The sequence below is a fragment of the Camelus dromedarius genome, chromosome 27 (assembly GCF_036321535.1).
Source record: "Camelus dromedarius isolate mCamDro1 chromosome 27, mCamDro1.pat, whole genome shotgun sequence".
NCBI classification, from domain to species: domain Eukaryota; kingdom Metazoa; phylum Chordata; class Mammalia; order Artiodactyla; family Camelidae; genus Camelus; species Camelus dromedarius.
Window position 1 is genome coordinate 8,298,788 of NC_087462.1, and position 129,564 is coordinate 8,428,351.

General features: G+C 46.6%; 5 protein-coding genes across 16 annotated transcripts; 3 read left to right on the forward strand and 2 right to left on the reverse strand.

Moving 5' to 3' along the window:
* Positions 1 to 1,918: 1,918 nt before the first annotated feature.
* On the forward strand, positions 1,919 to 27,964 carry TECR (trans-2,3-enoyl-CoA reductase). Its single transcript, XM_010999806.3, has 13 exons — positions 1,919 to 2,057; positions 24,873 to 24,923; positions 25,628 to 25,679; positions 26,021 to 26,065; positions 26,149 to 26,252; positions 26,330 to 26,445; positions 26,530 to 26,635; positions 26,752 to 26,824; positions 26,912 to 26,955; positions 27,028 to 27,085; positions 27,163 to 27,251; positions 27,585 to 27,630; positions 27,712 to 27,964. The coding sequence occupies exons 1-13, from the start codon at positions 2,043 to 2,045 to the stop codon at positions 27,837 to 27,839; spliced, it is 927 nt and encodes a 308-aa protein (XP_010998108.1). The 5' UTR covers positions 1,919 to 2,042; the 3' UTR covers positions 27,840 to 27,964.
* A 66-nt stretch (positions 27,965 to 28,030) lies between these two features.
* Positions 28,031 to 32,421, reverse strand: NDUFB7 (NADH:ubiquinone oxidoreductase subunit B7). Its single transcript, XM_010999808.3, has 3 exons — positions 32,234 to 32,421; positions 28,434 to 28,602; positions 28,031 to 28,226 (listed from the first exon to the last, which is right to left on the reverse strand). Exons 1-3 carry the CDS (start codon positions 32,343 to 32,345, stop codon positions 28,094 to 28,096), a joined length of 414 nt encoding a protein of 137 aa, XP_010998110.1. The 5' UTR covers positions 32,346 to 32,421; the 3' UTR covers positions 28,031 to 28,093.
* A 10,755-nt stretch (positions 32,422 to 43,176) lies between these two features.
* Positions 43,177 to 52,499, forward strand: CLEC17A (C-type lectin domain containing 17A). 4 transcript variants are annotated; one of them, XM_064479933.1, is made up of 12 exons: positions 43,177 to 43,313; positions 43,457 to 43,531; positions 44,841 to 44,873; positions 44,955 to 45,005; positions 45,089 to 45,130; positions 45,313 to 45,354; positions 45,963 to 46,136; positions 46,222 to 46,284; positions 46,573 to 46,668; positions 46,885 to 47,036; positions 48,266 to 48,375; positions 51,300 to 52,499. In XM_064479933.1, exons 1-12 carry the CDS (start codon positions 43,271 to 43,273, stop codon positions 51,430 to 51,432), a joined length of 1,014 nt encoding a protein of 337 aa, XP_064336003.1. In that variant the 5' UTR covers positions 43,177 to 43,270; the 3' UTR covers positions 51,433 to 52,499. The 4 variants fall into 4 exon arrangements, with proteins under 4 accessions (XP_064336003.1, XP_010998111.1, XP_064336004.1 ...); XM_010999809.3 differs by having other exon boundaries at positions 45,996 to 46,136; XM_064479934.1 differs by lacking the exon at positions 46,573 to 46,668.
* Positions 52,500 to 55,079: 2,580 nt separating this feature from the next.
* ADGRE3 (adhesion G protein-coupled receptor E3) lies at positions 55,080 to 96,825 on the reverse strand. Of its 8 annotated transcripts, none has more exons than XM_064479929.1 (16): positions 96,536 to 96,821; positions 92,048 to 92,098; positions 90,685 to 90,807; positions 89,417 to 89,572; positions 85,860 to 85,897; positions 82,260 to 82,443; positions 79,621 to 79,737; positions 72,069 to 72,253; positions 69,848 to 70,015; positions 67,228 to 67,425; positions 66,720 to 66,955; positions 66,174 to 66,240; positions 65,859 to 65,950; positions 64,056 to 64,224; positions 60,550 to 60,645; positions 55,080 to 55,359 (listed from the first exon to the last, which is right to left on the reverse strand). In XM_064479929.1, the coding sequence occupies exons 1-16, from the start codon at positions 96,558 to 96,560 to the stop codon at positions 55,348 to 55,350; spliced, it is 1,917 nt and encodes a 638-aa protein (XP_064335999.1). In that variant the 5' UTR covers positions 96,561 to 96,821; the 3' UTR covers positions 55,080 to 55,347. The 8 variants fall into 8 exon arrangements, 5 of the variants coding, with proteins under 5 accessions (XP_064335999.1, XP_031293331.1, XP_064336002.1 ...); XM_031437471.2 differs by having other exon boundaries at positions 55,080 to 58,470; XR_010378082.1 differs by lacking the exon at positions 55,080 to 55,359 and adding an exon at positions 61,519 to 61,642 and having other exon boundaries at positions 60,617 to 60,645.
* A 5,421-nt stretch (positions 96,826 to 102,246) lies between these two features.
* Positions 102,247 to 118,382, forward strand: ZNF333 (zinc finger protein 333). 2 transcript variants are annotated; one of them, XM_031437468.2, is made up of 12 exons: positions 102,247 to 102,372; positions 105,335 to 105,378; positions 106,611 to 106,734; positions 107,179 to 107,274; positions 108,493 to 108,575; positions 110,226 to 110,342; positions 111,539 to 111,626; positions 113,921 to 114,009; positions 114,603 to 114,729; positions 115,147 to 115,242; positions 115,814 to 115,890; positions 116,383 to 118,382. In XM_031437468.2, the coding sequence occupies exons 2-12, from the start codon at positions 105,376 to 105,378 to the stop codon at positions 117,478 to 117,480; spliced, it is 1,998 nt and encodes a 665-aa protein (XP_031293328.1). In that variant the 5' UTR covers positions 102,247 to 102,372; positions 105,335 to 105,375; the 3' UTR covers positions 117,481 to 118,382. The 2 variants fall into 2 exon arrangements, with proteins under 2 accessions (XP_031293328.1, XP_031293329.1); XM_031437469.2 differs by lacking the exons at positions 102,247 to 102,372; positions 105,335 to 105,378; positions 106,611 to 106,734; positions 107,179 to 107,274; positions 108,493 to 108,575 and adding an exon at positions 108,582 to 108,990.
* The last annotated feature ends 11,182 nt before the right edge of the window (positions 118,383 to 129,564 follow it).

Consider the following 129,564-nt stretch of genomic DNA (forward strand, 5'->3'; position numbering starts at 1 on the left):
GTAGAATGTGTGCTTAGTATGCAAGAGATCCTGGGTTCAATCCCCAGTACCTCCGTTAAAATAATAAATAAATAAATAAATAAACCTAATTTAATAAAAACAACAACAATAATAATTTTAAAAAACACTAAAAAAAAAAAAAAGACATCTTTTTGGACACCACACAGCTTACCTAGCTGGAACCCAGCAATAGGGAAGACATGCCTACTCAGATCACACTAGAGAAGCTGGAAGTCGGCAGAACTGGCCAAGTAGCAAAACGTGGTTAGCTTTTAGGGGTTTGACTCTGCCCCTTCAGCACCTCACAAGTAGATACCTCAAGCAACTCAACTTGGTAGGATTTAAACTTGTGGCCTCTGAGTGACTACTCCCCCATCCCTCTCCGTGAGGCCAGGGAGTGAGGCCTGTGGGTGCACAAAGATTCTCAAGGTACTGCGAGCCCTACAACTGCCAACAGGAAAAGATCTGTGCTTTGGAAAGTACAAGAATAAAACACTTTGTGTTTTCATCTATTTTGCCTAGATAAGGCCCAGTGAAAAAGGTAATGAGTTTCTGAAGACCACAACCTTGGCTTCCTTTACTCAGAGACAGGGATCCCTAAAAGCTGAAGCTTCAGAAGTTTCTAGAGCCTAACCTGGATGACTAAGTGCTGAGCACTGACTCACCTTTCCCCCCACCATGCTCTCCTGTGAATCAGCGATCCACCTTTAGGACTTCTCACCATGTCCTTGATGCCAGGCCTCTGAGTTCCAGAGAGGGCAACAGCTGATGAAGGCTCAGGGGCAGGATCTGGAACCAGGAGAAAGGAGAGAAGGTGAGGGACTGTGCCAGGTCCTGTCTTGAGGGTGTGCATGAGTCCGTGTGTGTGTGTGTGTGTGTGTGTGTGTGTGTGTGTGTTGGCACCCAACCCTCCCAGCCTGATCACGACAATCAAGGGAGCAAAAGCATAGCATGACCCCAAACAAGCGCTGTACAGTAGAGCTAGTATGAGAGGCACAACTGCCTGTTACAAAGGTGAGCCGTGTCTGCGATTTTAAATGTTCCAATAAATAGGCACATTAAAAAAGTAAAAAGAAACAAGGGAACTTAATTTTAACAATGTATTTTAATCCAATATATCAAAAATATTATTTAATGTGTAATCAACATAAAAGATTATTGATATATATAATTTTTACATTATCCTTTGTATGCAAAGTCTTTGAAATCGTTGTGTTTTATGTTCACAGCACGTCTCAATTTTGAGTAGCTACATTGGCCCCTGGTGATCATAGTGGATAGTGCAGGTAGAGACAAATGTGGTCTCACTGCCCATAGGGCCCGGCAAGGTGGAGCGGGGGCTTGCATTGAAAGGGCAGTGAAGACATCCCCAGAATGGGGTGAGAGCTCAGGCTGCAGGTTGGGGGGGGTTCCAGAGGGCTTTTGGCCAACCATTTCCCCTTTTCTTTCCTCCCGTTCACGACAGGGTTCCGGTAAACGGAGAGGCCTTTCCATCCTACGCCCCCAACCTCTAGGCCTCTCCCGAAGCTCCCCGCTACCTCCCGGGGGCCGCCCACCTTCACCCAGCCGAGCTGCTCGCCATGTGGATGCTGCCCTCCCTGTCACTCAGCTGCTTGCTCCTGCCCCGCGCCTTGCAGTAACCGTCGCTTCCCCTGGTTTCCACAGCGACGCCACTAAGGGGCGGGGCGAGGGTGCTCGAGGCCCGGAGGCTCCCTTTGATTGGTGGGTAGCCAAGCCCTTCTTTCTCTATCCACCTCCCTTTTACCCACGCTCCGCCCCCTCTGTGGGCCCCGCAAGCTGATTGGCTAGCTCTGTGGCGACAGCGGCTAGTTCTCGCTCAGACCGGCCCTGAGGGGTGGGGGCGAAGGTGGGCGCCCCGCATGCTGATTGGCTGGAGGGGTGCGCGCGGCAGGGAGGGGCGGGGCGGACGCGGAGCCGCGGTTAGTCTTGCGCGGCGGTGGTGAGCGCGTGAGGTATCCTGTGCCGTGTCTCTTGCAGGTAGGCAGCAGCAGCAGGAGCGGTAGCCTCTGTGTGAGGGAGCCATGAAGCATTACGAGGTAAGAAACGAGGAAACTGGGACCGAGCGGCCGCCACAGACCCATTCTTTTTCCTTCATGAGATGACAGGATCCCCCTTTCTCACCCTGTTCCCCGAAGCAGAGCCAGACGGCGCAAGCGCAATAGGCGTGCGCTGTGCCCCGGGGCCGCTAGTAAATCGCAGTGCGCATGCGCGCGGGAGGTATAGTTTGCAACCCAGGCTGTTTTAGGGGTGCTTTTTCTTGGGGTCCCGCCGAACCTGGGAAGCTTGTAGGTTCCTTGCAGTTCCCCCTGCAGGATGAGTTGCACAGGGGAGGAGCGTGGATGTGGGACCTTTGTTCCCGATCCGACGGTGTCTTGCACAAACCTTGCACCATGCCTCGGGCTTAGAAAGGGATTTTACAGTCAGCCCTCTTTGGCACGACCTTTAGACCCTTTCCCTCGCCCGGGTCGTCTCCCTCTGAGAAGCTTAGGCGGTGAAGGAGATGTAGCTCTAGTGCTGGCTACCGCTACTGAGCCCAAAGCTGATCTTGCTTTCTGATATTCTAAAAGATCATCTCAGTTAGTCCCTGCATGTCGCCGAGGAGAAATCTCACGCCCACAACCACTCTTGAAGTCGAAGTCTTCTGGCTCCTAACTTGGGCCTCTTTTTCCCTTAAAACGAAGTGTTCTGATGCATTTATCAACCTAGCTGATAATATAATGTTACCAATTTAAATACCAGTTAATTATTGCTGACTTAAAAGTAACAAATAAACTAGTGTATTGTTAAAGTTCATAATAAGAATAATTTAGAGGGTACTTACTCTTGTACTAGTAGATTCTGTTACCTTGTTTTCTTATCCTCAAAGCCCTGTGAGGTAGAAACTGTTAATTATTATTCTCACTTTTGTAGATGAAGAAACAGTCTCAGAGATGTCAAATGACTTGCTCAAAGGTACCCAGCTAGTAAGTGCAGAACAGAGAGAGAAACTGAGGACTCCAGAGTCTCAGTTGTTAGCCGGTATGCCATGCTGGTCCCCAAATGAAAATTAGCAGGTTGAGAGATTTCTTGGTTTTTTGTCGTTATTTTTTGTTTCTTTCCCAGTTAAAAAAATTGTGGTAAAACACACATAACATAAAATTTACCATCTTAAACATTTTAAGTGTACAGTTCAGTGGCATTAAGACATTTACATTGTTGTGCAACCACAACCACCAGCCATCTCCAGAACTCGATTCTTTTCATCTTGCATAAATGAAACTCTCTACCCCTTAAAAACTAACCCCCCTTCTCTCCTCTGCCCTGCCCAACTGCCATTCTACTTTCTGTCTCTATGAATTTGGTTATACTAGGTGGCTCATGTCAGTGCAAGGAAAGATCTCTATGTTTTTATTCACAAGTTGAATACCACTACTTCTGCCCACCTCCTTTACTATTATTATTACTATTACTATGAATACTTTTGGGGGTAATTTACCCAGAACCTTTTGAAGCTTTTAACCCAGAAGTCTGTATGATGTGGCACAAAAATTAGGAGGTAGGATTCAATAATCTCTCATGCTTCATTCAACTTTATGATTATAAAATGAAGTTCTTATCATAAAGCTTTTCTAATATAGTCCCCCCCCACCAAACCCTCTATGTCACCTCAGAGAACAAACCACTTTCAATTTGAAAGATGCAGGATGGAAGATACATGTGTCTTTTTACAAAATGGAGTCAATTTTGCTGGTTGGCAGGCAGAGAAGGTAGGCCCCTGAGGACGCTTGAGGTGGGCTCTTTGGTTCTGAGAAGCTGGGCACACCCTGAGGCCCATGGCTAGGACTGGAGGACATGCTCTACCTTACTCAAACCCTTCCCCTCCCAGAACAAAGGGGGAGCTTCAAACCCACTGTTCACGTGACCTTGAAGAAAAAAATAAAATCGTTATTTTGCTGTGTTCTCTGTTATTCTCTGCTAACATTTGCCAAGTAAGCACTGAGGCCATAGCTCCAGAGTTTCTGTGCAGGAAGAGCAGTTGTCTTCCAGCCCAGTTTGCACAGCAGGCGGGTTAGCTTTACTCTAGATGTTTGTTGTGGCTCAATAAAAACAGCAGAGATTCTTTCCTTCACATTTAACAGTTTGATAAAAGGTTTCAGTTCTCCTCATCAAAGAATATGTTTCTATTTGGGACTAAGTCCATCCTTTCACCTCTAAGCGACCCCTAGTCCACTGAGAGATTAACACCCCCCAAAAAAGACCTTTTTGGCTCCAAGGGAGACCTTGGAGATGATGAAGCACAATTCATAAAGTGATAGTTTTGTCGCTCAGAAAGTTTGCAAGACTTGCTCCGTGTCCCACAGTGAAGGTTGGTATCTGATGTTCTCAGCAGGTGGGATTCCAGCTGGAGGGGGGATTTGTTGCTGTTTCGGTAGGAGTTTGCTGATACTGCCATTCTCCCTTCTATGCTTTGAGGAGAAAATGTGTCCCTTCAGTGGCCTAATTGAGATGCAGCAGGTAGAACAGGTTACTCTTGGGTCTTCAGTGAAGCAGCTCCTTGAAGGACAGAGCAGGCCTTGGGATTGTCTTGGGGTCAATATGGGAACTGCTTATCTGAGGCTATAGGATTTTTTTTTTTACTTTTGTTTTGCCATTGCAGATGAGAAATCAAAGTAGTGATCCTAGCAGCAACTGGAAAAATAGTTACTCCATCCTGTAAAAGAGTCTGTCAATTCCTGGGAGGATCAGTCCCTCTCAGCTTCCTTGAGCCCAGGTCACTGCCCATTTCCCACAGTTGGGTAGCCGGAGGCAAGGAAGCCTCATCCTCTTGGGGTCCCCGCTGTCCCATTTAGGATCCCCCCCCCCCAAAAGGGTGCTCATCTTATGGATAATCCTAGACCAACACAGTTCTTGCTTTTGCTTCCAACACAGGAATAAATACGTGGAAGTCCAGGAAGTAGAGTTGTGGTCTAGAGGCAATTGTTTAGGACTTGGTAGGAAGGTGAAAATTGAGAAAGTAGACTCCTGTGTAATGGTGTTATAGGTGTGTGTGCTTTGGATAGGCCTGGCTCTGCTACTCACTAAATAATTGTGACCTTGGGCAGGTTACTTAATCTTCCTGAGCCCCTTGGAGCAAAATCTCTTTATGTGTGACAGTAAAAGCCAGTATTAAAGAACATTATGAAATTGCTGGAAATCGGCCATCAAGGTGCATGCATAAAAGGGGGAGATGCTCCATGTAGCTCTGGTTCATTTATTTTATCTGTTGTGCCTGATTCCATTATATGAAAAACTATCTAGTTTGATTTACCTGGGCCTTTAATAAATCTCCAAACATCATGTTGCATGAAAAAAAGCAGTTGCCAAAGATTTTATAAATTGAAAAAACATACCATACCAGACTTTCATGTATTGTTTATGGATATGTGCTTAAGTAAGGATAAATTGTAATATGAAGTGAGAAATGTGTGGGAATTACATGATAGTGAGAGGAACTGTTGCTTGGGAAGAGATGGAGGGGGAGGGAAAGGCGTAGGGAAAGCTTCCGCAATGTCTTTTTTTTTTTTTTTTAAGGAATCTGTTGTAAATAGAGTCAAATATAAATAAATATCTGTTTAACTTGGGAGGCGGAATCCTAAGTGTCTGCTGTTTCCCATACTTTTTTCCTCTGAATTCCTGTGTCCTTTTGAAGTAGAAGATTGAGGGATAATTAGGGTTTTTCTGGCCATCAGGTCCTGTTTTTTTACATGTGGGGCTCTTTGACTTTTGCACTTTAAATTTGGTGCCTGTTTGCAGGAAGGCAAGCAGTTCTGAGGTGGGGGCCACGTGATCTCTTCACTTTCACACCCTCCTGCTGCATCCACAGGCCTTCAGAAAATGTTTTTGGGATCAATTTTGCATTTGCTGACAGGATGGGGCCCCGGTTCTGATCCCCTCTTCCTGGGCGACTTCTTGTTGCTTGATGATAATAGTACCAGGGAGGGGTCACATTTGTTGTGTTCTTCCAGAAGCCCTGACAGGTGGGTACCCTTTGTCCCTCTGTTTTGTGGATAAAGAACCTGAGGCTCAGAAACATGAAGGAACTTGTGCAAGGTCACGTGGTGGTGGGGACAGGATCCAGACCCAGGCCTGTCTGATTCCTGTGCATAGGGGAGCCAGGGCCACAGTGGTGCTGATAATGCTGCCGTAACAGTGACCAGCAATTACTGAGTCCTGTGAGCACCTGATCGGGTGGCCATGAGTATTACTTCTACTTTACAGCTAAGGAAACTGGGCCTCAGAGAAGTCGACTAAGTTGTTCAGGGTCACAGAGCCAAGAAGCAGTGGAGCTGGGCCTTGGCCTCAGATTTGTGAGACTTCATTTTCTCGCCCTGCAACAATTCCCTGCAGTGCTGCCCTGAGGCGGCTGGTGGCTGAGCTGTGCTTTTCTGAGTACACAGCATCCCTGAAGTGGGGTGGGTGGGAGAGAGGGCCACTGTGTGCCAGTGTGGTCCACTGGCAGAGGGAGTCCCTCTGCCCTCAGATTGGATAGGCTGCCCCTCAAGAGTTTCGGAGGTGAGAGCTAGAGTGGGACTGGGGAGTCTGGAAAGCAGGGTGAGTTTTAATGACCTTTCTTGTGTTGCTGTGCCTCAAGCCAAGAGCCTGGGGCTGGGGAGGGGGCTGTCTGAGCTTTTCCACACCCTCAGAGCAGGTTTCTTGCTCTGAGTAGGTGGTAATTCACAATGGCTGATTCTCTTGGTGAGCCCTTTTCTCTAACCCTTGGTATTGTAGCTCTACACTTCAGCCACTCCCTTGCTGTGGGTACTTAGAACCTCGGAGTCCCTGGGCTTGAATGAGCTCTGGAACTCTCTAGAACTCTCAGATGTGGGACCTGAGGCTCAGAGAGGAGGGGCTTTCCTGGGGCCACACAGTCAGTTCCCCTTTGGGTTGGGCAATATCCCCCCTGGGAAGATAGCAAAGCCTGCAAAGCTTTGGATCAGAGCTGGGTTTAGATTCTTAACAGCCCCGTACAAAGTGTGGAGCCCGTGGGCAAGTTCTGTAACCGTTTGAGCCTGTTTTCTCGTCTATGAAATGGGGGTTGGGGCAAGGGTGTGCCCTAGCTGGCTTGCATTGGCTCTCATTGTACTCATCTTCCCACCTCTGCGTTCAGGGACATCAGGTTGACAGCTTGAAATCAGCCATGGTGAGGGGAGGGGTCTGGTATTTACACCACAGAAAAAGGCAAATCAGTTTCCTCCCCCTTCCCAGCCCCATGTTGCACATTGACCAGCACAGTGCTGGGCATAATGGTTCCTTCATCACGGGGTTATCGCTTCAAGGATTTACCGCTCTGGTGAGCATTAGATGAGGAGATGCGGGGAGAGCGCTCAGTTCAGTGCCAGGCACAGCACAGCAGAGAACATTTACGTTCTGTTGACCTAAACCGTGGTGCTGAGGCTGAGGAGGCAGAGTGGGGGCGGGGCCTGGGTGGAGGAGGCGGGGCCTGGGTGGAGGAGGCGGGGCCGAGGCGGAGGAGGTGGATGGGAGAAGCCACTGGTGGGTGTGGTTGGGCGGGCGGTGGGGTGGGGCAGCTGTTGGCACCCATTCGTGGGAGACTGTGGTGGCGGGTGGAGCCCTGAGCCCAGCGGAGCCTCTTGAATAACTGGTTCCTGAGGAGTGAGAGAAGTGGAGGGCTGATGGCCCTGCATGGGGCTGTGTTTCCAAAAGACTAGCTCCTCTGTTAACGCACTTGAGTTCGTTTGGGAAACCCTGCACTTTCACTGTCAGGCTTGGCTGGATGAGAAAGGCCAGAGACCTTAGGCTGGTTGGTCAAGTTCAGGCTGGGTCTTAACACCCTCTTGCTGATATTGACAGTGGCAGCTGAGCATGCTTTTGTACCTGGGAACAGCCAGTGTATCATAGGAATAGTAATGAAAGCCACTGCTAATACAGTGCTCGCTCTGCTAATACAGTGCTCGCTCTGAGTGCTTTTTATCTATTAATTCGTTTACTCCTCCCAATAAGCCTATGAAGGTGGTATTATTCTTATCCCTACTTGACAGATAGGGAAACTGGGGCACAGAAAAGCAAAGCAATGTGCCCAAGGTCACACAGCTAGTGAGTGGCAGAGCCCAGATTCTGTTAGACCTGAAATGGGCTTCACTGTGGGTGGGCCCAGGTGGTTGTGCATTGAGGAAGGAATGAAGTGTGGCTGTGAGGACATGGCCTTTGGAGGCCACCAGATTTTGGGATAGTTACTTAACCTGCTCGAGCCTCAGTTTTCTCATCTATGAAGCCAGGAGAAAGACACCTGTCTCAGAGGACCACTGGGGAGTGTAAAGTGCCCAGCACACCTCCTGGCTGGTAGTCAAGGTACAGACCATTAGGAAGATGAGGACAGGTCTGCATCAATGAGGCCACTTGAAATGCTTTCTGCGTGTGGCCTCTTTTTTTGAATGCCTCAAAACTTGTCAATGAAAAAGGCGCATCAGCCTCCTGGAGATGGATTCATGCCAATTACATGCCCTGAAGATGAAGGAAGGACCCAGATGCCAATGATCAGTTTTGATACCACACACGCTCAAGTCACATTTTGGGATGATCTCCTCTTTCCTTCTCTGTGGCAAAATCTCAGCGAAGTCAAAGCACAGTCAGACCCACTTTTAACCTGTTGTGACAAGAACTCATTCCAGGAAGCTGGTGCTGGAAGTGGGCCTGGTCATCTGTTGCCTGTGACAGCCTCCTTACTCGGAAGTGCACCGCTTCCGTTCTTGCCCCTCCAGGCTTTGTTGCCCACCCGGTGGCAGCCGGGGGTCTTCTCCCACAGAGAGGGGAGGATCTTAGCGCTCTGTGCCTCAACCCGCCCCCCTCTCTCCCCGCCAGAGGCTTCTTGTCCTCCTCTACCCCTGGCTTCCCTCCTGCTACACTGCTTTCATGTCAGACATCCACAGCCATGTTCCTGCCCTGAGCATAGGCCATTCCTTCAGCCAGAAATGCTCTTCCCTCTGTTTTTCCCATGCCTGCTCCCTTGTTCCTGAGTGCTCAGCTTCAGGCCTTCCTAGACCATCCTCTCTGGAGTGTGACCCCAGCACCCTGTTCATCTCCTCTGGCTGTCCTTGGGCTGGGGTTGCGTTTTCATTTGGGTACTTGATGGTCTTTCTACCTTCGCAGACTGTGAGCTCCGTGAGGGCAGGATCCCTTTGTGTCTTGTTCCTGCAGCTTCCCCAGCCTCTGGCCAGTGCCTCCTCGTTGAATGAATGATTCAGGAATGGATGGATGAATGCATCTTCTTCTGCCTGTGGTCAGGCTCATGGGTAGTAGAAGGGTGAGTTGGGGCCTGCTGCAGGGACCTGGATGAGTCCATTGTCATGCATGTCAGGCTGAGGTGGCCCCATGCAGCCAGTCCTGAGTGGCCCTGACCTAGGAAAGTCAGCTTTATGAGTGGCCATAAGCCCTGGGTCCACCCTCTCCACAAGTGGCTTGTTCCTTGTGGTTCCGTTCCTCCTGGAACCTGGGTAGGCTGAGACAGGAGCTGCCAGTTCTGGAGGTGGGCCTGCTTATCGCTGCACAGTTGCTGACAGGTTCTGCTAGTCTGGGTGCTCTCCCCTGGTGCGCTCCACTTATCTGTTTTCCAGTCCATCACTTTTTATTAGTTCATTTTTCCAACATATATTTTTCCCCCTATGCTCATCATACGCCAGGAATCCTGGGCTGAATGAAACACAGCCTTTGCCTCAGGGTCTTTTCATCTAAGCCGAGGCCTGAAGGAGGGGATCTTTGGGGAAGAGGGGAGAAGAGCTGTGCAGAGGCCCGGAGGCCAGGTTTCCCACGTCGAGAGATGAGAGAGATGTCCCACCCTTCTGCTTGCGGGATGCTTGGCCATTCCCTGGGACCCCGGCGGCCAGGCAAGACTGTGTAACCACCCAGACACCTGTGGACTTTGTCCCAAAGGTGATGGAAGTCTCTCTTTCCTGTTAGTTTAACTTTTAGAGGGCAATTCATTGTTAAATTCTTGGAGGGCCCTCAAGTTATGGTGTTTGTGTGTTAGATAAATGTGCAAGACTGGTGTTTCCTTATTACAGGCAAGTGCGCTGTGCATGGTGTTTGGGGCTTACTCCCCCCCCCCCCGCCTCCAGTCCCATGGTCAGTTAGAGATGAGCCACGAGCCTTTCCGAGCCCTCTGAGGGATAAAGGGCCTCTCAGTAGCTCCTGGTGACTGGCAGGCTGGCACAGCCCTGTCCCTGTCCCTACTCGAACCAGGCTCTTATGTAAGCAGGGCTCTTGGGCCATTCAGGCAGCCTGGGAGACTGCAGGGTTTATGCTGTCTCCCGGTTCCTTCGGAATTCTTTTTTCCACTTTGAAAGGACCAGGGAGCACTAGCTGGGGACCATGCCAGTTGTGTGTGGGGTCCAAGGGAACAGTGCCTGTCCTCAGGGTGGGAGGGGGTCTGTTGAGTTGGGGGGGAGGGCACTTTAACACTGGCATTGGGGCTTCATGGACTACAGGAAGCAGGCTGAACTTGAAGGGGTCTAAGAGCTGGAGCCTCCAGTCTCTTGTGAGGAGAAGCCATCTCCCAGGACACCTCAGGAATCTAACTCGGAAGGAGAAGAGTGGGGTGGGGGAGTCACCGAATTGATGCACCTCAGGAGGTGGGGTTGGGGGAGCATATCTCTGCTGGGGGGGTGAGGGTAACAGCAGAATTCTTGGTGAGAAGTGTACAGTCTGAAAGAGTACTTTGTTGAATACTCTGCACTGCGGAGAGTCAGGTTGCACAGAATCTCCTGGCTGGAGGTGGGGATCCACTGAGGATGGGCTGGGGCTGAGCTGGGGAAATCCAGTGCTGGGACGGTTTCAGGAGAGGTGGCTCTGCTTGTCCCTTCTGGGAATCCCGTCATTCAGATCTCAGCTCAAATATCACCTCCTCCGAAAGGCGCCCTCTGACCCACCCAGGCCACACTTGTCACCTTGTCGCCTCTCCTGTTTTGTTTGTCTGAGTAGCACTTAGCACCTTCTGATCGCTGTTTGTGTGAGGCTCTCCTCTGCACCCCTGGCTGTGGATTGAGCCACTGCGTGCACGTTGGTAGAGACCTGCACATCAGGGCAGGGTGGCTCAGGCAGGCAGCCATGCGATCGATGACCCCCCGGAAGGGGCCACAACCCAGCGAGGAGGAGGGAGCCTCCTGCTTGCGGGATGCTTGGCCATTCCCTGGGACCCGGGCCGCAGTGTGGGCTCCTGTGCCTGCTCCTGCATCGTGAAGCTGGCCACTGCTCATCTTGCGGTATGTTGGAATTTGGCCATTCCCTCTCCTCCCCCTTTGACCCAAAGTTACCTGAACTGTGACTTTTCGTGTAAGACTAAGATGGGGATCCTTTAGGAAGCGCTAACCATGACCGGCAAGCCCCAGGACTGTTTACCGCCAGGCTCCTCCGGCCGCAGTCTGAGAAGCGGGCCCAGGCCCTGTGCTTTCAGCGCATCCTGGCTCCCCTGGCGCCTCCGTGGATGGCACCGTTTCCATTGAAGTGGAACCATCTCCAGTCTCTCCAGCCGGGCTTGGGAACCTGCAGCATCCGGGCAGGAAGTGGTGGAAGCATGAGGAGGGGTGTCCGTGTGAAGACTCCGGGGTCGGTTTCCTTTGCTTCATTTCACTCTCTACCAGAGCGGCAGAGCGGAGCCGGCAGAGGCCGTGGGGCTGGGAGAGGCTCAGGCGGCCTTGGCCTGTATTGCTGCTCGCAGGTAACACCGTGGGGAGAGGACAACCAGGGGCAGCTTCGTGCACCCCTCTCTCAACAGCTGTTGCTGAGTATCTTCTAAACCGCCTTTCCCTTTATAGATGCGGCTAGGCCTGTTAAATATTCCAGAAGCCCCGCACTCCTGCCAAAATCCTCTTTCACTTGTTACTACTCTCCTCGCTTCATCCCAAGATGTGCATTTATTCCCCTTGGCATTTTCGTGTTCCTGAAGTTGGGATGCATCTTACAATTTATATCTGTCTACCTCTTTATCATATGTTGACATATGTGTTTTTTCCCTCCCGAAAATTGACAGCTTGTTTTGAATCAGTGGCACCTCAGGAAGCAGGAACTATGGTGTCTTCTGCACCACTTGCCACCTCCATGCCTTAGTTCAAGTTGTTTACAAGAGTCTCACTGCCGTCTCTGCTTCCCGCCTTGTCCCCAGCAGCCAGAGGAATCCTTCTCAAAACCAAATCGGGTTGTGGCTCTGGCAACTTCTCATCAGTCGACGGTCAAACCTAGAGAACTTGTCTTGCCCTCCGCTGTAGCCTCCTCCATAGCTGCTCGCCCTCAAGTACTGTGTGCTCCAGTCTTTTGATTTTCTGGAGGCCTGCCAAGCTCTGTGCTGTCTCAGGGCCTTTGTACTTCCCTCAGGGAACCTCATGCCGGCCTTCAATTTGGCTCAAACCGCACTTCCTTAGAGAAGCCTTCCCTGACCACCTCGTGTGGTCCTCTGGGCTCCCTGCCCTATTCTTTTCTTCCAGCAACTGGTACATCCTGACCTTGTGTTATGTGATGGATTCTTTGCCCATGTTCCCCTTGAGCGTGAGAAGGTCCGGGAGGGGGTCCTGGGCCACTGTATCCCGGCCCCTGCTACACTGCCCAGCATGCAGCTGTCACACATAGGTCTTTCTGTTCATTGTCTAGCACCTAGCATAGGCCCGGTACATCTAGGTTTGTGATAAGCGTTTGCTGAGCAAATGAAGAACAGGAACTTCTCAGTCAGCAGAAAAGGCTTTTGGGGGTTCCAGATGCCCTCTGTATGCAGTTGAGCCCTTTGCAAGTCCCTATGTAGCAGGCACACCCTAGGTCTGCTTGGGCCCCGGACACCGTTTCCAGCGCTGTGTGGGTTCCCTGGCCTGGGCCTGGCATCCCCGAGGGGCACAGGGAGCTGGAGAGCTATGCAGGAGGTGGCTGCAGCCACCCTTGGGCAGAGCCCGCTGGCTTGTGTACTTGGAGGTTTGATGTGCTTGGTTGGAGCTCCTCTGGGCATGTAGAGCTCTGGGAGATGGGTGGCCTGCGGGGCTGAGTCTGGACTGGGAGATGGAGTCTGGATCTCCCACCCCGACTGGGTAATGCCTGTCATGCTCCTTGGCTCTTGCTACTCTGCGTTGGGGTGAGAAAGTGAGCAACGTCGGGCCCTGGGGCCTGGGGCCTGTTGCCAGTGTCTGGGACCGGGACACAAGTCACTGATTTCACAAAAACAGTGAAGTGGTGCCTAATGGCTAGTCAGCTGGAAGATCCTTACAGATATTTCTGATAGTAGATCTTTGTGAGACTTTGGGCCTGTAACTCAGAAGGAGTTTACAACTGAGATTTTTTTTTTGCTTTAACAAAACTGTCCATTCTCATCTGCTTATTTTTGTGAACATGGCCTCTTAGTGTTTACTTTATTTAATTAGTTAATTTTAAAGAACTGGCTTATCTTTATTTGTTTTGTTGTTTTTTGTTTTGGGGGAGGTAATTAGGTATTTATTTATTTTGATGGAGGTACTGGGGCTCGAACCCAGGACCTTGTGCATGCTAGGCACACACTCTACCACTCAGCTATACCCTCACCCCTTAGCGTTTACTTTAAAAAGGAGAAGAATGAAGAAATGTCAGAATAAAAGCCCTATCTCATTCTAGCAATCAGAAAAATTTACCTTGGGTACAGGAACTAAGGGGAAAAAAGATGCATCCATCCCATTGAGAGAGGCAGTGCCAATTACCTACTATTTATGGTTAATGTTTAGTAACTATTATGATAGATTTATGCTGTGTTGATGGTTTATGTCTATGATGTATGTTAAGCTGATATCGTAATAATAACTCATCGTGAAGGACTTTCTTCTTAAATGTAGAGCCTTAGGTCATGAAAATGTTTTTAAGAAATTAAATTTCAATTTGAGCAATAATTAAGATGCTCAATAGTGATCTTCAGTCACGAGCATGTATTGGGATAAAATTCCCATGGGGAGGGGAACAGGAACAGAATTCAACTTCAAGGCAAAAAAGGTGTAAATAGTAAAGAACTTGTTTATAGCTTTTTCTTTTTAAAGGGTATTGAGACTCTAGCAAGTTTTAATAGAGCCTCATGAATGTTTATATAAAATTTGCAATATCTACAGTAGGCTGGAAATGACATCTTTTGCAACTATTCAATCTCAGGTAAAAAATATTAGATGTCAACTTAAAAATGGATATGGAGGGTACGTACAGCTTGCAAAATTATTTTAGGGATACGTGACCAAGAAAGTGTTGAAAGAATGCTGAGTTTGCTCTATTGTGGATGTTTCTGTCTGATTCCGGGGAAGAGGAGTGGTATTTCTCAGTGAGCTGGATCTCTTCGGGGATATTTAATGGGCATTTCACACTTAGTAGGTTCAAAACTGAGCCCAGATCTGCCCCCACCTCCCCCAGCCAACTGCATTTTCCCACCCCAATTAATGGCAGTTCTAGTCTTCCCATCACCAGACCCCAGGCTGTTTGACTTGGCTCTTTCTCTCACGCCTCATGTCCCAAAGGCAGCAAATCCTGTATTTCTGCCTTCACAATACATGTGGATTACACCACTTCTCATCGGCCCTGCTGCCATCACCAGCCCCAGGCCGGGGGTTGGCAGACTCTACCTGTGAAGGGCCAGATGATAAATATCTCAGGCTTTGCTGGCCACACAGCCCCTGTGACAGCTTCTCAGTTCTGCTGCTGTCACCCAGACAGGATGGCTGTGTCCCAGTGCAACTTTGTGGGTACTGAAATCTAAATTTCATATAATTTCCAGGTGTCATGAAATAGGCTGCTTCTGATTTTTCCCAACTGTTTAAAAATGTAAAAATCATCTTAGCATGTACAGAAACAGGTGGTAGAGCAGAATTGGCCTGTGGGCCATAGTTTGCCGACCCCTTGGTCTAAGCCATCCTTTGTCTTGATAACCTCTTATTGGGCTTCCTGCTTCCATCCTTATTTCCCTACAGTCCAGAGGAATCCTTTAAGAACCCAAGTCAGGTCACTTCCCGAGGGGGACCCAGAACCTTCTATGGTTCCCACTTCACTCGGAGTAGAAGCCACAGACCTTACCTGGCCCAAGAGACCCTGTACCACCTGTCACCTCCCTGCCCTTACCTCCTCTCCTCCCTTCCTGCCCCCCCCCCCCCGGCCTCAGCTCTGTTGCTTGAGCACACCAAGCATGCTGCACCTCAGGGCCTTTGCACAGGCCATTCCTCTGCCTGGATGTGCTCCCTGGATCTCTTGACTCCCCTTTCTTTCGCGGCCTTCAGCACTTGCTTCAGCATCTCCTCAGGGAGTCCGTTCTTGACCACTTTGTGTGAAACTGCCAGCTCCCTTCACCTGCCATTCCCTGTCCCCTTTTCCTGCTTTGTTTTTCGCATGGCACATGTCATCTTCTGTTACGTTATGTGTAACTGTTTTATTGTTTCTGTTCCTGCTGCAGTGTCAGCTCCACATGGGCAAGAACTTCTGTCTCTTTCCATGGCTGAACCCCCAGAGCCCTTAACAGTGCCTGGCATGTAGTAGGTATTCAGTCACTATTTATGCAGTGAATGAATAAGCCTCAGTGTCCTCACTTGTGAAAGGGGATTAAGAGTATAGGAGATAATTGAGTCGAGGACTTGCTTCCATGCCTGGCTCACCATGAGCATGCTGGAGGCGTTAGCTGCTGCTGCGGGTATCAGGCCGGCCACGGGGGCACCAGACTGGGCTGTTGCACAAGCTGCACTCCCCAGGGGTGGACTGACCTGCCTGCTGCACTGGGGCTGGGCATGTTGGGCGCAGCTCGGGAGTCGGCCTCGTGAGCTCCTTCTGCTGCTCCTGTCAGCCTGTGGTCAGCTCGAGGTCAGCCTGCATCCATAGGGTTCTGCTTCTCCACCTCTTCCAGCCTCCTGGCCCGACAGTTCCTTCCTGCCCAGAGATGCAGATAGACCTTGTGGTCACCAGCCTTGAACCTGCGAGGGGGTGCTGCAGGGGTGTGGATCTGGACTGTCCTCCGGGGGTCTGACCCTAGGGACAGCCCTGGAGGAAGAGTGTTCAGCTCTCAAGAGCAAGAACAGGCAGAGCCCTGCCCCTAGAGCTTGTAACTTGTGTCCTTGGGCTGGTGACTTGTGCTTCTGAGTCTCGGCCACCTCATCTGTAAAGTGGGGTGACAGTGCCAACCTAACCTTGCTTGATGGCGCTGGGAGAGGGAGCAGGGAAGCGGTGGGGAGCGACCGAGGAGGTTGGGTTGGCTCACGCCCAAGTGGGAGGGTCTGGGTGGTAAGGGTTTGGGGCATCATCCATAGGGCAGAAGCCTGTTTGAGGAAGGCAGCCCAGGGGAGTTGGCTACCTCCATCTTTCACTGGGAGCTTTTGAAGCTGTAGATGCCTGGTCTTCCATCAGAGATCCCGATGTCCCTGTCTGAGTTGTCCAGGCCAGGACTCTTCGTGTGTGTTTCACGAGCAGTCAGGGTTCAGGGCCACTGGGCAGGGCAGGGCGGGGAAGGGCCCTCCCACATCTGCCACCGGAATCATCTCTGTCAGGTCCTCTAATGAATATTCTGTTTACCAGGTAGAGAAGCCAGGGCTCAGACAGGGACGTTGGTCTGGCTTTGGCCTCTGCAGCAACGCCTCTTGCTCAGTGTTGGAGGCCCCTCCACCCCCCGTGGCATCATCTCTCCGGGCTCATTGGTGGCTTTAGCCTGTGGCAGGAAGCCTTGCGGGAAGTGTCGAGACAGCTGCTGACCCTGCCTGGGCCCCTCTGGGTGGTATCGGTGGGGGTGACAGGCCTTTTGCCCTTGGTGTGGTCTGACTCTGCTGGGGCCAAAGGAGGTGGGGCCAGGGGAGGGGCAGGCTCAGCCTCCCAGTGGCCCTCCCTGTGGAGTTGACAGGTTCTGCAGAGACCAGACCTTCAAAGACTGGATGTGCTGGAGTTGGAATGTCAGCAGGGAGCGGGGAAGGGTACCTTCCAGGTAACTCGGTCCAGGGTTTGTTCCCCTCTTTTTTTCTGTTAGCATTTAGCCCTGTTCTTCAGCGTGGAGGAGGTATTGCTTTGTGTGGTGAGTGATGGGATTCTTTGGGCCCAAGGAGGCTGGGTTGGCACTGGCTCTGGCACTTCCTGGCTACGTGCTGTGATCAAGGGCCCCCCCTGTTTCTGAGCCCTAGTTTCTGAGCTGCCTACCTGGGGTCACAGTCTTTAGCTTACAGGCCCAGGGAGGCTAGGTGAGATTTGCAGGTAAAGGTCTTAGCACAGTCCTTGGCACAAGGTAAGCATCTGATAGATGAAACTAGTGGCAGCACTTCCAACAGAGCAGGGCCTCGCAGCGCTGCTCTGCCAGGACAGCGCCCCCTGGAGGCCCTGAAGGCACAGCCTGTAACTGTGGGCACCAGGGACCTGCTGGTCAAAGATCTCGAAACCCAGAGTCCTCACTGTGTTTTGGCCCAGCATCACCTTCATCTTGGGCCTTCTGTGGTCACAGCAGCCAGCCTGGGCGCTCAGCACCCGAAGAATGTCCTCCAAGGCTAGATGCTCCTGGGCTGCGCCAGCTTCTCCTGGCTCTGGATCTTTGGCATTCAGACCCTGGCCTGTGCAGGTGGGAGGCAGGAGCTGTTTGAGGGCCTGGGAGTGGGTGGTCAGCCTCTCTGCCCTTCCCACCCTGGGTGACATTTCCCCCCAACTGCGGCACCTCAAGGAGGTTGGTGCAACCACTCCAGACGCCGCGGAGAAGTGGGGTCATGAGCTGAGGCCACTGGGGAAGGAGGTATTTCTGGCCCAGCAGGTGTGGCCTGTGCTGGCTTCCTGGCAGCTGAACCCAATGTCTCCTCAGCTGCCCTGGCATGAGCAGTGTGACTTCGATATTTCTGGAAAGTGGAAGGGAGAAGGAGCCGAAAGAGCTGAGCTGCTGAGTCCAGGTGAACACGCTGAAGCCTCTGCATCTGCGAAGTGGGGGAGCTGGGCCGGCACTGCGCTGCTTGGGGCCAGGCCTCCATCCTCCGGGTGCACCAGCCCTTGAGCCCCGCGCCGGGGCTGTGGGGGCCGGCTGGCTGAAGGACCTGTTGGGCCCTCTGCATCTTTGCCTGGAGTCCTGGGTTGCACGGAGCAGGGCTTGCCCCAACAGCAGGCCTGGTGGGCCCCAGCCTTGGGAGAAGATGTCGCCCGCTGGAGCCCATACTCCCCTGTGTGCTGGTGCTGGCTGGGTTGTGCCAGGCTGCCCAGCACCAGGAGGCTCAGTTGCAGGGCCCTGTTCTGGCAGGCAGACACTGTGGGGTCCCAGAGAGTCTGCTCTAGGCAGGGTGCGGGCCCTCTGCAGACTGCATGCTGGCTCGGGGTGTGGCCCAGCAGCCTGTGTGTGTGGTGGGGGGTCTGGGCTCAGGAGTTCACTGCTGCATGACCTGGGTGCACTCCTCACCCCGCTGAACTTGGCTTCCTCATCTGTGAAATGGAGTTAATGGCTCCTGCACCCTCGGCTGGGAGTCTTGTTTACCGATGGGAGGGGCCTGAGGAACATTGGGCCCACTCTGTTTTTAAAAATGGGGAAACTAAAGGTCAAAAGGGGCCTGGGCTCCTGGCTTGGGAGGCCTTCTGGACACTGGTGCCTGGGACCTGCAGTTGTAAACTCTTCCAACCTGGGATCAGGGGGCGCCTACCATTCCTGCTGCCCCTCTACTTGGTCCTCCTTCCTGAGGCTCAGGTCAGAACCTTAGACCCCCCCCCCCAATTCAAACCATCTGCCTTGTCACCTCCATCTTCATTGTCTGTCCAAAATTCCCACTTTTCACCCCCTCCATGGCTCCCATCTCACTCAGAGTAAAAGTCAGAGTCCCCCCTGTGGCTCACAGCGCCATGCATGATTTGCCCATCACTTCCCTGTTCACACTTCCCCTCTGTCCACCTTGCACACTCTGCTCCTGCCACACTGGTCTGCTGCTTAAACATTCTAGGCAGTCCAGTCTCAGGGCCTTTGCACTTGCTGTTCCCTCTACCTGGAACGCTTTTCCCTTGATGTGTGCATGGTCTGTTCCCTCACTTCCCCTGGCCTCTGCTTAGATGCCCCTTCCTCAGGGAGGCCTTCCCTGACCACTCTGTCTAAAATGGCCATCCTCCCCTACCCCACCCCTGCCACCTTTCTCTGTTCTCCACAACTCGTGGTGCAAAACATGCCACTATTGTCTGCCCCGCCCCCCAGCACACAGGTTGGAATGCAGCTTCTGTGAAGGAAGGGGTTTGGTTTTGTTCACTGCAGTGCCCAGGGGAAGAGTGGGGGGCAGGAAAGGATGAAGGAAGGAAGGAAGGAAGAAAGGAAGGAAGGAAAGAAGGAAGGGAGTGAATGAATGTGAGGCTCTCTTGATCCCATCCTGCATCAGATGTACCTGGGTCATTTACCTGGAGCTCAGGCTTCTGCGGACACCCTTCCGGGTGGTGGGAGCAGAGGCCGTGGCCACAAGGGGGCGGTGGGGAGCGCAGCAGGCTCCTGGTGGTGGTGAGCTGTAGTAGAGCCGGCGGTGCGCCCCGCCTCTCCCTGCCTCTCCCATCGCACGCGTCTTGCTATTGTTAGGGTTCAGGGTTACTGTCACCAGTTCATTGCACCACCTCTGTGACCTTGGTGTGGTTCGGCCCCTTCATGGCCATGGTCAGAATCTGGGGAGAAGGGGCCCGGCTCCCTGTGTGTCGACCCCTTCTTTTTTGCTCATATAGGTCTAATAACGTTTATTCTTTGTTAGAATTATTCTAGACTGGACATGTGTGTGCGCTTTCTCAGGGAGGCCTTCCCTGACCACTCTATCCAAAATGGCCATTCTTCCCACTCCTGCCTCCGCCATTCTCTTTTTCTCCACAGCTCTTGGTGCAAAGCACGTCACTATCATCTGTCCCTGCTGCCTGCACTCTCCCCCAGCACACACACCCAGAGTGGTGGTGGTTATCATCTGGAAATCTTACAGTGACCCTGTGAGATAGCAGGAGTGGGGCAGCCCACTTGTAGATGAGGAAATGGAGTCTCAGAGAGGTTGAGTAACTTGTCCCGGGCCACACAGCCAGGAAATAGCTGAATCTTTCTGAACTCAGAGCCTCCTTGTGAGGGGCTGCTGGGCCTGTGGTGCCGCCTCCGAGAGCCCAGGCTGTGTGGAGCCTGTCAGCCACGTGGGGTTGCTGGTGAAGACAGATGGCTCCTAGGAGAGCTGGCACCATCCCTGACCCTTCCCTTCGGTGAGCAGTGCCCCAGAGCCCGGGAGGAAGGTCTGGCAGCCAGAGTGCTGGGCCCCACAGGGTCACCGGAGCTGGGGGGGTGGGTGTGTGTCCGCAGGCCTCACATAGACTTCCCTGGAGCCAGGCCCCCAGCCCAGGATAGGGAAAGCCTCCTGCCAGCTCCTGCACTGGGGCGCCTGCCTCTGCCCTCGGGTCTGGGCAGTGGGCGGCCCCCTCTCCACCCAGAGCACGGTGATGGAGGAGTGAGGGAAAGGCCTTGGCTCAGAGCATGGTGGGGAGGGAGCTTTGAGGCCCCACCTGTGTGACCTTGGGCTGGTGCCTCACACAGGTGTTTAGTGAGCACAGCTCCTCGCCTGGCTGTTCTAGGTGCTGGGAAATGACTTGAGAACAGGACAGTCCCTGCCCTCCCTGACCATCCAGTGGGAGGCAGATCCAGTGGGAGGTGGATGGTAAATGTCTGGGTTGCTATTTTAAGTTGATGGTCAGGAAGGGCCTCACTGAGAAGTTGTCTCAAGACCTGAGGAGGTGAGGGAGGAGCCCTGTGGGGCCCAGGGCCGAGCGGTTCAGGCAGTGGGAACAGCATGTGCAAAGACCCTGAGCCTCTCCTACTCTTGAGCTCTAATTTTCTCATCTACCAGATGGGGACCATCCTGGGACCCTTGCCTGCTTGACTCTGGGTACCCACGCTAGCTTGAAACAGGTGCTTAGAAAATGGGCTTTTCTACTCCTGCTCCCTTGATCAGCAGCATCTTCATTTCCACGAAGGCAGTGAACACTGGGCCCTGCTGCCCCACAGTGGCTCTGGGTGCTCCCCTCTGGGCCTGCCCCTCCCCTACCCCTCCTGCAGGGTGGGCTGTGCCCTGCCCCTTGTCCTGCCCTCCCCTCTCCCCCAAGCCCTGACCTTGTGCTGCCACGAGTTGCTTTTGGCTGGGCCCTGGAATCTGGGGACTCTGGGTGAGAATTCCTCCCAGGATAGGGAACTGTCATCGCAGACCCACCCTCCTGTGCCTCAGGCCAGGGCTCCTGCCCTGTCCTTGTCCCCTGTCTGGCCATTGTGCCTGAGGCTTTGGGGCCACACCCGCTGCCTGTGGCCAGTGCCTGGACTTCAGGTCAGTGACACACACCCTCACAGGCTTTGCTTCATTCATCCTTTGAACATATCAGCCCCCTGCCCCAGCCCCTTCCCTCTGCAGGGGCAGGAAGGGCTGCCCCATCTCCCTCAGGAGGGCCTACCGCTACTCCCTGTCCTTCCCTGGCCTTCTCCCCAGGAATGGGGCCTGGGCCTGCTGCCTCCCTCCCTGCGGTGCTCAGGACCGCTGTCTCGGGCTCTGCTCAGCAGTCCCAGGCCTCTCCTGGTCCCCACCCCACTCTGGCCTCAGGCCTAGGCAGGCACAGGGGTGTGTGAGTGTGTGTGACAAGCATGGGGGGGAGATGTGTACTCAGGCACACAGCAGGGGGTGGGGGTGGCAGTGGGGAGGGAGGGGTGCAGTAGAGGGTAAGCTTAGGGACTGAAGACTGGGGAGCACTTGATCGGGTCTCACATTTGGGCCCTTAGCCCTGAGGGGCGGGAGAGTGGGGAACCTGCTACTCTGTCCCTGGACCTTTTCTTTTTATGGGTAATTGGGACCAGTTTGTTAGCTCCCCCTTTAAAAAATAATTCATTGTGGTAAAATTCACATAACATACAATTAAAATCCATTTAAAAGTGAGTGGTTCGGTGACATTTAGCACATTGACGGTGTCATCTCTGTCTAGTTCCACAGCCCTTTTATCACCCAAAGGGAGACCAGGCCCCGTTAGCTGGCACTCCCACCTCCCCTCCCCCATTCCCGGCAACCACCAGTCTGCTTTCTGTCTCCTTCCATTTAGCTATTCTGGACATTTCACATAAATAGGAGACCCTTTCTATCTGGCTTCTTTCACCTAGCCTCCCCTCCTCCCCACCTGGCATTTAAAAATGTAAAAATTAAACTTATGGGGGAGTAATTATATAGGCACAGGGAGTTGCAAAATAGTAAGAGAGGTCCTGGGTCCCTCCCCTCTACCTCCCCCGACCCCGGCCCAGGGCCCTTCTGAGCTCTCTCTGGGTAAAGACGGCGCCAGGGCCCGGGATTTGGGGGCAGGCAATGACAAATGAGGACCTGTGCTACCCCAGTGGCCCTGGGCTGGGGCAGTCCCCTCCCCAGCGGCCAGGCCCTTGAGGGCCAGGCTTACCTCTGCAGGGCACCGCGGCTCCTCTCTGGCCTCCGGTGGGCCTGGGTGCGGCGGTGGCGGCGGGTGGTGGCAACAGCTGCAGCGGCGGCTACTGGGAGCGTGGCCCCGGTCCCGGCCGCCCCTCCTGCCGCCCAGCTTCCTTTCCCAGCAGCCAGTCGGGGCCCCCGACGGCCCATACTCTCCTCCTGGGTCCTGGTCCGGTGCCCGGGTCGGGGGACAGGGTAGGATTTCAGCCCTCCCCCAGCAGCTGGCCGGCCGTGAGAGGGGCTGGTTGTATTTTAAGCTGTTGAGTGGTTCAGCAGGAACTCGGAGGCCTGCTCTCCCCGTCGGTGCGGTGCTGCCTTCCTGCGGACCACATGGGCTCCGAAGGCACGTGGGCACTGCCCGCCTGGGACCCAGGAACTATTAATACACCTGCAGCCACAGGGCAGGCCCCGTGCCTGCCCGGGGACCTGCTCTTCTTGCCCTTTCTGGCACATTCCACATGTGCCCCTTCGCTCTCCCAAGAGTCCCCTTGGTACAGGCGATATGACCAGCTCCCTGTTTCTGGTTTCCTGTTTCTGGTCCCGCTGTCTGGCCTTGTTACCTTGTGACTCAGAGGGGCTCAGTAACCTGCCCCCGAAGGCCACATGGCCGAGCAGAGCCCCCAGGTGACAGCAGGCGCACTCTAGCGCGGCAGCAGTAGGGTTGGCTAGGACTTCTTGGCTGCTGGGCCCTCTCCCACCCTCACATCCACGGCTTGGGGCGGGCATAGCATAGATGGGCAAACAGGCCCGCTTGTGGCAGTGACCTCCTGGCCAGCAGGGGGGCCGGGATCTGAACCCAGGCCTGTGCCTTTCCCTTCGTCCCAGCACCACAGGGTCTCCTCACACCTGTCCTCATGGCCTGAGGTTTCAGGGCCCTTCCTGTCAGCACCTCACTTGCGTTGTCTTGTGGGGCCCTCACAGCCCCTGAGGTACGCACCTTACCTGCCCAGAGAAGCTGAGGCTCAGAGGAGTGACAGCTGGAGTCACCCAGTGACTGTGTGGCAGGGCCAATTCAGTCCCGTGTGCTGCACACCACGCCCCTGCCTCCCCCACGGGCAGTGGGATGTGTGTGAGGGGAGCCCTTCCCTTTGCAGGGGTTCTGGCTGCAGTGGACATGTCTGCCTGGGCTCTGGGTGAGTGGGTGTGCCCTCCAAGAACCCTGTCTGGGGCCCTGCCCTGGGGTTCTGAGTTCTGCTCCTTTTCCCCGTGCTGCTTCTGACTGAGGGCCTACCAGGCACTGGAATGGTCTTCAGCACCTGCTGCCCAGTGGCCAACCTGGGGTCAGACCCACCCTGCCTTCCACAGCCCCATGTCTGACAGGATCCGTGCCAAGCCCTGCAATGGGGCCTTCAGGCCTTTCATTATGGGTCTGGGCCCCTGGGCTGCACTCCAGCTCCCCCAGCAGTTCATGGTCACTGCTGGCCCAGGGGCCTTCTCGGACCTGCTTGGAATAGGTGCGTCAGATCTCCCTGAGGGCTCCCTCCCTCCCGACACTGCTCCTTTGCTCCACCACTGTTGGCTCTGGGCTTTGGGGGACTCAAAGCCTGGATGAGGGTGCTATGTTGGGCTGACCTGGTGGGAAGACTGCCCTGAAGGTGGCCTTGAACAAGGCCTGGGTGGACCTAGTGAGAAACAGGTGGAGAGGGAGGCCAGGGAGGCTGGAGCTAAGGTCTCAGCCCAGGCTGGGGGCGCCTGCTGGCAAGTTCCTGGTTTCCTGACCCTTTCCACACTTACAGGCTCTCTGCACAAGTAACCCCGGAATCTGTCACCTCCCTGGAAACACAAATGCACAAGGAAAATAATCCAGAGTGTCTCTTACAGCTCAGAAGGGGAAATGGATGATCTATCTCGTGGATTCTCAAAATAACTGGGATTTCTCCAAGCCCAGTGAACTCTGTGGGCCTGAGCTGGGTGCTGGGGCCTGGGCTGCCCGCTGGCCTCTCCTCCTCCTCCTGGTGACTGGCTCTTGCTCTGCACTGGGCAGGGGGGCCCACCTCTGGGCATCTCCCTTCCCCAAGTGCTGTTGGGGTGGGTCCGTGTCCACTTGAAAGCCTCATATTCAGGACAACCCAGCCCTTGGGTTGTGTGTGGCATGACTCCTGGGGGGCTTAGCGTGGGGCAGTTTTATATTTAGCCAGGCCATGGCTGCTGGGCCACTCAGGTTACATCTGCACAGAAGCCGGCAGTGCCAGGGCAGGCGCGGGCTCCCTTCCAGCACCGCGGCAGAATTTGATCGCGCCGGCCCGGCCCAGAGCACTTCGCGTGGGGAGGTCTGTGGTGGGGGCTGACGGCCGGCAGCTGGGGCCGCTGGCTGCCCAGGCAGAGCGGGGCGGCATGGACCTGAGTGTGAGCGTGGTGGCCCGGGAGTCCAGCCAGGGCCTCGGACCTGTCTTCGGCCTCAATGGCCTCCCCCGGCCTGCGCCCCCCAAAGCAGCCAAGAAACCTAAAAAGGCTGTTCTCTTCTTTGAGGTGGAGATTCTGGACGCAAAGACTCGGGAGAAGCTGTGCTTCCTGGACAAGGTGGGACTGTGGTGCAGGCTGTGCCATGCTGAGGGTGCTAGGCCTGGGACCCACCCCATCCCAGGGCTCCTGGCCCCAAGGGAGAGGGGAGTGCCCCTCCCAGCCGTGTCCTGACACCCACCCCCGTTCTGCCGGGTGTGCATGAGGGGGACTGTCCCTGGGCCTGCCCCAGTCAGCTGGCCCCTCGGGATGGAGCACCCTGGCCCCTGGGTGTGGTTGGGAGCTGGCCTCCCAGCGTGAGAGCACCTCACAGCCTCAGTGGACCCTGCTTGGCTCTGGGACTGGGAAGGAGGTGGAGTTCCAAGACCTGCCCCCTTGTGAGGCCAGGCCAGGGGAAGGGGCTTGTCTAATCCCAGAGGAAGTCTGGAACAGGGAGGGCCTTCACTCAGGGAGTGGGGAGGAGGGGGCTGCGAGAGAGGAGGGGGTGGGGGTGGGGGTGGATTGGAGAGGTAGGCAGAGAGGTAAGCCCAGCTCCCCACAATCACACCATCTCCCAGCCAGGCCCCGGAGGGGGGGGGCATCCTGGCTGCCTGGTTAAAATGGCCCTTAGGCCTGCGGCTGTCCAGTCAGCCATGACCAGGCTCTCCAACCCTCCCTGCTCCCATAGTGGCTGTCCAGGACCCCAGTTCATCCTGCCTCACCAGGAGGGATCCTGGGTCTGGGCTTCTCGCAGGGCTGATATCTCCGTGGCCTGTTTCCCCCAGGTGGAGCCCCAAGCCACCATTGCAGAGATCAAGAACCTATTCACCAAGAGCCGTAAGTCCAGGGCCCAGCAACACTGCCCTCCGGGACCCCTCTGCATAGGGGCCTCTAGGTGGGACCTCGTCCTGCATGCGTCTCCCCCAAGGGCCTGCGGAAGATGCCCCCATTGTGGCCTAGGCTTCTCTGGGCTTCCCTGGGGTGGGTGCCCCCGTGTGGCCATCAGCAGGAACGCCCTTGCTGGGCTTTCGGAAGGACAACATCCTGCTTTTGCCTGCTCTTCCGGTTTGTGTCCTGGAGCCACACAAGCTTCAGAGGTCTTGCCCGGGGGCTGGAGGAGCTGTTGGGTCCCAGGGCCCCACCAGGCTGTGTGCCATGCCACTCTATTCTCCCCACAGATCCGCAGTGGTACCCTGCCCGCCAGTCCCTCCGCCTGGACCCCAGTGAGTACAGCTGTCTGCTTGGCTGCGCCTGGGCTCGTGGGTGGCAGTGGGCAGCCCCTGAGCCCTGGCCTGCCTCTCCGCAGAGGGCAAGTCCCTGAAGGATGAGGATGTTCTGCAGAAGCTGCCCGTGGGCACCACGGCCACACTCTACTTCCGAGACCTGGGGGCCCAGATCAGCTGGGTCACGGTGAGTCCAGGCCCCCTCTCCCAGCAGCCTCGTCTCCCATCTGCCACCTCAGGGTGACTCCCCATTCCCCTGCCCAGGTCTTCCTGACGGAGTATGCGGGACCCCTCTTTATCTACCTGCTCTTCTACTTCCGAGTGCCCTTCATCTACGGCCACAAATACGACTTCACGTCCAGTCGGCACACAGTGGTGCAGTGAGTGGGGCCAGGTGGGAGGGGTGGCAGGGGGCGGGGGAAGGCCCGCTGGACCTGCCCCGGCTGAACTGGCTACCCCCACAGCCTCGCCTGCATCTGCCACTCATTCCACTACATCAAGCGCCTGCTGGAGACACTCTTCGTGCACCGCTTCTCCCACGGCACCATGCCCTTGCGCAACATCTTCAAGGTGAGCCTCCAGCTGCCGGCCTGTTCACCCCCACCTCGTCCCTGCCGCCAGCTCCCCTCACCCAGGGTCCTGCCCTCCACTGGGCCTGGCTCCATCCCGGCCCTGCTCCCTTTCAGAACTGCACCTACTACTGGGGCTTTGCTGCATGGATGGCCTATTACATCAACCACCCTCTCTACACACCCCCCAGTAAGTAGCCTGGGATGCCGTGCCCCCACTGTGAACCCCGCCCCCCAGCTTTCCCCTTAGGACCTCCCCTCTCTGTTTCCTCTTCAGCCTACGGAGCTCAGCAGGTTAAACTGGCACTCGCCATCTTTGTGGTAAGCAGGCTGGGGTGGATGTCGGGGTTGGGGGAGTCGGGGGGCTTGGAGCTGAGCCTGCTTCTCTGACAGATCTGCCAGCTCGGCAACTTCTCCATCCACATGGCCCTGCGGGACCTGCGGCCAGCTGGTGAGTGGCCTGTCCTGGGCAGGGGGCGCTAGTAGGCAGGGCCGGGGATTCTCACTCCCCCTGTCCTGCCCTCCCAGGGTCCAAGACCAGGAAGATCCCATACCCCACCAAGAACCCCTTCACATGGCTCTTCCTGCTGGTGTCCTGCCCTAATTACACCTACGAGGTGAGGGTCTGCCCTGCTCTCCTCCCCTCTCCCTCCTGAGGCAGGGGGTCTCACGTGGAGGGGCTGGCCTCTAGGAGAGAGGTGCCTGGCTCTGTAGCTGCTTTTGCAGTTTGAACTTGGAACACTTGGAGATGGAGAGACTGGCCTCGCTGGGGGCTGGGAGGTGTGTGATGCTGGGCTTGTGGCTGTTGGGGGCTGAGGAGCAGCTTCATCATGGAGTCGCCCTTTACTCAAAGCCCCTCAAACACTGGAGTTTGGTGAAGGGGCGGTGGGAAGGTAGCCCAGAGGGCTGCCCAGCCCTGCCTGCCTTCACCCTGCCCACTCTGCCCACAGGTGGGGTCCTGGATTGGCTTTGCCATCATGACACAGTGTCTCCCAGGTGAGCCACTGCCTCTCCCCGGGGGCCCCGCCCGTCCTGCCTGTGTGCAGCCCTCCCTGACTCCCCTGCTCTGCCCCACAGTGGCCCTCTTCTCCCTGGTGGGCTTCACCCAGATGACTATCTGGGCCAAGGGCAAGCACCGCAGCTACCTGAAGGAGTTCCGAGATTACCCACCCCTGCGCATGCCAATCATACCCTTCCTGCTCTGAACGGCTCCCCCACACCCAGGCGCAGCCGCGCGGGCTCGCATCCCCCTACCCAGGTGTCATTCTAGGGGAAGAAAGGGAACCACTGCTCTCCAGCATCTGGAATAAAACCTATCTGCCCAGCTGGACTCAGACTCAGCGTGTTTCTTTGGGGGTTGGTTCTGGGACCAGCACACCACAGACAGAGGCGGAGCGTGGGCCCAGGGGCCTGGAGGCTTTTATTTCTTGGCTGGTCCACAGGGCGGTAGGTGGGCCCACTACAGGGCCACCTCGGGGCCCACCTCCCCAGGCCCCTGACCTCTGGCCATGTCTGCCTCCCTCTGCTCCCGCCGCTTCTTCCGCTGGAGCAGCCGCCGCTCCCGCTCAAACTCCTTCATGCGCTTCACGTAGCTGGGGGCAGAGCACGAGAAGGGGCGTCAGGCCCCCGGGCGGGGACGTGGCTGCCCCCGTGGCCAGGGAAGCTGACAGGACAGGAGTGGGCAGTCTGTGGCACTCTGGGGAGGCCCTTGTAGGGAAGACCTGTGTGCTGTAGTTTAAGCCTGGGGTCCCCCCACCCCCCACCCCCTGGTGGGGGTTTGGGGCGGGTGTGGGGCTCACTCGAGGTGCTCGCAGTAGTCCCAGTCGTGCTGCTCGTGCTTGCAGGCCAGGAAGTTGGGGAAGCTGTCCCGCTTGCACTTGAGCAGCTGGATGAGGTAGTGCGCGCAGTAGTCCCGCTGCTTTAGCACCAGCTGCGCATCATTCATCTCCTGCTGAGTGGCCACCATCTCTGCGGGGAACAGGTGGGGCTCAGCCAGGGCCTGCTGGCTGGGGCATAACTGGGGGGGGGGCATCACAGCAGTGAGACTCAGGCAGGCCGTGTGCTGGGGGCCACAGTGCAGGGGCACCCCCATCCATGACTTGGTGGCAGGAGGCAGTGGATTTTGGCCATCCTCTGACAGACAGGAGTGCCATTCTAACCTGCACAGAGGCAACCTGGGCACTGAAGCCCAGACAGGGGAAGGGTCCCTCTCCCGCCACCACCCTGGGTACCTCAATATCCACACTAGATTCTTGCCTCCTCCCAGCCCCAGATCACCCTCCAGACAGCCCCACCCCACAGCGCCTGTGCTCAGGAACACCCTTCTCCCAGTACTCCCCTCTGCCTGGTGCTGGGGGCGCCAGGCTCTCTGGGGGACCTGGATCCCAGCTCTGTCCTCTCAGTGGAGGGAGGCATAGCCTCTCAGGGCCTCAGCTTGTTCCCCTAAGGAGTAGACTAACAGTCCCCAGCTCCAAAGTGAACCGAGCTACTGTATGTAAAGTGCCTAGGTGCTGGCCTTATGAACTAATAACCCTTGGTCCTGGTGCCCCCACCCACCCGATAAACCCGTCTTGGGTGAAACCAGCCTATATGAGGCCGACTGGGGCTGTTAGAAATTGTGGGCACACACCCCAACCCATACCCGCTGTGCCAGTGTTCTTGAGCTCCGTCCCTACCCAGCATGGGTTCTGAGTAGCCTTCCTGCAACCTCAGGGCACCCCACTCCCACCTAGCAAACTACCCTGACATCTTTCCTGGTCCTAACTCCTTACCATCAGCAACAAAAAGTATCCACTGCTCACATGCCACCCTCCTGCGCTGGCTCCTCTCCCCTCTGCTTCCCAGCCACGTTTCTGTCTCACTCTGGCCCAGGTCCTCGCTCCCACTGCTGCGCCCTGCTCTTGGCCAGCTTCCCTGCTCTGCCCCAGCACTGCCCACACACTGGCCCTCTCCAGAGCCAGTCGGGACCCCAGGACACCGCTCTTCCTCACCTCAGCTTCTTGCTTCTTTCTAGAACATTCTCTTCCTGTGTTTCCCCTCCGCCACACCCTCCCCAGGCTTCCTCCCATCTCTAAGGCTGCCTGTTGGCTTCTGGCAATTTTTGCTAAAAGCTCTCTGCTCATTCTAATCCACAGCTTCAATCTCCCCCCAGTAGACCAATCAGCCCCAGCTTGGTCCCTTCACCCTCAGCTCTTCTAAGCCCCAGGCCTGTGTCCACCTGCAGCCCCCTGATGGTTTCCATGCCAGTGTGGCGCCACTCACTGCTGATGCTCCAGCATAATTGGTCAGCAGCCAGGATTTATGGGGCACCTACTGTGTGTGAGGCATTGGGGATACACTAGGGAACATGCCAGACAACGATCACTGCTCTTGAAAGGAGACACAGCACAAACAGGTAGAGCTGGAGTGCTGCAGGATGTCTGGCAATGCTAAGTGTTAGGGGAGAAAATAAAACGATTGGGGGACAGCGTAGGGAGGTGGGTCACAAATTTACACGGAGGGGTCCCTCAAAAGGTGGCATCTGAAGGTGAGGGAGTGAGGCACGCAGACACCTGGGGTAAGAGCATTCTCGGTAGGGAAACAGCAGGTGCAAAGGCCTTGAGATGGGAGGGCAGGTGGGCTGCCCCAGGGATGTCAGCCAGAGCATGTGGTGGTCCGAGCTGGGGGGAGGCATGGGCTCAGTACAGGAGGTAGGAAGCTCTGTTTTGGACCTGCTGAGGGCAAGGTGCCCGCTAACATCGAGTGGAGACGCCAAGCAGGCAGTGAGGTCCATGAGTCTAGGGTTCAGGGTCAAAGCCCAGCCGGAGATAAAAACTCCAGCACTGGCACACAGAAGGAATTTGAAACCAGGGGACTAGCGGAGACTCAAAGGGAGCAGTGGGAGGGAGTGGAGACAGAAGACCCATGGAATGGGGCACCTCAGCATTTGCAACGCAGGGAGGTGGGAAGGAGTTGTGGGGTCTTGGAACCAGGTGAGGAGGGGCTTCCAGGAAGCGGCAGCGACTAGCTGTGTCTGATGCTGCTGCAGTGGAGAACTGATACTGGAGTGGATGTGGGGCAGAAGCTTGACCAGGCCCTGTCTTAGGACAGAGTGGGGAGATGCTGGGGGGGGGGGGCAGGAGGTTTCAAAATAGGAGAAATAATAGTGTATTTGCATGTTGATGGGAAAACTGATGTTGCGAGAGGGGAGAACGGCGTGGGTAGCCCTTGGGTAGGTGAGAGGATGGGACAGAGCGCATCAACAGGGTTCACCTGGAGCAGGGGCTTAACTACAGCAGGAGCAGATCATCTAGAGGAAAAGGAGAGAAGAGGGAGTCTCGGGGTTCTTAGGAAGCAGGGATGAAGAGAGCCCAACAGGGCTCTTGGCTGCTTCTGTTTTCTTAAGAGGATGCAAAGTGGCTAGCTGAAAAGAGGTGCTGGAGTCTGAGAGAGAAGGCGTGGGACGGTAGTCTAGGAGGGAGCAAGAAAGAGTGAAGGGTCTGGGGATGAGACAGGAAAATCAACAACAGGGAGGGTCAACTGGAGACCAGCCAGGGAGGTTGGGTGTTCTACTCCCCTGATGTTCAGCTGCATCAACATAGGAGCCAAGGAGAAGCACTGGCTTTAACCTGGCTTTTGGTTAAGCAAGAGAGAGGAGCGGGGGCTGTGGGTGTTTGCAAAACTGATTATGGGCAAAGCAGGGTGTGAGGGGCAGTGGTAAGGGTTAACGTGGTAAGAGGTGGACGCACTGATGGACTGCAGGTTCAGGTGGGGCTGAAGCAACTACCCAGGAATTGAGACACTGGAGGAGTCTACCTCCCAACACTTTCCCCAATCCCAACCTCTCTGCACTACCCCCACCCTTAGGGGTCTTCCTATCCAAGTCATCGCCCACCTGGCAGCCATCGCGACCTTTTGACAAAGCAAATCTGAGTGTCCCTCCTATGCTTAGAAACATAAGCTTTCCCCTCTCCTTGGTCTTCGTGTGGTCAACTCCTCCGCATCCTCCTCCGGTCTCGCTTCCAGTAACAGCCTTCTGGAAGCCCGTCTTGATACTCTGAGGTGCCCCCAAACCCCCACAAGATCCGCCAGGTTCCACTGTTTCCCCCACAGGGCTGTGAGTTCCCATTCGTCAGTGCCTGCTGCCTCCTCTGTGCCCAACCTGGGACTTGGCCCAGGACTGGCACTCCATATGCTTGTAATATTAATACATAATATAGGGATGTGCGGCGTGAGCCCTACTTGTATTTTCTCGAGCATACCTAAAAACAGCAGTGACATCTGGACAGAGGTACAATGAGCACATCCCTTCCGTATCAACCCTCCCATGGCTTCCCCACTGTCTCCAGGACTATGCCCAGCTGCGAGCGTTAGCCCCAGTATCGCCACTCTCTTCTGCCCCCGGGCTTTTTGCTCAAACCGTGTCCTCTGCCTGAAATGCCTTCACACTCAGACAAAGTCACGCGCGTCCTCTAAAGTCCTCTGGGCCGAGGTCAAGGTTGAACCCAGACAACCTGGACACAGTATATGATGCTCGAGCCCAGCCGTGGGGACCCGCAGGTCTAGGGTTCCGGCGCCCGCGCCCCACTCCCGCCGGCCACGCCTGCGCACTGGGCCTCACCGCGCTCCTTGCGCTCGGGGAAGCCGAAGTCGGGCGGGAAGGTGGGCATCTGCAGGGGGTCGGGCTCCTTCGATGAATCGCCCAGGTAGCGCCGGGCCAGGTGCGCCCCCATCGTTGCTGTCGCCGCAGGCTCCTGCGCCGTCCGGGGTCACCTAGCTCCTACCCGGAAGCACTACCCCTTCGTCAGCCACGGCTTCCGGGTTGCGCAGTCCGCGGCGTAGATCATAGAGATGAACGATTCCGGAGGACTTCAGCTTCCTCTGGCGCCACCTGGCATTCCGGCCGAGACGGCAAGGCGCGCGCCCCACTCTGCTGATCGACAGAGGGAGTTACCCAGCTTCTGAAAATGTGGGCAAGCTCGGGAGGTTGGACGGTGAGGGCCCGGGCTCTCCTCCCACTCTCCCTGGGAGCCCCTGGTCTCCCGAAGTTACAGCACAGATGAAAACTATTTTTTCTATCATATTCCAAAAATGTTTTTATTCTAAAATATCCGGATTTGTCATAAAAAACCCCTACACAGTACTGATGATATAATTTGCAAATATCAACAGTTTAAATACAATTATTCAAAATAAATATTTTAATTAAATTTAATTTAAATAAGCAAATAGAAGTTATTTATGAATAAAACTGTTTGAAACTGAAATTTTAAATAAATCTGACTAAATACTTTTGTAAAAAATAAGTTGTGATTCTACTATCCCTTTAGCTGCCACTGTAAAGAATCGATATTACAGTATATTCAAGAGTATAATACTTGCTTTAATACTGCCAATTGCTTCTTGGCCTCAATATACACCTGTAACAAATGCTGTGTTAATTTGTTACTCTCTTTGGAATCCTGCACATTGGAATACGAAAGAGAAGCTGTTCAATGAGTGCTTGGCAACACTGGAAAGTGATAGGTGGCTATGCAAGATTAGATTTCATTTGACAAGGTGTTGTGGGTTGAATTGTGTCCCCTACCCCAAAATATATGTTGAAGTCCTAACCTCCCCCAACCCCCAAACTGTGAATGTGATCTTATTTGAAAACAGGGTCTTTGCAGATGTCATCAAGTTAAGATGAGGTCATAATGGACTTGAGTGGGTCCTAATCCAACGACTGGTGTCCTTATAAGAGGGAAATTTGGACACAGACATGCACACGGAGAGAATATCATGTGATGCTGGAGGCAGAGATTGGAGTGATGCACCTACAAGTCAAGGAACACCAAGGATCCCAGGCCAGGAAGGCTCACAGGGACCCCAGAGCCTTCAGAGTGAGCATGGCCCTGGTCACACCTTAGTTTGTACTTGCAGCCTCCAGAACTGTGAGACTATACATTTTTGTTCTTTCAGGCCACCTAGTTCATAGTATTTTGTTACGGCAACCCCAGGGAACAAATACACAGGATCATTTGTCTTTTCTCCTATCTAAACATGTCTGGTGCCTGAATCCTCCTCACACTCTAAAGCAGCATCTCTTTCTAGCCTTGGCATCAGCACAACCAGAATCACGGAATTCAGGTACAGGAGGGCATCAGCTAGAGAGGTGGGGAAACACTTCCTCTGGGGCGTGAGTGGCACTGATATTAAGAGATGTTATGATGTTTAGAGTTATGGTTGTTCTGTGCCAGCACTAATTACAAGATCTCAGGTGATAGTGCCGTCCCGCGTTCTTTAAATTTATTTCATGTATGTAACACGTGAGGTCCTCTAAAGCAAGCAAGATCCCTTGGGTCAAAGGGGTTTCCTGCTATTTGAGAGAACAAGTGTCCTGGATTAGAACCCTCGTTGTGTAGCCCCGGCAAGTGCCTTTAGCTCTTTGTAAAATGGAGATAATTTCTTTCTTTTCCTTTTTTTTTTTTTGTCCTGGGAACATGTTTTAAAATTTTTATTTTTTATTAAAGTGTAGTTGATTTACAATGTTAATTTCAGGTGTATAACAAACCGATTCAATTATACATATACATAGCTTTTTTTCAGATTCTTTTCTGTTATATGTTATTACAAGAAATTGGATATAGTTCCCTGTGCTGTACAGTAGGTCCTTGTTGTTTATCTAATTTATATACAGTAATGTGTGGAGATATTAATCTTAATTTTGTAAGCATTGACTGTGTCCATTATATGAAGTACTTATAGCAGTGCTTTGCACACAGCTCTAGATAAGTGTTACTTACTATTACTGCTACATACTTTTATGAACGGCTGTGTCAGACCCTGAAGACACAGAGGTGAACAAGAAGATAAGGGAGGGGAGTAGAGGGCATCTCTGTCCACTCACACTCAGTCTTACGTTGCGGCTTTAAATACAACCTGTGGTGAGTTAAATAGTGGTCCCCCAAAAGGTACGTCTATACCCTAACCCTTGGAAACTGTGAATGGGAACTTATTTGGAAAAAGTGCCTTAGCAAATGTAATTAAGTTTAGGATCTTGAGATGAGATCTTCTTGGAGTAACCAAGTAGGTCCCTGGACCCCCAATCCAATGACAAGTGTCCTTATAAGAGAAAGATGGAAGGAGACTTGACATCAGCAGAAGAGAAGGCACAAAGAAAGAGGAGAAGGTCCTGTGAAGATGGAGACAGAGGTTGGTGAGATGCAGCCACAAGCCAAGGATGCCTGGAGCCACCAGAGGCTGAAAGAAGCGAGGAACCAGAATCTCCCCAGAGCCTTTGGAGGGAGCATGGCTCTGCCAACAACTTGATTTCAGACTTCTGGCTTCCAGAACTGAGAAAATAAATTTCTGTTGTGTGAAGCCACCCATTTTATGGCCATGTGTTGCACGGCCCCAGGAAACAAATATACCATCTTATAGGTGGATAACCCTTGAATCTGTCTCTAGATATGTCCTCTCCCCTGAATTGTAGGTGCATGAATATATCTAACCACCGACTGGCACCTCCACGTGGGCATCTCAAACTTCACAGGCTTAGTCACTTTGAGCTGCTCTCACAAAGGCTTATAAATAATAGAAATTTATTTCTCACAGCTCTGGAGGCTGGATATCCTAAGTAAGGGTGCCAGCATGGTTGAATTCTGGCAAGGGCCCTCTTCCGGGTTGCAGACTGCCAACTTTCCTTTGTGGCCTTACATGGGGGAAAGGGGATGAACTTGATCCCATGTCTCTTCTTATAAGGGCACTAATCCCATTCATGAGGGTTTCACCCGTATGACTTAATCACCTCTTAATATAATCACATTGGGAATTCGATTTCAACATATGAATTTGGGGGGGGGGGAAGGGGGGAGAGGGAGTCTACAATACACACTTAAACCACACTCCTGATTTCTCTGTACTCATTCAACCCATTTCCCCCTCTGTCTCCTGTCTCGGGCAATGGCTGCTCCATTAGGTGGTCAAGCCCTAAACCTGGTAGTCACACTCAACTCTTGACCTACTTTCATTCCAGGCACCCAAATCATTGGCAGATTCCTTTGGCTCCACTGTAGAAATCTATCAAGAACACGACTCATTCCTCCTCCCTCTATGGCCACCAGCCCCATGCAAAGCATGGCCACCTCTCCAGTAGGAATGCAGTAGTCTTCTCCTGGTCTTCACCTTCCCTAATTGCTCACCCTCAGGGCGCACACATCAAAACAGAAATCAGATCATGTCCTTCCTCTGCTGAAACCCTCCTGAAGCTCTCCATTTCATGTGAAGCAAAAGCCACACCCAGCCTGAAAGCATCTGACTCAACAGGTCTGGGGCCCCAGAGTCTGCACTTTTAACAAGTTCCCAGGTGATGGTGATATTGCTGGACTGGGGACCAACCTTGGGAGAACTACTCACTAGATTTTCCTGTGCTGATACAGAGAAGTGGCTACAATATATTATTAAGTGAAAAAAGCAAGCTATAGAGGACAGACCAATGGTGACTGAGACTTCCTTTCCAGGGCTACCTGTCCCCAGATCATGGCATCAATTTGTGATTCTTGTGCACTTTTTGTCTCCAGGGGGCAGCATTCACATTATGGTCTTTGTGAATGGCACCCATGGAGTTGCGCAGTGCACAGCCTGCACAGCAGTACCAGGCAGCCCTGCCCTGTTCTGTGTATCTCTTCTCCTACTTCCTTTGTGCTTCAGCTGCTCACCCAGAGGCCAGAAGTGGGAGGAGACCCAGAGAGGCAAATCATAGTCCCAGCTCACTTTCCCTGAGTGAGCTTGGGAAGTGACTTCCCCTTTCAGAGACTCAGTTTACTCATTTGTAAAATGGGATCGATAATGCCTAGTTTGTAATGTTCTCAATCAGGGTCCCCACTCAACAGCTCCCACCCCCTTCATGGCTTTATTTTCCTTATGAGCACTTAGCATCCTCTAACCTGAGATCCATTTGACTTATATATCTTTACTGTTGGTCTCTCCTCTTGAATTTCAGTTCTTCAGAGCAGGGAATTTTATCTGTCTTGTTCACAGCTGTATTCCTGTACCTAGAAGGGAGCTGGCCCACAGTAAGTGCTTAGTAAATATTTGACAAAAATCAACAAATGAATAAACGAATAGGGGGTGGTTTGGAGGAGTCAGTTAGATGGTTGCGCGACAAGTACTTCCTGCCTGGCACCTAGGAGGTGCCCAATACATGCTCACTACTATTACTTTCATTGGGGTCCTACTGTTTAACTAGACAGACAACCAGAAGAAGCTCCCACGACTAGTCGTTTCTTTAAAGGATGAAGCGATCCAAGCCAGGGGTGACTCTGGGTGGGTGGGGATGTGGACCATTCAGTCCTGAGGTCCCTGGACTTAGATGCTTCAGCCTGGTCTGGTCTGTCCATACTCAGAGTTGGGGACCTGGCAGCGATGCTATTAGAGTGAGGGTGATATTAGGCACCCTGTGTTGGGGTGAGGAGGGGACCGGGCCTCAGTCACCCGTGCCCCACAATCTTCCTGTTTTTTTCTCTCTACCAACCATCTGACAAGGAGACCTTCCTGTGTTTCCGCCCGCGCCCCGAGGTGCCCTCCTCATTGCCTGTAACTTCCCCGCCCTTTCTTCCTCCTTCCCTCGCCATCCCGTTCCACCGCACCCTGGGTGGCCCCAGGCAGGGTCTCTATTAGCATTTTGTGGGCAGAAAAGCCTCAGCAGCCCCAGGTGGGGCTAGGGGTGGAGGAGAAAATTCTGGGCGGAGTTTGCGCTTCCCTACGGTCCACTGAACGGGGGATCGGAAGCTCGGGGTAATTCGGTTCGGGGGAGGAGGAAAAATTAGTCAGCGTGGTGTAGACAGTCCCCAGGGAAGACCTCGCCACTGCCTGCTGGGCTGGCCGGATGCCACCTCTAATCGAGCCCGGAAGCTGCCCTGGGATTTTGGTGCCTGCATGACTGGCGGTGGAGGGTCGAGCGAGCCTGCAGGGGCCTGGCTTAGTCAGGGCTTGGTGGGCAAGATGGTCACTCATTCATTCAACAAGCATCTATCAGACATCTAATGTGTGATAAGATGGTGATAACTGTTAAGGAGAAATGTAATGAATGGAGTGTATGGAGAAGGGCTGGCTTGGAACTTGAAATAGGGTCGTTTCAGAAAGTCTCACTGAGAAGGGGACATTGGATCTCAGACTTCCCGTTTCTTGAAAACACCAAGAGCTTGCTGTCCTCAGGGCCTTTGCACAGCCTGGAATAATTTTCCTCCAGATATTTACAGGGCCCTCCCCCAACATCCTTCAGTCGATTTCAATTGCCATACCCTTTTCTTCTTCTTCTTTTCTTCCTTTTTAAATTGAGATACAATTGGGGTGGGAGGATGTAGCACCTGCTTAGCATGCACAAGGACTTGGATTCAATCCCTAGTACCTCCATTAAAAAAATAAATAAACCTAACTACTTCCTCCCAAAAAGAAAAAAAAAACCCTGGTATAATTGACAGATAACATTATATAAACTTCAGATGTACCACCGAACGATGTGAGATTTGTATACACGGTGAAGTGGTCATCTGCACTGTCTAATTAACACCCATCCATCACCGCAGACTCAGAATTTTTTTCCTTGTGATGAGAACTTTTAAGAGCTACTTACTATCTGAAAACAGTGTTATTTAAGGGCATGGATCAGATACACGTTCTGTAATACATGTAAGGAACTGTTTAGAGGCAGAAGTAAAGAAGGTGGTCCTGACAGTGCTCATTGTTCAGCAGAATCAGCAGAGCATTACATCAGTAAGTGATGTGCTGACTGTTTGCTTTTGCCTGTAGAGGTGTATTTTAGGACTCGTGTGTAAAAACACGTTCTTTGGCTGTTTCTTGCTCGTCCATTTGCCAACAGTGTTACTTTAGTGAATGAATGTGCAGATAGTTCTGTAATGCAGGCAGGGAAGTATCTAGAAACACAGGCAAAGAAAAATGTTTCTAGGAAAAAAAGAAAACAATCTACTCCTTCAGCAACTTTCAAATATATCTGATCACTTTCTTAAAAATAAGCATTTAATGCCCTTCCTTTCCCTCTTAGCAGTGCGTTAGCTGCACCGCGCACATGTTGATATGGTATGTTTTTTCACTTTCATTCACTTATTTTTACGTTTGACTTCCTGTCTGACCTGTGGGTGTGAATTAATTTCCAAAGACTTGTGGATTTCCCAGATAATCATTCGGTGATTTCTAGTATAATTCGGGTCTGGCCCAAGACCATGATTTGTATGATTTCCATTCAGTGATCTTCCTTACTGTTGCACCCCACCAGCCCCCTGCCACGTACATCTGATTCCTCTTTCCTGCTTTATTTTCTTCTTTTTTTTCCTGCTTATGACTATCTAACATAACTTTTAAGATATTCCTTAAATTGAAGTATAATTGATTTACAATATTATATTAGTGTCAGGTGTACAACATAGTGATTCAATATTTTTATAATTATACTCCATTGAAAGTTATTATAAAGTAATGGCTATGTTTCCCTGTGCTGTACAGTATATCCTTGTTGCTTGCTTATTTTATACATAATAATTTGTATCTCTTAATCCTTTACCCCTGTCTTGCCCTCCCCCACTTCCCTCTCCCCACTGGTAACCACTATATCTCTATATAAGATATTTTGTTTATCTATTTTATTCATTCTCTGTCCCTCTGTTATTACACTTAAGGGTAGGGATTTTTTTGTTGTTGTTCACCAGTGTATCTCTGGTACCTAGAATAGAGCCTAACACATAGTAGGTCGCCAATGCATATCTATTGACTAGATGAACAACTGAATCCCCAATCCTTATTGGGCATATCAAGAGACCTTGGCTCAGAGATGTTGTTCTACTCCCCTGAGGTCACACAGTAGGAATGGGGCAGCTCTGGGGTTGGCCTGGGCCCATGGCTTTATGCTATACCCAGTTAATGGGACTAGAGTTTGCTCCCAGTTCCTGCACACCTACTGTGTGCCAGGTCTCGCTGGATGGCCTTGGCCATGCGGCCATCACCCTCACAGTGAGACCACCCAGCCTTCACTGCATGTACCTTGCCCTAGGCCCACCCACCTCAAAGGATGCCCTTGACGGGCAGAGGTGCTGTCGGTCCTCTCGGGTGGTGTGTCCCCTCGTCCCTTCCCTGTCCCTCCACACTGACCCCCCATACCCGTCTGGAGACTGACGCTCCCTGGCTGTGCTCAGTGGATGTTTGCTGGGCAGACAGGCTTTTCCTCCCTTCTCAGACAGGTCTCCATGTCCTCATCTGCAGAGCAGGGACAGCACACCCACACCTCCTGCAGGTTGGGGAGGCTCTGCACATTGCATCACAGGAACAGGGGAGAGCCCAGCCTCTGGGGTGAGCTTTCTCCAGAGAGAGGGACTGGGCTGCGGCTGCCCTCCCACCTCAACTCAGGCTGGGGCCACCCCGCTCCCCACATGCTGGGGGGAGAGTTTCCACCCAGACATAGATTCCATCTTGTTTAAGTCACTCTTGTTCTGAATCTCTGTGACAGCCACCAGCCTAATATTCTACCTTGTTCACTGATGGGCCTGACTGGGTTTACCTGGTGTTTGAGCCAATTGGAGTTGTATTTCCCTTTACTTTCAGTGTAAAGCCCTCAAAAAGGGAAATTGGGGGTCTTGCCTTGTGGGGCACATAATAGTTTCCTATGGTTATTGTAACAGATTACTACAAATTCAATGGTTTAAAACAACGGAAATTAATTCTTTTATAGTTCCGGAGGTCAGAAGTTCAAAGTTGTTTCATGTGGCGGAAACTAGGGTGTTAGCAGGGCCACTCTCTCTCAGAGGCTCTGGTGGGACAGTCTGTTTTCTTGCCTTTTCCAGCTTCTAGAGCTGCTTTCCTTGGCTCACGGCTCCTTTCTGTATCTCCAAAACCACCAGTGTAGCATCTAGATTGGAGACACAGACATGCACAGAGAAAAAGGTATGTGAAGACAGAAGCAGATTGGGGTGATGCAGCCACAAGCCAAGGAATGCCAGGGGCCCCCAGAAGCTCAAAGACACAAAGAAGCATCCTCTCCTAGAGCCTCCAGGGGGAGCGTGGCCCTGCCCACACCTTGATTTCAGACTTTCCCCCCAACCATTTTAAATTATATATTCATGCAGTATTTAGAAAAAGTGAAAGAAAAAAATCCATGGTGAAAAAATTATCAAAAGTTTAAAGACAGTTGTGGTTGTTTGTTTTCCTTCCAGCTTTACTGACATATAATTGACCATTGAAATTGTATACATGTAAGGTGTACCAGCTGATAACCCAATGGACATGTCCATTGTGAAATATTCACCATAACCAAGCCAGTCAGCATATCCATCACCTCACAGTTACCATTTCCTTTTTAGTTTTTCTTTCTTGTGTTAACAACATCCAAGATCTACCCTCTTAGCCAGTTTCAAGTACACAATACAGTCTTGTCCGCTGTAGTCATACTGTGCTGATTTTCCAGAACTTACTCATCTTGCATAACTGAAACCTTTTATCCCTTGACCAACATCCATCCATGTTTTTCTCCTCCCCCCAGCCCCTGTCAACCACCTCTCTGCTTCTATGAGTTTGATTGCAAAGAGAGCAAGGGCAGAAGCAGGTGGGCCAAGGTGGAGACTATTGCTGTAATCCGGTGGGAAAATGATGATGGCTCAGACCAAGAGGTGAAAAGGGCTTAGATGCTGGACATGTTGTGAAGGTAGGTCCAACCACAGTTACTAGCAGCTTGGACATATTTCCAGTTATCTAGGGTCTTTAATAAACCACCCCAAACTTAGTGGCATAAAATAACCACTTTGTTCTGCTTATGCATTCTATGGGACAGGGCATGGTCGGGACAGCTTTTCTGCTTCACAGAGTCTAGGGCCTCGGATGGGAAGATCCAAAGGGCTGGAGGTGACTCTAACTGTCCTGAGGGCTGGAGTCATTGGGAGGTGTCTTCACTCATATATCTGGCACCTGGACTGGGATTACTTGAAGTCTGGCCTCACTGGGATTGTCGAGGGGAGCACTTCCATGTGGCTTGGGCTTCCTCACAACATGGCAGCCGGGGACACACCTCCTGAGAGCCAGGTGGGAGCTGCATGGCCGCTGTCACTTCCACCACATTTTATTGGTTAAAAGAGTCACTAAGGCCAGCCTAGACTTAAAGGGAGGAGAATTAGACTCTACTTCTTGGTGGAGTGGCATGCTCACATTGCCCAGGAGCATGTAGGACATGAGACATTGTTGCGGCCATCTTTTGAAAACTTAATTTTCCATAGCTGTGGAAAGAGGGAGAAGGGAGGAGTCATGGATAAGTCTTGGACTGTTTGCCCCAAAGGCTGATGGTGGTCCTTTCTGAAAACAGGCAGGCTGCCTCGTGGGCCTCAGTCTGGCCATTCCACTGCCTTCATGGGGTTCACAGGAAACTCCCACATACTTGCTGTATTGAAAGATGCAGCCACTCCTACTGCAGCCCTTTCCCCCTTGTCCACCCTTTCACTTCACGCTGTTTGGGGTGTGAGTCAAAACCTCATCCATGGGATGGACAGATCACTCCCTCTCTCTTTAATATTCACTTTTCAAACATCTTCCAGTTGATGACAAGCTCAGCATGAAAAATCTTCCTTTGCAAGTTCTGTGTGTATGACTATGGTTGGCAGCCTTCAAGTTGGCCCTAAATGATCCCTAGGTCTTGATACTCATGCCCTCGCATAGTTTCCTCCTATAATAACTCAGAGCTGATCCATGTGATAAGTATAGTGGAGATCATAATTTGTGACTTGTGAGGCTACATCATTAAAGTCTCTGTGGCTTCCGCCTTGGCCTCTGCCATGTTGTGAGGACACGCAAGCCCTTTGGAGAGTCTCATCTGGCAAGAAACTGAGGCCCCCTGCCAATAGCCATGTGAAGGCACCATCATGGAGGCAGATCTTCCAGCCCCATCCCAGCTTTGACTGCAGCCCCATACAACATCTTGAATGCAACCACATGACAGCTCTCAAGGCAAAACCAACTGGCTAAGCTGCTTTTGAATTCCTTAACTTCAGAGACTGTGTGGTAATAAATTGCTATTGTTATTTTAAGTAATGAAGTTTTGTGCCTAATGTGTGATGCAGCCATAGTTAACTGAGCCTAACACTTCACTGTGGAATGTGGGAGTACTTAGCTCCTATCACTTTAACATCTTGTTGCAAATGTCACCACCTCCAGGAGACCTTCCCTGATCACCTCTCTACATTAGCCCCCATCCTGTACCTTTATGCTGTTTTATTTTAAAATAATACTTAGTTACTATTGGAAATAAAATTTAAAAAAACCCAAACCATATTGGTCATTTCTATATTTCTTTACAGGTTTATTGTCTCTCCTGTCCTGATGGAATTTCCATGAAGGAAAGAGCTTATCTGTCTTTTTCACCCAGGGCTTGGTGCTTTGTAGGAACTCAAATGAAGGGGTTGTTGTCATTATTACTTCTGTACATGAGTCCAAACTGGGGAGAAAGTGTGTGTGTGTGTGTGTGTGTGTGGTATGGGGTGTTACCCTCAAGATGGATTTGCATGTTCTTGACTTGTAAAGAAAAAAGGAAATGAGAGATTTCCAAGGCACCTGAGTAGGGGGCACAAGAAGCAGAAGCTCTCAAGCTTCGCCTGCTCCTTCTCAGCCTCCCGTGTTAGCTGTAGCCATGTGCGCCCTGTATACTAACTCTCGGTGTGGGGGCCTTCCAGGTATGGCGCTGTCCAGGCACGGGCTGGGGGCCAGGGGTGGGTCAGGACGCATGTTACATCATCCACCCCTTGGGGCTGGAGACCAAGGCAAGAGGGACAGAGAAGGGGACGGGCTGGGCTCTCACTTGCCTTTCGTCTGGAAGGGTCCAGAGAGGAGGAGGATGATGATGATTATGAGAACACAGCACCACCCTACAGGGACCTTCCTCCCAAGCCAGGTAAGAGGACTTCTCAGAGGCTAGGTGAAGGGATTCGTAACCTGAGGGGTGGGGGCTGGTGGGGGAGCAGAGTCCTCAGGGGGAGCTGGCTAGGCACTGCAGATGTACATGGTCAGCCTGCCCAAGCTAGGCACCGTGGTGGTAGGAGAATCCATGCCTCCACCTTGAGGTCTTTCAGGCTGGTCGGGGAGGCAGTTCTGGGTACAGTCTTGGGTGAGGTGGTGCAAGAGGGGAGGGACTCTGAGGGAAGGGCCCTTCACTGGTGGGAGGATTAGGGGTCAGACGAAGGGACATTGGAGTGGGACTCGAGGGATGGTAGGGTTTATTAGAAAGAGAACCCCAGAAAAGAACTGCCGGATGCAAAATACTCAAGACATGAAAGCTGGTATTTCAGAAGCTGTGGGTGGACCATTGTCTCCCAAACCTCCTCGCATTCACACCCGGGGCCCAGGTTTGCCTTTAGACTTGAGTGTTCCCTGCCTGGCTGGGGATTCAAGAGTCTGATAAGTGTATATAAAAGTGGAGGAATTGAGGTTTCCTTGAGTCAACTCCCGCCGGGTCCCCTGAGTATCCTCGGACAGGGGCCATTCCATCTGGCTCCACATCTCTCACTTATGAGTCCAGATGGGGGTCAACTTGGGAGGTCCCAGGGGACCATAGAGCTCAGTATGAGTTAGGAGGTGAACTGGACTCTGCTGTTTGATTGTCTGTCTCCAACTGCAACCTGGCCCCACACAACCCCCAAACCCAACTTCAAGACCCACTCTATCCCCATCTTTGTCAAATCTGGGCCCCTGTCATATCCCATGTCCATGTCCAAATGCATAACCATCACCAAGCCCCAATATAACTACAACCCAATCTCAGCCTCTTCCTAGATGCAGCTATAACCCCATTCTTCATCCCAAACTTATCTTGAATCACAGTGCTATTCCTACATCCATTACTGTTGCTGATCCTTCTTCAACCCCATCCTCATCTCAGTCCAAACCCTCATTCCAACTGCAACGTTGACTCCATGACCCCATCCCCATACTCAAATTCACTTGTGTCTTTAATTTAGGGTGATCAATTTTCCCAGTTTGCCCAGGGATTAATGACTTCCAGTTTTAAAAGTAAGAAAGTCCTGAGTAATTCAGGATGGTTGGTCACTGTATCTTAACTCTGTCCTCATCTCCAAGCCCAATTCCAGTCTCATGCCCAACCCTATCCCTAATCCTCCATTGTAATCCCAATCCTGTCTCCATCACTGCCTTCAGTCTCATTCCCATTCTCAAAGCAGCTCTAACTCTGGGCTTCCTTTCTGCAGTTTCGGTGGCTCCACCAAGGCCTCAAAGAGCAGGTGAGCTGGGCTGTGGGTACAGGAGATCCAGCGCTGGATTTGTCCTGCTCTGGGCCTGAACAATCATTCCTACCTCCTCAGGAAAGAAAATGGAGAACCCCCCACTTCCTTGCAAGCTTCCAATGAACACAGGTAAGGATTTAGGATTGGGACCTTCTTGGTCACCTGGCTGAAGCCCTGCTCTGCATGACTGTTGTCTTTCCAACCCCTTCCAGGACAGAACCTCACCCCTGTCTCCCGCACAGCTCCTCAACCTGGTGAGAAGAGGGAATACCTGTTAAGAAGCCTGAGAGGGGACACCCGGCGTCTTCCCTCCAGTTCCCCAATTCTGCCCAGAGAGCAAATCAGAGGGCACGGGGGAGGGGGCGCGTGGTTGTTGATCTTGAAACACAGAGTCTTTCAGTGACTTCTGAATAAACCTCTCTCACTTTCCTCCCAGGCACTAATCTGGAGCATCCTCCATTCCAGCCGCCTACAACCAGTAAGTCCTCTAGATGTGCCTCTGTTTCCCCTCTCATGGTGGCCAGTTTATTTGAGACCAGTAGCTCTGGAGTGAGACCCTGGGAGAGAAACATTTCCTTTCAGAAGCTCCTCCTTTCTGAGTCTAGACCAGATCCCCCGGGGACCCAGGGTGTCTACCAGGTACTCTTCAGGCCCCACTTCCCACATGCATCCGTTACAGGAAATGTTCTCTGCTCCGGATGCAAGGGTCCACAGCTTGGGCCCCCTGGGAGCAGCTTGGGCAGGGGTTGCTGGAAAGTAGAAGATAATGCAGCATAAATGTTAAGGGCAGAGCTGGGTCGAGGTTGTGCTTGATGTCTCCAAGCCCTCAGTTTACTATTTTGCAAAATGGGAATATTTAAATCTGTATTGTAAGGGTGAGAATCCAATAAGATAACGAGTGTAATGGAATGCTTAGCACATAGTGTGTGTTCCATAAATGCTCTGGGCTTCCTCAGGGTTCACACCCCCTGACATTCTCTTGATGACCCCTTCTGGTGATACAGTCATGACCACAGACCTTTGTCTCCCTGCTCTTGGAGAAAAGTTCAAGGGTCCCTTCCTCACTATCTGAAACACCAGCGTCAGTCTCTCTGTCCCCATCCTCCCCCCACCCCCCAGCGACTCCAGTGCCCTGTCTCAGTCAGAAGTCCGGAGGTTCTAGGTTCTTCCAGGAGGAGAGACTGATGGTGTACCTGTGTCTGCTGGTGGTGGTGTCACTGCTCATGGGCTGCACTGGTCTGGTTGTGACCCTGATTAAGTGTGAGTAAGGCAAGGATGGGGCATGCAGAGAAATTGGAGAAGAGGTAAGGGAGGACGTGGGCTCATGCTGGACTCCTTCTCATAGACCAGGAGGTGGTGGAAGAACTGAGGATGTTAACCTTACAGCAGATGGAATGGCAAGCAAACGGTGAGTGCTTTCAGTCATCCCTTCAAGCCATGCACCAACATGATCCTCAAAGCCAACTTCAAGGTCAACCCCACCCTGACCCCATCTTTGCCAGGCACAGTGCTAGGTACCAGGGTCGGGGCGGGTGGGTGGGTAGGATTGTGACCACATCAGACATAGTCCCTGTCCCTGTGGCGTGTGTGCAACAGCACAGCTCTTGCTTCTCTCTGGTGTGTCTGCAGTCAGTGGTGGGTAGGTGGGTAGATGGGGCTTTGGGTCTCTAACCCTCCAGCCCATCCCTGTTGACAGTGACCGGCATGGCAGGGCTGGCCGGCCTGAAGAAGGACATTGATCACGTAAGCGCCTACACCAACCAGTCCCTGCTGGAACTTCGGGGTTTATTAGGTGAGGAGGATTGAGGAACCTCCCTGAGAAGTTCCTCGGGGGGGCATGGCCGAGCTGGTACATTGCACAAATCCACGGGAGTGATTCCCAGGGCAGTCTATGTGAATGGTGCCCCCTGGAGTTGAGCAGAGCACAGCCTGCACAACTGTGCATGGTGCACCGTGTACATGACCCTGGTCCTGGGGCCACTCTGACAGAATCCTCTCCTGTCCCCAGATAGTACCAGCGTCACCTGCTCTGAAGGCTGGCTCCCTTTTCAGGGTAAGTGTTACTACTTCTCTCCAAGCACCAAGTCATGGGATGAAGCCCGGAAGTTCTGCCAGGAGAATTACTCTCATTTGGTCATCATCAGTAGCATTGCTGAGCAGGTGAGCCATTCCTTCCAAGCCTTGAGATACAGCAGGGCAAACCTCCCTCTCTTCTGAGATTCATGCATCCTTCTCTGGCCTGGATGTAGAGAAGCTGGAATTGCTTTTGAGTCACTAAGACTTTGCATAGCAAGGTTAAGGGGGTATGCTCTGCTTGAGTTTACATCCTAATTGTGTTTACTTATCCTCTCTGAGTCTCTGTTTTCTCTCTAACACAGAGATATAATAATGGCTATCTCTTAGGTAGCACTTTCTGCTCTCCAGATTGCATTCTAAACATTTTACATGTATTAACGTAATTCTAAGGACAGTCTCATAAATTAGTATGCGAGTCAGGAGAGGTTACGTTACGCCGAAGTAACAGACTGTCCCTATAGCTCAATGGTGAAAGTGAATGAGGCAAGTCATATATTGGCTCTTGGGGCTTCTACCTATGTGCACTCGTACAGCAAGTCCCACGGGCATGTCTATGCTTTAAGGTGGTAGGGAAACACAGTTTCAGCTGTGTGTAAATAGAAGGAGAATTGGAATATGTGTAAACAACTTTAATGACTTAATGTTACTATAGCCAGGTGGTAATAGCATTTATACACAGGACATATCATTACATACCAGTACTTCACAGATGAGGAAACTGTGGCATATTTCGCTGAAGCACCTTGCTTGTTACAACTGGTAACCGGGAGCTGGGATTTGAGCCCAGGAAGCTGGTTTCAAAGTCCATGCTTTTGACTGTCAACCTCATAGCACCGTATAATTAGTGTGTGCATGGTTTACCTTTTCCCATCCTTTTACTTTTAACCTATCTATGTCATTATTTAAAAAATAGATTTCTCATAGATAGCATATAGGTGGGTCTTTTTTATTTAATTTCAATCGGACAATATCTGGTTTTTAATTGGTGTTTTAAAACCATTTACATTTAATGTAATTATTGATTTGGTTAGATTTAGTCCTACCATCTTACTTTTTTTTCCTTTATGTCCCTTAAAAAAATCTTTCTGTTTCATAGCATCGTTTGTATGAGTAGCTAATATAGCATAGATTGCATGAGAAAATAGCATGACTGTTCCCACTGCACTTGCTCAAGTGGTAGGAAGGTGTTGATCCTGCTCTGCACACCATAGGGACTGGGAGGGGTATCGGGGGTGGCATTCACAAGCCCTAAATGTGTGTGACAGAGCAGAGGGCATGGAGAACTGATGGCTGAATGAAGTCTGTACTTGCAGATCTTTGTGTCCAAGGCTCATGGCTCTCCGCGGGTACACTGGCTGGGGCTGAATGACAGAAAACTTGAAGGGGACTGGAGGTGGCTGGATGGGTCACCTATCACTTTGAGGCAAGTATCCATGTCTCTTCAGATCTCTTCTCCTTGTGGGTCCTTGTGCAGTCCAAACCAGCAAATTCTCTAGAATCCCAGGCTGAGCTGGACAGGGGAAGCACAAGGGTGCTTTTTGTTTCTGATAGGGCTTCTGGACCCTGTACTTTTAATTTCCCTCCATTGCAACATAATAATCTTATAAAGAAGTACTATTATTACCTCCATTTTAAAGGTGAGGAAACTGAGGCACAGAGAGGGTAAGCAACCTTCCCAAGGTCAGATATCTAGCAAGAGGCAGTGCCACCAACCTGGCATCAAAGTCTGTGTTCTTAGCCATTATGCTTTACTTTCTCAAGGAGTGTATGTATTTGTATTTTATTTTAAGATCTATTTTGTCTGGTGTGAGTAATGCTACTCCAGCTTTCTTTTGGCTTCCGTTTGCATGGAATGTTTTTTTCCACCCCCTCATTTTCAGCCTGCATGTGTCTCTAGCTCTGAACTGGGTCTCTTGTAGACAGCATATATGTGGGTCTTGTTTTTTATCCATTCAGCCGGTCTATGTCTTTTGGTTGGAGTGTTTAATCCATTTACATTTAAGGTAATTATCGATATGTATATTCTTATTGCCATTTTGTAATTGTTCTGGGCTTGTTTTGTAGGTCTTTTTTTTCTCTTTCTTCTTTTTGTTCTCTTTCCTTGTGGTTTGATGACTAGAGAAGTTCCTTTAATGTTCTTTGTAAAGCTGATTTGGTGGTGCTGAATTCTTTTAGCTTTTGTTTATCTGTGAAGCTTTTGATTTCTCCATCAAATCTGAACAAGAGCCTTACTGGATAGAGTATTCTTGGTTGTAAGTTTGTATTTGTATTTTAAATAAATATTAACAAATTGTCCTCCATACTGGTTATACCAATTTATTCTCTCACTAGCTTGACTATAATTTTTGCCCACACAGTCATCAAACTTTAGGAAATTTTGCTGCTTTAACTGTAGGTGAAAAATGGATCCCAATGCAGTATTAATTTGCATTTCTTTTATGACTGAGGCTGGGTATCTTTTCATATGTTTAATAGCCACAGGTATTAACTTTTCTGTAAGTTATCTATTCATATTTTGTATTTTTTATATTGGGAATTCAGTCTTTTTCTTACTGAGTTCTAAGAGCTTTTCATAAATTAGAGATATTAGTGTTTTGTCTGGGGATTTTATTTTTTATTAAAGATTCCTGGAAGGAAGCACAGCTCTGTAAAAAGAGATGGTGTGACATGGTGTGGCACAGCAGATGCTCGGCTCAGACCCCTTGATGGGGCTGGTGCAGGCTTCTGCCAGCAGGGGGCATCGGCTGCTAATAGTTATGCTTCCTCCAGAGAGTTGACCTCAGCTGAATGGAAGCCTGCTCAACTAGGAGTTCACCCCGCTCCCACTGGGGTCATCCCACAGACATTGACTGGTTAAGAGAAACCTGGACCCCTTTTTTCAAATTGGGGTAACTCTGTCGTGTCTTCACATTCCAGAGCTCCCTGTAGGATTAGGCTGAGACTAGACCAGGCAGAACCCACATCCTTGCTCAGTTCCCTACCCTGCCCCATCCTGTTTCTTTCACTCCTTCTCTCCTGAGAACAACCCTTAATAAATCCCATGCACTTGAACTGCCCAATCTGGCTCTGCTTTAAGGGAATATGACCTAAGACGTTACAATACCTGGAAGGTTGGGAGGAACGCAGGTGTAATAGAAATATTCTTTGGAAGAGGAGGCAGACACAGACCAGATGCAGGAAACTGATTCAGGAGTGGGGAGACTTCCTGGTGAACAGGGAGGTGGGGCTGAGTTAGACAAGTTAGGGTGAAGAGGATAATACAGCATCTTCAGCTAATTCTGAAAGGCTGAAGAAATTATTCTGATGGAAGAAAGAGCCCTGAACAATGAAGGCCTTTTTTTTTTCTTTTTCTGATACATATTTTTTAATTAGTAGACTTCATTCTTTTTTTCTTTTATTGTTTTTTATAAATATGGCCTCTTTAAAAAAATTTTTTTGGGGGTGAGGTAATTAGGTTTATTTGTTTGTTTGTTTGTTTATTTAAATGGAGGTACTGGGGATTGAACCCAGAACCTCGTGCATACTAAGCATGTGCTCTACCACTGAGCTGTAATCTTTTATTGTCTTTTTATTGAAGTACAGGAGTATATAAGTAACAGGTGTACAATATAGTGAGTCACAATGATTAAAGGTTATAATCCATTTATAGTTATTGTAAAATATTGGCTATATTCCCCATGTTGTACAATACATCCTTGTAGCTTATATTATACATAATAAATTGTACCTCTTAGTTCCCTACCCCTATATTGCCCCTCCCCCTTCCCTCTCCCCACTCATAACCACTAGTTTGTTCTCTGTATCTGTGAGTCTGCTTCTTTTTTGTTATATTCACTAGTTTGTTGTATTTTTTAGGTGCCACGTATAAGTGATATCATACAGTATTTGTCTTTCTCTGTCTGACTTATTTCACTCAGCATAATAACCTCCAAGTCTATCCATGTTGTTGCAAGTGGCAAAATTTCATTCTTTTTTATGGCTGAGGAGTTTATTCTTTAGAGCAGTTTTAGATTTATTTACAGAAAAATTGAGCAGAAGTTAAAGAGAAATATTTCCCATATTCCTTCTCTTCTGCACACATTTTTTTCTATTGTTAACATCTTGCATGAGGGCGGTGCATTTGTTACACTTGATAAAATAATATAGAAATACTTATTAGGAACTAAAGTCCATAGTTTACATTAGGGTTCGCTCTTTGTGTTGTACGTTCTATAAGTTTTGACAAATGCATGATGTCATGTATCCACCATCACAGTATCGTATGGAATAGTAGATTCACTGCCCTGAAAAAATCCCCTGTGCTCCACCTATTCATCCATCCCCACACCCACTTTTTCCTCCATCCAGCTTTTGGGACCCACAGGAACCCAACAACCTCCATAATGAGGACTGTGCCAGCATGAATGGAGGTGGCACCTGGAATGACCTCTCTTGCGACAAAACTACATATTGGATATGTGAGCGGCAATGTTCCTGTTGAACATCAGAGCTGAGGTTGGGCGGGAGTCTGTACCCGGTGCCCCTCGGGTCTTGGACATGAGAACCTCCTCTCCGTCTGAGAACTGACACGGATGTGCCCCAGACGGAGCCGAAAGCCTGGATGGAGCAAGTTTCCTGGGGTGCAAGTCAGACCATTTCTAGGGCGAGGACTAGGGGGCTTGCGCAGTTGGATGGTGTCTTAGTCTGTTCAGGCTGCTGTAGCAGAATACTGTAGACTGGGCGGCTTTAGCAGAAGTTTATTTCTCGAAGTTCTGGAAGCTGGGAAGCCCAAGATCAAGGCTCAGGGAGACTCAGTGCTTGGTGACATCCCGCTTCCTGGTTCCTAGATGCCCCCTTCTTGCTGAATCTTCACATGCTGGAAGGGATGAGAGCTCTGGGGGGGGGGCTTTTATAAAGACACTAATACCATTAATGAAGGCCCCACCCCCATGACCTAGTCACCTCCCAAAACCCCACCTCCTAATACCATCACAGTGGGGATTGGGATATGAAGTTTATTTTGGTGGGGGGATACACAGCTCAATCCATAGCAGATGATGAGTTGAAGGGACTCCATGTCTTAGTAATGGTCTCCCAGTTCTGGGCTCTGGAGGAAATTCACTAAGCCCCTGATCATGGCTCTTAGTAAATGATGCTGGCCCCGGGAGCTCCAGGTCTGACGCTGATTGAGCTGGAGCTGAAAATACCCTGCCTCCTCTGGGCATGATGCTCTGGGACTGAGATCCCTACTGCCCACCTGATGTGCACAGCTTCTGCGAAACAGGTGGGGCAAAATTACTCTTGACAAGCCGCGTTCTCGGTGTCTCTTGGCCAGATTCTCAGGATGACAATGGAGATATCTACCCACATGTGCCTTGAGGCTGTTTGTGGTCTGTACAACTCTTTGATGAAGTAATTCACCCTACTTATAAGTGGGTCTTCTTGGATTGTTAGCTCTTGCAATGTTAGAGCTTCTCAAAATGCCAGTTCATCGTGAGGTCCTCGCTGACTGTTAGTCTTCTGGGGCCACCATAATAAAGTGCCACAGACTGGCTTAAACAATGGAAATGTACTGTCTCACAGTTCTGGAGGCTGGACGGCTGAGAAAGGGTGTTGGCGTGGCTGGTTTCTGGTGACCCCGCTCTCCTTGGCTTGTAGATGGCTGTCTTCTCTCTGTGTCCTCACAAGTTCTTCCTTTTGTAAGTGTCTGTGTCATAATCTTTCTCCTTTTAAGGATACCAGTCATGTTGGATTTGAGCCCACCCTAAGGACTTCATTTTAATTTAATTACCTCTTTAAAGACCTTACCTCCAAATACTGCCACACTTTGAGGTGCTGGGCCTACAGACTTCTACATGTGAGTTTTAGAGGTGGGCGCAATTCAGCCTGTAACACCCACTGAAAGCCAGAGGTACCCCTCCCTGTCCCTGTGCCAATCAAAAACACGCCCTAGATGGCTGGTACTTCCCCCGGCTGAGCACAACTCAACACAGCAATCCCTTTGGATAATCCCTGAATTGTCTCCAGGGGTGGGTACAAACCAATCGATTTAGCATTCAACAAGTTAATAGTAGATTCATTCCTGTTTTGACTGAGAACAAGGCGAGGAGGCTCTGAGCAGGGGAAGCAGGGAGTTGGGGGGTATTGGTGTTCAGTTCAATTCCTGATCCCCGTGTACTTGTCTCCTCCCACCTCCACACCTGCCCCCAACTCATCGGTATTGAAGCTAATCCTGCATACAGCATAGACTACAGAGTGGGTGGACATCCTGTTCTAAGCCCTCCACCCAGGGGACCTTTGGCCCAAGCAACTGTTTATCTGGGGTCAGGGGAAGTTCCCCCATCTCAGAAGAGGAAACTCCCATTGTGTGTGTTGAGAAATGGGGAAGCAGAAGGGCTGTGGTCACATCTCTGAGACAGGCTGAGGGTCAGTGGTCCACAGTAGAGCCAGTCCAAACCTATCTTTCTTCTACATCTCTCATGACTGTCTAATTTCAGGTAGAGAGGAAAATGTGAAGGAGGTTCTCTTTACCACTTTGGGTCCAGGGGACCACAGGTTGGGCATTCTTGGTGGTTTTAAAAAAATGCCACAGTTTATCAAGCATATATTGTGCACTAGATAGATACAGCAGCTCTCATTTAATTTTCATGATGATTCTGTGAGGTTGGAATAATTATCGACCCCATTTTATAGCTGGAAAAACTGAGGCTCAGGGCGGTCTCATAGCTTGTCCATTGTGTTGAGTGGATAAGTAGGAGAGCTGGTATTTGGATTCAGTCTGTGCCTCCAATGGTTGATCTCTCTCTGTAGCACCTGCTGCCTTTCAAGGGACTGTAAACCTGAATTATCCCTGAAAACTCTAACCCTGTAGCTCATGCCTCAGCTGGCAGTTATGGGAAAGGAACACTATGATGTGGAAGAACAGACATCCTGGGCTGAGACAGGAGACCAGGAATTGGGTGCTGGATCTGTTGATAACAATCTGTGAGGCTCTCCTGGGGCTATTATGATGCAGATGAGGGGTGATGGGGACCAGGGGACCATGGCAGAAAGAATTCTGGATCTATTTTGAAGAGACAGCTAATGGGATTTGCTGATGAATTAGATGTTCGGTGTGAGAGAAAGAGAAAATTAAAGAATGACTCCACGGTTTTCAGCTCAAGTAACAGGAAAGAAGGAGTTATGGTTACTAGAGATGGAGAATGAAAAAATGCTTACACAAACAGCACACTTAAATTTAGGTTGTTCATGAACTCCTGCTGAGTTCTTAGGACTTCTCTTGAGTCAAGGATGGAATCTTGTGTGTAGCAGATGTGGTCATGCCCTACTTATATTCTTAAATTTTTTTTAATTTAATTTTTTTATGTTTTAATTTTTTGGGGGGTAGGTAATTAAATTAATTAATTTATTTATATTTGTTTTTTAAAGGAGGTACTGGGGATTGAACCCAGGACCTTGATGCATGCTAAGCACATGCTCCACCACTGAGCCATAGCCACCCCCCACTTCTGCTTATATTCTTGATCCTCCTGTTTTCACTGATTTCTGATGGCCGGCAGCTGCCACTGGAGCCCACCTGATCCATCAGATGGCAGGTGAGAAGTGCTGGGGGTAAATGCTTCCTAGGACAGTCCTCAGCCAAAGCCGGTACTTGGTGTGCGCATACCCCAGCTCCCTCACCCCTCAGGTGAGTGGACTCTGAGATCCGTGTCCTGTGTGATTTCCCAGAGGTGTCTGCTGAGAGTAAACTCCCACTGCCTGCTCTAGCACACATCTTTGAACACATCTTGTGCTGGCTGCCTTTCTTCCCCTGCTGCACTTCTTTGCGCCCCTGCTGGTGTTTCCTGGGATTGCCTCCAAGATAAACTCGAATCCTTGTCTCAGAGTTTGCTCTTGTGGGAGCCCAAACTAAGACACTATGGGACAGGAGAAGATGAAGTTGAAACACGATTCTGGTTGCCTGGGACTGAGGGGTTCCTGGGATGTAGGGCTTTCAGTGCCAAATCTGGGAAAGTCCTGGGCAAACTGGGGTGAGTTGACCACCCTTATAAGAGGACAGTGTGGTGTTAGGGAAGCCAAGAGAAGCAAATGCTTCAAGAAAGGAAAGGGGATAATGTATACATAGATAAAATCATCACGTTGTACCTCTTAAGTATATACAATTTTTATTTGTTAAGTATATCTCAATAAAGCTGGAAAAATTAAAAATACTTGATTTAAAAAAAAACAGAAGAAAGGAGGACCAACAGAATGAAATATGGCCCCAAGTTCAACTTAGAAAAGCCAGTGGACTTAGCACTGAGGAAGCATTTGGAACATTGAGTCATTCTTGGGTGTGCTGGAGACAGAAATCAGACTGCAGCAGGCTGAGCAGTGAGGGGTGGGAGGAAGTGGGGACAGAAGAGTATAAACTTTTCTAGAATTTTGGCTATGAAGAGAAAGAGAGAGAGAGAATGGTTATTGAAGCAGGGAGGACTTTTTGGCTGGAAGACACCTGAACATGCTTCCTCCTTACTCTTTTAACCCCCTCCACCCATAGATCTCCTCGGTCTCCCAGATTGATTTTTTTTCCTTCATGATTTTCCTTCTGTGGCATTTTGCTCTGTTTTTTGAGGTGTTTTCCCCACTAATTTGGCTCTTGATGGTGATCATCCTCTTCTTTAATTCACCCAGCAAAATTTATCTTTTTATTTATTCCCTCAAAAATATTGTTCCATAGAGCATTTTGGTACTATACCTGAATTTCCTTACATTCTTATTGCTATTATTCTTGTTTAAAGTTCTCTGTCTGCTCCAGCAGCTCTATTTTGCTGGATGACAGTTATACTGGACCATCCTCTTTTCAGCTGCTGGGACCTGTCATGGGCTGTCATTTTCTTTGGGGCTCAGATATGGGGGTTGAGAACTCTAAGCAGTGGCAATTTCCCAAGTGATGGAAGGAGATGGATTCTCCATTCCAGGGGGTCCATGTGTGTACTAATTAGGTGTGCAGAGGTGTCTCCTTGCTCCTCAGTCTCCTTGCTTTCTTCTAGATGCAGGAGCAGGGCTCCTTTTGGAATTCTTGGGGGCCATAGAGATAAGAAACACACATGGCCGTGATGCTGACTTCATCCCAGGAGGTTCATGGACCCCTGTGGGGCAGACTCTTCTGAGGATGAACTGTGTCTGATTTTCACCCAGAGCACTCTTCATCTTATCTTAGAACTTTCCACCTGGTACATGGGGGAGAAATTTCAACCCCAGATTTCCCTTTGGGGGTTCCCCAAAAGATATCACTCTCATGCCCACTCAGCTGCCATGGGTCCCAGCAGACTTTTGGTTCAAAGAGGCAGCTACACAATGGTAGAGAGCAGAGAGGAACTGAGATGTGTGCAGGTGACATTTTCCTAGAATTTGCCATCTCTCTTTCTTTAGCACAGGGCCAGCAAACTGCAGCCTGGGGTGGTGGTGGTGTTAAATCCTGCCTGCAGCCTGGTTTTGTATGGCCAGTGAGCTAGGAATGGTTTTTACACTTCTAAAGTGATATACTCATATATCCCTTTATACATATATCACATACATATATTTTGCCTGTCTATCTATCTACCTCTATCTATCTATCTATCTATCTATCTATCTATCTATCTATCTATCTATCTCTATATATGGCTTGAAAAATCTAAAATATTTATTATATGGCCTTTTACAGGAAAAATTTGCTCACAAATCTTTAACATATGTAAATGCCACTGGAGAAGAATCAGGAGAAAGGATGTGAGAGAGGTGGGGGACTCAGAAGAGAGAGGAGATAATAAATGGAGAAAGGTCACCAAAGAGGCAGGAGGGGACAGGATCCAAAGCAAAGAAGGCGAGGTTAGCTTTTAAACAAGAGGAGGAAACCCCTCTGCCGTTGAGGAAGAATGGAGGAGGACACCCCAGGCATCAATGGGGGAAGCAAGGATGGGTATGGATGCGGGTAGACTGTAAGGAATGTCAGAAAGTTGAGGGGGTTTCCATCAGCTGGTGTTTATTTTCTCTGTGAAGTAGGAGACAATGTCTTCTACCTTATCTAGAGAAAAGGGATGCAGACTGAGGAAAGAACTGAAAAACTGGAACTCCTCATGTGGGGAAGTTGACTAGGGATGGGAAGAGTGAATTCCAGGTAGCCTGGAAGGTCTTGTTTAGATCATAAAGCATGCATTTGTAGTGGGGCCTCCCTGAGAGATTCTGGGATCTCACTGCCTTGATGGAGAGTGGAGAAGAGACATAGTTGGTTCATAAGGAAGGATGCTTTGGGCTGCAAGTAACAGATTATTTGACACAAAGTGGTTTAACAAAAGGTTTTTGTTTTACATATGAAAAAATCCAAGGGTTGGTTCAGCAACACAATAATTTCGTAAAAGCCCAGATTATTTCTATCTTTGCACTCTTCCATCCTTTCATCCATGATATCTTTTCTCCAAGCATCATATTATTATATGATAGCAGCTAAAACTAAGAAGTCATAGGCAGGCTCTCCTTGAATTTGTCTTGGGTTTAAAAGGAGAAAAAGTATGTTCCAGTAGGTGTTTCTTATATCTCAATGGCTAGAATTGGTCCAAATGCCTATCATAAACCTTCTAGCAAATAGGAATATCATCAGGGTTTCTCAGCTTCAGCACTACCAACATTTATGGATGGATAATTCCTTGCTGTGTATGTGGACATTGTCTTGCGCATTGTAGGATGTTTAGCAGCATCCCTGGCGTCTATCACTGAGATGCCAGTAGCATCACCCCTTACCTCAGTCAGGATGACCAAAAGTGTCTCCAGACATTGCCAAATGTCCCTAATGGGGGGTAGAAACCACCTCGAGTTGAGAGTCACCAGGCTTAGGCCAATCTCAACTGACCCCCTGAGCCCAGGCACATTGCTGTCCCAAATATGAAAACAATCAAGATTCTGTTAATAAGGAGCATGTGATGGTGGTGATGGCTGCTGAGTGGACAACACACAGTGCCTGCTATGACTGGATCAGTCCTGGATTTAGGGTTTCCTAGGTATGTATGGAATCAGAGTGAGGAAGCAAAGGTGCTGAAAGTATGGGTGAGAATCATTTGACATGGTTGGTCACAAAATTTAGCTTGGATAAGAAAGGAGGTAAAGTCGATGGTTTGGAATAAGCTGACGGTTTGAGGGACTGGATGAGTTTCAAGAGCGAGTTTAGGATGAGAGAGACTAAGAACCTGAAAGAGGGCCTTGGAGCGGGATTCCTCATTTACAAAAAATACAGGGAGTACTTGCAATGGTCATGATTTGGATATCTGGGAACAAGCCTTGATTGAATACATCATAGTGAACAGAAATCCAACTGAACACACATTTACTGAGAGCCCCTTATGAAGAACAAACACTTCAGGAAGTAAAGGTTAAACATTTCCTCTCCAGGGATGTGTAATGATTCTCCTGTCCCAATCTTCATTCTTCATGATATCAACCAGATCCACAGGTATCACTTTCCATGTGGAATTGAATGTTCTAGTTTTAATATTTTCTCTTCACTTGCCCTGGAAAACATCCCCTGCCACAATGAAAGATGTTTAGATTAAAGGTAGATGTAAGGATAAAACAAACAGACAAACAACAACAAAACAGAGAGAAACAGTAGGAATGGGTTAAAGACAGAAAGTTCCACCCAGCAGGCAAAGATGGCATGATCCTAGCATTCTGGAATCCTAGGACAGTTGTGGCCTTCTTTAGCTTGTAGCGGGAGGACTTCTCAAAAATCCAAGATGAAGAATTTTTTTTGGAAAAAATTATGGATATGTATCCCACTTTAGAATTTCAGCTCCCTGGATGTTGCTTTTTGTCCATGAAGTTAGGCTAGACTCTAAGCTCCTTGAAGGCAGGCACTGTGATGGTCTTGTTGCTTTTTGTATGTCCATTCCCTGCAATAGTATCTGACACATTGTGGAATTCAACAGATATTCCCTTACAAGTTACAGGGTGGTTTAGAAGCCTCAGACCCCACAGGAGAACAAGTATGTCCTGCAGCAGCCCATGAGGGTAGGAGTACCTGGCTTAGTTATGAGTCACTGTGTGCAGGAAGTTCAAAGCCATGCCTTCCCTCCTCGTATTTATAGTTCACTTACAGAACTTCCTGTCCAGCCAATCGTGACTCCCCCCATTAACAGTATTGCCTACTTATGCAACTGGCCTTCCAACGTTGCCATGTTTCTGGGGTATAGAGCTAGAACTTTAACCCAAGACCAAACTTGCCCATAGAGGACAAAGAGTTTTGTTAGCTTTTTACTTATACTCTGTGCCTAGAAAAAATAAAAGCTTATGAAATTCTTTTAATTAAAGCAAATGTATTTCTGAAATGCAGCTACATATTAAATGTGTAATAAATATAAAACAGATCATATAAATATAAGATATACATTTCCCTTTTAAAAGACATATTTGTCTTACTCAATTTCCACAATGTTAAGCAACAATAATAAAAAAGTTTCCTTATTCATTGTGGGAAACCAGAAGCTGGAGTGCTGGCAGCTTTGGGAATTGTTTTGAATTATCTGGCAAACATTTCAAAGGTCACAGCCAATGGTTAGTACTTCCCACAATTTTACTCTTACTGAGAATGATTAAACTTAATATCTATAACTTTTTTCCCTAATTAGTTGACATGCCTGCTCTAAAACTTTTTTTCCTGATTCCATTTTCCTCTTGGTCCTTTTGGAAAAAATTAGAATGAATTCCCCTTCCCTCCCTCCAATACGGAATAGAATTTTCTTCAGTAACTGCTGAAGAAAATCCCACAGTTTCCTCAAGAAATGTAGAAATCCATGTATCATAAATTTCTCAATTTTGTTTAGCTTAAAAACAACAGATTCTAAGGCTCTTTGGCTAGCAGATGTGGGAGGCATGTACACAGAAGGCATAAAACCAAATCGGATTGGGAGAATTTTTATGGATTATGAGCTTTGGAGTCCATTCGACTCATCTAGTGACATGTCTCCTTACAAGTATATTCTCTCATTTCTCTAAAAGAACACATATAGAACAACAGTGGAGAGAAGTCTCAGATAGTGCTGGAAGCTCATTTCTTAGCGCATCAATCTTGAGTTAGCTCAATGGAAGAACAGATGAAAACCAGTAACCAAGTTCCTGAGAGGTTCCCTCTCTAACAGGACCATCTGTTCTCCCAGGAAGGCTCTGTGATTATAGGCATTCCTCCCCTATAATTATGTAGAGCATCAGAGGTGGGGTCCCTCTTCTGGCACCCTTTCCAGGGTATTCACCAACTCTACTGGGCTCAAGTCCACCTCTCTATGAGATAATGAGATTTCAGGGGATGATGACCACTCTGCTATGTCCATGATTCTAAGTCTCTCCCTAAAGGAGCCTACTTTACATGGTCGTGGTGCTGGGGATTTGCTTTACCCATACTTATTTGAAAGACAAGAATATATGCAAAAGCCAGCTTAAGCACTGTTAGTGAGCAGGGAAGGGTCACTGAATGAGAAATGCAAACCAGGTCATCAGGAAAAGAGCTCCTCCCCATACCCTGCAGGAAAGGGAGCTCATACTAAGACAAGGGGAGGAAGCTGGGGGTATCAAGGAGTAAAACATTAGAATAAGTCACAAGTCCTCTTACCTCACTGGGTTTTGAATCAGGGCCAAACCTGCTGGAAAGTGTATGAGTCTCAGACTCAGATTTAGATTTTATGATCTCTCTAAACCACTTTTGGACCTGGAACATCAAAGGAAATACCAGGATGATTTTTTGTTAACGTTAGAGAAGAGAAAAGCCAGTGAGTTAGGAAGAGGACAGAGACATTTTGAAAAAACTTTTCCTACAAAATGTGGTCTATACATAAAACAGACTTATTTAGCCTTAAAAGGAATGCAATTTTGACACGTGCTACAACATGGATGAACCCTGAAAACATTACATTGAATGAAATACAGAAGCCAGGCACAGAAGGACAAATATTGTGAGATTCCACCTAGATGAGATCTTTACAGTGGTCAAATTATGATACAGAAAGTAGAATAGTGGTTATCAGGGGTTTGGCAGGGGAGAATGGGGTGTCATCATTTAAAGAGTGCAGTGCTTCAGTTTGGGATGATTGAAAAGTGATGGATGGTAGTGATGGTTGCACAACAATATGAATGTATTTAATGCCTCTGACCTATACACTCAAACATGGTTAAAATGGTAAAATTTACGTTACATAAATTTTACTGCATTTTTTCATATTACAGAATACATCACTGTTGTAGTATAGAAAATTAACAAAATATGCTTATGCAAAGGAAGAAAGCAGAAGTCACACATAATTCCTCAACTGAGTGAAAGGTCAGTGGTGGTGTTTTGGTGGTATCCTTCCGTTTGTCTTGGTTTGGGGTCCCCCAGAAGTAGTATCTGAGACAAAAGCTCAAGTGTAAAAAGTTCATTTGAGGGGTGATCCCAGGAAACACCAGTAGATCAGAGGGGAAGTGAGATAGGGAAGGGAAAGCAGCTAGTAAAGGGTGCATAATCCTTTCCACTCTGGACAACTGGGGTTCAGTCCAACTGAGGGGCTCTGGAGACAGCATAGGGCACACCTCAGAGTCATCCCACCTCAGAGACATGGGAGCTGGGGCATCTGTCTACCAGCTCCCATCAGTCATTGGTCGATGGCTGGTCTCAAGGGCCATTATTCTTTGGAACCATCAGCTTGCTCTGTGCATGGACCAGGCACGTCCTAAGGGTAATAAGAAGCCCACAGGCACAGAGTCACCGGTGTTTGCAATAAGCAACCCTGGGCATGTAGAACAGAATGTCAAAGGGACGGGAGAGGGCCACCAACAGCATCTGCTATGCTAAAGTTTCCAACTCTGGCTCTATTGGCATTTTAGTTGGATCATCCTTTGGAGTGGGTGCTGTCCTATGCACTGGAGGATGGTTAGCAATGTCTCTGGCCTCTACCCACTAGATAGATGCCAGTAGTGCCCCTCCCCCTAGTTGTGACAATCAAAAATGTTTGTCCTCCCAGAGGTGGCAAAATTGCTTGAGAATAATTGGCACTTTTCCATATACCCCCTTACCCACACGTAAATAAATATATAACAATAACGTAAGCAATGAATATTTATATACACTATATAAACAAAATGGAACCCTCCTGGAACAATATTCTGAAACTTGCCTTTTCACTAATATATTTTGAATATCAAATAGTCTTATACATGGACAAAAATTAACATTTGAATGTTCTAAGCCTAGGCTCATCCTTTGCTCTCTGGGGAGTGTCTGTCCTGTTGGCTCAGTTTCTTCCTCTTCCTCCTCCTCCTTCCCTTCCCAGTTTGGTTCTTTGGAAGTGGAGATACAGAGTGAGGAAAAGAGGGAGGGAGGGAGGGAGGGGGTGAGGGAGAGAAGGGAGGAGGAAGAGAGAGAGGAGAGTGAGGATGAGGAAGTGGAGGATGAGGAGGGGGAGGAGGAGAGGAAGAGGAAGAAGAATACCAGGAAAGAAAGAATATCGGTCAGGACATGTTTTGCTGCAGTAACAAACCACCACCAAATCTTAGTGGCTGAACTTAACAAAGGAGTCCCTGGACTGCGTGTCCTCTTCATGGTATTTGAGAAGTACAAACAAAGACCTTGAGTGATTTTGTATTTCTTCTGGTTGCTGGAATATCTTTATTTGGCCACTGTGTTTCATGGCTTGGACCACATGGATCCCAGCTTCATTGGGCTTTCAGTATTTTACATTATATTTCATGGTTGCACAGCATCCTGTTCTAAAGATGCAGAATAACTTAGCTAAATCTATGTAAAGTATGTCAACATAGTTCAGTACTATACAGTAGAGCTGCGTCTTCCTTGGGGTCCAGTTCTAGAGCCAGCATGCAGTCCACATTATCCCCAAGCACCCCTTAGCAAGACATCATCTTAGAGGCTTATCACAACAAGTCCCAAGTGTCATACACACACTGTTTTTTTGTTCAGCTACAGATACATGAATTGACTTGTGTTTAGTAGTCATACTGAATACAAAATATATATCTTGAAGAACGGGATGCTCACACTATGAGATGCTTCAGGAACTGAGATGAATAGAGGGGAAGAGTACACATAAGTCACTGTGCTCACTCAGGTGCATACATCCACAGAGAAGAGTTGCTTACAGTTTTCTTTGGCTGGATAGGTAAGCTTTAGATGTTCACAATGAGATGGATGGATGGATAGAAGGATAGGTATGTGGGTAGATATGCGATAACACAAATATAGCACGTTACTTACCGAATCTAGGTGATTGGTATGTATGTGTTCACTGCATGATTCTTTAAATTTTTTTGCATGTTTGAAAATGTTCATGATAAAATTGGAAAAGCTATCTTATTATGTAATTTCATTATAGAGCTATTAAAGCATTAGTAGAGAGTCTATACCATCACATGGAAATGTGTTTAAGAATTCATGTTAAGGTGGGGTGCTTTATTGATCTCAGTTACACACTCCCTTATAGTAGTATTACACACTTAGCTTCACAGTGGATGGAGTGTTTTTATCCCATTGACCTTGGGCTTGGACATAGGACCTTCTTTGGCCAATGAGATATTGGTGGAGGTGATGCAAACAGAATCACAAGGCCTGAGATGGCCTTGCTCAGTAGGGCATGCCTTCTTGTGATTTTGCCATTGTTATGAGAAGAACTAATGTTGGGGAGCTGCTCCCCTTTCTTCCAAGCCTCAGGGTCACAAAGAGCAGACATGAACACTATCTGCATCCTGGAGCCCAGCCAAACTGAGCTGAACCCTAATCAACCTATAGACTCAAGAATGAGAAAAGTAAATGTTTGTGTTTAAGCCACTGAGATTTTTGAGATTGTTTGTTACACAGCAACAGATAACCATTGCAAATGGGAAAGCTGAAAAAAAAAAAAAAACCATGATATTTCCTTGATGTAGCCATTATTTACTTTCTGAAAGCCATTAGTAAATTGATGTATTTTACAATCAATAGCATCTCACAGCAGAGAAAATATAGGTAGTGTTTACACACAGCTCACAAGCTCATATGAAAATTTAGAGCACGTGGATTTAAATGTTCATTAAGCTACTAACCTCCAAATTTTTCTTAACTTTAAAACAATAAAGGGATAGGTCAATGTTTACCTGCTGGCTGAAGAGGCAGTAGACCAGGAAAATAAAGAATCCCTGAAGGCTGTTGATGATGGTGAAGAGGTAAGCCATGACACGGGCAGCTGGGCCCACCTGCAAGATGCCCAGAAACCACGTGCAGCCCAAGATGAAGACCTGAGCTATCGCTTTGAGTGTCAGCATCCTGAGGGGAGTAATAATTAATAATGTAAAAAAGCTAATAACAGACATGAACACTTCTATAGCATCATTGTTAATGGTAAGGATTCTGGAGCTAGAATGCCCGGGTTTAAATCCAAGCCAGTGCTAACTAACTGTGTGACCTTGGGCAATTTACCTTTCTGTAACTCAGTTCCCTCATCTTTATAATAGTCCTATTTCATAGGGTTGCTGCAAAGATTAGATGAGACTTCAACATACATAGAGTATTTAGGACAGTATACAGAACAAAATTAGTACCATACATACATAAAGCATTCTAAAAAAAAAGAAAGATAAAGCTTTTTATCTTTCTCTCTCTATATCATGTATAGATGGGGGGGTCATATAATTTGTTATTCAGACAGGGAGGCTTTTAGATAAAAAGGGGTGCCACTAATAATTACAATGCATCAATAAACATAAACTGGGACTGTCCTAAGCAAACTGAGATGTAAGGTCACCCTACTTGTGTATCTATGTGTCCTTAATTTTATTTATTTATTTAAATGGAGGTTCTGGGGATTGAACCCAGGACCTCATGCATGCTTAGCACATGCTCTACCACTGAGCTCTATCCATCCCCCATACATCCTTAATTTTGAAGTATAATACTACATAGGTGAGAAAAGCTAGCTGAGGAAGAATCTGTGTCGTGCGATGCTGTTGTATGTATGCCTGTCTATTCTATAGAAGATGCACAGAAAAAGGCCTGGGAGAATATCACATATGTCATATCACACATATTATACAGTTTGTTATCCGTGGCTTTGCTGGCAATTGAAAGTATCAGGAAAAGCGAGTAGACCACTTTCACTTTTAACTTTGTATATTTTGAAAACTTCAAAAAAAATTAAAACAAATGTGTTATTTTTGTGATTAAAATGAAAACAACAATAAATCAAATCAAGCTGGATGCTGTAAAATTAAAAAAAAAATACTCACAGCTCTTGATTTTTTTGAAATAGAATTATACAAAATACACTTTAACTTAAATCCTTCCCAAACCTATTGTCTCTTGGGTTGTGTGGCAAAAACTGCTGGGTTCCCCCCCCCCCACCCCATTCTCCTCTTCTTTTTTTTTTTTCAGTGTTAGATCTCTTCTCTTTTTGAGATTTATCAAGGACGCATGGCTACCCAGTTAGAGGCTACATTGCTCAGCCTTCCTTGCAGCTAGGTGTCACCATGTGACCAAGGTCCAGCCAATGAGATATGAGCAAGTGTGGAACTTGCAGCTTCCTTGTCAGTGCCTTCTCGTGGATGGAATACCGATAAAGACAACTTCCTAGGGGATGGTGGGGCAACAAAATAGAAAGAACTTGGGTCCCTGGATCACGTTGTGGAGCAGAGCTTCCCCCATCAGCCCTGGATTGTTCATCTCTGGATTGTGACATGAGAATGAAATAAAATTCTACTTTACTCTCTTTTTTGGGTCACGGCAGTTTAGCTTGTACTCTGGCTAATACAGAGTCTCATTAATTGTGACAGTGGGAGATGGCAGTGGCCTTGTTAGTCTAGAGTCTGGTTGTGGGGTGTATGTTTGTTTGAATATGTAGGAGGGACCAGGAGGAGATGAGTAGAGGAAAAGGGGGTTAGAAAACAACCTTTACCCCATTTTACCTTATATTCTGGATGGTTGACACTTCACTGTTGAGAGAGGAAAGTTTCCTTTTCAAAATCCATAGAACCAAGAGGAAAAATATGAAATTCATCTGCAGGAATGACATAGACCATGTAGAATACAAATTATAATGTACTATGTCCCCTGTAAATTGCATACAACTCCTACTTCCCTGCACAGGGGTTTGAACTGGTAACAGGTGGAAAAAACAAATCATACAACTGAGAAAATACAAGTTCCTTGTGCTATCTTGCACCCAGCATGTCTGGAGCTACCTCTCAGGTCAGGGACATCAGAGTCACATATTTACTCACGCAAATAATGGCACAGACGGGACCAAGGAAACCCCAGATGAATCCCTGATCCAGGTGGAGCCAGCAGCTGAGAACAATGGGAAAAGGGACACAGAGATCAGAGAAAGCACATGAAATGGACATGAAGTGACACCTTTCCCTAACAGAGAACTTTTTCAATGTCTCCTGAAATGTCAGCTGGTGACAATGAAGGCTTTGATTGCTCACTACTGTGTGTTAATGCTACATTAAACATCTTACAAGCACAGTCCTCGTGAATTTTCACACCAGTATTGTGAGGGTGGAACCATCCTAATTTCACTAGTGAAGGGACTGAGACTTGGGGTCTCATATTACCAAACTATGGGAGAGATAAAGCTGGGACCTAACTGCAAAATTCCCTCCTTCCAGAACTTTCCACATCATCTTTCCCTGCTTCACTGGGAGAGAGGTGAAAGCCCTCACACGCAAGGGGAAAGCAGAGTGCATTTGATGTGGGTGTCCCAGTCGTCACCATGAACACTTCCCTCCAATCTGTCCACTGCACAGGGTGAGAGTCAAGCTCACCGATCAGGTGTTCCATATAGATGAGGCCTGGATGCTGCAGAAATGGCCACAATCACAGCCGGGACTCCGTAGCCCACAGGGAACATCAACCACTTCATGAACCTGTTCGCACCGGAGTAGTTGACCACCGTCAGGTTGCGTGCAGTGAGGAAGAGGTGCAGGCCCTCCAGCAGCATCCAGGTGAAGGCGGCCAGGTAGAGGTAGTGTAAGGCACCGGCTACGATGGCGCACAGCACCTGGGGAAGGAGGGAGGTGTCACCAGGCGGGGCTGTCAGGGTGCGGCATGGCCTGAAGACCTCTCTTTTACCCTCTCCTTGAGTTCAGAGCACCTGAAGTTAGACCAAGGTCACTGAAAATACAGGTGGTTGATAATCAATGCCAGCACCAGGGCACCACTCCTCCAACCTCCCTCTGGGACCCAAGGCCATCTTATTAAGGTGTCTGATGGCTCCATGAACTCAGCATCCCATGGGGCAGGGCAAGGAGTCTTCTGGGACTCCATCAGTACCTTGGGCTCGGTTCGGTCGATGGCTGTGAGGAAGAGCAGGTAGGCCAGGAAGAGGCAGATCGAGAGCTGCAGGTGGAGCGAGGTGCTGGTGTTCTGGATGGCTTTGCACAGCAGGAAGGTGAGGGCCGCCAGGAGGAGGCACAGCAGAGAGAGGCTCAGCCCCACGTAGGTGATCACAGCCAGTGCAGGATCCTCCTCCTGGGACCCAGCAAAGAGGAGACCACAGTCACACTTCCCTGCTCTGGGATTGTACTCCACCCCCTCTTGTGATGCAGCATCCCAAACATAGCCATGAAACTGGATGATAGAGAGTGTGGGAAATGTCTGCTGGACTAAGTCTTTCCCCCCCGCTTTATTGAGGTATACCTAATACGCAGAATATTGCACATACTTAATGTACACAAGTTGATGAGTTTGAACATACCCATGATATCACCCCCGTAATTAAAGTAATAAATGTAGGGGAAGGGAAGTAGCACAGTGTTAGATCGTATGCTTAGCATGCACAAAGTCCTGGGTTCGATCCCCAGTACCTCCATTAAAAAAAAAAAGACACAATAAACATCAGTTTTCTTTCTTAAAAAAAAAAAAAAAAGATAATAAACATATCCATCACCTCCCAAAGACTTCTTGTATTCTCTTGCTTTACTTTTTTGGAGGTGGAGTAAGAACAGTTAATGTGAGATCTACACCCCCAACATGTTTTTTAAGTGCACAGCACCATCCTGTTAACTATAGGCTCTATGTACTGCAGATTCAAGTTGAAACGAATGGACATGCCAGACCAAGCCTTGCACCCAAAGAGATGTGGGGAGACCCGTGTAGCAGAGGCTATCATCCTCCTCACACTCACTAGTCCATGGACATTTACCCCAGAAGCCGTTCACAACCGCCTTCTCCCCCAGAGGTAGCCCTGATCCTTTTATGATAAGCAATTCTTGCTTTTTCTTATAGTTTTACCACCATGTTGTATTCTCATGCAACCCCTGAAAATATAGTTTAGTTGCACCTGTTTTTAAACTTTATATAGATGGAAAAGTATTCTTTTCCACATAGTCATTCAGAAACCTATTAACAGAGGCTCTGATATCTTGTAGTTAAACCATCTCAGACTTGCTGCTTCCTCATCGCCCTAGAGGATCCCTCATAGGATTTTCTATGCTTCATCCCAGAAAAGTAGCATTGCTTTTAATAGCTGCCCACAGGAGACAACCTAGATACCCATTAACTGTAGCATGGATAGGCACATTGTACAACAGTCACACAAGGAAATATTACATAGCAATGAAAATGGATGAACCAAGGCTATGCTCAACTCATAGATGAATTTTCTAAATGTAATGATGAATGAAAGAAGCGTTTTATGTTTAAAACTCATTTTAGCTTCCCCACTTCCCTGTGTAATGGGAGAGGTCAGAGATTTCCACCACGTGTTCTGGGGGTACCTCCTCCATCTCTGCAGGGAGGAGTGGGATGCAGGACTTTCTGTGTGCTGTCACTCAGCCTAAGTCATCAGTAAGTCCTCTGACCCCACCTCTAGGATGTGTGTCCGGTCAGACCTTCTCCCACCACCTCTGCTGCCGCCACCCAAATCCTAGCCACCATCGTCTCTCTACCAGTCCACTCCTGCTGCACCATCATCTATTCTTGACCCAGGAGCCAGAGGTACCTTCTAGTAACATAATTATGCAGCATCTTTGAAGGAAATACTCTATTGCTTTCCCATTGCAAATCGAATGAAATCTAAATTCTTGACCGTGGTTTGTCAGACAGTTGCAGGTCTGGCATTTTCCCTGCTCCTGACTCTACAACCTGACTTCTAATGCTTCCCTCCCATTCCCTCTGCTCCAACTGCACTTCGTTGTGGAACACACCAAGTTTGTCCTCTCTCACGACCTTTACACATACATGTATCTCTTTTTAGGATGCTCTTCCCGGAGAACTTTCTTCACTGAGGTAAAAAACCAAATAATATAAAATTAGTCATTTTACAATGTGCAATTCAGTGGCATTTAGTACATTCATAGTCTTGTGTAACCATCACTTCCATCTATTTCCAAAACATTTTCATCTCTCCAAAATAAAGCCCCATGCCCATTAAGAAGTTACCCCCTATTCTGTTTCCCCCAGCCCCTAGAAACCACCAACTTGCTTTCTATTTCTATGCATTTGCCTATTCTGGACATTTCATGTAAGTGAAATCCTACAACATATGGTCCTTTTTGTCAGGTTTCCTTCACTCTGCTTTGTGTGTGTGTGTGTGTGTGTGTGTGTGTGTGTGTGTTAGGAAATTAAGTTTATTTATTTAATTAATTAAAAAAATTTTTAATGGAGGTCCTGGGGATTGAACCCAGGACCTTGTGCATGCTAAGCATGTGCTCTACTGAATTATGTCCTACCCCCTAGCATATGTTTTTGAGGTCCATTCCACATTGTAACACTACTGACTTAATAGTCAGATTTCAGCTCGAATATTTAATTCTCCTCCAGCCACTCTGTCTAAAGTAGCACACAGACACTCCAGATGCTCAATCTTTTAAACTTTTCTTTAGAGCACTTATCACCATGGAGGAGGGCCTCAAAAAGGATTAGCTGGAGGAATTAAAGATTTACATCATACCTGGCTGTCAAAGGCCATGAGGACAGCGAAACTGGACAGGTGGGTGGAGTTGCATGTGGTGTGAGTCTTGTTCGCTTGTATCAGGACACAGCCATCCCTGGACCAGTGGCCGCCCTCCTTTGTGCCTTTCCAGTAGACGCAGAAGGTCCTTTTGACATGGGGCTTCATCTGAAAATAGAATGGACTCATCATGTTCTTTCTTGGGAGGGACAACTCTCAGAGAGTCAGTCTATGCTGGTGGGGTGCAAATTAGGTGACATTTGGGTTAGGAGAGATCAGGTGATTTCTATTTCAAGTGAAGAGGATGATCACCAGGACACCTGCCCCCAAAGTCCCAGCTCTATTGGAATGCCACATAACAGGAAACAAGACCACCTCTCTCTCTCTGGCAGCCAGAATTTTACAAGACGTGATTGGTTTCAAGACTTGGTCTGCCACCATGGGAGTCAAAACAAACAAACAAAAAGGGTGTAAGGCTCATCCAAAGTTTTCTCCCCAATACTTTCTAAGTCAGATTTCTCTGGTCCCTTCACAGCCATTCTGCTCTTGACCTCTCACAACAGAATAATTGCTCATGAGATAACAGGGGTAGTGCAGGAAGACTCAACACCAGGAGAGAGAGAATAAAGTTAACCTCCAACCTCTTCTTTTTGTCCCAAGAGCATCACTTCAGGAGGCCAAGTTGATGAGTCAGATGCTCTCCAGATGTCTGCGGGCTTTATCTCCTTTGATAATCCCTAGACCATCCTCAGATTTCTTTCCCCACTCCCACTGCCCCATACCATACATCAAAAATTCCAGTCCTAGATTTTACACATCAAATAGAGAAAACCTACCTCTCCTCACCTTCCCCTACTTAATTCTTATTTTATTAAAAATTAAAAAAAATGATTTTATTTTTTCCCCAGCATTATTGAGATTTAACTGACATACAACGTTGTGTAAGTTTAAGGTATACAATGTAAGACTTGATACATGTATATATTGCACAATGATGATCACAACAAAGTTAGTTAACATCCATCACCTCACATAATTACGATTTTTATTTTGTGCTGAGAACTTTTAAAAGCTACTCTCTTAGCAACTTTCAAATATACAATACAGTAATGTTAGCAAGGGTTAACTAGAGCCATCACTGTCTCCAGTACTTCCCCAGAGCTTACTCATCTTACAACTGGGAGTTTGTAACTTTTGATCATAATTATCTCTCCCACCTCCTGTCCCTGGCAACCACCAATCTGTTCTTTGTTTCTATGAGTTTAGTTTTTTTAAGATTTCATGTATATATGAGATCATACAGTATTTGTCTTTCTATGTCTGACTTATTTCATTTGGCCATAATCCCCTCAAGGTTCATGCATGTTGTCAGAATGGCAGGTTTTCCTTCAGCTCTTACTTTCTAAACAGAGCGGGTTATGTCTAACAATTAACCCTCCTGCCTCTTCAGAGTTCGGGCAGAGGTTGTGATATTTGTACTAAAGTTTTGCACTATGTTACCACTGGGCAAAATTGGGCAGAGTACACATGATTTCTCTTATTATATCTTACAACTGCATGAGAATCTACAATTATGTCAAAATAAAATTTTAATAAAAAAAAGAGTTTGGGCAGAGAACGGGAAAAAGCAGTGGATTAAATAAAAAGTTTTTCTTCTGACTGAGTTATACAGTCTTAATAATTAATTCTAGGCTTCTGTGTGAGAATGAATATTATGTCTCAGTTCAACTTTCACAGATGTAGGAGGTACCTGTAACTAAAATAATTCCATGCACTGGAATGACGCTGTCCAAGAGAAATATGTGAGCCACTTATGTAACCTGAAGTTTTCTGCTATCACGTTAAGAAAGGAAAAGAAACAGGGCAAATTAATTTTATGAGTATATTTTATTTAACTCACTATACTCAAAATTATCTTTTAATATGTCAATATAAGAAAATACATGTAATCAATATAAAATTATTGAGGTGTTTAACACATTGTTTTTCTTACTAAGTCTTCAAAGTCTGGAAATATTCAGTCTAACTCCAGAAATACGGAGTCTTCAAAATTTCAATTCGGACTCGCCACATTTCACATGCTTAATAATTACAGTTGGCTTCTGGCTATGATGTTGGTTGGAAAGTGCAGGTCCAGAACCACTAACTGGAGAGTACATGCAAATTGTTTGGACTAACATCCATGAATCCTAAGCAAGTTCAAATTGCAGCTCTCACCTACCTTCACGTGCTGAAAACTCAGAATCACAGTCTGGGAGAGAGATACGTTCCTTTCAGGCCCAACAGCTGCGCTCACTACTTGGGAGTTCAGATAAACTGGATCTTTCTCATTCGTCTCTTCAAAAAAAGTTGCATTTATGATGTTCCCAAGGGAAGAGTATGAAATGAAGGCAACTGCACTAGGACCTGAGAAAAGAGAACAACGGAGTCTTTAAAAGTGCTACCATTCCTTCTGTCCTCTTTCCTGCCCCGCACCTTCCAGGCTCCTATGATCGCCACTTCCTGTGCTCAGGTGTCCCTAAGACGTTCACTTTCTCATGCCTCTTCCTACCCAAATATAGCTCTTCCTCAAAGACCCAGCTCCAGCCCAGCCTCTGGCTTGGGACGTCTTCCCCAGAGCCTCAGGCAGCTTGAGATGCTCCTTTCTCTGAATTCATATTTCAAGGGCAGCCCCTGCCTTGCCAATGAAAATTCAATTTTCTGCTAATGATTTCCTGTGAAGTGAATTCTATTTTTCCAATAAACGACTTGAGTGACTATACAGGGTGCTTCATCTGGAAACCACAGGGCTCCCCAGCACACTGCCAAGCATGTGGGAAATGGTGAATTCTTTAAAAACATCTATATTTCCTAAAAAAGTTTAACTCATATTTCAAACACTCAGAAAACTATTGAAAAAGACATAACAGACATTTGCAAGTTAACATTTTAATATATGTTATAGTTACAGAGTTTTATGTTTAACATATATTATATTTTTGCCATATTGGCTTCAGAATTATTTTTTAAAGATATAAATTGTTTTTAAAAGTTTATTCTGTAATAGCACAAGGAACTATGTTCAATATCTTGTAATAACCTTTAATAAAAAATATGAAGATGAATATATGCATGTAGATGCATGACTGGGACCTTGTGCTGTACACCAGAAATTGACACATTATAATTGACTGTACTTCAATAAAAAATTAAAAAAAAAAAAAAGAAATAAGGTGTTTTAGATATGAATAAAGTTCCCACTACAATTTCATTCTCTTTCTTTCTTCTCTAGAAATAATCATGGACGTGGTGTGGAAGTATAGCCTTTCCTTGAATACTTTTGTAATTTTATTACATATATGTTTCCATTATAATATACAGTATTGTTTCCTCTGTTTAAAAATTCACGTAAACAGTATCCCATGTTAGGTACCCTTTTGCAACTCTCTCTTGCCACGCCAGTTAATATTTTCGTGACTTAGTCATAGCAATACATGTATATTTTGTTTATTGATTTCAGTTACTGTAGAATATCACCTACTGCTATGCCACAACTTACTTGTTTGTAAAGATAAATGATGTAATTTTGATAAGAAAAAGAGAAAAAAGAAAATAAAATCTATATAAAATTGTACCATTGAGAGATAGCCACTGTTGGCGTTGTGGATTTTTTTTCTAAGTATATGTATGTGTATCAAATATGTCCAAGATGTGTTAATGGGAAAAATACATGACTAGTTTCCCTTCAAATGCAGAGCTGAGTATTGGGGATTATCTGATTCTATAGGACTGTTGCACTTTTTATTGACTTTCGTATTGCCAGGCAATTTCACAACTCTGTAGGCAAATTGATAGTAGTGGAAATGGTTCTTTCCCTAGACACAAAAGCCTTTTTCTAGTAGATATGTAGTTGTTTTGTGTTATAGACAGACACTGCATTGTATTGCCCTATAGGATGTTAACCACTTTTTGCATCTGTTACTATTATTTAAAAAAAATTCTTTGGGGGGAGGTAATTAGGCTTATTTATTTATTTATTAACGGAGGTACTGGAGATTGAACCCAGGACCTTGCACACGAGCTATACCCTCCCCACCGTTAGCATATTAATTTCAGCATTTGTGACTATTCCACATGTGAATATTTGTGTGCATGTATATCTGCTCTTTGAATTGCCTTTGAGCTTGTCTTAACATTTTATTGGTTCCCTGATTAATTAATGAGTTGAATATGATCTTTGATATGCATTCATTTATATTTGCCTGAGAGTCATTATTTACCCGTTTGAAAATGGCATATATGTGTATAGACATACACACACACATGTGTACACACCCATATATGTGGGTCAAAATAAATAAAGGCTTTCACAGTGTCTCCCCTCTTCTCACATTCTGAGGCAAACTTTGTGTTTGTGGCCCTGAACCTCTTTTTGTATTGAATTGGCTAAAACTTGGTAAACAAGAGGAGATGTTAAAACAAAGAGAGGCTAAGCTGATTTACATAAGAAAGGACATGGATCTACCCTTAGGAGAAAAATTGGGAGGAGGGGCAAAGAAGAGGCAGATGGAATTTCGAGGGAGGTAGAAGGGAGAGAGATTGGGTCAGCCATAAAAAGGAAAAATGAGGAACAGTTGGCCCTCTGTATCTGTATCTGCATCTGCAGGTTCTGTATTCACAGATTCAACCATCCTTGGATTGAAAATATTTTTTAAAAAATTCCAGAAAGTCCCAGAAAGCAAAACTTGATTTTGCCTTGTACCCACTATTTACATAGTATTTGCATTGTTTTAGGTATTATAAGTAATCTAGAGATGATTTAAAGTAATGGGAGGATGTGTGTAAGTTGTATGGAAATACTGTACACTACTTTATATAAGGAACTTGAACATTTGTGGATTTTGGTGTCCTGGGGGTCCAGTCCTCTTGCATACTGAGGGACGACTGTAAAAGGAAATTGGGTAAGTCTTGCTTTTCCACTTCCTCTGTTGCCTCTTGAGGAGACTTCAGTAATGACTAACTTGTTTTTCAAGACTTCTAGAATTGGTTTGTGTTTCTTTTGGATGAAACATAATGTTGAGACTGGACCCAAAGAAATCCACTTACAGCTGGGTTACACGAATTTCTACCTTTATTCTATTTGTGTCTAATTGTTTCCTCTCTCTCTCTCTATATATAATAAGCCAGATCTAGATCTAGATAACATATATAGAAATCATTATCCATCCATCTGTCTATCTATCCACCTATCTAGGATCTATTTATCCATTTAGTCAAAAAAAATTTTTTTTGGTGGAATGCCTACCATATTCCAGACATTATTCTGGGGACAGTGAGGGGCAAAATAAACTGAGCTTCTCCTCTTATGGGTCTTACTTTTTGCTGCAGGATACAGACAAACATAGACAAATAAAGGGATATATATCAGAAACTACTCAATTCTATGGAGAAAGTTAAGCATAGTAAGGGGGCAGTGAGAGATGGGAGGGTCCCATTTTAGACAGTTTCCAGACAGCAGAGTGAAGAGAGGGAGCACTTCCAAGAGCAGAGTGCTCTAGGAGGGGGAAATAGCAGGGGCAAATGCCGGAGACGTGAACATGCCCAGCTTGCTCACAGAGCAGCAAGGAGGCCGGTGCAGCTGAAGCAGAGTCAGGGGGACAGTGGGAGGGGGTGAGGGCAGGGCCGTGATGGGGGCAGATCCTGTGTGGCCTTGGGGACCTTGGAGAGGGTTTTGCTTTTATTTTAAGCCAGTGGAAAGCTATTGGAGGGTTTTAAGAAAAAAATGCCATAATTTAACATACTTTAATAGGCTAAAAAATATGTATATATTTATAATTTTTAAATATATTAGAATATGCACATAACATAGATCAGTAGTGTTAGGGGCTGACATATGGCTATTTGCAGGAGAAATGCCAAATGATTTTAACCCAAGTGTATTTTTCTTGTTTTATGGATTAGAAAGTAATGGATTTTAATATTCTCCTAAATGAGAAGTTAAGGGTAATACTTAGCATAATTTGTGTTGACTTTGTATGTATTCTCTAGTGGGGTAAAAAAAATTCGTACAGTTTTACAGCTTTTTGGCAACATGCAGCCAAATGTCATGATGTGTGCTTGGTAAAAAATTGTTGATTTTTCAGCTAGGTACTTTTACAATGTTCTCACTGTGCTGAATGTGAAATAATGGCATTAACCGTGTTCAACTTTTAAAATATATTTATATATATGTATGTGTATATATAAATATTTACAATGAACATTAAAAGTATTATGGGCTGAAGTATGTGTCCCCTCCCCAAATCCATATGATAAAGTCCTAATAGGACTTCAGAATCTGACTGTATTGGAAGACAGGGCTGTCAAAGAGGTGACTGAGTTAAATGAGACTGTTAGGACGGGCTCTAATCCAATCTGCCTGGTGTCCTCATAAGAAGAAATCTGGATACACAAAGAGAGACCAGGGATGCATGCAGACAGAAAAGACCATGTGAGGACACTGTGAGAAGGTGGCTGTCTTGAAGCCAAGGAGAGAGGCCTCTGAAGAAACCAACCCTGCCAACACCTTGATCTTGGACTTTCAGCCTCAGAACCAAGGAAGTGAATTTCTCTTGTTTAAGCAAACCAGTCTGGTGTTTTGTCGTGGCAGCCCTAGCATACAACGTATATACACATACATACACACACACCCGTAATGTGTATACATATGGATACATGTATCTGTGATAACAAGGTAATGAACATACTCTCATGTCAGTAAATATTTGTTATTGCAGCTACTGAGAAGTCCACAGGACAGAGCGGTCATATACAGCAAGGACTTAAGGATCTAGGGACAAGAACCAGGTTTCTGGATTCAAATCCCAGCCTTGCCACTTACTAGCTGTGTGCCTCATCCTACTGGAATAAATCCTTCAACAGGTTTTTCTAACAAGTCTTCTCTGGCCTGGCTCCAGGGAGAAGTAGGTAATTCACTTCTGTTTCTCTGAGTTAACAGCAGTTTCCGTTGTCAGAACGAAACAGTGGTAGGTGGTTGGAAGACTCCGCAGGTGATAGATCCACCTGATCTTACACTTGGAAACTGCTTGTTTTTGAGCTGCAATATGTCAGTGTAAGAGTAAAATCATAAGCAGAAAAGGGAAGAGTGGCTGTCGAGGTTTCCAAGGTCTGTCTCTGTGACCTGGGTTTGTTCTCTGAGATGGTTTACAGGGAGAGGAGTCACGTGATTGCACATCTTGGGTTACCTACGATTGTACATCCCAGTTCACACCTGGTGTCCTGGTGTAATTTTATAGCACCCCCTTCTAATATTAAAATTGTCCACCATTTGGAGATAAATTATAAGGTAACTTTAGACCAGAGGTCTCAACTGGGCGCTATTCTGCCACCCTCTACCTCAGCCGATATTGGGCAATGTCTGGAGGAATTTTGGGTTGTCACAACTGGGGAGCTGCTACTGGCATCTAGTGGATAAAGGCCAAGGACACTGCTTAACATCCTATAGGACACAGGATGGCCCCTACAGCAAAGAATGATCCAGCCCATGGCAGAATCTGAAGGACAGAAAAATGTCTCTTTATGTCATGCACCCATCAATGGGTTCTCCTCTCTCATTAGGAGTGTTCAGGTCTCCACCTAAATGTGGATTTAATTCAATGAACATTTGTTACTGTTCTCCAATACTGTGCCAGTAATGGTGACTACAGAGAGAAAGAATTCATTGTTTTCACCCTTAAGGGATCCCAGTATGGTGAGGGAGACAGGGATATGTCAACCGACAGATATGACCCAACATGTTAGATGCCAGCATAAGGTGGGTTCAAGATGCTGGGGAGAACAGAGGAAGGAAGGTGCTGTGATGGAAATGGGTAGTCCTGGGAGGCTTCAAGGAGGAGGTGAAAGTTGAGCTATGTTGGCAGAAGAGTCAAAGTCTACCCAGTGAGTGGTGGTTGGCATTCCTGGCAGAGGAACAGCCAATGCAAATGCTCCAAGGTGAGACCGCAGGGCCCATGAGGGGAAAATAAGTAGTCTTCTGCTGGGCATGTCTATGCCAGGTGCTCCCCAAGGCACGTGGCACTCGCGTTGTGATGTTTATAATTCACATAAACAATTCAGCATAGACAGTTGTTACGGGCTGAGTTGTGTCCTCCCTGGATTCATACGTTGACGTCCTAACCCCCTAGTGCCTGAGAATGTGACCAAGGAGCAAACTGAGTTGCAGATATGTTTGGTTTGGCCTGAACTGTGACGCCTTGCATGCTCTCTCTACAAACTGTGAGGAACTGAGGAACCTGGTGACAATGCAAGCGTGAAATTATGTGCTTGGATTTTGGCTTCCACCCTCCACCTGGCCCATTCTCAGATGAGGAAGATTCAAGTTCCTATCTTCCTGGGGGAGGAGAGGAAGTGGTAGAAACTAATGCCTCGTGGGACTTTCTCAGTTCAGCATGTGGGTAGTTGTGTATGTTTCATTGTTTTTACTCTAGGACCTTCTGTGACAGTACAGACCAGATGTGCCCGATGTTCATGTGACTGGATTTTAAGATCCAGTTTGTTGTGCTATAGCAGTTACAACTACATCGTGCTTAGAGTAAAAGTGTGCTTGCCAAATTAAAAAATTGGAGGTATTCGTGCAAACAACCCAATTTTTGGTTTCTCTTGAAAAATCAGAAAGTCTGGTAATACTGGGACAGTTCATGGCAACAATTCATTCCTTTTTACACAGGCTGTAGCGGGTGCTTTAGGGACACTGACTTTATTCCCTGGTGCACTCGTGGTTTCTTTCTATGCTGTTGGATGCTACCACTAGCAGCTGCAACTCTTGGAGAGTTTTCCCCCGAATGAATGTGTCTGATCTGTACTCAGGGTAGGCTGGAAGAGCCTGGAAGTTTACTCCCCTACCCCATCCCAGATGGGCTCTCAACCAGTGATGGATTAGAGCAGATGGATAAACAGTCCAGCTCCCTCTCCTTGAATGGGATAACTTGGTGGGATTGAACCCCAGTCACCACCAGCAGTAACTTGCTCATTAACATAATAATATCTATATGGGCTGCCTCCTCTTCCTTGTCCCACTCCTGTCTCCCCTACCATGGTTAATTTTATGTGTCAACATAGATACATCTTAGTACCTAGATTAACATTAGCTGACATTAACATTTAAATCAGCAGACTTTGAATAAAGCAGATTGCTCTCCAGAGTGTGGGTGGGCCTCATCCAATCAGTGGAAGGTGTTAAGAAAAAGACTGACTTCCCCCAAGGAAGAGACTGCCTTTGGACTCGAGCTGCAACAACTCTTCCCTGGGTCTTCTGCCTGCTGGCTAGATTTTAGATTTGCTACCTTCCACAATCACATAAGTTAATTCTTTAAAATCTCTCTCTGTCCCTGTCTGTCTCTGTCTCTCTCTACGCACACACCATATTGGTTCTGTTTCTCTGGAGAACTCTGACTAATATACTGACTGATGCTTTCTGGAATCATCTCCTGAATAAAATCATTACACTTGAACTCCTTACACTTGTCCCAGGGACTGTTTCCTAATGAACCCAAGTTGAGACCTGGACAGAACAGCCTCTAAATTGCAAAGAAGTCTCTTTCATGCTGAAGAATAGAAAGCCTCCACTTTCGGAAGATGCACTTTTTTTTCCCCCCAAAAAGGAAAAGACTCAAATGACACAGTCTTAGGGTAACAGACCCATCAGGGAAGAGCCATTGGGAAATGCTACCTTACTACTCACACAGGGATATTGCTCTGTATGTCTTAGGGATTCTGAATGCAGCCACCACATTTACCTTGTGTGTTTCCCTGGGTGATGTCATTGCAGTGAATACTCAATGAGTTCATTTGGGCCATCAAGTTGAAGATGATTCCCTTGGAACAACTGTCTGTGACAACTCGAGTTTCAACAGCTGGTAAGAAAAACAACAGGCAAGCTTACCATTATAATAAGCTTTAAAAATGTACACAGCTACACAAACAGCTCACATTTATTGAACGTCTAGAATGTACCAGGCACTGGGCTAAGAGCCTTATACACTGTCATCTTATAACCCCATGAGGGACCATTATCCAGGTGAGGAAACTGAAGTTCAGAATATAAGTAAGTCTCCAACTCCTGAAACCAAGTTCTTAAATAACATTCTCTAGCACACCATCTTTGAAGCAACAATTCTATTTCCAGGAATTTCTTCTTGGAGGACAATCATGGATAAGAGGGCAGATTTAGCTATAAGTTCACAGCAGCAAAGGCAATAATGGTAAAAAATGGGAAATGACCTAAATGTTTAATGAGAAGGAATTGATAATTTATGGCTTATCTCTATAACGGGGAACCATGCTTCCAATAAAAATGATGTCACAGAAAAACAAGAAATAAGCTCAGGAAAATATTTATCTTAAAAATCAGACAGTATGAGACTGGTCATGAGCTGGAAATTATTGAAGCTGGGTGACAGATGCAGTAGGTTTATTATGTCTCCTTTTGCATATGTTAAAAAGTTAAAAAAAAGAGCACATTACAAAATAGCACTTAAAGAATGATATTATTATAAAGTAGATAGGAATATGAGAAAAGGATACTATTTAAATAAAAACTTATAACAATAAAGAGTGAAAAGTAGAAGAATTAAAATTATAGCAATTACCAGCCCTAGTTTGAAGTGCACTATATGCAGCATTATTATCTCATTTTACAGATGGGAAGACTAAAGCCCACTGAGGTGAGGATACTGACCATCAACTAAACAATTAGGACCTAGCCAAATCAGGAAAGATGAGAGTTCCTTGTAATCCGGTTTAATTTTGAGTGAAAGTGTCCAGATTGTGGTTTCCTAAGAAGGTTATTAAAAATTAAAAAAACAATTTTTATAAAATGTAAAGTATTTTATCATGCAAGTTGGTAAAACAAAAGGGTTGGCTAGGCATACACAAATACATTGACATCTCTGAGCTGAATCAAAGGCACAGCATTTCTGGAGGCCACTGCAGTGATATACATCAAAAGTCTATAAAATGTTTTTTCCTCTTTGACCTCAATGATTCCTCTTTTATGAATTTATCCTAAGAAAATATCAAACAAATACACACAGATAAATTTTCTATGGTCTTTGTCACAGGATTCTTTGGTAACAACTCATATTTCCCAGAATAGGGAAATAAATAAATTATAGTATAAGTTAAGATATAGTATAAATAAATTATATATACTATGCAACTCTATAAACCACTGAAGACAATAACATAGGCAATGATGATGTATATGAGTTACGTGGAAAGATGTTAGTAATGAATGAAAAGCAGGTCCTGCAACTGAAAGTAAAACGTACCATATACAACAAATATGTGACTCTTCACCAAACATGTCTCTGCGTGGGCGTTGGATTGGAGGACTGGGTTGTGGGCAGATTTGGCTGGTCTAAATTTAGTTTTGTGTATGTGTTTTCTTCTAATTTTTTAAAAAATTTAATACATGTTTTTAATATTTTTGTTTTGTTTTGAGGGGGAGGCAAGTAGGTTTATTTATGTTTATTTTTTAATGGTGGTACTGGAGATTGAGCTCAGGACCTTGTGCATGTTCTGCACGTGCTCTACCACTGAGCGACACCCTCCCCTAGTATTTGGTTTTATTAAGGCACTTTCTTTTTCTTTATTTTATTTCATCTTTTTGGAGGGGGTAGATAATTAGGTTTATTTATTTTTAATGGAGGTACTGGGGATTGAACCTAGGATCTCATGCATGCTAAGCACACGCTCTACCACTGAACTAAACCCTCCCCCCTGTTTTTATTTTTAAAAACAAAAATTGTATGTATTTCAGGTGTATGATACGAAGACTTGATACATATAGACATAGTGAAATGATTACCACAGTCGAGCTAATTAACATATCTCATCACATGGATAGAAAATGAATATGTATGCCAAGTATAATAAAGACACTTTTATTTTAAAAATATATACTAAGATGTTCTTTCTTGGGTGGCTTATGTAGCATCACTGTGACATATACTGTCAGGTTATATAGGCACTGAAGTAAAAAAAGACACTACCTTTAAGTCAGAATCCCAGACTCAGGATTGGAAACCACTGGTGATTAAAAAACCACCCAGTTCTGTGGAGGTGTAATTGACATACAACGAACTGCACATATTAAAGCGTACACTTTGATGAGTGTTGTGGGGTGCACACATCTGTAAAACCGCACAGTCAAGGTGGGGAACACTTCCATCACCCCCAACAATTTCTCCAGATTTCCTCATGCCCCTTTTCCATCCCTTCCGCCCGCCCCTCCCTGTTACTATAGATGAGCTTGCATTTTCTAGAATGTTATATAAATGGACTCATGCTGTACATATTTACTTATCTGATTGCTTAGTCTAGACCCAATTAGGAACCAGCCTCCTGTGTGTATCACACCTTATTGTCCTCTTACCCACAGTACTGTTTTGGACTTTCTGGGTTTTTTGGTCTGGGGATCTCAAGGCAGTTTTTATGACGTCTGATTCCACAGTCTGGAGAATAAATGTGGCCTTGGACGCGATGTCTCTTTTCTCTTCCATTACCCATGCAGTCTTATTGGTGAGAAGTGACTCAATGTCCTTAACAACCTGTTGCAGCTTTGAAGATAAAAAGAATCTTTAAAGATCTAATCTGACAAATTTTAAAAATCTACATCCCAAGGGTCAGTAGAAAAAGATATTACACCGAAAAGTTATAAGCTGAGTGATATGTAAAAAAAGGTTGGAGGGACTTTCAGAACTGGGGTTCAGATAAACCTATTTAATGCTCTACTTGTTTAGTTTAATGAGTCTTGGTGGAAATTCTGAGCTGAGCTAGGGGCCTATATATAAATATAGCATCTCTCTCTTCTAAATGACAGCTGACGTCTTTTTGGTTTAGACCTATGGTACAGAGAAGGCATCAAACTATTGGCTCATCAGAATTGCTATTTTAGTGTCTAAACCCACATAATGACTTTACATCTATCTTTCTACAGCAATGCTTTTTCTTTTATTGAAATGAAATTCATACAACATACAATTCAACCTTTTCAAGTATACGAGTCAGAGGCAATTTAGCACATTCATGATGTTATGATGCAACCATCACCTCCAAAACATTTTCATCACCCCCATATAAAACCCATTAAACAGTTACTCTCCATTCTGCCCTCCCTCAGCCTCTGAAAAGTACTAATCTGTTTTCTGTTTCCATGGATTTACCTGTTCTGGACATTTCATAGAAATGGAATCATACACTATGTAATTCTTGTGTCTGACTTCTTTCACTGAGCGTAATGTTTTCAAGAGTCATCCATGTTGTAGTGGGAATCAGAATTTTGTATTTTCTTGTTTTACGGCTGAGTAAGATTCCACTGCATGGATATACTGCATTCTATTTATCCATTCATCTGATGATGGACATTTGGGCTGTGTCTGCCTTTTAGCTATTGAGAATAATGCTGCTAAGAACACAGGTATGCAAATACCTATTTGAGTTCCTGCCTTCAGTTCTTTTGGGTGTATTCCTAGGAGTGGAATTACTGAGTCATATGATAATTCTATGTTTAATTTTTTGAGGAACCTGGCAATGACATTTTACAATGAAATGTTCCTGTTGATAACATGATGAATATGTTTGTTCATAAATTCCATGAAGAGTTGTTGAACTTCCAGTGTGGGCTTGGTCTGATTCTGTCCTCAGGAAGCTCACTGTTTAGAGGGTGACAACACACCACGTGAATGTGATCGGTCTGCCAGAGACAACATGGATAATGTGGATGGAATGTGTACTCTGGACCAGGCACTGTGCTGAATAATCCTCATATGTTATCTCATCCAACCTTCTCCTCTATCCAAGGAGGTGGGTGCCATTACTACTCCTGTCTTACAGATGACTAAACTGATCTTGGAGAATGTGATGGTTAATTTTGTGTGTCAACTCGACCAGGCCATGGGTTACCGGATATTTGGTCTAGCATCACCGAGTGTGACTTTGAGGGTGTTTCTGGAGGAAGTGAGGCAGATTGCCTTCTCTGATGTGGCTGGGCCTCACCCAGTCAGTTGGGGACCTGACTAGAACAGGGAGTCTAAAAGGGAATTTCCCCCTGCCTGGCTGCCTTGAGCAGGGGCATTGATTTTTTTCCTTTAGACTCAAACTGACACATCAGCTCTTCCTGGGTCTCAGCTCTCTGGATTCAAATTGGAACTGTAACATTAGCTTTTCTGGGTCTCCAGCTTATTGGCTGCAGATTCGGGGACCTGTCAGTTTCCATAATCACATGAGCCAATTCCTTACAACAAATCTTAAAAAAAAAATTTTTTTAATGGAGGTACTAGGGATTGAATCCAGGACCTCATTCATATATGCTAAGCATGCCCTCTACCACTGAGCCACTTCCCTCCCCACAATTCCTTATAACAAATCTCTTTATATCTCCTGTTGGTTCTGTTTTTCTGGAGACCCCTGACTAAAACAGAGAAGTTGTCATGTTGCCCATGTCACCTGCCACTATGCTGCTAGAATTTGAACCTCTGTCTGTACTTCTCACCCCCATGTCCCCCACCATAAGAATATAGTCGGGGGATATTAACTCAGATGGAGGCATTTAGGGAGGCCGTCTGGGAGGACGTGACACCTGAACTGAGTCTCGATCAAGGAGGAGTGGAAGGAATCAGCCAGTGAAGGACTGGAAAAAGGAGTTTCAGGTAGAGAGAACAGCATTTACCTGGAGGTGTGGAGCTTGGGACGGCAAGGCATGAACTGTCCCCCTAAAGTAGTGCAGGAGGGAGGGGAAGGTAAAGCTCAGTGGCGGAGTGCATGCTCAGCATGCACGAGATCCTGGGTTCAATTCCCATTAAAACAAATAAATCAAATAAATAAACCTAATTACCACCCCCTCCAAAAATAAAGTAGTGCAGGGTGAGGGAGGGAGATGGGGGAGGGGAGGAAGGGACAAGCCCATTCCACTAGACTATAGATTCTTAGAGACATGGACCATTCTCTTTGTTAAAATTCAGAATCAGTTTACAGACACTGAATGATTACTACCTGTCAAGCACTTCCTTGGTGTCGCTTTCTCTTTTAACTGCCCTACAATATCCATTTCCCCTTCCTAATTTTACTCTCAATAATTGAATGAATACCTCAGATTTTACCTGGGGCATGCTGCCCAACTACAGAGCATATTGTCCCAGGCTCCCTTGCAGCTAGGTTTGGCCATGATATGTGCAACTTCTGGGTTGTCATCATAACACACGTCTCCAAGGAATTTATTACAACCTTATTAGCACATCATATAGTGAGTAGATGCATCCTCTCTCTCCATTCTCCTCTCTTCACCCTGCACACCACACAGCTTGCCCTGGACTCCCTCCCCTCTCTCCCCACTGGTATAAACGCAGCACTGCAGCAACCCAGCTTTGACCACATAGTTGAGGACAAGATGACAGGGGGTGGTGGAGCAACAGTAGGGAAAGAACATGGGTACCCTTAATGACCTCATGGAGCAGATCCCTTCACCAGCCTGGATTGCTCATCTCTGGACTGTTAACTCAGAAAGTAATAAAGATCCATCTTTTTAATGCCATTGGATATTTAGGTCTCTTTGTTGTAGCATCTCAGCATACCCTAATACAGTCTTGCTTAGTCTGTGTTTCTTGGGATAGATCCTGTCTTTAGGGTGCAGTACGTGCGCGCACACACACACACACACACACACACACACACACACACACAGTGTCTATCATCTATATCTGTATTGAGATCTACAGTGATCTACATATAGTGATAAACATAGCAATATACATGTATATGTCATAGTTATACATAATACATATCATATAACATAATATTCTATGTAATTAACATGTTATTATTAAAATATGTTGTCATAAATCATACAGTGTAAATATCATAGGTATGCTATATGACATACAGTGCATATAAATATAGTATTCACCTCCATTTGCTGATTTTGAGATCTGTAAATGTTTGTTACCTGGCTAGGCTCCAAGACTCAGCTTCCACTCACCTCTTTAGTGCCTGTGGTTGTGTCTGAAGAAGTGGTTTCTGAAAAGGACATCAAAGGAAGTTACTGTTGGAACTGAGAGTGAAAGTGTGGATAGGTCGGCAGGTAAGGTGCATAACGCTGTTGCATCTAGAGGGTCTGAACTCATGCTCTTTACATTCACTGACAAGGTCATTTGCTCTTTTTGGGGATCAGAGTCCAAATTCCACGTCGTGCCATATAGCAGTGCTCTTCGACTTAGAGTGATTTTTGTCCCCAGGGGACATTGATGATGGCTGGAGATATTTTTGGTGGTCACAATTTGGGGGCGAAAGGTATGTTACTGGCATTGAGTGCATGGAGGCCTGGGGTGATGCTCAAGAGGAAGCAAAAGATTGTAAGCTCCAAATTTTTTAATTCAGTCCTGGCTGAGCATTATAACTGAAATGCCTGAGGAAACAGAAAATTAGATGCCTCAGGTTTAAAAATTCAGCCTGGCTGGGAATAACAACGGCAACAGGAATGTCAGTTTACGATCATCAGCTGTTAACGAGACCTTGGTGTGTTGCTTCTTGTACTTTGTGAGGATAACCATCTCTATTTAATTTAATTTAATTTTTTGTTGAAGTGTAGTTGATTTATTATGTTAGTTTTGGGGTGTACAGCAAAGTGATTCAGTTATACATATACATATATATATTTCAGATTCTTTTCCATTATAGCTTCTTACAAGATATTGAATATAGTTCCCTGTGCTACACAGTAGGTAACCATTTCTATTTTAGAAAGATGATAAAAGGTTAGCAAATGTTTACATACCTGTTATCATGAACCTGAGGTTAAGTCTATAGCTATACTGTGCCTTGGTTTTCAGCTGTTTCAGTCTATTTGCTAAAAAAGAATAAATAATAATCCTCTTGGGATTATCTACGAGTCTTTTCTTTATGGGTTTCCTTTTTCTCGTCATCTCTTTTAGGACCTAATATTGGGGAGGACATATCATTAGAGGGATCTGAAAGTTGAGGGTCATGTCACACTCTGGAGAATGCCCACCCAGCAGCCATGCCCCTTTTCTTTCTTGTTAACAGAACACTGATTTTGTTCAGATGTGTGAAGTGGACACTGCCCTCCCCTTAGAGTCAAGCCCAGAGGTCTCTTTCTGTTATTTCAGGAACTTGGAGTTTAGGAGTGGGAATTTGACCCAGAGCCAGCCAAACAGGCATAAGGGGAAGTCTTCTGGGAAGCTTCTGAGGAGATATATATATATATCCTGTGGTAAAAAGAGAGGCTCAGGAGTACCTATCCTCTTCTCTTTGTTTTCCAACAGAAGTATGGATATATGAAGGCATGATGTTTGGAGCAATGGCAGCCATTTTGGAACCATGAGGGAGAGCCAACAGAGGCCAGTCTAGAACTCTTCTGTTATTGAGATGCCACATTAACAAACTCAGAAACTATCTCTCTCTGGGATTCTTATTATATGAGACTCATTGATAATTCCTGTTGATAAGTCACTTACAGTCAGGTATCATATTACTTAAAGCCAAAGGAACTGTGACAGCTATGGGGTTAGTAGTAGTGAGAAGGATGAGAACACCTGGAGACACTTGTCATTCAGCTTCTCCCATAGCATTATCAACGATCTTTTCCCTACCCCCTCAACTGGAGTCATCAGTGATGAACCTTGGCTCAGACATGAACCCAGTGACCAAAAATCTCAACACTGAAGAGAAAAGTTGAGAGACTACTTAAGGGAGGATAAAAATGGAATAGGACAAATTTAAAAACATAGAGGTAGAAACTGAGATTCATAAGGAAGTTTCACTTCTTGAAGAAAGCTTGGAAAGAAGGAAGTGATCCCTTCACTACTCTAAATCATAAGAACCACCAGCCATATTTAGACAACACAGGCTGAAATGGACTATCTCTGTGGTAAGTCTCACCAGGCTCCCACCCTAATTTAGATTTATAAGCAAAAGACTTCATATTCTTGGGAAAGAGAGGTTGCCAGTCAACTGTCAATTTGCCTTCACATTCTACCTTTTCCATGCTCTGTTCTGTTTCACGGAGAGCTCCATTTCACAGAATATCTTGCCCTGTGGCTTCCTGATAGATGGGAAATAACTGGTAGAATACTGGAGAGCAGAGGAAGGGAGGAACCAGGGTACTTATACCCTACCCCCACCCCTGCTTCTTGTGGTATCTCCAGCATTGGCTGAATAGTTTCCAAATTTCCAGCTCTCATTAAATGGACTCAGCTCTTGGGTCCTGGTAATACCATTTCTCTCCTGTCCCTCTAGGTATAGGATGGCCGCCAACTTCTTCTCTTGCTAATCTCTGGGTTGCTTCACTATCCATTTGACTTCTCAGCCCTTCCTTCACCAATTCTCTATATGAGATTACTTACATTTGAAAGACCTAGTGTGGTTTCTGTTTTCTAGGCTGGATCTTGACTGATTATCATTTATTTTGCACCAGAAAAGGAGTGCTTTGCTCCTTTTATAGCTTCCCTGAGACCCGTGTTGCTATGCAGCAAGTGACTAAGAGTGTGGACTTTCAATATAGGCTGATTCAAGTTAAAAATCATCTTGTTAGTTGGCTGGCCTTGGGCAGGTTTCTTAACTTTTGGGTGCTTCTTTCTTTATCTGTAAGTTTCTTTATCTGTAATAACAGTGCTTACATCATGCAATTATTGAAAATGAAATAACGAATGTGAAGCACTTGGTGTAGTACTTGACATGTAGTACAAATGAAATAAATATTATCTATCAGAATTATTGTTTCTCCATTCATCAGTTTCCTAAAATTTAGCTTTTAAGTTTCTTTCTTGTATGATTTCATCTGTAGCCAATACCTCATGGATAGTCTGCCAAGTCCCATATTTCTTGTGGATAGATTTTCCCCATTTATATGGTTTCTTTGACATTGGTCCTGCTTATCCAACACAGCACCTCTCCCCGGACAAATATCCAAGGGTAGGCATGTGACTTAAACTGGGCCAATTTGTATATTTCCAAAGAATTTGTAATTATGTCCAAGAAAGAACCAGTTGATCCTTCTTTGGGTGATTGGATCAATAACAATGCTAAGACCTGGAGCTGTTTGTGGCCATATTTCCAGTCCTGTGAACTAGGAAGCAGAGAAAGCCAGTTTGTAATGAAACAAAAGAAAGGAGCAGATCCAGAAAGTATGGGAGACTGGGACACCCTGACAGTGTTGGGTCCCCAGCTTCAGTTCATTCCAGAATCCCAGTTCTATTCTTGTCCTTGAGTTCCAAGACATAGCCATGCATCCTTATCATCTTTTCTGCTTAAGTTGGCCTGAGTGGCTTTCTCTATTTTGCCATTCAAAGAATCCTATCTCAGTGACCTCCATCTCCAAAGTTCACTCGCCTTCTTACCCTCATTATTTCTCCAAACTTCCTTCTTTCCTTTCCCCTTCCTCTTTCCATCACCCATTTCCCTCCAGAAAATAGAAATACATCTTGGCCCCACTACAAATGTATGGACCACAAATATATGTTTTCTGGTATCACATTCAATTAAAAATTAGAAAGGGAAATGAGAAGAGAATGTTCTTACTCTGACAAGTGTTTTCATTGGAGTTATTGAAGTGTGCATTCCCAGAGAGGAGTTTATACCCAGCATTACAATGGCAGTAGAAACTTCCTTCAACATTCTGGCATTCAGCATTCACTCCGCAATATATACTAATGGGTGGTTTACATTCATCAATATCTGGAACACAAAGGAGAAACTTGGTCATTCATTCAACAAAGACCTATTGAGCATCTATTATGTGCCAGAGCTACACCCTTTCCATCTGGTTCTATCCTGGCTTTCCAAGACAACTCAGTTAAGGTCATGGTTGTCTTTGTTTTTTCCTTTCTTCATTGACTTTGGTTGGATTCTCCAAGAAGCAGGCATTGAGATAAGGATTCAAGTGCAAGTATTTACTTGGGAGATGATCCCAGAAAACACTGGAAGGGAAAAGGTGAAATGAAACAGAGAAAGGAAGGCACGTTTTGGGAAAATTCAAACAAAAAGAAATCAAGATAAACATCATACAGAGTCGAGTCCAAGGCAAAGAAGCATGAGGCCAGGTAAAGAAGAGCATTTTGTATTGATAAAAAGAAAGCTGCATGGTCTTGAAATATCTTTAAATAGAATAATTTTTATTAAATCGTTAAATAATGTAATATTTTAGAAGTCTGAATTATAGAGAAAACGAGAGAAGCTAACAAGAACTTGGAAGTGCTAATCTAACATAAGAGGGAGGAATGCCTACAGGTTGGGCCACTTTGCCCATGAGAATGCCTGCGCTCTCAGTTACAAAATACCAGCTGAACAATGGCTTTAACTCTTGCTACTCAATGTGAGGTTCTCGGACCAACAGCATGGGTATCACCAGGGAGTTTGTTAGAGATGCAGAACCTCAGGGCTCACCCCGTACCTACGGGGTCAGAATCTACATTTTAACAAGATCCCCAGGTGATTCAAATGCACATTACTCATTAATATGCACACATATACTTGACATGTAAAGATTCTGAATAATAAAAATAATAAGGTAAAATTATATATGCTATACACTTGTAGAGGTTATCCCCTTTTTGAACATTTATGGAAGTGACATTAACATTATAATCCTCACATTATGGAGAAGAAAACTGAGATCTAGCTAGGTTCTGGAAGAGCCCACTTTCCTGACTTCGTGAGAGCATTGCTTTCTTGGTGAAGGTTGATTTGGCAGAGCTCTCAGCATCACACATTACAGTTACCTCCCCACAATCCTCGTGCTGCCTTCCTCCCACTTCCACCTCCAGGTGATTTGAATATTATCCCTTTACCTTCACATATCTCCAAGGGGAATGTGAAGAATTTCTGCCCAGATTGAGAAGTGTATCCAGGGTTGCAGGTGCAGTAAGTACCATTGACACAGGAAGCATTTAAGGGGCACTGAGGACAGGTCCCTGCAAGAAGAGAGGCAGGTCAGACATCACTGGCATCAGAAGCTCTCCTGTTATCACTTTGTTTTGCCTCTGAGCAAGGCCGCTCAAGGCTGAGGAAGCTGCACCTTTTTCCTTCTGTTTGATCTCAGTACATCAAAAAATTAGAGATACCAAACCCAAGCTATGGAAAAAACGTGTGATTCCTGTGCATGATAAAGGGCCAGGGTTGGCATTAAACAAGTTAATTTTAACACAAAATTTCCATGCAATGTAATTGTGCTAGTCTCAAGATCATTGCCAAGTTTATAAAAAGGGAATAAGTTTTAAGATCTTGGACTCTGGGTTTGATTCTGGCTCCACCACTTACTACCTGTGTGTCTTTGCATATGTGTTCTAACCTCTCTGTGCCTCAAGTCCCTCACCTGTCAAATGGGCTATTATAAGGAGTAAGTGAATTAATACATATTAAGCGCTTTGGGCAGTGCTTGGCACATAATAGGTGTCAGCTATGATTATAAAAACCTGAATTTGTAGGGTACCACAGGAGGTAAAGTCTAATAAGGGTACATGTTATCTTTGTAACCCCACGTATAACTTCATTTGGATGGAGATCACTAAAGATCTTAACTTGAGGCCCCTTGAAAATGAATGGAAATAATGGGGCTGAGGAAATACCTCAAGCTTTGTGTCTAATGGAGAAATCTGGGAACTGTTAAGGGTCCACAGGGAGTGGAGGCTGGGAAATGATGGGGGGCCACGTGCAGAGCCTGCCTCCTCAGAACACGTCCCCTGGCTTTTGGCTAGAAATGCAGAATCTCAGGCCCCACCCCAGACCTGCTGACTGAGAATCTCATGAAATTGCTAAGGGATTAAAGTTAACTTGAAATGATCTTTTCATTTCTTGTTGACTTGCTTGTGATCAGAATGAAATGATTATCATCATGCTCTGTCTCTCCCCGCCTAGAATGTTTGCTTCACAAGACTTTGTGTGTTTTATTTACTGTCTACATTGGGCACATTGTGATTACTAAAAATAAACAAATAGACAAATAGTAGTTAAAAAAATAAGATAACTTAAAAGATACCCAAATTTGATGAAATGATGAATTAAAAAGAATTACAGGAGCAAGCCTGCCCCAGTTCTGTTCCCAGAAGTCCCCTTTCTCTAGCCTGTTGGAGGATGTGAGTGGTTCCAGGTGCATCATTTGTCTACACCCTCCCTGATCCCTGGCTATGGAAAAGTCAGGCTTTGAGCACTCACCTTTGGATTTCTGAGCCAGGACTCCTGACAAGCTCAGCAGAAAGCAGAGTCCTGGAACAGGGAAGCAGAAGGGAGACACATGAAATGACTGAGGAAAGATTCCAGGATATTCTGTAAAGGCTGGGTATCAGTCATCGATCGCTGTGTATCAAACCATCATCACAAAATGTAGTGGGTCCTGGTTATGGAAGGTCTCTGTTTACCAAGTTGGATAATGGGTTGAGTGAGGGTGGACTAGTTTGGTGGAGCTGGGATAAACTTTGATTCCTGTGCATAGAGGACTGAGAGTGGCGGGACTGAGAGACCATTTGAGGCTGAGAGTCTGGAGAAGCTGGGAAGGGGATGTCTAGGCTTCCTTGGGGAGGGAGGTTCAGGAGATTTGGCAGCTAGTGGCTATGAAGGAAGACCTGGAGGAGATGGATTAAAATGTGACATGCCCTGTGATGCAAACACACTTCCCTCCTGCCTATGAATGAGCCGGTGAAATCTAACTTGAAGAGAGACTCCTGTCTTGGGGAGAAGATTTCCTTGGTTGGAGGGGATTGGGCAAAATTCTAAGGTCAGATTCAACAACACCTAAGGGGAATTGAGCTCTTACCACATGCCAGGCATTGTTCTAAGCATTTTAAGCAGCTGAATTTCAGCTTTGTAACAACTTTAGGAGGTGAGTACAATCAGTATTAACCCCATTGTATGCAGATTAAGAAACAGGAACAGAGAGGGTAAGTAACTTGCTCCATTTTCCAGAGCTACTCAGCAGCAGAGCTGAGATTAAAACCCGTCTCTGGGTTCCACTGCTAACCTGCCAACCCTCATGACCTCCTTTTCGGGAATCCTACACAGTGGGGCATGTGAGGAGGTGCTGTTCAGATTGTAGACACCAAGTTGGCATGTTTATTATGACAGTGACTTGAGGAAGGGGTGCCTTTTCTTCCAGAAGATACCACTCTCTAGATTAGACTGGAGTCTCAAAGTCCAGTAAGAGGGTGTGATATGCTACTTTGGTCATTTGAGGCAATCCAGACCAAACGCAGGATTTGGAAGAAAAGGACTAGCAGGGGCCCTTTAAGAGTGGGAGGGAGGGTAATACTAACACTTTTTGGATCTCCCTGTAGGAGTTTCCGACTTCCGTTGTAACAAATTACGTGAATTTACTGGCTTCAAATAACAGAAGTTTATTCCCTTACAATTCTGTAGGGAATTCAATTCTGTCAAAAATCAGTCTCCCTGGGCTATAAAATCAAGGTGTCAGCAGGGCTGATGCCTCTGGAGGCTCTAGGGGAGAATGCATTCCTTGCCTTTTCCAGTTTTTAGAGGCTGCCCACATTCCTTGGCTCATGGCCCCTTCTTCTATTTTCAAAGCCAGCAGCATAGCGTCTTCTCTCCTTTCTGGTCTCCTGCCTCCCTTGTGTGATTATATTGGACCCACCAGCATGACCCAGGATAATCCTTCCATCTCAAGATCTTTAGCACTTCTGCAACCAAGTCCCTTCGACCATGTAAAGGAATTTAGGACATGCCACCCTCAAATATGCCCCTTTGGCATATTGATTATTTTGAGCTGAAGGCACTTGAGAGGCAAAAGATGCAGGAAGGGTTTATGACCTTTTCTTCCTAAAAACCGGCTATAAAATTTCCCGTAAGAAAGTCGCCCTCCCTGTACCAGGATAAGAACACCTTTACTACCAGAGACTCGGAATGGGCAAGGAAATAGATCTGTATAAACACACGTACTAAACTAACTGTATCTTCCACTAATTTTCCCTTCTCTGTATCTCCTGGATGTTTCCTCACAATTTTTTGCACCTCGCCCAAACCCCCTTGTCTTTTCGTTTCCTCGCAAATTTACCCTGTCTTTGTCTAAAAGGTGTAAAAGCTCTGTGCTCTGGTCACTTCTCTGGGTCTTTATTTTCTTGTGAAGGCTCCCATGTACCCGTTAAAATTGAATTACACTTGTACGCTTCTCTCCTATTAATCTGTTTTATGTCGGTGTAATTTTTTTTAAAGTCTCAGTTTTTGTTTTAGTTTTAAAAGCACCTTTATGGTGGCATGGGTCCTGTACAGTAAACTACACATATTTCAGATGTGCACTTTGATGAATTTTGATAGATGTATACTTTATGTCAGTTTAATCCTTATTCCCAGCTGGAGACCCTAAGAAGGTAGAGGAGAATTTTTACCTCCCCATACATATATGGTGACCTATTCACAGATTCCAGGGCATTAGGATGTTGACATCTTTGGAGGGAGGCATTATTCATTCTCCCCAGTTTTTATGCTTTCCCCAAAGAAGTTGCCAGGTCTGTCTCGTGATCAATTACTTATGCAGCTGCCCTCACAGAGCATTTTGAATATTTTTGATTCTCCAATGAATATACTCTCAGCTGGGACGTGAATCACTTGATGGCTAGATCCTGTCATATTCCTTAATAGGTTTAAATTTCCCTTTTCCCTACTTTGGTATAATAACTAATTTGCAGCAGCTACAGTAACATTTCAGCTGCCCCAATGATGACTATAGTTCACAGAGGTGGCCAGTACAGTAAAAAGAGTTTCCAGGTTCCTAAAACTTAGGCAATCTGGGCACCATCACGTTTCCTCGAGGCGGGTCTTTAGGGGTTCCTTCCAGCCCGGCCAGAAACTCCATGCTCAATAATATGGGCATAGGTCTTAGGTTAGGGGTCTCAAAGAGCCATTAGCATGCCAGAACCCCAGACTTCTAGGACACTTTAGAAATCATTAGCTGACTCTTTTTGCTGATGAGGAAACAGGTCCCCAGGGGTCAAGTGCTTCAGAAACCATATGTGTAAATTTTGGTAAGTTGCTTAACTTCCCTAAATTTCCTTCCATGAAACAGGGGTGACAGCATTGCCTCCCTCCTGGGGCTGGGGTGATGACATAAACGAGGGAGTGCGTAAAGCAGAGTACTATCATTTTATCTGCTCTAGAATTCTATTTTAATTCTTCACCTGATACTCATTCTACTAGACTGCCTGTTCCATCTAGTGATGTGGGCAGTTTATGGATTACCAAAATTCATAAACAATCCATCTCAGAAGTTTCCGGGACTCTGCCTGCAGTTGTCGAAAATCAGGAAACATCTTGTTTGAGTGTCTTTCATTAAAAAAGTTGTTTAGCTTTATGGAGGTATAATTGATATATAAAAAATTGCACTTAAATTTGATTCCACAGATATATACTGATACCTCTTATATGTAAGATGTTGTGGAAAGGGCTGCAAAGGTGAAGGGACCTGGCCTTTATCTTCAAGTAGCTTATATTATTTTGATAGACTTTATGATCTATGACCTGCCACTGCAACTAAAATAACTGTGAGACTTGGAGCAACCTTCCTGTGGTGCCATTTTGTATCTGTAATGTGGAAATGCTGTGCAATAATGAATGTAAAGCAATTTTAGCCTGAGGCCAGGCTAAAGCAGGTGCTCAATATATATTAGCTTTGGTTGATATTGTGGCTTTTGAGATTGTGGCTATTGATATTGTTATTTGATCTGGAGAGAATGAAAGGGATTTCAGATTTGGAGAACCATCTGCACAGAGGTGGTGGCTGAAGTCATGGGCTCATGGCATTCCTCCAGGGAGAGGAAGTTGAAAAAGAGAAGAATACCAAAGGCATATTAGTAAAGATCTGGAGCCAGGTGGCTTGGATTCAAATCCTGGCTCTGCCATTTATAAGCTGTGTGACCTTTGACAAGTAACATAACCTCTCTGTGCCCCAGTTGTCTCATCTGTAATAATATTAGTATCCATCTCATGGGCCTATTATGATGATTAAATGGATTAATACACAAGGTGCATAGTGAATGCCCAATGTTGGTTATCATTATTAATATTCAGGAAAAGGAAAAAGGAAGAGGAAAGAAAGAATATCAAGAGAGGTAGAAAAAATGTCAGGGCAGGGCTAGGTCACAGAAGCTACCATGGAGGAGAAGCTATCAATTCGGAAAAAAACCTGTGAAGAAGATGAACAACTCATTGGATTAGACCATAAGGAAAATTTTAGGGATATTTCTGTTCAGAAATTGACATATTGTAAACTGATCATACATCAATGAAAAAAAAAAAAAAAGAACAAGAAGATGAAAAAATAGAAAATATCTAGTTGGCTGGGTCAATTGGAGTGAGAAGAAACAAGGAAATAAGTGTAGCGTCCAGAGTTAGCTTGGCTAGATATACTGTGTTTGTATTTGACTGGAGCATTGACAGGGAAACAAGAGTTATCTAAGATTTGGTTTGCTGAACTGGCTCACCTAAGTAAGAACAGCTCCTATTTTGGACCTAGAAAGTTATTTCAACGATATTAAGAAGAATAAAAGGACTCTTAGCAGAAAAAAAAAAAAAAAAAAAAGGAGACTGTTCAAAACAGAGCAGAAGAACGAGGAGAAGGAAAAGACAGCTAATTGTCAAACCATGTAGCTCCTGATCGGCAGTAGGTCAAGGTACAGTTATTGTCAAGGTTACACATACCTGGAAGAAGCGGTGGCCCTCGCATTCCTGTGTGCAGGTGACCCTCGCCAGCCAGCTCTCAAAGCTCCCTACTGTGCTTTAAGCCGACCACTTTTCCTGTCTCAAGGAAATCTCATGAGAATTGCCATTTGTCTTAGGTCAGCCGACTCAGGAAATTGCTATCAGAAAAGTAAACTTCTTCCTGTCTTTCACCACCAGACCCATGGTTCTGCTTTTTATTTCTTTATTTTCTACACCTTTTCTTCACTTGTTTTCTTACGCTTCTTTTGTAGTAGGTTTTCCTAGCTGTTGTTGATCACCTTTGGGATTACAGAATCAATTGGTCCTAGAGGGGCCAGCAGCTTTCAACAATGGGAATCTCTGGGCAACTGCATATCTCAGAGTCCAGGCTCAGCCTCCAGCCTCATCCCAGAGGGCATCGCTCCATTCTAGGTCCATGGAATAAAACAGTGAACAAAACAGGCAAAAATCTCCATTCTCCTGAAGTCTTTTTTTTTTGCACACGCTGTTCCCTCTACCTGAAATTCCCTTTCTATAACCCCAGATCCCCTTTCAACTCTCAGATCCAGAAGATACATTTCTTCCCAGGAAATCTTCACAATAGCTTCAAATGTAGCCTATACTAATTCATTTGCATAATAATGTGGTTGTCTTAGGCCAGCTGCCTATCAGCAGATCTTGAGGTAGGAATTAAGATGCACAAGATTTGTTGGGGGAAGGGAGTAAGGGTTGGGACGTACATGATTTGTCGGAAGGGCAGGGGTTGTGACCACATGATTTGGGTAATAAGGGTTGGGATGACATAATTTGTGGGAGGGGTAAGGGTTGGCACGCAAATGATTTTTTTTTTGGGAGGGTAAGGGTTAGCATGCACATATATGTTGAGTGGAGTAATGGTTAGCATGCAAATAATTTGTCAGAGAGTAATTGTTGGGATGTGCATGGTTCATTGTGGGGAGCAGGGGTTGGGAAGTCCATGATTTTTTTAGGGAGGATAGGGGTTGCCCCAGCTAATTCCATGGGGGAGCTCTGGAGTGTGTACTGTGGAGATGACCCATCGTGAATGGGTGCGTGGGGACATAACCTGACAGGCAAAGTGACGGATGGGATACAGGCAGAGCACCAGGAGTGTCCACTATGGCTCAAACCTTTGTCTGGCTGTTTCCCCACTGCCTCAAGAGTTGCTACACAGAATATGAATGTTACATCCTCTTAATTTTAAAGTAAGTGTTCAAAATAATGATTTCCCATAAGCCATATTGCACTATTACATGATCAAGCCAAGGAGCAGCTTACATGTGATTCTCAGTTCTTTAGAGTCTCAAGGATTATTAAGTCACTCACAGTTAATTCATGTAAATGTTGGTGTAGACCTCTATAGGGGATGCTGTTAGTGCCTGCCCTAGGCCCCATTTACTGATCTACTGCTTAGAACTATACATTTTAATACATGAAAACGTATTAAAAAATACAGGGGAAAAATTAAAATTTGCTTATTTCATGAATGTATTTCCCCACAAAAAACAAATGGGTGTTTCTTTTTGTACCTATCCCCCAGCTGTTGTGAGTTGGCTGTTATCACTTATGTCTGCCACTTCCTCCAGAGAATTGCTCTCAACTAAACAGAAGCTACTCTGGGAGGCTGTGACCCTCATCCTCAGGGAGCATCTTGAAAGCCAATGATGGGCTGAGATGGGGGGTACCAAAGGCCAGCCCATGGTGTCAAAGTGAGAGCAACTCTGTGGTCTCACTCATGCTCCAGAGTTCTTCATGGACTCAGGGTGATGCTTAACTCTGGCTGAACCTACATCTTTACCCAACTCCTTCATCTACCTTACCCAGTTTTCCTCACTCTCTCCTGGTAGCAACCTCAACAAATCATGAGCACCCAACGCCTCACCTAACACAATCCTTTGTTTATTTGGTTATGTCACCAAAACAGGAAAAAAGAATTCAAGGTTTCCAGCTCCTTCTGTGTTTTTTCTGAGAAAAGATTTAGAAATATTGTACATTGAGCTACCTCCCCATGGGAACCCAGTAAAGACCGCGAGGGTCAGTCTCTCGGCTGGGAAGGAGATTTGGGCATGCAGCCAGCCGCGGCCTGAGTCTCTGTGTGGGAGCCTGTGATTGGGTTAACAAATTGTAACAGATCCCAGCCTCTTATCTCTTTAAAGAAGAAGTACTTAGTAACTGCCTTGAGGTTTTAGCAATGACCTAGGCCCCCCGGCTATAAACGTTGGGTGTGCATGTTGTTAGTCTTCTATCCCCAAAACAGCCTTGGGCTGGAATGGTAAACAACTTATAAAAAGCTGCAGACTCAGAGGTGAGAAGGCTGGGTAGCCAATGACGGGTAAGATCCCCTGAAGGGGGCAACCTAAGACAGGCACAGCCACCTGAGTCCAAGCTGTTAAGCAGCTGATTCTCATACTTTCTGCTGTGATAAGTTGAAAGGCTCAACACAAACATGATTCACCAAAAAGGGTCTTCTGACCTTGAGCCAAACACTAACAATAAACAAAGCCTTTGTACTCATTGTGATCCCACCCTGTCCTTCCCTAAATTCCTGCATTCCTCCTTTGACTGTACTCAATAAATATGGGAGATTTGAGAGGCTCGTGGAGTTGGCTCTCGACTCCCTCTTGCTCTCTTGACTTTTCCACAGAGTCTTGAGTAAATCATTTCATCTCGGTGGGACTTCTGCTGGCCAGAACCCACAACTGGTGATGAACGCACATCTATGGGCATCCAGGGGGCTCCAGAACCCACAGGGTCTGGGGCGGTTGGGATGGGGCTGCTCCCACGGTCCACGTGCCCCCTCTTCCTCTTCCTCCTCCTGACCTCTGCTTTCAGGTGCCAGGAGCAGGCCCAGACCACAGACTGATAGACACGAACCTTGGGCCTCCTGGGAGGTGAGGACCAGCTCTGCCAGTGTAAGTGCAGTGATGGGTCTAAGACCTTCCCAGGTGATGGTTATGTACTTTTCCTGCCAGATGGATGTGGCCCTTCACTGGGGTTCATCTGAGTATTGGCACCCCTCCCCCAACAAAGTGCTGCAACCAACGTCACAGGTGCTATGAGACCTGTGGCAAAAGCAGAAAGGACTGTGATGAGGAGTTCCAGTACTGTCCCTCCAAGATCTGCCAAGTCGTGTAGAAGACACTAGGACTAGGTCAGCATGTTCAGGCTCATGAAACCACAGTGCAGCTCTTGTTTGATTGACAGTGTTAGACATTTAGGCTGTAAATCATACCTGGACAGCTAACGAGCTGCATGTAGGAGTCACTGTGAAGAAAAAATCTCTGATCTCTTCCAGATGATGCTGACAGGTGGCAACAGCAAATGAGGACAGATGAACATGACCTTTGACAAAGAACTAATGTTTTTACAGCATAAAGCTGACTTATTTTTGTGAAAGAATTGTTTTAGGATCTTCTTTTGATATTAAGACTTCAAACTAAAGATAAAAAATGGAGATTATCTTCCTGGATGTTGCTGCACCAATCTCAGAAAAGGTGCATGTTAAGGAGAACTTAAGAATTTTTTTTTTAAATTAAAGTGTAGTTGATTTACAATGTTAGTTTCAGGTGTGCAGCCAAGTGATTCACTTATACATACACATACATATATAGTTTCTTTCCAGATTCTTTTCCATTAATATGTTATTATGAGAAACTGAATATAATTCCCTGTGCTATACATTAGGTCTTTGTTGTTTATTAGATATATAGTAACGTGTGTCTGTTAATCCCAACCCCCTAATTTATCCCTCCCCGCCCTTTCAAGGGGAGAATTTTTTTTTTTTAAGAGTCTGTAGCTCAATATTCACAACTGTATTTACCAAAAAAAAAGGTCAAATACAAAATTCATTATAAGGTATGTTCAACATCTTATTTGGAAATATGGGAAAACCTTCACTTAGAAGTATGTTTTTGTTTATTGTAAAAATTTAAACATACATTTATGCCTGGAAAAAAAGAAATATTATACTTGGATTACGGAAGAGCGCAGATAAAGTCCCTAGTTATCAATACTATTTTATTGATGATGATAATGGTTGAATCCAATTTGGAACTAGAGAGTACTTAGTCCTTACACCATACTGCCACCTTCTGGGAAAACTAAGGAATAAGAAATTCAAAGTACTTTCAAATGCTGGGTTTATGAAGCAGGACTGAGGTATAGAAGAAGGTCTAAATCTTTGGGGTATGAAGACTGAAGCAAATCCTATAGAGATATTAACTAGTTCCTTTACATATCACCGTAAATCTATTAGTATGTTCTTATCGCACTTGAAAATTCAGGTCTAAAGATTCTCATTAAGTTAATAAGCTTAACTTTGTAACAAGTACATAAAAATGGGAGGTAGGAACTTGGTCTTCACATTTATTCATCCCCCCACCTACCCATCCATCATCCCCCCATCCATTCACCTATCATCTACTTATCCATCCAGCAAATGTTTAAGATATACTTTCTCTGTGCTCAGTGATTTTATGTCAGGGTGATTACTTTCACTCACTCTCAATTTTTCTCTCATTTCAAGTGGGGTTAATCTTGCCAATTCATTTAGTATTCAGGAGGAATGCATTCACAGTACTAACAAAATCTGATTTTCTTCCCTTTGTTAAAAAATACACTTTTCATGGAAATACTTCTAGGTAATAAAATCAGACAGTGGGTGCAGAGCAAGTCTGAGAATAAGTACATGTCAGAGGAGAAAAAAATAAGGATATTGTATAATTAACTCATACTACTGATGTATTTTGAGTAAGTATTTTAAAATACAAGCCACTTCAGTTTTAATGTCTTCATCATATTGCACTGTAAGGAATTATTTATTCAACCCCCCACTGATGGACAACACACTTAGGCTGCTTCCATTTTTACCCTATAATAAATACTGCTGCAACAAGCACCATTTACAATAGCCAAGACAGGGAAACAACTTAAGTGTTCACTGACAGATGACTGGATAAAGAAGCCTGGTATATTTATACAATGGAATACTCTTCAGTGATGAAGAAGAATAAAATAATGCCACTTGCAGCAACATGGTTGAACCTGGAGATCACCATTCTAAGTGAAGTAAGCCAGAAAGAGAAAGAAGAATACCATATGATATCACTTATATGTGGAATCTAAAAAAAAAGGATAGAAATGAACTTATTTACAAACCAGAAATAGACTCACAGACATAGAAAACAAACTATGGTTACTAAAGGGGAAGTGTGGGGGAGGGATAAGTTAGGAGTTCAGGATTAACATACACACACTACATAAAAGAGATAAACAAGGACCTACTGTGTAGCACAGGGAACTATATTCAATATCTTATAATAACCTATAATGGAAAAGAATCCGAAAAAGAATATATATATGTATAACTGAATCACTTTGCTGTACACCAGAAACATAATACTGTATACCTACTACACTTCAACACAAAAAACATTGAACATCCCAATGTGCCAGCGAGACCACGCCTCTCCTCAATCCCCGCCCATTCAGCTTAAGCCCGGTCTTTAGACCAGTTCATCTGGAGTACACCCCGCCCCTAACCCCACACTCCTGGTCTGGTCCGACTCCACCCCAGAGCCTAAGCTCACTCCCACTTGGAAGGAAACTAAAATTTCTCCTCCGAGGTTGGATGAAGAAGGAGTTAACCTTTCCACCACTGCCTGAGAGTCGGAACCCCGGCTACTTCCGCTTCCGGCTGTCCTGAGACCGGAAGCGGAAGTGCGCAGCGGCGGCGGACGGCGGTGGCTGTGTGGGACGGCGCGGCGCGGCGCGGCGCGGCGCGGCGCGTTGCGGTGGGAGTGTCTCCGGCTTGTCTGCAGGTGCGGCCCGGCCTCTCGGGAGGGCGGGGAGGGCTCCTCGGGCGCGGGGAGCAGCTGGAGCGCTGAGGACGGCTGCCCGGGCTAGGGTGCTTCCTCCCCGCGGTCGCCCCGGGGCCGGGATGGGGCCCCCACAGCTCGGTTCTGCAGCCGGGCTCCCCCTGCCCAGTCTGTCGCCCGTGGGTCCCCCTTATTCGGGCAGAGGGCTGTCATCCAGCTATTGAAAGGGAAATCACGAAGTACAGTCTAGGTCCTGCAGCAAATGAATGGTGACGTTGGCTGGCCCCAGCACTCACTCGTCCTCCTTGATTTGTAGGCCTACCCAGTCTCCCTTATGCAGGATAACTGTTTACTAATACATCACGTTTTATTTCATACTACATTTCATATTATCTAGCTCTGCAGATGAAAAGTTAAATCTGAGTCTACATACGCAAATTGGTTTGAGTGACTTCGCCTGTGAATTGTAATAATTGAATGTACTCTCTATCAAGGGATGAATTAGATGAGGTTTTTTTTTTTTTTTTTTTTTTTTGGTGACTGACGATTTGCAGTTCTTTAACTTAGGACCTGTTAGTTAAATTTGCGTTTCCCTTCCCTTTCCTTTCCTTTCTCTTCCTTACTTCTTTTCCTTATTCTTTTGACAGTGCTTTTAATTTGTGACTTTTACTTTGTGAGTATCAGTTTTCTTCATTGCAAGGGGAGCGTGTCTTAAGAAATCCATTTCTCTTGTCACAAGCCTTGTTAACATCAAGGAACAGTAAGACTGTTCAGTTCTTTTCCAGTTGGCTCCATCCTATAAATCACCATAAAGCTTCAAAACATGGGGGCTCCGGGAAAAAGATGACACAAACTTTATTAGTACTGGAAATTGAAGTTGAGTTGGCTGTAAATGGGATGTCTTTTTTTAATATTAGGGTTTTAAGGCTCACTTCTTTTTTTAAAAAAATCTTTTTATTAAGTACCTTTTACATTTCTCAATCTCACTTTAGCTTATTCTTTTTTGAGAGGGGGAAGGTAATTAGGTTTATTTGTTTGTTTGTTTGCTTTAATGGAAATACTAGGCATTGAACCCAGGACCTCATGCATGCCGAGCAAGCTACACAATGTCACTGTGCTAGACCCTCCCCTGTAAGGCACACCTCTTTTTAATTTATTTTATTTTATTTATTTATTTATTTATTTATTTATTTATTTATTTATTTATTTATTTATTCATTTATTTATTTATTCATTTATTTATTTATTTATTCATTTATTTATTTATGGGGGTAATTAGCAAGGGCTCACTTCTAATGAGAAATGAGGGGAAAAAATTAATTCTGGAGAAAAACATCTGATTTCAATGTAATGAGTGAGGTGTTTGTTTTCAAAGAGAATTCATGTCCCACCTTGCCTTTTTAGAAAGAATTAATGTTTCTTAAAGATACCTGAAACCTAATGTTGTGATTTTTGTTATATGGACAGGCATTTTAAGTCATTTTCAGTTTTGACTTCTGTGCTGTTTTGTGTGCTTGTATGTGAGTGTGGGGCGCAGGCACGTGCCTTCTTAGTCTAGCCATACTGAATTATTCTTGGGGAGTGCTGATTGTTTGCCATATTTTCCTTTGGTGTGCCCTCAATGAGCCAGGCTCTGCATAGGGAAAACAATGCAACCAAAATAGATACTGTGCTCGCCCATGTGGAGGCTTTTTTCTAGCTGGGAAGACAGATTTTAAATGAATAATGACAAGGGTGATATAGAGACACAGAACAGAAGAAGCTGAGGAGGAGGTCAGGCAAAATGTCTTAAAAGGGACAAATGTTTGAACCTAAAAGAGGGATTATATGTAACTAGACAAGGGAGCAGGCTGTGGAGTGGGAGTGGGGAGATTTGAAGGAACATGAGAAGCACAGTGCATCAGGCAGTGCAAAGCCTGGCGTATTCCAGGAGCTGAGGAAAGACAGGGAGAGCTAAGATACAGAAGACAAAAGTGTGGAGTGAAGGAGCCAGGTGGAAAGGAAGGCAAAGCCCTGAAGGTCATGGTTAACGTTGGACCTCGTTCTAAGGCCACTGGGAAGCCACTGAATCAGAGTTTTAAGTAGGGGTGGAATATGATTTTGTGATTTAAACAAAACACCAGCTTTTGGATTGAGCATGGAGTTTGGGCTGGACAAGAATGAATGCAAAGTCCACATGTAGGAGCTTGAGTAAGTTCAAGTCTCAGATGGCCGTGGAAGTGGAAAAGTTGGAATGTTTGAGACGCGTAGGAGGTAGAATTGAGAGTGTGGTGATTGATGTAGTCTCTACCACGTGATACAGAGTAGGGGGTGGCAAACCATGGCCTGCGCGCCAAATATGCCCCAATGCTGGTTTCTGTGAATAAAATTTTATTGGAACACACGTGTTTATGTGTTCTCTGTGGCTATATTTGTGCTACAACCACAGTGAAATAGTGGCAATACAGATCATATAGCCCCCAGATCCTTAGACATTTTGCTATCTGGCCTTTTACAGAAAAAATTTGCCAACCTTTAATACAGAAAGTACTTAGTAGGCGTCACGTGCTGTGCTGGTGGCAGGATTTGGAGTCCTGAGAAAAGTGGACACAGGTCTGTACTTCGAGAGTTTACACTGTATTCGGAGAGAGGCAAACTCACCTAAACAAATAAATATGGAAGTCACAACTTGGTAAGGGCAGTGGAGGAAAAGGAGAGGGTGTTAGAGGTGTTTTGAGGGGACATAAGAGGAGAAACGATCCTTTTATTAGGTGGGAGGAACCAGTAGAAGAGGTCAGGGGCTGTGGTGTGAAAGGTGGCTCGGGGCCCAACATGCTGCTTATTGAGATAATTTCCATGTATCGCTGTTTTGCTTGGCTGTCCTGCTGGTGGCCTACAAAAATGGGGTTACCTGTGCCAGACACCTGCTCGGTGTTCTGCTTCCACCCTCATTTCTTCTTTTACCTCCATGTCTCTTTTATTGCAGGGAGGATACTTACTGAAACTTTAAACCCTGGCGCTGGTGTCATGGTGAGGAGGAAGGGGGAGTCGGGATGGTTGGGGGGGTGGACAGTTATGTACTCTGGGCCCTGTCCCCTCTCTCCCTGCCCCCCTCCCCAACTGAGGAAGAAAGGGAAGGGGAAGTGTGGGGCATCTTTAGCCCTGCCCCTCGGGACCTGACAACCTCCTTCAATGCCTGACCTCCAGAGGGAACTGGCTTGGGAGGAGGGTCCCCCCAAATACTCCACGACTCTGGGCCTAATTCTGGAGTCTGGCTGCAGTGCAGGGCTCCTTCAGAGCCGGGAGCAGCAGAGCTTCTCCAGGGCTGTCCCTGCCATGCCTTGTGAGACCTACTGAAAACACGCATGGATATATAAAAATAAAATTAATTAAAGTCCCAACAAAATGAAAAATTCAGTTTCTCAGTCAGCCAAGCTGTATGTCTCAAGTGCTCAGCAGCCTTTCTGGAAAGGTGCTGGTGGCTGCCTTTTTGGAAGGTATGGGCATTGGCCATTCCCACCGTCACGGAGAGCTTTATCAGACAGTGCTGTTCTAGAGACTCTGAGATTAAAAGGTCATGAAGTTTCTCAGATGCAGTGGAAGTCCTGTTTTAACAGGCATAAAAGATGACTTATGTATGTCTTATATATGTCTGCGGAGGTGTCCTAGGGACTTCATGAATATTAAAAGGTCAAGCCCAAACGTTTGATGCCTTGTGGAGAAGGTAGAGCTCAGTGTAGAGCACGTGCCTAGTAGGCATGAGGCCCTGGGTTCAATCCCCAGCACCTCCATTTAAATAACTAAATAAGTAAACTTAATTACCTTCCCCTCAAACAAACAAACAAAAAACTTTTGATAACTTAAATAAGGAGTTTAGGAAAAGGTCTTTAAAGCTGAGATCAGGCTCTGTCTTCACTGGTTAGTGGAGCAACAAAGAGCCAAAGCTTATACTTCCAGGTTTGTCCAGATGTTAAAAGAAAGTAATTATTTTTGGCTGGGCACGCCATATGATCTCCCTTTAGCAACTCCTCAGTTCTGCCCTTAGCACAAAAACAGCCATAGAGATACACGAATGGGTGTGGCTGTGTGCCAGTAAAACTTTATTTACACAAACAGGGAGCAGGCTGGGTTTGCCCAGCCCTGCTTTGGAGAGAGCACTCTGTCTGTCCTTAAAGTGGGTCTGCCCGCCCCAGTGATAACCGCCCGTCCTACAGAATGGTGGGGGTGGTCCTTGCTGAGCCGGAATATATGTGCTGCCTTAGGAATCAGTCACCTTGGAGGATGTGGCAGTGGGGCTCATGCAGGAGTGGGCGTTGCTGGATGATGCTCGGAGGAAACTGTGCAGATACGTGCTGCTGGACAACTGCAGGACCCTGGCTCCCAGGGGTAAGGCTGGCACTGCTCCGATCCTTCCTGTACGCAGGTGTCAAATGCTTTTTAGGTGCCTGCCATGTGACCACAAAGTTGCCATGTGGATTTCGTAGGATTTGATGTTCACTGGCTTCCCCGGGATAACAGCTCCATGTATTGCGTCCACTTAATTCTCTCTGTTGTCAGGACCTGTGTGGGTCCCACTGAGCTTGGTCTTGGGCTTGGGGACTCAGAGAGCCTCAGCTCCATGGGGCAGAGAGGAGGGTGTTTGCGGTTTGGGCCCTTGTGAGAGAAACTCACTGAGTTCATTAGACATTGGACGTGATCACTTAACTATCCCGAATACTTGCTCAGGGTCAGGAACTGAGGCCCAGGTGGAAGGCGGGCAGGCTGGAGAAGCATTTATTTTCCTCTGCAAGCCCTCCCTCCCTCAGCATGTGTGTCTTTTTCCTCGAGCAGGGACTTCACCATGCAAACCCAGTCTGGTCTCCCAGGGGGCACTGAGAGAAGAGCTGAGGGCAGTGGAACGAGGCATTCTCTGCACCACGGGTGAGGGTGAGTACCAGGGGTGTAGGGTGTTGTGACCCACGCAGTCCGGGGGTTGGTACTGCTGGGAAGTGTCAATTTGAGAGCATTTTCAAGGTTCTTTATTCTGAGGGGAAGTGAGGCTATTTGGGGTGAGTTCCTTTAGCTTTTCTTCTGTTTTTACTTTCTAACTGCCCTGTCACACTTACTGTTTGCCTCAGAAAAAGATCTGTTCTGATATCTGTCTCTTTTTTTTTAAATTGAGATATTCATATATTGTAAAATTCATCCCTTTAAAGTGTACATTCAGAGGTTTTTAGCTTACTCACAGAGTTGTGCAATAATCACTACTCTCTAATGCCAGAATGCTTCCATCACCTCAGAAAGAAGCCCTGTACCTGTTAGCAGTCACCCCCACCCCCCCAGCAGCACTAATCCACTGTCTGTCTCTCTGGATTTGCTTGTTCTGGACATTTCATAGAAGTGGAATCAACAACATTCGATCTTTGATATCTGACTTCTTTCCCTCAGCATCACGTTTTTGAGGTTCATCCATGTTGTAGCATGGAATGGTTTGTTCCTTTTTGAGGACGAACAACATTCCATCATGTGGATGGGCCGCATTCTGTTTTTCCATTCATCAGATGATGGGCATTTGGGTTGTTTCCCCTTTTTAGCGACTGTGAGTAGAGCTACTCTGAACATTTGTGTACAGGATTTTATGCGGGCATGTTTTCATTTCTCTGGGGTATATCCTTAGGAGCGGAATTGCTGGGTCATTTTATTTTTTTAACTTTCCAAAGAACTGCCAAAGTGCTTTCTAAAATAGGTGCACTATTTTGCCTTCTCACCAGCGGTGGATGCGGGTTCCGCTTTCTCCGTGTCACACACACTCATTGTACATTTCTTCTTTAAAGTGAACGTTTCTTTGTGTGTTCCCTACCTAATCGCTTCTTACTTGTTTGTCAGATAACCCTCTCTTTCTGACAACATCAGTCTCAATCTTCATGGATTCTTCTGCTGGGGTAAAAATACCCCTTATTTCCACCTCATTCCCATCACTGCCAATTTCCACACACAGCCCTGCTCCTCAGAGTCTCCCTTTGCTCACTGATAGCTTCTTCCCTTTCAGTGTTATCCCAAGTTTAGGGTCAGTACTAAAAAAAAGTACGTGTTGTGTGTGTCAATTTCATACCACTGCTTCTTTCTGAAAGAAGGTAATTTTTCTTTTTTTTCTATTTATTTTAGACTGGGAATCTCAGCTTAAACCCAGAGGGTCTACTCCTGTGCAGGATGCCTTGGAGGCAGGTTCACCCCATGATTTGCAAATGGTAAGGTTCACGGATGATTCTTCATTCCCTCTCATAGGAGAAGTCGAGGCATACCCGAGTTGGAAATGCACACCAGGGCCAGGCAGACGTTTGAGCCAGGGCACTTCTCAAGGACGTGAAGTGTCTGCAGGGAGCACCGGTGACTCATGAATGTGGGCAACCCCCACCTATGGCTTAAGATTCTCTCTTCCTGCAAGATTCCCCCGAGTAAACGTGTCCATCAGCGAGAGTCAGGCATCGATGGTGTGCAGTACGGTTTGCTCTCCAGCAGCGACCAGAGACGTGCTGCCTGTTAGAGATGCCCTGGGAAAGTTACAGGTGTGAGAAAGCCCAGTGGTGGAGCCTGCACTGTCCTCAGAGAACAAGGCACACCTCTGAAAACGATGAAAACGTGCCCCCAGCGGCATGGATGTTGGTGAGCTTTTCGTCATCATCCTCTCCTTGTCAGGGGCAAACTCTGCCTGGAGAGGAGGCAGCTGATGATTTAACTGTGGTGGGAGAGGCTCCTGGAGGAGCTGGAACTGCAGGAGGGAGGGCTACTCTGATTGTAAGGAACATGGGAAAGTTGTCAGGGATCCCAACACCCAGCTCCTGGAGGCTGTGGTTTCACCTCTTTTGTCTTCTGTTGGATCCACCGTGCCCAGCCCAGCAGTGCTCAGTAGGTATATGTTGAACAAATAGGCTGAACCCCTAAAAACCTTTTCTTCAAGAAGAGTAATCTGTTTCAGAATTATTCAGTTCAGAACATTTGTCTCAAAATGGTACCACGGACTCTTTCTGCCATCTTTCCGTTCCTCAGTAGACAAAAAAAAAAAGTGCCCGCAGGATTTTAATTTCTGGAGGTGACTGAGTGGTGATGTGGAGAGGTTGGGTCCACAGAGAAGGTTTTTGTGACTTACATTTCCTGAGAAGAGAGCGCTTGCCACACCACACAGGGCCACATGGGAAAGCACCAGGGTCCGTCAGGAGGCAGACGGGAGTGAGGAGGGTGTCTAGGCCAGAGCTTTATTGGGGTTTCTGCAGGAAAGGCAAGGCAGAACAGGGTGAACAGAATAGGATTGGTGAGTTTGAGTAATTCTGGGGACCTTGGGGCAAAGGGGCTGTCCCCAGTTGTCTGGTACCTGGCCTGGGTGATTTGTTGGGGGAGGAATATTGGCTTGGTGTGTGAGCACTAAATAAAGAAGGTGGCTTAGGGTGTGGGCTGTGGATCACAGGGGAGATGTAAACACCCGTGGCCATGAGTTTGGGCCTGTGATTGGTGGATGCCAAATAGACAAATGCAGACTCTTAGAAACCAGAACAGCATTCATGTTCAGAGCCAAGGCAAGGGCTCCCAGCCTTTCTGCAGAATCCTTTCTAGCAACATGTCCTGCAGCTCCTCCGAGGGCTTGTGGCCTAACCTCCAGCCAGGGCCCCCCAGAACCAGAAAGAGGTCGGTCTGTTTCCAGGTCTCTAGCATAATCCATCCTCTAAGACCCTCATTGGTGGCTGGCGCCCACAGTGTAGGAACGGGTGTCACCAGGTCTGAAACTGCCAGACCCACATTCCCCAACTTCTGATGGCACTGACCCCAAACTTAGGGTCTCCGAGGGTGAGAAGGGCCTTGAGGTCACCTCTGTCCTGCTCAGCACCCTGCACGCCTTTCCCCAGGGATCGGGGCTGGACCTGAGGATGCAGATCAGGCCCGCGATGGGAGCGAGGGGAGCACCTCCAACTCCAGAGGACCGGTCAGCCCTCTGGGAGTCACCTTGGTCTTCTGGATACACAGTAAGCCTGAAAAGTGGTTTGCCAGGAGGGCCCCAACCCCGGCCAGGAACGCCTGGGGTTCAGGATTTCTGTGAGTGCGGAAGTTGGAGGGAGGGAGGAATCTAGGGCCAACTCTTGGGAACTGGGGACATGCTGGTGGTCCGGGCTTAGCTCCTGGTAAGAACTACTGAACAAGCGTTTCTGTATTGAATGCAAATATCCCCAGTGTGATGTCGGGCCCAGAGCAGTCCTAGGGGAGGGGCTTGCACCTGGGGCCTAGGCCCTGCCTCTCTGGGTCCAGCTCTTTTCCCCTCCAGTTCTTCCACCCTCATTTCCCCCCAGTTCATGGCCAGGAAGCCTACAGCAATGAGTGAGTCCTGTGACCCAAGGGCTGGGCCAGGAGTGTCCAGGCTGGTAACAGAGCCCTTGGCTTAGGGCCTTGTGTTTTTGTACTGAGGTGGGGAGAGTTACAGAGAAGGACACTTTAAGGTGTGCTTTGAGCCCTGCCCTGAGGAGAAGGGGCCTCGTCTCACCTGTCCCTGCCCATCACCTGCTCTGAAGGCCCTGCCCTTCCCGCCCACCACCAATTCCTGCCAGCTTTTCCTCCAAAATATAAACCTACCTCTGACTGCTCCTCCTGGCCCTAGTGTCACCACCCTGCCCAGAGCCCCCATTAGTTCTCCTGGACCCCCGGGAACTGCTCTGGACAGGCGCCAGCTGCCACTGGGTCCCACCCTGGACACAGAGACCAGAGGCATCCCTTAGAAATGCAAGTCAGTTGGAACACCTTTCTGGAGGGAGTGGCCGGCGGTATAGGAGAGTCCTTTCTCCCACACAGGGCTTCCATGTGGGAATAATTTACACCTCCCCTCATTTGCAGGGGTCCATCTCTGTATCCTCTCTCTACACCTTCATCTGCTGGCCACCCCCTGCCCCTGTTTGCTCCAGCGTTTCCCCCACTGCTGGAGGCTACGCAGAGGAGGCCTCCTCTACCAGGGCCCCCTATCTCCGTTCCATCTTGGAATTGAAATTCTATGACAGTGATGAGCTTTGTATTGAAGAATTGTCAGTCTGGACCAGGTAAACAGGTCATGTCCCTCCTTTTATTAGTATGTTCCCCAAAGCAGGGCCAGCCATGCAGAGTCAGTCCGGGTGAGCAGGTGTGAGCGGATCCCACCGACTGTGTGACTCTCCTCTGTTCCCGTCACTCTGTCCAGGGGCCGAAGGTGGCTGTGCAGATTCAGAGGGTGGCCACGCTGGAGCCTGTGCGGGGCCTCCCCAACCTGTGGGTGGCCGGAGGTTGTGGTGAGTGAGCGCTGGGTGGAACTGGCAGCCGCAGGGCCCCCGCTCCTGTCCTGTGTCTGGGAATTTGCATCCTGCTGCCTTTTCCTTTGACTGTAGTCACTGCCATGCGTCAGGGAGAGGACACAGGAAGTCATTGCTCATTATCTGTATGCAAGGGGAAGGGCACTTTCTAAGGATTGTGGGCTGGGATTCTTTTTTTTTTTTTTTTTTGGTCTCAGATCCTTTTGTTAGGAAAGAGCAGACCCCACTCAGCTATGGCAATGGCCAGATCTCTTTTTGGGCACAGTTAAATTCTTCCCTGCGCAATCACATCCATGCTGAAGGTTACAATTTGAATTGACTATAAACAGCACATGTTTGAACTGAGCTTTAAAACAAAAAATGAGGTTGAAAGCCACATCTCCTGAGACGTGGGGGAAAAAGTTAATTCTGGAGGACAAATTACATCTTAGCTTTAATTGCAAGGCATTGGTTTCCTTCCATCTTGCCTTGGAGTGAGAAAAATAAACTTTGTTTCTCAACAAGATCATCCAGTCTTAGATTTGGAATCTGTACCAGATCACGGACAGGAAGTAATTTTTAGGTTTGGGTTATATGTCACTCTCCTGTGTATTTTTGGTAAGCCTTCTGTGCCAGGCCCTGCTGTGAAGTCCTCTTGAAGTCCTTGGAGTACTCTGTACTCCTGAAGTACTCTAGAAGTGACACTGTCACCCGGTGGGGAGATGGGCACTGGAAACAATGGCAGACAGGACGCTGATACCCTCCCCTGCAGAGCTGGCAGTGTGGCTGGGCTGGGCTATCAAGTTTTTTTTTTCATTGAGGTATAGTCAACTTACAATGTTGTGTTAGTTTCTGGTGTACAGCATAGCGATTCAGTTTTATATATATATTCCTTTTCATATTCTTTTTCATTATAGGCTATTACATGATACTGAATATAGTTCTCTGTGCTATACAGTAGGACCTTGCTGTTTATCTGTTTTACATGTAGTGGTTTGTACTCCTGAACTGCAAGTTTATCTCTCCACCCACCTTCTCCCCCTGGTAACCATAATTTTGTTTTCTCTGTCTGTGAGTCTGTTTTTATTTTGTAAATATGTTCATTTGTATCATTTTTTAGGTTACACATATAAGTGATATCCTATGACATTTGTCTTTCTCTTTCTGAGTTACTTTACTTAGTATGACAGTCTCTACGTCCATCCATGTTGCTGCACATGGCATTTTTTATGGCTGAGTAATACTCCACTGTATGTATGTATGTATGTATGTATACGTGTGTGTGTGTGTGTGTGTGTACACATATACCACAACTTCTTTATCCAGTTATCAGTTGATGGACATTAGATTGCTTCCATATCTTGGCTGTTGTAAATAGTGCTGCTGTGAACATTGGGGTGCATGTATCTTTTCAAATCAGAATTTCCCCTGGATATATTTGGTGGTCAGATTTTAAAATGGAGACCAGAGGGCAGTGGAAACATATAACAGGAGGGCTTTATCTTGGGGGGCAGAGAGGAACTGTGGGAAATGTGAGTTTAGACCAGAGTCTCAACCACAGCACTACTGACACTGGGGCTGGGTCATTCTCTGCGGTGGGGCTGACCTGTGTGCTGTGGGATGTTTAGCAGCATCCCTGGCCTCCACTCACTGGCCTCCAGATACCACCTCCCTCTGTCTTAGTTTGCCGGGGCTGCCATAACAAACTGCCACAGACTGGGTGGCTTAAATAACAGAAATTTGTTTTCTCACAGTTTTGGAGGACAGTAGTCCAAGATCAAGGTGCTGGCAGGGTTGGTTTCTTCTGAGGGCTGCGATCTGTTCTAGGCATCTCTCTTTGGCTCGTGGATGTCCATCTTCTTCCTGTGTTTTCCCTCTGTCCGTGTTCGTGTCCAAACTTCCTTTTCTTATAAGGACACCAATCATTGGATTAGGACCTACCCTACTGACCTCCTTTTAATTTAATGACCTCTTTAAAGACCCTGTGTCCAAATACAGTTATTTTCTGAGATACTGGGGTTAGCACTTCAACATATGAAGCTTTGGAGGGACACTATTCAGCCCATAACATCCTAGACATGACATCCAAGAGTGTCTTCAGATGCTATGGACTCTCCCCTTCAAATTCGTATATTAAAGCTCTGACCTCCCATGTATTGGACTCTACTGGAGACCGGGCTTCAAGGGAAGGTAATTAGGGTTAAATGAGGTCATAAGGGTGCAGTCCTGATCCCGAAGAACTGATGTCCTCACTGGGCCAGCCCAGTCCCTCAGGGCCCCCTCTTCTCCTGTAGGTCTGCCCACTCAGGACCCCGCCTGGCCCCAGGAGGTGAGCACAGGGGGTGAAGCTGTGGCTCCTGGGGTACTGACCGCCTGTCTGCAGGTGAGTAAGAAATCCTTAGCCTTTTTCTTGCTTTGCCTCCTTGTCCCCTCCCCCTGTCTGGGAGCTTCTCGTCCCCTCAGCTGGTCTCCAGGCTTCCAGGCACTGGGCTTCTAGCAGTGGGGAGGCAGTGACCACACTCCCTCATCCAGGCCTTCCCTGGGGAACTGGGGGCCACGTTCAGCTGAGCAGCAGGAGGGAAAGCAGGGCGAGGATGTGAGCTGTCCTTGTCTCACAGTCGTCAGTCTCCCAAGAGCAAACGGTGTCTTTTACCAAGTGTCCTCCTTCTGCCTGCAGCACACTCAGGTCCGCTGGGCCCTGGAGCTGGAGGGTCCTAAGCCCTGACGTGAAGTTGAGGTCCTTTGCTGCCACACCTCGGGATGCTGTCTTTCGGGAGGGAAGAGTAGATGGAGAAGGGTTCTGGTTCTGAGGCTTGAGCCAAGAGACCTCAGAACCCTGTCTGAAAATCCTCTGTGTGGGGTGGGGTTGGAGTTTTCCCTTCCCCAGGCCTGCAAGCCGCCCACCATCCTCTTGAGTACTTGGGGGGGGGGTGGCCCCTGACTGAGCTGGAGTGGGTGGGTGTGCGTGCATTTTAGGAACCAGTCACCTTTGCCGATGTGGCTGTGCTGTTCACACCAGAAGAATGGCTGTTTCTGGACTCTGCTCAGAGAAGCCTGTACAGAGACGTGATGCTGGAGAACTATAGGAACCTGGCCTCTGTGGGTAAGGCCGGCCTTGGTGCTTCATCCACACACTCCCGCGGCCTCGGTGCGTTCCTGGTATGATGATGGTTTGGGAAACTGAGAGGTGAAGAGACAGACGAGTCCTGTCCTCGTGGTGCTTATAGTCTAGTGGCTTCCCTGCAGAAATGAAGGTCTATCTGCTATTTCTGGGCTTCTCAAGTCCACCCCTGAGTCAGGCCCCAGGTTTTGGGGACTGGAGAGTCCCAGTGTCCTCCGGGACCCATTGAGGGAGCCTGTACTTTGGTTCCTTAGTGAGAGACCTCGGCTGTGCCATCAGAGTGGAGGTGCTGTCATTTTGCTGTTCCCACCTCCAGGGCCCCTAAAGACTCCAGAATATAGGCCCCCATCTCATGGCAGGCACGGTCTGCTCACCCCCTGCATCTTTCCACACGAGCAGGAGATCAACTCTGCACACCCAGTATGTTCTCCCATTTGGAGCCAAGAGAGGAGCTCTGCATCACCGAGAGAGGGCTCTTCCCAGGAGCCCATGCAGGTGAGCATCCGGCAGATTAGGGGAGCACCGGCTTTGATGGGGAGGGAGAAGTGTTAGATTTGGAAACTGTCGGGAAGAAGAACCGCTTTCAGCGCCCTTGGTGGGGAAGGCTGTTTGGCTGAGCTCCCTTAGTAAATTCCACTTTCTTTCCTCTTTCCATTCCCTGTTCATCTCTAATACCTTGCTCTGGTTTCATGGACAGATCATCCTACCTCCTTTTCACACGTAGCATTTCCGTGTGTATATTTCATCCAGTTCCTCCCCACTGAGTGTTCTTACTAGTGCTTTCTCTCAACATCAGTCCCGATTTTCATAGAACCCTTTCTTAGCAAATTATTTACTATCTCCATTCATTGTTTCTGTGATTAGGTAACTCCTCACATAGCCAAACACCTTAAAATTTTCCTTTGCACTTTGATACGTTCCTCCTCTTCACAGCTTCTTCCTATACTAACAATCAGTGTTTAAAAAAAAAATCTGCATGTGCCTAGATTACTTTATAGGTCATCTCGATTCCACAGTTTCCTTCTCTGTGCACTTAATATCCCTGTCTCCCCTTAATTCATTCCAGAACCTCAACTTCAACCCCAAGACTCAGTTCCTAACCAAGATTTTTTTGCGGGGATTCCATCCTTTGGCATGAAAGGGGTAAGGTACCAAGGGGCTGTTCTTGGTCCTGCGCAGAAGGGAAAGCCCAGGGTGGCTGTGGGTTAGAAGCAAAGCCCAGGAGCCCAGAGGGAGTCAAGGCAAGCGGGACTCGTCCAAGTGAAAGCCGTTTCTTGGGAGAGTCTGTGATTGGCACGAACTGGAGGAAAACTCTAAATGTAGGGCAAGACGTGTCTTCACAGAGCCCCCACAGCTAACCATCTTCGTAAATCTGACCTAGATGTAGAGCACTGAAAGTTTAGTTTAGCCTTAAACAATTCAGAAAAAGTTTACATCTAAGAGGCCCCATGAAAGACACTCTGTGGTGGAGTGCCTACCTGGAGGAACTCAGGGCGGCAGTGGTGTAGACTCACTAAACTGGCAGAGGTGGCAGCTGTAGGAGAGTCTGTCTCCTCCACGCAGTTCGCCTGGGGGAGGATATAGTAGCCGTGAATGCAGTAAAGCCTCTGGTCTCCCGTTCTCCTCAATTGACAGGACCAACCTCAGACTGGAGAAAAACTCTATAAATACAGTGAACTTGGGAAACCCTTCAACAGCATCAAACCACTTTTTCAGTACCAGGGGGTTCATGCTGGAGGGAGCCCCTGTGAATGCCGAGAGAGCGGGAAGTCCTTCTTCCAGACCGCTCACCTGGTGGTGCCTGAGAAGACCCGTAGCGGGGATAGAACCTTCGCATGTAACAAATGTGAGAAATCCTTCAGGTACAGCTCCGACCTCCTCAGGCACGAGAAGACTCACACGGCGGAGAAGTGCTTTGAGTGTCAGGAGTGTCGGCAGGCCTTCAAGTATTCCTCGAACCTGCGGCGACACCTGAGAACCCACACTGGAGAGAAGCCCTTTGAGTGCAGTCAGTGTGGGAAAACCTTCACGAGGAACTTTAACCTGATCTTGCACCAGAGAAACCACACGGGCGAGAAGCCCTACGAGTGCAAGGACTGCGGGAAGGCTTTCAATCAGCCGTCGTCGCTGAGGAGCCACGTGAGAACTCACACGGGAGAGAAGCCCTTTGAATGTGGCCAGTGTGGGAAAGCCTTCAGGGAACACTCGTCGCTGAAGACGCACCTGCGGACCCACACCAGAGAGAAGCCATACGAATGCAGCCAGTGTGGGAAGCCCTTCCGGACGAGCACGCACCTGAATGTCCACAAGAGGATCCACACGGGGGAGAAGCTGTACGAGTGTGCCACCTGCGGGCAGGTCTTGAGCCGCCTCTCCACCCTCAAGAGCCACATGCGGACCCACACGGGAGAGAAGCCCTACGCGTGCCAGGAGTGCGGGCGAGCCTTCAGCGAGCCCTCGTCCCTCAGGAAGCACTCGAGGACCCACACCGGCAAGAAGCCCTACGCATGCCAGGAGTGCGGGCGGGCCTTTGGTCAGTCCTCGCACCTGATCGTGCACGTGCGGACCCACACGGCGGGGAAGCCCTACGCGTGTAACCAGTGTGAGAAGGCCTTCCGGCACAGCTCCTCGCTTACCGTGCATAAGAGGACTCACGCCGGGAGGGAGGGCGTCAGGATGGGCTGCCTGCCTTTATCAGCTTCGCTTCCCTACCGTGGGCCGCTTGCTGATTAACTTCCAGTTTGTAAAAAACGCAAACTTTCAGGGCTGTAATCATCTCTCCTAGTGCTTGTTTAGCGACATCACACCTTTCAATGTGTATTTTCATTTTGGTTTAATTCTCCATATTGTCTTAGTTTCCATTCTCACTTATTCTTTGATGCATGTGTTAAATGGAATTAGATTTTAAATAACAGTTCCTGGGGATATTTTTATAGAGGTGTAAATCACACTGAAGATGCATAAGTCTTAAGTGTACATTTGGATGAGTTTGACAGAGGTATACACATGTGTGATCCACACCCCGTTCAAGATACTGTTGCTCTCATTCTGGAAAGTTCCTGCATGTATGTGGGTATTTTTAAAGTTGCCTTCCTGTTGTTGCTTTCTCATTTAATTACGCTATGAGCAGAGTGTGTGGTTTTATGTTGTTGAATGTTAAGTATTTGTGGAGATTTGCTTTTAGGTCTAGTGTGGCATGTCTTGCTACTTGCCTACCAGATTTGTCCCTTCTTACTTACAAAAGCACCTAGGTTTTTTTCTGTTCAGATTGGGAATGTGCACTATTAAAAAAAAAAGCCCTTTATTTCCCTGTCCCTCTTGCCACCAGGGAGGCCACGCCCCCTAGTCCTGGCCAGTGTAAGTATGAGACATCATTGGGTGTGAGTCCTGGGAAAGATGTTGCGAAGGAATGGTTTCATTCAGTCAGAACCCTCTCCTTCTTGCCTTTTGTGCAAGCAGACCATGTCCAGTGCCAGAGGGGCCATCCTGTGACCATGAGAGTGAAAGCCAGAAGTGTGGCCGGAAGTCACAACCATCCTGGTTCCCCAGTTGGCATCTTTGTGTGGCTGTACCAGTCCTGGGCTGTTTATTTCTGGACATCTTGTTATATAAAAAAGATATATTTCTTACTGGTACATGACACTGCATTTTTTTTTGTGGGGGGGAGTCTGGGGGAAGGCTGGGCTGGTTTTATTGTGGCTGAGTGCAGTCTCTAATTGATGCCCTTAGCATATGGTCAATTTTTATGAATGGTTGAAGTCAGTGTGTTGTATTCTACATGTGTCCACTAGATGGAGCATATTATTTGTATTTCAAAGTCTACACATTTTATTTATTTTTCTTATTTTTTATTGAAGTGTAGTTGATTTACAATGTTAGTTTCAGGTGTACAGCAAAGTGATTCAGTTATACATATACATACACGTATATATATTTTCAGTGTCTTTTCCATTACGGCTCATTACAAGAAATTAAATATAGTTCCCTGTGCTATATGATAGGTCCTTGTTGTTTATCTATTTTAGATACAGTAGTGAAATGTCTACACATTTTAAAATACTGGTCTCTGTCTTAGTTCAGGCTGCTATAACAAAAATAGTATCAACTGAGTGGCTTATAAAGAACAGAATTTATTTCTTACAGTCAGAGTTCTGGAGGTTGGAAGTCCAAAATCAAGGCTGGCAGATTTGATGTCTGGTGGGGGCCTGCTTCCCGGTTGGTGGATGGCCATCTGCTTGCTGTGTCCTCCCGTGGCAGAAGGGGAGCAAGAGAACCCTCTGGGGTCTCTTTTATAAGGGCACTAATCCCCCCTCTTAACCTAATTACCTTCCAAAGGCCCCACCTCCTAACACCATCACCCTGGGGATTCGGCTTCAGTATATGAATTTTGGGGAACACAAACATTCAGTCCTTAGCAGTCTCTGATCTGTCATTTACTGTGAAAGCTACATTAAACTCTCCCACCATGATTATGGGTTCCTGAATATATCTTGTAATTCTGTCAACTTAAACACTTATGTATTTTGAAGCAATGGAATTAAGTGAAAATATTTTTGACATTTTATAAGTTTCCAGAAAATTGTTCCTTTTATCTTAGAGTGACTATCTCTCTGTGAATATCCACTCATTCATCATCACAACGGCAAATAATTATTTAGAGCTTACTATTACTGGATAGTAGCTACTACCCTAAACTTTGCATCTTTGGAGTTATGTAGTCCTCACAATGACACTTTTGAGGAAGGTACTGTTATCCCCAATTCACAGATGAGGAAACTGAGGCCCGGCAAGTTGAGGTGAGTTAACCAAGGTCATGCAGATGTTAAGGGACAGAGTCTGGCTCCAAGATCCATGCTCTCTAGAGCTTCACTCCTGGGGCCATTCTCCATTTTTACCTGTACATACAGGGATCTATTTTTGTGTTTTTAATATTCTTTAATTGAGGTATAACTTATGTAAAAGTTCATAAGTGTTAGTGTACACCTGAATGAATTTTATATATGTCTACACCACCCACATCAAGATACAAATATTTTATCTCCCCAGAAGGTTCCATTGGGTCCTACCCCAGTCAATAATAAGCCCCATCCCCAGAGGTAACCAGTGTTCTGACTTCTATCACCTTAGTTTTGTTTTTCCTGTTCAGAGAAATAGAACCACACAGTATGCCCTCTTGTGCCCGGTGTTTTCACTTAATATAGTGTCCATGAAATCAAGTCTTTGTCACTTTATCAGTAGTTTATTCTCTTTTAAAATTGCTATGTAGTATCCCATTGCCCGAATATACTGCAGTTTAAAAGCTCTATTCTGTTTATGGACATTTGGGTTCTTCCCGGGTTTTGCTCTTATGAATAAAGCTGCTGAGAATGTTTGTGTGCAAGTCTTACTGTGAACGTATGTTCTCAGTTCTCTTGGGTATAAACTTTGGAGTGGAATTGCTGGGCAAGTGTTGGGTAGGGTAGCTTTAGCATCAGTAGATATTGCCAAACAGTCTTCCAGAGTGGCTGGAACAATTTATACTTCCATCATCAATGAATGGAAGTTTCATTTGTTTGACAATGTGGTGCTGTCAGTTTAATTTTAGCTGTATTAGTGGGTAAGTGGTTTCTTGTGTTTTAATTTGCCTCTTTTTTTTTTTTTTTTTTTTTGGTGAACAATGATGTGGTTAGATTGTTGCCATGATAATTTTGCCCGTCCCTCTACGTACGTCTCTTTTTGATGTGACTTTGATGCTCCTTAAGAGGTGGAGTTTACTTTCCTACCCCTTGAAGATGAGCTCGATCACATGACTTTCTTTGGCCAATGGAACATTATTAAACATGATAGAAACAGGCTTGAAACACACATTGGCCTTTGCCCTCTAAATTTTGGCTGTGGCTAGACTCTTGAGAGCAGAGTGTGAAGCAGTCTGGGCCAGCCTCCTATAGGATGGGAGACCACATGGGGAGAGAGGCTTTGCTGATCGTCAGCACCAATCGTCAGGCAAGCAAGTGAGGCCCTCTTAGACCATCTGACCCCGGACAAGCCACCAGGTGACTGAAGGTGCATAAATGACCCTGGGCACCAGAACTGCCATGCTGAATTCAGCTCAGATTGCTGATTCACGGAATTATGAGCACACAACGGTGGTTAGGTAGCAGTAGATAACAGACACAGAAGTTAGTGTCAGAAATAGGATGTTGTTGTCACGAAAACTTAAAATAGGCATTGACTTTAAAACTCAGCAGCAAGAAAGCAGCTTAATGGCTGGAAATACAAGAAAACTGCCACTAGATGTTAGAAGAAGGCTATGTAGTTATTTGGGAGGGAAACAACTGGCAAAAATGTCTGCGGTACCTTGGAAGATAGAACGTGTACTTAGTAACGTCGTGGATCTGGCTGAGGAGGGAGGCTTTTCCCTATCTCTGGTCCTACCCACAGGCTTCCTCGTGAGTACCTGGTGGTCCAAGGAGACCCTGCGAGTAGGTGAGAATCTTCCTTGTGCCCGAGGCCCCTAGACTCTCTACCATACCAGCCCACATTTGGCCTTAGCAACTGGTTAAAGATTTTTAGGAGAAAGTTTACTCTCTTGTCAGGTGGTGCTGTCTTCATCCTTGTTACAGGTGAGCTAGCGCTCCTGTCTGTTCTCTTCTAGATTTCAGGCTAGCTGGTTGCCTGTGAACTCAGTTCTCTTGATGGGTTCAAGAAAGTTACGTTTTTGTCAATTATTCAGCATTTTCTTTTGGCTATGGTGGCAGCAAGGCATAACAGGCTTCTGCATCCAATAAACCGGGTTCTTTACTTCCTTTTTTTTTTTTTAACATTTTTTTAAATTGAGTTATAGTCAATTTACAATGTTGTATCAATTTCCAGTGTAGAGCACGATTTTTCAGTTATACATGAACATACATATATTCATTGTCACATTCTTTTTTGCTGTGAGAAACCACAAGATTTTGTATATATTTCCCTGTGCTATACAGTATAATCTTGTTTGTCTATTCTATGTATTCCTGTCAGTATCTATAAAATTTTGAACTCCCAGTCTGTCCCTTCCCAATCCCCTCCCCCCGGCAACCACAAGTTTGTATTCTATGTCTATAAGTCTGTTTCTATTTCATATTAATGTTCTTTTTTTTTAGATTCCACATATGAGCGATCTCATATGGTATTTTTCTTTCTCTTTCTGGCTTACTTCACTTAGAATGACATTCTCCAGGGACATCCATGTTGCTGCAAATGGCATTATGTTGTCAGTTTTTATGGCTGAATAGTATTCCATTGTATAAATATACCACATCTTTATCCAGTCATCTGTCAATGGACATTTAGGCTGTTTCCATGTCTTGGCTATTGTAAATAGTGCTGCTATGAACATTGGGGTGCAGGTGTCATCCTGAAGTAGGGTTCCTTCTGGATATATGCCCAGGAGTAGGATTCCTGGGTCATACGGTAAGTCTATTCCTAGTCTTTTGAGGAATCTCCATACTGCTTTCCACAGTGGCTGCACCAAACTGCATTCTCACCAGCAGTGTAGGAGGGTTCCCTTTTCTCCACAGCCTCTCCAGCATTTGTCATTTGTGGACTTTTGAATGATGGCCATTCTGGCTGGTGTGAAGTGATACCTCATTGCAGTTTTGATTTGCATTTCTCTGATAATTAGTGATATTAAGCATTTTTTCGTATGCCTATTGATCATTTGTATTTCTTCCTCGGAGAATTGCTTGTTCAGGTCTTCTGCCCATTTTTCGATTGGATTGTTTGGTTTTTTCTTATTAAGTCATATGAGCTGCTTATATATTCTGGAGATCAAGCCTTTGTCAGTTTCATCTTTTGCAAAAATTTTCTCCCATTCCGTAGCTGGTTGTTTTGTTTTGTTCATGGTTTCCTTTGCTGTGGAGAAGCTTGTAAGTTTAATTAGGTCCCATTTGTTTATTCTTGCTTTTGTTTCTGCTGCTTGAGTAGACTGCCCTAGGAGAACATTTTTGAGATGTATGTGAGATAATGTTTTGCCTATATTTTCTTCTAGGAGGTTTATTGTATTTTGTCTTATGTTTAAGTCTTTGATCCATTTTGAGTTTATTTTTGTGTATGGTGTAAGGGAGTGTTCTAGCTTCATTGATTTACATGCTGCTGTCCAGTTTTCCCAGCACCATTTGCTGAAGAGACTGTCTTTATTCTATTGTATATTCTTGTCTCCTTTGTCGAAGATGAGCTGACCAAAAGTTTGTGGGTTCATTTCTGGGCTCTCTGTTCTGTTCCATTGTTCTATATGTCTGTTTTTGTACCAATACCATGCTGTCTTGATGACTGTAGCTGTATAGTATTGGGGTTCTTTACTTCCTAAAACACACTACTTCCAGGAATTGCTTATCAGACTTTCTTTTCCTCTTTTCTGTAAGTTCCCTGAGATCAGAGACCACATGGAGCTCGTTCATTGTGACTTCCTTTAGGCCTAGCACTACGCAGGGCAGAAAACAAGCTTTTCAGATGGTATAACGTCTATATGAATTCATATTGTGGCACATGCTCCTAGGTGGAGCATGTATGATCTCTTAGCCGATTAGGTTGTAGGTTCCTGTGGTCTGCTTCCTCTCACCCACAAGGAATCAAAGCCACTGCCTCTGAAATTCACCGCTGCTCAGCAGTCTCTACTCAGAATGAAGAGAGCACAGTGCCTGGCATCCATGGAAAATTTAATAAGAGGCAGTTCTTAGGCATTTGGGTCAGCCTGAGGCTGTACTCTTAGACTCTGGACAGGGCAAAAGAAGTGTGTGTGAGGATCAAAGACTACCTGAGAAGACGAATCCCCTTGTCAAACCTTCAAAGGAAACCTTGTCCCAAGAGGGGTACTTCCGGAATATAAACTAAAGGGTAAGTTGAGCATGCTGGAAAAGTACACACTAGGTGGTAGCCAAAATAAGCAGGGTTTTAGGTAATGTTTGAGACTCCTTTTTTGCCGTTATGTTTATTCCTTTTTTTTTTTCAGTGAAAGTGCAAAACTTTGCTAATCAGAAAAAGCCATTGGTTGATCCATGTTATTGGATTCGATGAAGTCATCTAAAAGCCATCCACATTAGATAAAAAGCATGAGACCTTGGTTCTGGTTCTGGTTTAGATAGCCATCTAAAAGTCATCTTCATTGGATAAAAAGCATGAGTGGGTGGCAGAGGGGAGTTGAGGAGAGAGGAGTGCAAGCAGCAAATGGATTCATCACAGGGATTTTATACCAGTTCTACTCAGTGCAGGCTCTGGGAACAGCCCTGGATTTGGAGTTCTGTATTTCTCACAGTGGTATACCTCAGGAGGAGACCATGCCCTTCACTGGAAGAAGGTGGATTCCAGGGTCAGTCTGCCCAAGGCTTTGCCTCCTGGTTCCTCAGAGTCTGTTGGTCACCTGATCACTTCAAATTTACTTTTTTTTTGGTCCTTCCACATTTTAACTCCAATTGCTGATTCCCCAAAACACTACAGGCTGAAAACAACCAACCAACCAACCAACCAAACAAACAAACACACTACAGGCTGGCCATCAGACATGCTCAGACCTCAGGAATCCCAATCCATGTCTACCCGACCTACTCTCTGGTCTCCTAAATCCCGGGGTTGATAGATTCCAACCTAGGCAGAATCACAGCCCCTTTGAACTTCCAGTTCTGGGTCCAGACTCCAGGACTTCCGGGTTGGGGATTCCGGAGATATCCGACTTCTGTTTCAAACTCCTGCAATTCCATGACTCCTCAGAAGGGGACAGGTTGAGACTGATTCTCCTACGTTTGTTGCTTGACAGCCATACCCAGTGAATCGGGGGTTGTGGGTGATGCTCTTCTGATCGCCTCAGTGTTGGCAGCTTAACAGAGAAGCCCTTTTTTCTTTGGTGTTTGGATGCCTGTTTGATTTCTGTGTAGGAATAGACTTCCCAGGGAGTTTCTGTATTGCAGAGGTGAATGCCAGCTAGAGTCTTGGTCCCCAGTGTAGAGGGATCTTGGGCTTGTGCTGACCTCCAACTTACCTCCTCCCAGACACACACTTCCCACAGATTCTGGTTGGCCAAACATCCTTCCCCTAAGATTCCTACATGGACCTCTACTGCTTTCAGAATAAAGTTCAAATTCCCTAGCCTGGCCCTGAAGGATTGTAGTCATGTGATCCTAGTTACTTATCTGGAAGAAAATCCACCTCTGAGATGCTCCATCGTCTTATCCCTTAGCCCACGGTGCCTATTGCCTATCCATTCTTCAGGTTTCATCTTACAAATAATGCCATAAAGCTCACATTTGATGCCCATCCCTATGTGTTGCCAGGCACTGAGCTATGTTCTCAAGTAATTTTCCTTTTCATTTCCTTTCTCTCTTTGCATCCACTCTAGTTATACTAGTTAAACAAGAGCAATTTAGTAGAAAGAGCACAGGCTTTGCCAGTAAACAGCCTAGAATCTGATTCTTGGCCCTGCCAGTCACCAGTTTTGTGATATCAGACACATTTCCTCATTGAATGACCAGTAGATTGATGCTCATTTTACGGAGTTGTAGGAATCCTTTAGTGAGTGTCAGCCATGGGGAGGCTGAAGAGGGATTCGAGGAGGTGAGCTGCCCAACTGGAAGAAGGCGCGAGGAGCCCACATGGAGCAAAACAGCACTTTATTGCAGTACAAGCGGGTGGCACGCACACTCAGGCATAAGCACTTGTCCTTTTAATATGCCCGCGCATGTGTATTGTTCATAATGCTGACTCATGCTCCTAGCGCATGCGTACATGTACATGTACTTGTTACACACACGCAGGTTATTGCGAACTTTGACCTGGATCCCGTGACTTACTCACTTAAAGCTAACTACGGTGAGTTAATCAGAAAACTTCCTTTCTGGGGGCAGGGCATAATCACGTTTTTTGCTTCCTTATTGACAGGAAATCTGAATCACCAGCAAGTAGGCTGGCTGTACTGTTACTGGTAATGTCAAGAATAAAAAGCAGAACTGTGGATCTGATAATAAAATGTGACGAAGAAAGCACCCCTTGCGAGATATTTCCTGTCAGTTTATCTAGGGAGCCCACATATAGGAATTCTCATGTGGTTTATTTGAATAGGAAAATTTTTAACTTAAAAGCAAAAGTAGAAAGTTCTCCACAGCTGACTTTGCTTGCCTCTGCACCATAAAGAGTAGGTATTTACCATTTCTCCCAGGAAGGTACAATTCTAATCACCTGTATAGTCCACGTCAAACTATTTGGGAATCTTTAAGAACAGGAAAAAATAATCAATGTGAGAGAAGACAGGATAGTGCCTGCCTTGGGGAATTATCAACTGGGAAGATGTAGAGGAAACTTTCTGGTGTACTGGAAATATTTTATGTCTTGACTTTTTGGTTACACAGGTTTACACACACAAAAATTCATCAAGCCTCAGTCAAGCTGTTGGCTGCAGCTGTGGTCTCATCTCAAGGCTTGACTGGGGAAGGATTCACATGCTTATTGGCAGGTATTTTGTCAGTATCAGCCTATTGACAGCGATGCTATTGGCTAGGAACACCTGAGACACTCAACTGGGCCTGAATGACACAGATTCAGCCTCCACTTCTGACTCTGGACACCACATCTTCATAGGTAGTGCCCAGGAATGAGTAGGAAGTGATGAAATGCAGGTACTCACCTTGGACGCTGCCTTTTAGAAATCTGTCAACAAAGGGAAGGGGACAGAGTAGTACTGTGTGTGTGTGTGTGTGCGTGCGCACATATGTGTGTGTGTGGTGGGAGGGTAGCATAATCAAGAGAAGTATTTTTAAGGAATAACCAGTTTTGAATAGGTTAAATGAGTTCCAAAGATTGAAGGAGTGGAATTAAATGTTATTCCCCCCATTTACTCATTTATTTATTTTTTCTGATTCTTATTTTTCTGAATAAAATAGTAAAGTTCCACAAGAGAAACGTAATAGTGAGGATAATTTACTTGAGTTGCACTGTCCTGTCTGATAATAAGGAAACTCAGGGGGGTGTTACCATAGCCTAACATTTATTAAGCACTTACTAGGTGCCAAGCCCTCTTCTCCATCTTTACAGTCATGGACTCACAAATGCCTTGCAAGTAAGGGCTCTTATAATTCCTGTCTTGCAGATGAAGATACTGGGGCTTGCCCAATGTCATGGCTAAAAATTGTCAGAGCTGGGGACTGAACTCAGGCCATCTTGTTGTGGGGTTTCCCCCACTTGAACGTCATGCTGTGCCACGTGGGAAGAAGGCTTCCTGGGGAGAATGGGAATCAGTAAAAGGGCAAGAATCTTGTCCTTAGGAGGCCCAGGCCAAGAAAGGCATTTATGGCCATATCCTTGAGTACGACTCAGAGTTAGGGGTACCTCAGGTCAGGAAAAAAATTGTAGAGAGAAAAGGGAAGGACTGCTTCTTCCTTTTCTTTTTCTACTTAGCACTTTCATTTAACATCTCAATGAACCCTGACAGTATCCCTATATAATTACGGCATTGTATTTTCATTAATATAGTACCCATTATACAGTTGAGCAAACTGAGATTCAAAAGGTTAAGTGACTAAAGTCGTGCAGTCAGCCAGTGGAGGAGCTAGGATTGAAATCTTGGGCTGTCTGACTTCAAAACCCGCTCTCCACGTGTATGCCCTGGAATAGGTAGAGGATTAATTCTGCGAGTGAAATTCCTGAAGGGAAGGCAGACATCTTCCATCTATTGTCTGGATATGGACAAAGGCACACCAGTCTGAAGACTTTCTCCCTTAACATGTATCCCATCGACTGGGAGAGACCGAAGTTTCCAAGACGTATCCCTGTTGTCAGCTGCCTGCCTATATTCTGACTTACCTGTAGACATGATGTTCGAAGAGGGACGTGGCTGTTGGTGACTGATTCCCTGGGGATCCTGGGAGCTGGAGGGCAAAGCCCTGTCTACAGTTCTATGCAAAGTGCAGGAGGCTGGTGCAGGGGAGCCTCCAGGACTCTGCTGGAAAGCTGTGGGCTGCAGGACCAGACTCACCTAGTGGAAAGGCAGGGAGGCAGAGGCCTTGGGGACAGAGGGTGAAACTGGAGCTCTATCCTCCTTTCTGTCACCTCTGTCTTTCTGCCCCAGCACACTCCATGCTGCTGCTGTTGCCACAGGGAGTTGCAGCCCTGAACCCTGGAGGTGAGTCTGCCCAGCCAGCCCCATTAGTGATGGAAGCTGGGGAGTGCCCACTGGGGTCTGGGTTCCTTCATCAACGGAGTGTAGGGGAGAGGAGGCTTATTCTGCAAATTAAAAGCCCCAGAAACACTTCCTTTGGGGTTAAGAGAAATGCTTTCTTTCTCCCCCAATTCCCAGAGTTTCCTGAGCTCTTTGTCTTTTGATAGCAGCCATCCCTCCGTTCCTCCACTTTCTGGTCCTGGGCTGGCAGCTAGCGTCCTCCATTCCTTGGGGCTTCTTTTTAAAATGTGTTTTTATTGAAGTATAGTCAGTTTACAATGTTGCGTTAATTTCTGGTGTACAGCATAATGCTTCAGCCACACATGAATATATATATATATATATACACACACACACACATTTTCCTATTCTTTTTCAGTATAAGTTACTACAAGATACTGAATATAGTTCCCTGTGCTCTACAGTATAAACTTGTTGTTTATCTATTTTATATATAGCAGTTAGTACCTGCAAATATCAAACTCCCAATTTATCCCTTCCCACCCTGTTCCTCGGGGCTTCTGACCAAGGTCTCCATCCCCACGGTGTTCTGTGGTTGGAGGTGCACTTTTTACTCCACATGTTTTGGTGCCTCTGCCTGTCGCTGTTATCTTGGATTCATATCTCCATCTGGGGAGATCTTTATCAATCAAATGGTGGGTTGTAAAGCCCCAGAGGCTTGTGGGTGGTGGAGGGGCACATTGGGGATTGTGAGGAATCCGTAGGATTAGGGAGCAGCACAGAAGCAGTTGGTCAAGGGGCCAAAGGAACATTAAAGGGAATAGGGCCGTGGCATTGTCATGGCCATGAGATGTAGACTGAAGAGCTTAAGCTTTAGAACCAGAGGACACCAGTGAGCTCTCTCTCCATATACAGAAAAAAGGGTCACGTGCGGACACAGTGAGAAGGTGGCCACCCACAAGCCGGGAGAGCGCTTCCATCAGAAGCCAACCCTGCCAGCACCTTGATCTCGGACATCCAGCCTCCGGAACTGCGAGAAAACAAATTTCTGTTGTTTAAGCTACTCAGTCCATATCCTATTTTGTTGTGGCAGCCCTAGCAGACTAATATACATGGCCACCTAGAAAACAACCAAGCAAACAGATACAAATACAGAAAATCACCATAATTCCAGCACACAGCCTCCTGGAAAATTTGAGGGACATGTTCTTCCGATCTTTAAAAAGGGCGTTGTGTTATACACCAGAGATTGACACATCATAATTGACTGTACTTCAATTTTAAAAAAAGAAAAACAAATAGACCAAAACAAAACAAAATGTAGCAAGAATATTTTCTTTTTTGACAACAAATATGAATCTAAGACTATGTTGAGTATTGGTGAAGAATGAAAACCTTAGTTTTAGACCTGCCAGGGTCGAGAGGTGATGGGGTAGCATGAGAGAGATCTTCGTGGTGATGGGATATTTATGTACCTTGATTGCAGTGACAGTTACAGGCATCTGCACGTGTGATAAAATGACAAGGAGCTACACACACACACTGCACCAGTGCTAGTTGCTTGGTTTAGATTCTGGACTATCATTACATGAAAAAGTAACCTTTGTGGAAAAATGGGTGAAAGTTATGCAGGACCTCTTGGTATTGTTTTGCAACTTCCTCTAGAGCTATGTTTATTTCAAAATAAAAACTTAAAA

Excerpts from the sequence above, each read along its gene's own strand:
- TECR (XM_010999806.3), top strand. Across the intron at positions 24,924-25,627 it reads AGCTGTGCTTCCTGGACAAG|GTGGAGCCCCAAGCCACCAT; the intron begins GTGGGACTGTGG and ends TGTTTCCCCCAG. Across the intron at positions 26,825-26,911 it reads CCCTCTCTACACACCCCCCA|CCTACGGAGCTCAGCAGGTT; the intron begins GTAAGTAGCCTG and ends TTTCCTCTTCAG.
- NDUFB7 (XM_010999808.3), bottom strand. The coding sequence starts at position 32,345 with ATGGGGGCGCACCTGGCCCGGCGCTACCTGGGCGATTCATCGAAGGAG. Across the intron at positions 28,603-32,233 it reads CCCCGAGCGCAAGGAGCGCG|AGATGGTGGCCACTCAGCAG; the intron begins GTGAGGCCCAGT and ends TGTTCCCCGCAG. Across the intron at positions 28,227-28,433 it reads GACTACTGCGAGCACCTCGA|CTACGTGAAGCGCATGAAGG; the intron begins GTGAGCCCCACA and ends CTCTGCCCCCAG.
- CLEC17A (XM_064479933.1), top strand. The coding sequence starts at position 43,271 with ATGTGCGCCCTGTATACTAACTCTCGGTGTGGGGGCCTTCCAG. Across the intron at positions 46,137-46,221 it reads GGTTGTGACCCTGATTAAGT|ACCAGGAGGTGGTGGAAGAA; the intron begins GTGAGTAAGGCA and ends TCCTTCTCATAG. Across the intron at positions 46,285-46,572 it reads GATGGAATGGCAAGCAAACG|TGACCGGCATGGCAGGGCTG; the intron begins GTGAGTGCTTTC and ends CCCTGTTGACAG.
- ADGRE3 (XM_031437471.2), bottom strand. The coding sequence starts at position 96,560 with ATGCGAGGGCCACCGCTTCTTCCAG. Across the intron at positions 85,898-89,416 it reads CAATGAAAACACTTGTCAGA|AAACCACTTCTTCAGACACA; the intron begins GTAAGAACATTC and ends TGTCCTTTTCAG. Across the intron at positions 70,016-72,068 it reads TGAGTTTTCAGCACGTGAAG|ATGAAGCCCCATGTCAAAAG; the intron begins GTAGGTGAGAGC and ends TTCTATTTTCAG.
- ZNF333 (XM_031437468.2), top strand. Across the intron at positions 108,576-110,225 it reads CACCCCATGATTTGCAAATG|GGATCGGGGCTGGACCTGAG; the intron begins GTAAGGTTCACG and ends GCCTTTCCCCAG. Across the intron at positions 115,243-115,813 it reads CTTCCCAGGAGCCCATGCAG|AACCTCAACTTCAACCCCAA; the intron begins GTGAGCATCCGG and ends AATTCATTCCAG.